This window comes from Hydra vulgaris, chromosome 05 (assembly GCF_038396675.1).
Source record: "Hydra vulgaris chromosome 05, alternate assembly HydraT2T_AEP".
In the NCBI taxonomy this organism is placed as follows: domain Eukaryota; kingdom Metazoa; phylum Cnidaria; class Hydrozoa; order Anthoathecata; family Hydridae; genus Hydra; species Hydra vulgaris.
The window spans coordinates 14447670-14591848 of NC_088924.1; the positions used below are offsets into that span (position 1 = coordinate 14447670).

At 28.5% G+C, this 144179-nt stretch overlaps 2 protein-coding genes across 13 annotated transcripts; both read right to left on the reverse strand.

Annotated features, from left to right (window-relative positions):
* Window positions 1-21502: 21502 nt before the first annotated feature.
* On the reverse strand, window positions 21503-97662 carry LOC136080604 (leucine-rich repeat serine/threonine-protein kinase 2-like). 2 transcript variants are annotated; one of them, XM_065797462.1, is made up of 13 exons: window positions 97398-97662; window positions 87456-88085; window positions 80480-80687; window positions 77058-79756; window positions 76819-76978; window positions 76430-76664; window positions 54799-55302; window positions 35253-35474; window positions 34935-35162; window positions 34540-34738; window positions 34240-34463; window positions 31946-32192; window positions 21503-22332 (listed from the first exon to the last, which is right to left on the reverse strand). In XM_065797462.1, exons 1-13 carry the CDS (start codon window positions 97411-97413, stop codon window positions 21581-21583), a joined length of 6324 nt encoding a protein of 2107 aa, XP_065653534.1. In that variant the 5' UTR covers window positions 97414-97662; the 3' UTR covers window positions 21503-21580. The 2 variants fall into 2 exon arrangements, with proteins under 2 accessions (XP_065653534.1, XP_065653533.1); XM_065797461.1 differs by having other exon boundaries at window positions 76765-76978; window positions 97398-97661.
* A 14186-nt stretch (window positions 97663-111848) lies between these two features.
* On the reverse strand, window positions 111849-114112 carry LOC136080603 (uncharacterized). 11 transcript variants are annotated; one of them, XR_010638558.1, is made up of 7 exons: window positions 113859-114103; window positions 113629-113724; window positions 113156-113516; window positions 112707-112970; window positions 112508-112568; window positions 112338-112372; window positions 111849-112052 (listed from the first exon to the last, which is right to left on the reverse strand). XR_010638558.1 is itself a non-coding variant. In XM_065797460.1 (7 exons), the coding sequence occupies exons 4-7, from the start codon at window positions 112935-112937 to the stop codon at window positions 112041-112043; spliced, it is 339 nt and encodes a 112-aa protein (XP_065653532.1). In that variant the 5' UTR covers window positions 112938-112970; window positions 113156-113516; window positions 113629-113724; window positions 113859-114109; the 3' UTR covers window positions 111849-112040. The 11 variants fall into 11 exon arrangements, 3 of the variants coding, with proteins under 3 accessions (XP_065653532.1, XP_065653530.1, XP_065653531.1); XR_010638560.1 differs by having other exon boundaries at window positions 111849-112064; XM_065797460.1 differs by having other exon boundaries at window positions 113859-114109.
* Between the last annotated feature and the right edge of the window lie 30067 nt (window positions 114113-144179).

Below are 144179 nucleotides of genomic sequence, written 5' to 3' on the forward strand. Positions count from 1 at the left end.
TAGTCTATTATACATAACCCGCTCTAATATTTTAGAAAAACAAGAAAGAATTGAGATTGGTCTATAATTCGTAACATCGGAAGGATCACCTGATTTTAACACTGGAATGACTTTTGCAATTTTTAGGTTATCTGGAAAAACGCCTTGTTTTAGAGATAAATTAAAAATATGTAGTAATGGAATTGTAATTTGTTTTATTGATTTGATAATGACATTACTACTTATATCATCAAATCCTAAACTTTTATTGGGTTTTAATAAAGAGACTGCGTCTAGTAATTCTTTTTCTGTAAGTTTATAATTAGACATAACATTAAGGTTGGTTGAGGTTAAGTACGAACTAAAGTGTGATTGAGTAGTTGCTATATTAGATGATAAAGTAGGACCTATATTTACAAAAAACTGGTTAAGTGTTTCAGCGACTAAGGATTTATTTACAATTTGTTTGTTATTAAATTTAAGATTTAGAGGAAGTAAATTTCTGTATAAGCTTTTTTTTCCAATTACCTCCTTAATAATATGCCAAGTTTTTTTAGAATCATTTTTGTGCTTTATTAATTGTTCAGAATAGTAACGTTTCTATGAGCGTTTTAAAATTGACTCAAATAGCCGTTTATAGTTTTTATAGGTAGTTTCATTTTTAAGAGTTCTTTTTTTAAGAAACTTGTTATATAAGCGTTGTTTTTTTTTTGAAGATTTAAGAATGCCCTTCGTGATCCAAGGGTTTAAAAGTGTTTTTGTTTTGATTACTTTAGTAACTTCTGGGAATGCCTTGTTATAAAGATTAAGAAACTCTGTTAGAAAAATATCATACGCTTTATTGGCGTTTAGATTTAGTTTTAGGGTGTCCCAGTTAACACAGGATAGAAGCTTATAAAAATGACTAATAGAAGTGTCGGTTATTAAACGTGTTTTAATTATTTTTTCCCGTTCATTTTGGGCATTATATATGCATTTTTGCGATAGGATAAAAATCGGAAAGTGATCAGACACGTCAGTTGTAAATATTCCTGTTCTTATATTTTCATTTATAAATTCATTTGTTATAATTTGATCTAGGGATGTTGAACTTTCCTTAGTTATTCGCGTTGGTTTATTGATTAGTGGAATATAGCTATTTTGAAAAATGGTGTTAAAAAAGTTTTTAATATATATATTATTTTCATAATCTAATATATTGAGATTGATATCACCAATAAAATATACAGCTTTATTCATAGACGATTTGTTTTTAATTATTTTTTTAATGTGGTTTTCAAATACCTTAATGCTTCCTGAAGGCGGTCTGTATAAACCATGAATGACGATATTTTTTGAGGTTTTGTTAATAATTTCAATACATAACGATTCGTAATCGTTAGTAGTTGAACTTAAATTTGGTTTAACTTTGAATAATATTGAGTTTTTTATGTATATACACAAACCCCCACCTTCCTTATTATATGCTCTAACTTGATGAATTAAATAATATGAAATAAAATAAAAGGTTAAAGTAAAAATAAATAAACAATATTTAATTAGAAGAATCAGTGGACGTCCCCAACATTATTTTATTAAATGATAAAAAAAGTTATTAAATTTTTATAAATTTTGTTAAAAAAGCAAATATTAATTTCTTTACTTGAAACAATTTTCGAACGTCCCCAAAGCACGTGACAGTACACCCTAAATAAAATTTTAGTCAAAATCCTTTGTTTTGCGATAATCAGGGGGTAAAATTCGTTTTAATAGTTAATAGTTTTTACTATTACTGCTTCGGATTGCGTAATGCACGACAAAATACAACAATAGACGTCCTCGACATTATTTTTTTCTATGATTTACCTTTTTTTTTAGTTTTCAATACTTAATTTTTAAATATTTGATTTTATGAAATATTTATGACCCATCTGACCAAAACCAGTCACATGTATAAAATTTTAAGTTTTTAGTGTGATACATATTTGAAAAGGTATAATGATGCAAAAATTATTGCTCTAGCTTGACCCTAGCTAAAGTTATGAGCAAAAATGTAACATCTATATTAAAATTTTGAAACGAAAAAAAACGCGTTTAAAGGTTTGATGTCATATAAAATAGAAAACTCTTTAGCAACCATGCATGGATTTTGTTCTAATTTGGCACACATCTACTGTGATACATTTGCAACAAGTCCTGAAAAAATTATTACTGTAGCTTGATTACTTTTTAAATTATAACACTTTTAGTACATCGAGAAAATTAAATTATTATCATTTCTTTAATTTTTAGATTTTTAAATCTATTGACAATATTTAAAGCAAAAAAAATACCTAAATGTTGTTTATAAAAAATTTCATGTGCTGGTTTAAAAGCAAGCATAACAGAGTAAAAAGTGAAGAGTTAAAACAAACATTAAAAGTTTAAAACAAAAATAAAAAAAACAGTTAAAAGTCTAAACCACGCCCTCGTGCACCACGACCCCGACCTCGACCTTTAGGTCGCGTCTCATTGACAGTTTTTTTTTTTTTACCAGATTCACTGTCTTGTTTTGATCGTTTTCTTGAACGTCGTCTTGTACTTTGTATATCTGTCAAAACTTCGTAGTCATCGGTATCGCTGTCGTGGTCCAGAGGTACAGAAGTCATCGACTGAAAATTGTCATAGCGAGGAATTATTGAAGCACCAGAATTTGGTAACGGAATTTATTCACGAATTTGATTGTACAAATACCATTGCCGCTGTAATGGAAGTCCTAGTGGTACAATAAAAAAATTACTCTGATTGGTCAAATTTCAAATGAGACAAAGAAACACGTGTACACCATTGAATAGCTAAAGAGGTCAGCTTTCTAACCATACCAAAATGTCAAGGTTATTATTGCGCTAGGCAGTCATGTTTATTACTGAAAGTGGACCAATTTAATGAGTAATCACAGAAATTTTAAGACAATAGCCTCACAAAAATCACCAAATTAACCATCAAAAAAATATTTTTTATTAAATTTAAGTTTGAATAGCAAAGAAAAGTTAGTTATGTAAACAATTATGCAAAAAAATAAATAATGATAAAAATTGAATTTTTGAGATGTTTTGATGGTTTTCTCAATATAATATAACGCGAGATCCGACTGGTTTTGGTCAGATTTTATCACCAGCTATAACACTTTCCGTGTTATAGCTGGCGATAAAATTCTTTAAAATCAACTTAAATATTATCAAAAAAAAATGCTTCTAAGACATATCTAAGACACCGTACCATCAGGTAAAAAAGTGTTTTGGAGAAGTTATTACTGACATAATAATAATAATAATAATAATAATAATAATAATAATAATAATAATAATAATAACAATAATAATAATAATAATAATAATAATAAAAATTTTAACATTTTCCAATTTTTGCCGATGAAGCTTCTGACAGTTAAAGTAAAGAACAACAATTATCATTTATATGATTGGCTGAATCAAAGTTTAATAAGAGAATTTATCAGTTTTTTAGCTGGAACAAATGGTGAAAATTGTTAAGAATTTTTTTAAATTTTTTTTAAAATTATTTCAGATTATTCTTTTTATTCTGAAGTAAAAAATGAAATATTTTTTACCAAAATATAAAAAAATCCTTAACTAGTAAAACCATTTGTGCAATCTAAAAAACTGATAATTTCTCTATCTTAATTAGATATCATGAATTGCAGAGGGCATTAATATAATGGTGCTGGAGCAATTGATGGTCACACTAAAGGTTTGTTCTCTTGTGTTTTAAATCTGAGTAAAAAAGCTGCATATGCTAATTGCAACAGTCATAAACCTAATTTAGCTATTTTGGAACACTTTAATGAGATATCATACTATTACTTACCAGGCAAAAAATGTTTGAGGAGCATATTGAAAGTACTCATGCAAGATCGGTAACTGAGACGCTTGTCTTGCAGTGCTAAATGATATAAAGCTATTGTCGGCAGATACCGCTTTGGCATCAAAAAACAAGTTTCTAAGCATACTGCTGTGGAAAATTAATTTTGTATTGGATTTGATGGGAACCAAGACGTAACTTATGTTGAGAAGTTTGGTGTATCTTGAAGCATAAAAGAAAAACATGTTATTTTGTCATTTCCAAACAACAACTACATGTAGTTGTAGATCATGTAGTGATCAATGTAGTTGTTGTTTGGAAATGACAATCAAAAACAGGTAAAGCAGCTGATGTTGCAATTGAGATATCATAAGTATTTGCAAATACAAAATCAGCAAAAACGCTACAAGCAGTTGTTTGTGACAACACAGTAAACAAAATAGGCAAAAAAAAAAGGTATGATTTAAAACTTTGAGAAAAGCATTGCAAGACCACTGCAATGCCTTTCTTAAAGTTTTAAATCATACCTTTTTTTTGAGAGAGGTTTTAGTAGCTCCAGTGGTGCAAATATGAGTGTACTAGACTTTGATCCCAAGGTATAAAGAAAATGATTTTCAAAGAATATTGTTAGATTTTAGGAACTTCATTTCTAGATTGAAAATTACATCTTTTCTTAACAAAACATCGCTTGACGATTTGTTATAGTCGCATTACTTTTACCAGATTATAATAGTGGTTAAAATAATCTTTCCATACATGCCAAATATGTCATACTTTTTGATAAAAAACTTACATATGTTGTAATTGAAAAAACCTATTTGTTCGGAAAAACGTGTACCATGCCTTAGTTGCATTGAGCTGTAAAAAAACTCTGTCGTATTTATTAGACTTTTTCCGTTGATATGCTGCGGTAAAAATCCGTTTTCAATAAATTAAGGTCTTTTACCTACACTTTTAAGTCTTTTGAAATAATCACATCATTTTATATATAAAATTCATTTTAGATATAAAGTGACAAAACTTCTCCTTATAATAAATACGGACAAAATCATATATATATATATACAGTATCGGACAAAACGAGTGCAACCAAATAATGCTAATTTAGTTTCTTTATATAAAAATGCTGCATTTTTTCAATTTAGAGAAATAACTATGTAACTGTTTAGAGACAAAGTTCTTCAAGTTTTATTCATCATAAAGTTCATTATTTGTACACGAAAATTAATAAATTAATCAAAAGTATTAAAAAAAGTCGATTTCCTTCAAGACAAAACAAGTGCAACTCGACAAAATGTTGACCAAGCTGTATTTCGCTATCAATATCTCGTGGCGAATCTTTTGTTGTCGATCAAAGCCTTGCATCTTCGAGGCATAGATTCGATCAGGTGATCAATGAAACTTTGTGGAATTGCTGCCCAGGCCTTTTGGAATAATTCTGCGATTAATTCTACGGTTGATGTTCTCCCACAGGTTCTCGAAAGGGTTGAGATCCGGAGATTGAGGCGGCCAATCCATCACCGATGAGTGGTTGTTTTGAAACCACTGCTTGACTACTTTTGCAGTGTGTTTCGGATCGTTGCCTTGCTGAAAAACCCATTTCATTGGCATATTCCATTCAGCATGAGGTAACATAATACCTTTCAGGATATTTTTATACTTGAAACGGTCCATTATTCCATCGTTTCGATGTATTGGACCTAGACCATTAGCAGAAAAACACCCCAGACCAATACATTGCCTCCACCATGCTTCACGGTCTTATGGCAGTAACGTAAATGGAGCCGTTTTCTGACCGGTCGACGTTCACGGCAAATACCATCGCTCCCAATGAACAGGACAGTTCACCATTTCTGCAAATTCCAGTCAATATGAGATGTAGCAAACAGGAGTCTTTTTTTCTGGTTTTTTAGTGAAAACAGCGGTTTTTTTGCAGGGCGTCGAGAAAACAATCCGGCTTCAACAGCACGTTGTCTGATTGTTCGGTCCGGAACAGACAGCTCTAATTGTTTTTGTATCTCGACTGATGATATCCAGGGATCCTTCTTGACGGATCTGACGATCATAGAATCCTCTCTAGAAGTGGTGGAACGCGATCTTCCAACTTTGTTATCTGATGCCAACTTCCCCATAGAACGATATTTGGAACATAGTCTTGATAAGGTCCATTTTTTCACGCGATATTTATCACAAATACTTTTTTGTGACATTCCACTTACGTAATCGCCGATAATTTTCTTTCTTAGTTCCAATACAAGACTGTCGGAATCATTTTTGCACTTTAAGTCATAAAAATAATAAAAATAAATAATCACGCTTCTCAAGGCTCACCGTGTTACATTTACCTTATGATGATACAAAAATGCTCTGTGGAACACAACGTCTTAGTTGGATGTGGATTGTATTGATGTAATGAAACACTTGCTGTATTTCACTTCTTGTATTGATGTTCTTCGATAAAACACTTTGATAAAACTCACTTCAATAAACTGTCTTGATAATACTGACTGATTGACTTCCATATACTGACTGAATTACATGTCGATTTACATGTCTTTTATATAGTAAAATGAACCTGTGTGAACCTGTTCTGGAAAATTCTAAATGCTTCTTTTCGATGCTTCTGGAAGCTTCTGGATGCGTTTGGATGCTTCTGAATGTTTCTTGATACTTCTGGATGCTTCCAGATGCTTCTTCTGGAAACTTCTGGAAGCTTCTGCATGCTTCTGGAAACCTCTGGATACTTCCTTTAATTATTTAAAAACTTCCGTGACGTTGACACGGACCAGAATTAAGAAAATGAAACAAAGCAAAAAAGTTGCACTTGTTTTGTCCGCTGCAAAATGGCACTTGTCAACGAAATTCTGCCTGTTTGCTGTCACTTGTCATCTGATTGCTCATGTCATGGCATGCTATGACTAAAGACTCCTGAATTGTTTGCTGCGGTAGCACAGTTCGTTTCTTTTTTTAAGATATGTAAAATTAGGAACACTTTTTAGCATTGTTCGATGTTGGTTGCAAATGTTTTATCCAATACTGTATATATGATTTTGTTCGTATTTATGTTAAGGAGAAGTATCGTAACTTTAAATTTTGGAGTTATACTTTAGTTTAGCCTTTAATTTAAACAGCGCCATTTTTCTTTTTATTAGGAGAAATTATACGCGTAGGGGAGAGTGGGGCACCATGATACATGGGACTCCATGAAACATTGTTATTGTTGAAAGCATCTTAAGAGTTATGACAACCACTTTTATATCGTGAAACAGTTTCTACTAGAGCTATGTTTTGAAAAAAAAATTATATCATTTGACATTTTTAGGCCTGCGAAGGGTCGAAATTTGTGTTTTTTTGATGACAAAGAAATTTATTACTTTTTAAAGCTCATAAGTTTTAAGGTACCTTATTCATTGTGTCTATCAGTAACATTATTTGTAAACATCAATCCATAAGCTTTTTGCTTTATTAAACAAAATTATAAAAATAACTAGTTGATACTAAAAATAAAGCAATTGTTTTCTTTTAGCAAGCATGGGGTAACTTGATACAGCATTTGTGGGGGGCCCTAAAACTGTAGAATAGTACTCCACTGTGTCATAAACAATTTTTAAAATCATTTCTTTTAATATTTATAGTCAATTTTAAAAAGATTTATGTAAATAAAACACAAGGAGATCCTATTTCAATACAAAGTCATTATTTATTGACGCTTAAAAATGACATTTAAAACGATATATTATCTGGTCTTCCGAAATTTGATTTGGACCACTGGATGCATTATTTGGGTTATAAATATTATTTTGTTTATATATAAAAAAAAATTCTGCTTTTTCTTCTATGTTTTATACTTTTTATTTACTTTTTTAATGATGCTCATGGTGTGTTTCAAGTTACCCCATGGGTGGGGTACCGTGAAGCAAATTTCTATTTTTACTTTGACTAGTCTTACGAGTTTAAACTGTTATATTTTGGTAATTTATAGAATTTATTTTGTAGGTATAAATTTATTCAATAAATTAAACCAATTGCCTAAAAAAAAGCGTATTAAAAAAATTGTTAGGAAGCAAAAATTAAATGCGTGTCATGGTGCCCCACTCTCCCCTATATAATTTTAAGTCAGAGATTTTAATATAATTCATTATACTGGAACTAAAGTGCAATATGTTATGGTCATGTGTAGGGTTACCAGATGTCGGGCTTTTACGAAGGAGAACACAATAAAAAAATTTATTTTCACAGGTTTGGCGCTGTATTCCCCTCCGTAAAATCCGGGCGTCTAGAAACCCTAGTCATGTGCAAACGTTGTTCTGTTATTCAAAAAGGGAAATAAACAAGATCAAACAAATTATAGACCGGTTTCATTATCATCAATCGCTGGTAAATCGCTGGAGCGAATAATTAGAAATCGTATGATGGTGTTTCTCATTAAAAACAATTTAATTTCTAAAGAACAACATGGTTTTGTTAATAACAAAATTTTTATTACAAACCTGTTGAAAACAAGAGATTTAATCACGCAAGCGTATGAAGAGGATATTTCAGTTAATGTTTTGTTTTTGGATTTCAAAAAAGCATTTGACTCTCACAGGAAATTATTAGAAAAATTATTTAGATTAAGGTTGGTCATCTTTCTTAAACTGGTGTAAATCATTTTTGTCAGATCGAACTCAGAGGTTGGTGATAAGAGAATATCATAAGAGATGGTTACTTGTGAAGTATCGCAAGGTTGTTTAAAACAAATAATAAAAAAAAGTGTTAATGCTTCATAGAACAATAACATACTTATAAATCAAAACATTTTTGAACTTGTTTAATTATGTTTATAATAAACATACTTACCAACTTATTATAAAATATTATAAAAAACTTTCTCCCTAAAATAAGCATTTAAATCGTCAACTAATAATCTAATCCGTTTGAAGCATTTTTGTAATATGTCAAGTGAATGCAAATAGTTTTTGCGAAATTGCAAAACAGAAAATCTTTAAAAAAATGCATGATGGTTAATACAGTAGGATTAGGGTTTTCAGAACTTTTAAATAAAAAAACTTGAACTTTTGTTGATAACTTATATTTCAAGTTAATTTTTGATAAAACTTTGAAAGTCATATTTTGCACTTCATGTATATATGTGAGTAAGTAATATGTATATACTCGGACCTCTTTTATCTGTGATCTTCATTAATGACTTTTGTAGAGGGATTATTTAAGTCACTCAGTTATATGCAGATGATACTAAAGTTATTTCAACCAATAATTGTTATGATAATAATAAATTATTACAAGAGGACATGTTAGTTAAATTGTCTGAAGATTGGTTAATTAAATTTAATGAATTAAAATGTAAAGTCATGTATGTTGGTAAAAAGAATCCTTGATATAAATTAAACAACTCTGTTTTAACAGAAGCAACAATAGAAAAAGACCTTGGGATTTTCATTACAAATAAATCTAGAGTGGATATATAACATTAATTCAGCTATAGACAAAGCAAACAGAAAATTAGGCATGATCAAAAACTCTTTTGATTATTTAGATGTTCACCACCCTGGATTAAATTTTGAGCTGAAACGATCAAGGAGAAGTAACAATTGTAGAATACGCAGACAGTTTACCGATTCAAGAATTCGTCACCTACAGAATTTCTATACTAACAGAATTACAAGCGATTTAAATTCTTTTCTTCAATGAATAGTAGATAGAGATAACTTAAACCTTTTTAAAAACAGCATCGATAAATATTTTGGATTCTGAGCACTATTTTTTGTAATCGGTTGTTATAGTCTTAACTCTACGTAATTAAGACTCAACACACCTCAAGTGTGTACAGCTTCTATTCTATTCTATAGGTACCCCAGTGGGTACAGGACGTAAAAAAGAAAAACATTTTTTTTGAACGCTTTAGACGCCTTTTGAACGTTCAAATGGCGTCTTATTTAGGTCCTGTGCCCACTGGGACTTCTGAAAATTAGTTTCTATATTTTATAGGATTTATATGGTATAAAATTTTTTTCTTATGTATTGAATTTTTAAATTTGATATTATTTAGTGTTATGTTTTTATAGTATATAAAGAAACGCCAAACAACACGAACTTTAAAAATTTCATTCATAAGAAAGGATCTTATAACATTGTAAATAAATAAGACATAATTTACTAATAAGTCAAATTTTATTTACAATTTTATTTCGAATTTGCGATTGACAGTGCATTTATTTGAGATTATTTATTTGTTTTTATAATATATATATATATATATATATATATATATATATATATATATATATATATATATATATATATATATATATATCTTATTCTGCTGAATTAGGTGAGCAGTCTGACGTCATACTGAAATAGCCTACTGATGGGGGCTTCGGTACATACATCGACTGACAAATAGCCTGACCCGCAGCGGAGTGCTGCTACATCGACTGAGGGTTTAGCATGAGGCAGCAATCTCTATGCCAACTTTTTAACTCAACTTCTTCACACTTTCTCTCTAATATCCTTCATTCTTCTAAAAATCACTTACTGCTGGTCTGCGAATGGTTTATGATGCTTTTTAGTGAGCTGAACTCGTCTTCTTGGGCCTTGGTATGTGGCCTCTATATGGCCTCTATGTGGCCTCTATATGACAATTAGCTGGAGAAGGATAAACCACATGGAGGATAATCGCATGGAAAGAAAGTATATATTAAATAAAATAGTATGTTAGATGTATTTTTATATTTACTTTTTTGTAGTGCAGTCTTTTTACAAAAGCTCTCTTAATTTTTATTCATGTTAAAATTGTGGTTTTTGATAAAGTTATCTGTAGAATAAAAATTTTGATGTTAATAATTGTTAAATTATTATTCAATTATATATTTGTATTTATATACAATTTATATTATATTGAATAATTTTGATTGTAACTTTTAAAATGAAATACTGCTGTTGAAAGTTTTCCTCAGGTTTATGCTTTGGTATCGGTTTCAACCCAAACTTGGATTTCAAATGTACCTACATCTGAATGTTCCAGTGCTGTGCTGGACAATTGGATAGATGTTGCCAAAGTTCCCTGGAAATGCTGCCAGCTGAAATTATAGATTTACTCCACAAAAATGCTCCTATTTTTCCACTAAACACTAAAGTACACACTAAAGTAACACTAAAGTACAATTTATTTTAACTATTATTACTGTAATAATTGTTTCATCAACTTATGAGGAGTTCATCTGGAAAACCTGCTAAGTCCAAGTAAATTGAATTTAAGAAAACAAGTAAAAAATGAGCTACTCATAGTTGTGCATTAACAAAAATTCATATATTGTAGACTTAGCACGTTTTGCATATAGTCTTTGTGATTAAAATAGATTTTCTTAAATGTTTTGTACGTGGTCAAAGTACTCAAAACTACTCAGTTTTTTTATTTTGTATTTGATGAGTATTTTATTATAATTTTTAATCATTTCACGAAGAGTTTCTGAATAGCCAAATTTCATTTTTATAACAACATATAAATTCTGTTCATTTATTTTTGACTTTTGCCTTAACTCTGAAAGATGAGTTTAGTAACTGTCTATTTGCTGAATTAACGGAGTTTTTCCGTTAATTTGAACGGAAAAAATGAAATACGGAAATCGTAAATTTTACGGAAAAAGTGCTGTCTCTTTGCTGCATGACTTTCTCCGTTAACTTGTGCGGAAAAATGAAATACGGAAACCATGAATTTTATGGAGAAAGTTTAGTATCTTTTTTCACAGACTTTTTCCGTTGATTTTTACGGAAAATAGAAACTACGGAAACTGTTAACTTTTACGGAGAAAGTGCTGTCACTTAGCTGCTGGACTTTCCTCGTTGAAACTAAAGCGAATTTTTCAACAGTGTGGAATAAAAGAAGCATTTGTTTAGTCTTTTTTGCGAGTCTGTAAATTCTGGTTCTGCGTTTTATATCTTCTTAAATATGGTATATCTTGGCAAGGAAACATTTTTAGAATATGGTTTTTACACATTTTTTGCTCCGCTTGACAAGCTTTTTTTTTTTTTTTTTGATGTCATGGGTCCAGGCCCCAAATGTAAAAATTTTGGCACCCATTTTTCTTCTTCTTAGTTTTAACGTAAAGAACAATTTAAAATGAAAAAGTTACTTCTAACAAGAAAATCTAAATCTTAACATAGTCTCCACTATTGATTCTAAATAATTCTTCAGAATGACAACGCAAATGGCAAACGTCTTTTTTTAACAAAAAAAAAATGAAAATAGGGTAAAGAAAAAAATAAAGACAAGAAGTAAAATGAAAAATAAAAAAGTTTTGTAGGAAAAGGGGAGTCTGATGAATTTATAAAAAGTTAAAATAAAAACTTCAAAGCAGTTGAAAAAACTGGCATTTGTGCACCAAAAGAAAATGCAAACATTGCACAATGGGAAAACAATTCTAAAGTGCATTTTTGATGTCCCTCATAAATTTCTAAATATTGTTAAAAATTTTCTTTTTACTTTGTAAGTCTAGTACTGTGATATATGAAAATGGAGAAACCAATTCGAGACAGGTTGTCGAATGTTTTCAGGTGTCAAAAAATACTTTTGATAATGTAAATAGTGGGTTTAAATACATTAGGATAAGATGGGGCAAAATGAGACAGCGGGGCAAAATGAGACAGATCGCATTTATAATAATCCTAACCACGCATTTTATTGCTTTAATGATTTTTAAAAGTTTAATTGTGTTCTTAAAATATTTAGTGTTACAAAAAATATCTTGAGTCACTTTGAAATGAATAATAAGAGAACGACAGCCATTTCATCTCGAGACGTTTTGGCATTTTGTTTTGCCGATATCAGCCATGTTAGTTTAGAAAGTTTAATATGGTTAGAAACTATGAGAGAAAAATTAAATGTGGCAATTTTTCCGAGAAGAGCATGTTATGTTAAAATTAAAAGAAATTTCATTTATAAAAGCAGCTTTGACACTTAACATAATTAGATGATTTACACAGAAGAATTTAAAGAAAATTAAAGTGTTTAGACTATCACTTGGTTTATTTAAAAAAGTATTGCCAGATGATACTAAAAGTCAATTATTTAACCACATAAAAGAAATGGATTTTCTATAAGTTACAATCAACAAGTTGTCTTCCAATATGTTGAAAAATACAAAATAGTTCATCCATTTAATATAATGGTGTTGCAGGAAGAGATTTTGTAAGTAGACTTTTAAAGAGACATGCAGACCTTATATTTAGAAAACCTTAATTGCTGTCTTTAAATCGTGTTTAGGGTTTAAAAAGCAATTCTGTGAACATTTATTTCAACAATATAGAAGTTGTTATGAAAAAGTACATGCTTGAACTTCATCAAATTTTTAACTGTGATGATTTAGGCATTACAACTGTTTATAAATCATGTTAGTTATAAAAATGAAAGGAAAATAGTATAGTTAAAAAAATAAAACACTGTGTTTCTTCTGTAACTTGTGGTGAACGAGGAGTAGCGACAACTATTGTTTTGAACCACTTAAAAATATTTATAATATAGAATGTGGATCATGTTTACATGAGCATTAGGGGTGTTCATAATAAAAATTTTAGCATTTGAAAAACCAAGCCGTCTAGCTTTGAAGCAAATATGTTTGAACTTACTCACAAAAAATTTTAGCGCCATTGAACCACTCTTTCCCTGCCCTTAAAGCACATGTTTGGAAAAAATAGGACTCAAAAATGACCAAAAACGGATTACTTTAAGTGTCATCAGGGCAAGACTAGCATAAATATTTATAACAAATTTTTTTTCGGGGTTTAGATAAATATCTGTATTTTTGATTAAAAAAGTGTGGTTTTTTTCTTTTTTTTTTCAATAAACAGCATAATTTATATTTTAAATTGGCTAAAAAACGTTTATAACATGGTGCGACGTTGTTATTATAACCTTTTTAACAATTAAATTCAAACTTTGTTATTTAGATTTATAATATAGTTTGAAAATGTATATATTTAAAATAAGAATAGAATTACTCATTTTATGTACGTTTATTATTTGTAATATTTTAATCAGAATAAAATAAAATGCTCCTTAAGTTATGACTGCAATTTATTAATTTGTCTTCAAAAACTACACTTTGCATTTTTTTTACTTTTTTGCAAAATTTGGAGATTTTATTGCAAAAAATGTTCCTTATGTGCAGTATCAATGATTTTCTGAAAAAATCAAACATGTACCAAAATACCTTACATCATTAGTAAATACGCGGTTATCAAGTGGTCTTTAAAAACAAATCATTAACAATTAAGAAATAAAAAGGAATTTTTTTAAATTTACCGAAAGTGTTGATTTTGTAACATATCTGGTTTTTGCATATCACAATTCAATATTATTTATTAAACAAAATTTTTTTTTAATATTTAAAAAGATTTCCCAGAAGTTTCTTCTATTGTTTATCTAAATAATCTATTTTTTTTTGTTGCTCGTGTTTTTTTCTTCGCTAAGGAGGAAAGATTATGAGATAATCTTTTTTTGGTAAGGCTGGTGGAACTTTTTCTAAAAATCCTGAAAGCAGAACGAACTCTGTCAACTAATATCAATCTATTCTGTTTTTCCTCTTCGTTGTTGTCACGATGGACATATTGCTGCATCATACCGACGGCTCTTTCTGAATGGTCATTGACAACAAAAGGCTTTTGGCATCAAGACTGTGTATGCCAGTATTGCGGTGGAATTGAAAGCCAGTCTTTTATTCTTTCTTCACTTAAACCACTAAAACTAAACATAAGGTAAGAAAACTCATCAACCAAAGGGGCTAAGCTTGGTGGATCTTTCTCAGTACTAGCATTTCTTTCTCTTTTCTGATGTCTTTCTTTTTGTTTCTTTTTTTTTTATTCTCAAAGTGTTCAGTCTTAGGTATTTTAAATGAAAGAATTGCAGCTGCAATTTTTTGTTTTTTATGTGAAGGCAAATCCTCATCCAGTAGAGCTAGTGGAATCATAGTTGAGTCCAAGTACCAAGTGTGCTTGTAAAGCGAATCAAGCACAGCATCAACTGCTTTTGGATTCCAACAAATACTTCTAAATTGATGCATCTGGTGGATAGCTTTAATATCTAAGTTCGGGGCCTCTGACATATTACTCGATTCTAAATACCACTTGGCATAAAAACAGACCACAAACTCCGCGATAAGCTTGATTTCTTTTATGAGATTGTTGTTTTTTTGAACAAAGTTAAGTTGAGAAAACATAAGCTGCATTCTCAGATAGTATATTGCTTTACCAAGAAAACGGGCATGATAGATAGCTCCAGTTTCCCTGATTTTATAAACAGAAGGTGATAGATAAGTCACAACTAATTCAGCCAGCTCTCTTCTGTCTTCACGTTTATCTTCTAGGGCTATCCCCTCTCTTTCTATGGTAATCTTCAGCAGCCTTTTTACTTATACTACCTCCTTCCAATAAAACTTGCACAGACCACTTGGGGCATAACTAAAATTAGGATGTTCAAAAAGGCTCTTAAATTTTTGAAACAATACGTTTTCTGGTCCTGTAGTTAACTCATTTGTTGTATGTTTCCAAAAATGCACCATTTTTAATTCTGTTATGTGATGCCTGCACGCTAGTTTTAAAAGATATGTATTTAAATTGTTGGATATCTTTATGATTGAATCATATTTGATCCCGGTATCGCTTGCAGTTGTATCAAAACAAAGACATCCTACTTTTGATTCAAGTTTATGTTTCTTTAATAGGTTCATAATACTTGTATATTGATCCTCACCAGAAGAAGAACTTAAACGAGGAACACCTAGTAGGTGCGTCTCACCCTCAATGTTCACAAGTCAATGTCAATCTTGAAATTTTTTCCTGAATTAGTTTCATAAAGAGTTTTTACATCAAAATGTATAACACGTGGATAAGGAGAAGCTTCTATTGCATTTTTTACATCCTTATTTCTAAGGTTAACATACTTTCATTTGTTAATTTCATCTTTCTAAAGGCTGTTGATTTACTACAATGTATATCTGTACGTTCAACACCAGCTTCAGTTAAAATGGCACTTGTCACTTTTTGCAAAACATTTGACAAAACATCACTTAACGTAGCCATTAGGGGAGCGTTCCCGGCATACACATCTATTGGAATTTCTGCAGTTACTGTACAGTTAGATTGAGAGGGTTCTTTTTAATAATATTTACTAGGCTCAAAATCAGAATCATGAGATGAACCAGAATTTCATAATTAGATTTTGTTGATTGCACATTCTTCGTTCTATTTTTCTTTCTTTTACTCTCTGCTGTCTACAAGCATAAAATAATATTAATTATAGCAAAATGTTTTATAAGAAAAATATCACTAAATACTTTTAATTTTTAAGTTTTATCTTTCTACAAAATTTCCTATCCTCTGGGTCAAGAATAAACTTTCTTTCTCCTTCCTGATTTTCCTAAAGCATCAAGTCTTCGAGCTTATCCTTGTCAAATCTTTTTTTGTCGGTCCTAATAATGCTCTTCAAATCTGACTACCCAAAAGACCTTTTTTGAGTAGTTCTCAAAGTTTTTCTGATTTGTTAAATCTTTGGGAGAGCCACTTTTTTCATTTTTTTTTAAATTAGAATACTGCTTGTCAAGATCATAAGATTTTTTAATAGTTGAGTGTCACTAACAATTTCAAACCCTGCTTTTTTCCAGGGTTTCTTAACCTTAGTTAAAACATAGTTACAATCCAAATTTTCACATCTTTCAAAATTTTTACGAAGCGAGCACGTAACCAAACTAATTTTTTTGGTGGTTTAAGGATGTATAGATTGCAGGTATGCTAGATGTTGTAGAATATCCATGCCTGTTGGAGGTTGAATATCTAAAGGCATACTTGTTTTTGTTCATTATATTTTATTGAGATAATTTAGATCACTCTCTCTCTCTTGAATATATAATATACATTAAATTGTTCATGTTTCTTCAAACTAGAAATTACCTGTAACTTCAGATTTAGCTGCTTTAATAATAAACTTCATTTTTTTATTAGATCTAGACTTAAATTTGTTTTCAAACTTTCACTTTTCGTTTCCTTTATACATTTTATCGTAAAGTTTAGTATTTATCATTATCATTTATCTAAATAACCAAGAATATATTTGTAAATATCATAAAAGCCGGAAAAATACTTATTATATTATTTAAATATTTGCTATATTTTATATAGTTTTTTCATATCGCTACTTATAAAATTAAAAATACTCCATTTATAAGTTAAGAACATATTCTTTTGTTTGGTAATGGTATTAAACATACATAAAATAAGTAATTCTATTCTTATTTTGAATATATACATTTGCAAACTGTATTATAAATCTAAATAACAAAGTTTGAATTTCATTGTTGAAAAGGTTATAAAAACAACGCCGCACCTTGTAGTAAACGTTTTTTAGCCAATTTAAAATGTAAATTATACTGTTTTTTGAAAAAAAAGAAAAAAACCCATACTTTTTTAATCAAAAATACAGATATTTATCTAGACCCTGAAAAAAAATTTATTATAAATATTTATGCCAGCCTTGCCCTGAAGACACTTAAAGTAATCCGTTTTTGGTCATTTTTGGGTCCTTTTTTTTCCAAGCATGTGCTTTGAAGGCAAGGAAAGAGTGGTTCAATGGTGCTGAAATTTTTTGTAAGTTCAAACATATTTGCTTCAAATCTAGACGATTTGGTTTTTCAAATGCTAAAATTTTTTTCTGAACACCCCTAATGAGCATCCTGGAAAAAAATAACAAGTAATCAACTTTAAGATATATTCTCCAAAGTCATGAAGCTGCCTCTGTAGAAGTTGCCTGTTCTGGCTTTCGAACATCTGGAATTTATCTTTTGTGTCAGTTTATAATTCCAGACATTAAGTTTAACAATGATAAAAGCTCTAATACATAAACCTGATTGATAAAATTGATTTACAAGTTAATTCAAGCACATTAACATCATTGTCAGGATGTTCAGAAAATATTGAATTTAATATAGTGATACCCTACTTTTCTAATATTTTAGCTACTTCTAAGATCACTTTATTACCAAGAAAAGGAGAAGAATCACAGGTAATAATAACATCATATTATAGAAAATCACTATTTGAATACTCTGAAAAATCAAAAAAGTTAAAAGAACAAAAGTTGAAAATAAATATGCATTAGAAAAGAGTAAAGAAAGAGTTGAAAGTTTAAGTGTTGAAAACTGGGAATGTTATTTTTGTAATGGATTATGGAGTATGGCTGCAAAAGCATTGAAGTAGAATCAATGTTTAAAATGTACAAGTTAGGCTCATTTAGACTGTTGTTAATTTTAAAATACTGGTGAAGTATTTTGTGAATAATATGACTAGTGACAGTGTGTTTAAATATATGATTAACTAGTGACAGTTTGATTATTTTTTTAATTGTTTGATTATATGTTATGTATTATTATTAGCTGTATTATATTATAAAATGTTTATCTTGCTAAACCTCTTAAAAATCTGATTTGCTTATCATTATTTATTTGAATTACTCAATGAAAAAAACTGTCTCATTTTGCCCCCATAGCAGGGAAAAATGAGACAGGATAGGTGTTGTCAATAAATGATCTCTGGTGACCAAACCACTGCAATTTTGCAACTCATGTTTTGTAATGTTATAGTAGGATGGTAGAAGATTTGAAAAATATCAATTTCTTTTTTCAAAAGTTCTTATACGGCCTGTATTAGATAAATTAGTGCTTAACTGTCTCATTTTGCCCCTCGTTACCCTATTACTAGAATTCAAGTCAGAGAAGACAAAAAAAATTTATTAGGAAAAAGATTAAAACTAACTCTTGCAAAGTATGCTGCACTGTAACACGCATCATATCGAAATAAAGAATTAATTGATAGTATAAGTATATTTCTTAGGTAACAAACTTCCAAAGAGTGTTTACGAAAATACTCATAAAGAAGCACTATGCAGATTTCCATCTTATCAAGTAATTTCCGAAATAAAAAACGAGTACTCAACTTTAAAAACATCCATTGAAGTTACTGAAACTAAAGCCAAAGTTAAACTTCATGGCCTTATGAATTACACATCCAAGAGGCTGGTGAAACTAAAAGAAAAAGAAATTTTAAAACCTTTGAATAATAAAAAAAAGACTTTGATGATTTAATACTAATTAGTAGTTGGGGTATATACGGAACATCAATTCAATCAAAATGCCACCAATGTTTTAATAATTCCAATAAAAAAAATCTTTAAAACTACAGTATATTAATCACAGCAACATCACCTCTTCGACTATATTTACAATCAAATTCAAACAATATTTTTTGGAATAACATAATGTCTCAGAGTATAAGATTCTGTAGACCAATTATGCTGGAGTATATAAAGGAAAATAAAGAAGTGGTATTAAAAATTAACAAAGAAATTGAAAAATAAATTCTTATCCTGTTAAAGTTTACCTTCCAGGACATAAATATGTATTATCAACTATAGTTTTGTCTTTTCAATGGTGGGAAAATGTTAGGTAATATCACAGATACTTCTTCGACTCAATGTTGTCCGATGTTGTCACTCCACACCTAACATGATAAGCGATCTAAAAATCTTTAAGGAAGTATTTGTTACAGATGAGCAGGCATTGTGCTATGAAATTTCACCACTGCATGCTTGAATTAGGTTTTTTGAATTTATCTTACGTATTTCATATAGAATTGAAATAAAATCTTGGAAAATAAGAAAGGTTTTAAATAAATTTGGATCGAGAGTTGATGAACCAAGTTGACGAAAAGCTGGCGGATCAGGAACAAGTAGTACCGGATTTTTATGTCAATAGGTTTTTTCTGAACCTCTATTACTCAGCAAAATTTTAGAAATTGATGAAAAAATTATTATCAGATTACATAACATTATAATTGCAATCAATTGCAAAGACCCAATTGATCCGGAAAAAATTGAGAAATACTGCAATGATGCAAACAAGAAGTTGTTAGAGACATATGATTGGCTTAAGGTCCCAGCTTCCATTTACAAACTATTAGCACATGCTGGGGAAATTATTATTAATTCACTAGTTCCACTCGGTTTAATGGAAGAGGAAGCAGTTGACCCTCGACATTTTATAATCTTGATCGTGAACACTATGCAAAGAAAAATAGTAGAGAATTAAACTTATCTGACATTTTCATTCAAGAAATACATACTTCTGATCTGCTAATTAGTTCAATCTCATTAACCAAAAGATTGAAAAGTAAGGAAATGTTGCGCCTACCGATTAAAGTTAAAGGTTTGTAAGCAATTTATAGCGGTGATGGAGAAAATTCATCTGAAATGGAGTCAGATGAAATTAATGATGTATTATATTTAAGTGTTGACAACGTTGACGAAAATCAAGAATTAGATAGAGATGTAGAAGAATAAAGTTCTAAACTGTATAATCTGTATAATATAACTTTATATTTCTTTGTCTACTATATAAATTTATTAAAGATATATAAAAAAGTATTAAATAAAATATTAAAAAAATTGCAGTGATTCGGTTCAAATCATTGGAGTTTGGAAACAAGAATATCCCAAAAGTTAATTTATTCGTTTTTTTTTGTTATTTGTTTTGTTATTATTATTTATTATTAATTAAGAATTAAAACGACAGACTTTAATTCTCATTAATTAATCTGTTAAAGTTCGAAAGATTTAACTGTAGTAACAATAATTAAGTTTTCACCCTCCCCAAAATGAGGGTGTTGTAAATGATCAAAAATGAGGGTGTTGTAAACTTTAAATGATTATAACTTTTGGAGAATAAAGCATGAACATAACAAGTTTGAAGCATTTGAAAATTGTTCGTTATTTAAACCATGCCCGAAAATATCACATATAAAAAATCCAACTGGTGCCTCATATGGATTCCACCCCCTCCTCCTGTTCCTACTGTAGATTGGCATAAAGTGCGATTTGCAATAAGTGCGAAGCAGTTGCAAAAACTGGCATAAGTGCGACATAGCATAGATACGAATTTGCATATGTGCGAACTAGCTACAGCATAAGTGCGAAGCAATTAAAAAAACTGTCATGAGTGCGACTAAAGAATTTGCAAAGATTGGTATAAGTGCGGAACTTTATGCCAATGTTTTAAAATTCTTTCGACGCACTTATGCGAACTTTTTTAGGATACATACGCCAGTTTCCACATATGCTAATTTATGCTTTGCACTTATTTCACTGCCGCAATATTGATCGTTATTTAGAAACATAAAAAATTTTCTACTTTCCTCCCTCAGTAAATGCTATTGTCGTTATTATCATATTATTATTAGCCTGATGTCACTTTTTTAATATAAATATAAGTTGTTTTTTTTCTCAAATTTTTTATGATTTTGTATTGTTTTTTTTCTGTTATTATTATTATTGGTATCATTAATAAATGTGTATATATCCTGTATTTTTGATGTTTAGTAGTAGAATTATTTTTTGTAAATATCCATGAAAACACTTCTTGAGAATATACATATTAAAATAATTTATATGAAAAAATACAACTTTATGATGGAACTTAAAGTTTCACGCCATTTATATATATATATATATATATATATATATATATATATATATATATATATATATATATATATATATATATATATATATATATATATATATATATATATATATATATATATATATATATATATATATATACATACGACGATGATGATAATGTTAAACTTACTTTATATTATTTTATTTGCACATAAACTATAAAAGAATTTCTTTTAAACACTACTAATTCAATAATGGAAAAAATCAGAGAATAGCAAGCATTTCCATTTTAACTGAAAGTTTATTAAGTAAATCGTCGCGATTCTTTCTCTCTGCTATTAAATTATTTTTTAACTTTAAAACCTTGGCGTTCCATAGTAAAATAAATTCACACTCTTCAACGTCATTTTTTATGAGAGATTTATCATCACTACAAACTAACTTTTGTCGGAACTGTCGGAATCCTTGACCACTTGTTATTACAGACACCGGTTCACCGCTAAGTTTTGGTGTTGAAGTAATTGAACGTACAGCACCTAAGTGTCTCGAAATAATAGTAACATCTTGGAAAAAAGACTTTAAAACGTTAACAATAATTACATGGCCTCCACCGCAACCAATCCATAAGGATGAATTATCCACTAATTCTAAGGTAGTTACGCAACAATCGCTTTCGATAATATTAGGATAATCTTTTTTTAAAATCTCTGAGCAATCATAAACATTCATATCAGATTCATCAACTCTATTACCTGTATATGTATAAACCATAAGCTTGTAACTTTTTTCAAAGCTTATTATTAAACGATTTTGAAAAACAATAAGAGAAGTCACTGCGTTTTTTTTTACATTTTGGTGTGTAGCAGAAACTGTTTGCAACAAATCAAAAGTAGACAAATTTAATAATTTAATATCTTCACCATAGCCACATATAATCTGGTCTTGACTTTGAGTCATGCAGAAAATTGGATTTTGACTTATTTTATCATTTAAACATATATATCGAGGTTTCTTGCCTAAAAATAAATAGCTAAGTAATATATGTATTGTCTAGGCTGGCTTTACCACAATCACACCGGTCACGTGCTTAAAGCCACGAAATTCAAAGAGCCAGAGCATTCAAATTTAACAGCAGTTTAAAGTAACAAAAATCATCAAAGGAAAAACAAAAGTAAAAAAAACAAACAAGAAAAAAAGGAATTATTAAATCAACAAAAAAACAAAAACAAAAAACAGAAAAAACACAATATTAAAAAAGATGATTAAAGAAATAACAGGAAAAGAAGTAAAAGATATAGTAACACGTAGTAAAAATAAAAATTTCAATTCAATAAAAATGAATTACTGCATTTTTTATCTCGAAGAAAAGCAGTCAAGGGTAGTATTAATTTAGAGTTTATAAAGCAATACCAAAATGAAAAAGAGTAATACCAACGATACTAAAACGAAAAAACGAAATACCAAAACGATACTAAAACGATATACCAAAACGATATTAAAACGAAAAAGAGTATCAGGCAATACCGAAACGAAATAAAAAAAAGAGTAATACCAAAAAGAAAGAGTACGAAAAAGTAATACCAAAAAAAAAACGAAAGAGTAATACCAAAAAAAAACGAAAGAGTAATACAAAAAAAAAAAAGTATTAGGCAAAACCAAGCAATAGCAAAACAAAAAAGAGTATTAGGCCAAAGTTCTTTAGATATTAATCGAAGGTGTTAATCACTTGTCTAGATCTGTATTAAAAATTTACATAAGTTACGATTAATAGTTATAAATATTTTAATTGAACAATTATCATGTAATAACGCTACTAAAATCTATTTTTGAAATTAAAAGTAATTATTCACTTCATGTATAATTTTTTCTCAGAGGATTATCATTCTACGGATGGGAAAAAAAACTAGGATAAATACACATCAAACCTAGGATCAAAACACAACTTTCCTAGAACAAGCTGTTTCCAAAATTCGATCCTTTTTTTACCGAACACTTGATCACTTATGATAACAAAAGAAAGGAAAGCAACTCGTATCTCTCTTAAGTATTTGCAAAGAATTCATTTACCTGATAACCACCAAATTTGTGGAACTTACAGGTAAAATGATCATCCTTTAAAAAAATGTGGTAGTATGTGTTTTTATTTACTTCAAACATAGTTTCTTACTTCTTGAATAGTTTTTGAATGTTTATTTCGTAAAATTTAAGTGAGCTATGCACACTTTACTTTTCTAAAATCAATATTCAAAAATACCGTGGCTTGTCATAGACAACGCCAGTAATGTGTCAGAGATCTGCTTTGGTTTACAAACAAAAATTAAGAGATCAATGCTCTTGACAAGTATATTCCATATGCTGCCCACCTTTTGAAACTCTTATTATTATTCGATTCTTTTTTTGCCGAACACTTAATCACTTAAGATAACAAAAGAAAATAAAACACCTCTTATCTCTCTTAAACATTTGTAGCAAATTCGTTTACCTGATAACCACCGAATTTGTGGAACTTACAGGTAAAATGATCATCTCTAAAAAAAATGTGGTAGAATGTATTTTTATTTACTTCAAGCATAGTTTCTTACTTCTTGAATAGTTTTTGAATGTTTATTTCGTAAAACTTAAGTCAGCTATGCACTTTACTTTTCTAAAATCAATATTCAAAAATACAGCGGCCTGTCATAGACAACGCCACTAATGTGTCTGGGATCTGCTTTGGTTTACATGCAAAAATTAAGAGATCAATGCTCTTGCCAAGTATAGTCCATATGCTGCCCGCCTTTTGAAACTTTTTGAAGCGGTGTCAATTTCTTTAATTTTTTTTAGAAATCTGTTACTTCTTTTCTACATCAACTTATCGATGCTTTTAAAGTCAAGTTTCTCTATTGGAATACATGCGAAGGCTCCCAAAGTTATTCAAAACTTTTAGATTGTGTATACTCGTTAATAACTATGTTTATTTTAGCCGCTTTTCTTGAGCTTAACAATAATCCTATTTTGAAAAATAATACAACCACAGAGTCCGTCAAACTTTTGACCAAAATGGACCAACTTTAGACTATTTTTACCATCATCTGATTCATGTCATCATCTGCTTTATTTCTTCCTGCCTTATAGGATATACTTTTTTAGGCAAAGTCTAGGAGAAGCCAACTCCGACTTAAAACACTCCCCTGCCTTGGGGTTCTTGGTTGAGTAAATACTAGAGATGGTGTCTCGATAAAATGACTCATCTATTAGAAGGCCTCCTAGCCAGAGACTTAAGGAGTGAACAAATTCTATCTGTTGACCAGCCCCGCAACCTTTTCTTCATCTATTAGGCTGGCGCAGATGTATTTTTAATATATTGTTTCCAGTTTTGGATGTTGAATGCTGGATCTTCTAGAATCAATACATGGGTTTTGCTTGTGTCTGTATTTTTATAACTAGGCAACTCATTCAACTATCTGCTAATGAGGGTACTGCTCTAACACCGTTTTATGGTTCTGAGGCCGGCTGCTAGTCAGGTTTCCGAACTTTGTGGTAGCTTTCAGAGAGGCTGATTCCATCAACAGCTATAAATTATCAGAATACTAATAGTGCCATGTTGCGCATGGATGGTGTCCTGTTCGCACTTCTAGTGTACATTGTCAAGACCACATTTGGAGCCCTTTTTTACGACTTAAGGTTTATTAAAAGTAATGAGGCGATTGCTTGGGTTATTAAATAGTGTACTGAGTACTGTTTATGCTTTGAGTCAAGTTCTTTAACAAATTTAAAAATTACTAAAGTATCAAAAACTTTAAATACAAAAAACCATGGTCATCCCCAAGTTTTATAAACTTATCATTCACTAATTCGTGGTCTTCAAGTAACTTTTCTTCTGTTGAGTTTTATCTCTTTCAAAGTTTACCAGACCTACTTGCTTTTTGTGAGACTAATTTGAGTTTGACTGTCTCATCTTGTGATCTTAGTGTTAATGGTGATCTTCAATAATTCGTAAAGACTCCAATAGTCACAAGCTCGGCCAACATTTTTAAGAATTCACCCATTTGTCAGGAAACTAGGTTTGAATCCCAAAAAAAAGCCCTCTCTTTGAATCCCAAAAGTATTCTTTTATGTGTTTTTGTTAAACACCGCGTCACTCTATCATCTTTCTCTTTGTTCTATATTGCTCTCCTTTATCTCAAGACTGCACTCTTTATGAAGTTACTTCTGATCAAATTGACCAATCCCTCTCTTTTTATCAATCAACCAATATAGTTGTTGTTGGTGACTTTAATGCTCATCACACTGAATGGCTTGGCTCTTGTGTCAGTGACTCTGCAGGCATTAAGGCCCACAACTTTTGCCTTTCTCAATCTTTAACACAAATAGTCAACTATCCAACTCATTTTCCAGGCAACCCGAATCATTGACCTTCTCTACTCAATTTATTGTCTTATTTCTAATCCTAGTCAGTGCTCAGTTTCTCCACATTCACTCTTAGTTAATTCGGATCACGGTTTGATCTCACTAAAACTATTACCTTATTCTTATTGTACCTCTAACAACTACCTTAAACCTGACTGGGACTCTTTCCGTGATTTTCATTGTGACGGCACTTGGATAGAAATCTTTCGTCATCCTGCAGATAAATGTGCTTCTTACACAATTTCTTGGATTAAGGCTGGCATGGAATCTTTTATTCCTTTTCGGTGATTCCAATTCAAGCCTCACTTTTCTCCATGGTTTACCCCACATTGTGCTGCCGCAATTTCCAATTGAAACCATTACTTCAATATCTATCAGCAAAACAATTCTCCAGAAAACAGACGTTTGCTAACTATTGCTAGAAATCATGTGAAAAAGGTTTTTTCTAACGCCAAAGCCCACTATTCTCAGGTCTTGAAATCTTGTATTTCATCACAAAAATTAGGCTCTCGTGACTTCTTGAGAATCTCTAACAGTATCAATAATAAGAGCAAATCTGTTATTCCACCTCTCTTGTACGGTTCAGATTTTGTCACCTCACCTAAACACAAAGCTGAATTATTTGCTGAGAACTTTTCATCAATACTATCTCTTGATTCCACTAGTTGCGTTCTACCTGATATTGCTGACAAACAGGTTGATCCATTGCTTGATATTAGTATTACACCAGATTCTGTATCTAAAGTGATTTCCTGCTTAGACTCTTCTACAACTTGTGGTCCAGAAAACATACCTGTCCCATTAGTCTTCTTCCTATCAAAAGCAAGGTTTTTGAATCTTTAATTAACAAATACCTAATCTCTCATTATGAATCTAATAACTTACTTTCTGATCATTAATATGGATTTTGATCGTCTTGTTTTATAGCCGATTTGCTAACAGTAATAACCGATAGGTTTTATCGTACATAAGATAGAGGTGGAGATGTTAAGGCTATCGTTCTTGACATTTCTAAAACTTTTGATGAAGTTTGGCATGCTGGTCTTCTTCATAAGCTTTTTTCTTACGGTGTATCAGGTATCATCTTTAAGGTTATTGAATCCTTCCTTTCCAATCATAGTATAAAAGTTGTCCTTGATGGACAGCACTCTTCTTCATATTCTGTAACTTTAGGGGTTCCTCAAGGTTCTATCCTTGACCCTATACTCTTTTTAAATTTACATTAACGATCTTCCAGATATTTCCACATCTAAGGTGGCATTGTTCGCTGATGATACTAACATTTATTCTTGTTTCGATAAGAAGCCAACACTCTCTGATTGCTAGGAGGGAAAATTTGAGTTTGAAAAAGATCTTACTTCTGCTACAGCATGGGGTTCACGGTGGCTGGTGAACTACCCAAAAACTAAAACCCAATTTTTTTCAGCCAATCGTTGCCACAATAATTTAAATCTTTCTATATTTATAAATGGGGAGGTACTTTACAAGTCATCTACCCTTCATCTTCTAGGATTAACTATTACTTCGGATTGTTCTTGGAAATTTTATATTAAATCCATCGAAAATTTTTTTTGCAATGCTAGGTTGCATCTGTTTATTGTGCTCGCCACATTCTTACTTCAGATTCTATTATTTTTCTCTATTAATCTCAAAGCCGTCCTTGTATGGAATACTTTTGCCATGTCTGGGGCAGATCTTCCAATGATGCCTTTTCTCTTTAAGATAAGGTGCAAAAACGCATTGTAAACTTAATTGGAACTGCTCTTGCAGCCAGCCTCTAAACATTATCACATCGTCGTAATGTTGCTTTTCTTTCTCTTTTCTACATATATATATATATATATATATATATATATAAATATATATATATATATATATATATATATATATATATATATATATATATATATATATATATATATATATATATATATATATAAATATATATATATATATATATATATATATATATATATATATATATATATATATATATATATATATATATATATATAAATATATATATATATATATATATATATATTAGGGATATGACTTTTTAATTTTTTTTCAAATAAAATGTTTCCTGTATCATAAATCGATGAACTTTTACCTAAAATCATGAAAAAAGGCCCAAATAGCTTTCTGCAACAAAAAAAGGTCACCCCAAAATAAAAATTTGATTTACCATTTTTATACATTCATTTTTGACCGATGTTTTAATCTTAAGCTTAATTCTCAGCTTAATTCTATTTATTTCATTATTTTGTTATGAATTTATAAATATAACGCCACACGTTACCATGGCAACGAAACGGCCGTGTGCCGGCAAATACTTGGAATTGTTATGTGATGACGTCATTGTGTTACCACGGTGATATAGACGACTGTAACAGACTGTAGAAGATTATAGAACTTAGTAGAACATTCTGGAAGCTCTAAATAATTATATAAGCGAGCTGCTGTCAGAGCTCAGTGTTGATAATGTGAATAGTTCTATGAAGTACTCTGCGTGTAACTGAGCTAATAAGGAACTACTGTAGCGAACTAAAGACGCTGTAAGTGTACGAAGTATAAGTAGTTGTAGCATTATCGTTAGGATACGGACTGGATTATCGAACTGTTATCAACATTGACTGGATTATCGAACTATAATTGGATTACTATACAGTTAAAGTATTTTATTAATTAAACGACTTTATTAAACGGATATTTACGCTCAGCTATCCGTAAAGTCGTAACAATATTATATGATGTCTCACAAGAAAAGTCATACCACAGTAACAAAGAACAAGAAGACTTGGACTAAAAATTTGGTGAGATTTCAAGAGTCACACAGAAGAAGAGGAAGCGTGGCTGTAGAAGAACATTCACTCGATGAAAAATCCAGAATACCACTTCAATTGCAGATCGTAGGAAGATACCAGTTTCTCGGAGCATATGTTAAAGGAAGAAAAGAACGAATAGACCAAATTTCTAAGGAAATTACAAAATTGTGGGACAATAAACTGAATTTTCCACGTGTGTCTGATCAAGTGATAAGAGCAAAGCTTATGAAGGTGCTGAAGGTCTATGATGAATGTGCCAAGCGTGGAAAATATGATGTTCTCAATGCATTATTTGACATCACGAAAGTGAATGGCCAGTGGTTATCCTCGGAAGATAAACGTCTATACCACCTACAAAAAGAAAGTAAAGGACAGGTGGGGTACTCAACAGGACAAGTGGCAAGTAAAGAAACCATTCACCCTTCCAAGAGAAGGAAAGTCCAGTCTGGAACAGCAATACCTTCCACATCACAAGTCCTGTCTACCACAGACAGTGGTACTGAATCTGAAAACTGCAAAAGTAAGAGTGAAGATGATGAAGACGACGACGGTGATAAAGACGATGATGAGGACACTCAGAAAAAAACTAGAAAGCACTACAAAAGTAAATTTGCTGTAAGTATGGTTACATCAAGTGGAGTTTCCACAAAGAAAGCTGCTAAAATATGCAATGTATTATCACAACAAGGTATTGATATTCCAACTCCAAGTCAATCAGCAATTTACAAGTCCATATTCAAAGAGGCAGGTAAATTAAAAAAAGAAATGATACAACAACTTAAAATGGAACAGTGGTCCTTACACTTTGACGGCAAACGAATAGATGATAAGGAATATCAGGTAGTTGTACTTCAGAATGAAAGAACTGACGTGAAACTTGATGCACTGCGTTTAAAAGATGGCAAAGCTGAAACTGTTGCTGAAAAAATTGCCAAACTTATTGATGAATACAATTTGTGGAATTCAATTAAGATGATCATTACTGATACAACAAACGTCAATACTGGGAAGAGAAATGGAGTTGTTGTGAAGTTGCAACGTATGTTTAAATTAAAGGGTGTCACAATACCACAATTTATCGGTTGTCAGCATCACGTACTAGACAGGATTCTCCGTCTGGTGATGGACGAAGAACTTGGGGGTGATACCAAATCTCCAAACATTGAATACCCATTTGTGTCTGAACTGTTGAATAAGTATGATGAACTGAAGAATAAGTTTGTGAATGGAACTGTAGAAATTCTTGATAAATTAGGGTGGAGAGACGATATGAAGTTTTTGTACCATTTAACAAGAGTGTTTAGGTTCTATGAAGAACAAAGAAACTTCCCTCTGATTCACTTTCAGAACATTCCTAATATGAGCAATGCCAGATGGAACTCAAGAGCCATTCTCGCCATTCTGGCGTTCATTCTTATGCCTGAAGCGAGAAAGAATTTGGAGAAGGTTTGCAGGTTCATTTCATATGAGTGGGCAAAACATTGGTTTAGTAGTCAAAAGTACAATGACAATGACTTCAAGAATTTATCTGATGTATTGAAGCCTTACAAAAAGGCATTGCAGTCATTCAAAAATCACTGGAAGAAAGAGCCATCCGTCATCGACATACCACGAAGTAATCAGATAGCTGAACGTGCAATCAAGGTGATGCAAGACCTGTATGCTTCCTGCAGAAAGAAAGACAAACTGCAACTTCGATTCATTCTAAGTAATAAGCGCTAGACTCTTTATGAGACGTGAGCATCATGTGACCCATGTACTAAACACAGTAGGCCTATAGACACAGACAGTTATGTATATTGTTGTACTAGACGCTTTGATACTGTTAATTTTGTAATACTTGTATAATTATATATCACATAATGTTTTTTGTTATATCACAATACATGTTGCATAAATAAATAAAATAACAACAGGAGTATGACTCTTACAACATCTTCAGCCTTTAATATTCATTTACTGTACAAAAGTGTACCTATTGAAAATTCGATTTTTTGGTTTTGGGGTGACCTTTTTTCAAAATATGTCAAAATGAAACATCTATTCGTTCTTTTTACATAAAAGTTCATTGAATTACGATACAGGCCTAGTAGGTTGCAAAAAAGTCATATCCCTAATATATATATATATATATATATATATATATATATATATATATATATATATATATATATATATATATATATATATATATATATATATATATATATATATGTATGATTATAATGGACACTGCTCTAAGGAGCTAGCATCTTTTGTGCCATCTATTAAAAGTCATTCTCATGTCACTCGTCATTCAATTAAGTCTCGTCCTTTTTCTGTGACTATACGTAAGTGCATTAAAAACTCTTATTTGTCTAGTTGTTTTTTTGTCAAACATCAGTTCTTTGGAATTTGCTTCCTTCATCTTGCTTTCATATAATTTGCGATCTTTTAAGTCGTGTGTCATTTTGGTCTATAAACTTCATCTATTCTCTTCCTGTAATTTCCAACTTTAATAGTGGTTGCCTGCAGCCTTGTTGGAAGTAAAGATTTAAAAAAAAAAATTTATAGTAGCAAGATAGAGTTGGTCAATAGTTATTAGTAAGTTCAAAGTAGTTTAAAGTAGTTCAAAATTAAGAAGAAACTGCAGTCAGTCAAGATTGATTTGGGTATAGTCAAAGTACTGCACAACTACCTACAACTTAATGTGCAGTAAATTTACTCCAGTGTTGAGTATTTCAAAAATAGTGTCATTTCTTTAGTCAACACTGGCAAATACACTTACAATAAAAGTTGTCTAAGAGCACGCAAGAGGTGTCATGATGAAATAAACAATGCGAAGGATAAAGTGTTTTTTTGGCAATCTAAAACGATTGCTGAATTTAATTAGCACACAAACAAGTTTGTAAGTGAAATCTTCTCTGTTAGATTTTCATGGAAATTTCACTAACATAGCTATATATGAGATTACTTTAGTGCAACAAAACTTATTGTCCATTGTCCAACTGATCATACCATCTCTTGTTAAATCAATACATCTATTTTGAAGCTTTATTTGACTGAGATTAATAACAAAATAGGCAAACGAAAGCTTTCTGCATCTACTAATCACTTTATAACAAAAAATTTTGTTTAATAACATGTTTATGTGTAATAAAAAGCATACAACTGTTATTTTAATTTTAAACTGCTATTAATTTTAAATACTCAGAAGACCAACATGGCTAGAAAACCAAAAATATCATGAAGTCAAGAAGTACTTAAACTGGCCCTGCTTGTTGTTGTAACAAGATTAAAAAAATAACATATTAACAATTAACAAATATAAACATAAATATAAATATATAACAAGTAATATATAATAAATAAACAACAAATATAAATATAAACATATTAACATATTAACAAATAACAAAATAAATATTTATACCTGGATTTAAAATGCTATCAGAAGTAAGTACTGCAATATTACCATCTGCTAGTCCAAATATAAACAAACCATGTCTATGTAATATGCACAATATAGAATCAGAGAATTGTGATAACTCATGTTTAAAACACTTTGCCTTCGCATCATATAAAGCCACACGACGTTCCTTAGTTCCAACGATAATAAAATGCTTATATGAAATCATACACAGGATTCGTTCAATTTTTGTCATTGTACCTTGCACTTCCTAATAAATAAATAAATATACACATAAATAAATGAGTAGATACATGTTTATAGTTTAAAAAAAAAGTCAAAAGTTTTAATTTTTCATTTTAATTTTTAATGTTTCATAAGTTAACCTTAAAATGTTTTTATTATTAGAGAAAAAGGTTGCACATTATTATGCTTTTTGAAAAAGGTATCATAGCTTTTTTACTGTTTGAGAAAAGGTAAAAAATAATTTAGTTATCATTTCTTTAAAAGAAAGCAATACCTAGTACATAAGCAATACCTAAAAGCTTGCTAAAATGAATTATAGTTGCTTTTTTCATAAAAATATAGGTAATCATTGTCCAAGTCAACCTACAAGAGGGGCTAGTTTTGGACAACATTGGGGCAATTTAGGAAACCTAATAAAAAGACAAGAAATGTTTCTAAAACATTGCATTTTTTTTATAGAGCAGTAATTATATATTTTATAGAGCAGTAATTATAAACAACAGTAGAATTAAAAAAATCATTACCAGGCTTATTTTTATAAAGATCTCAAACCATTAAATAATTTTCTTGGTTACTATATTCAAACAAACTATATCTCATAAATACAAAAATGTTTACTTTAAAAAATAACAAAGCAAAGAGTATGAATGAAAAATGGGTTGAGACAAGCGTGAATAAAACCCAATTAAAAAAATGAAGTTTATTACATTCAACTAAGTTTAAATGTGGAAAAAGAATACTTGGTAAACAAGTTATCACTTTTTCATTTTTTATTATTTCTAAGCATTTATATTTTGAAAGCCAATGCACTTTTAGAGAACCCAAAGACCCCTGCAGTTTTTCTTAGTTTCATTGTTTTATTAAAAACATAATTTTACTTTGTTTATATATCTTCGACATTTCTTTTTATAGTTGCGCACCATTTTTAAACTTTGTTTTTTAATTTTGATAAAGCCAATAGTTTAAGCTTTTTTTTTTTAAAATCTGCATGAATGTGAAATTGGCTAGTGTCTAAAACTTGCTGGTGTGAAAAATCCAATTTTCGTGGTATAATGGACTAGCAATGCAAATGAAATGGAGTAGTGAGAATCACAACAAGTTCACAGATTATTTGTTCTATTTTGTTGTTTTCTGCTTATAATTTATAAGCAGAAAACAACATTTTAGTGTTCAAGAAACACTATTCTTCCAATTACTTTCTCAAGATATGTTGTAAACTCTGATTAAGACTGAGATTTAGGTTATAAGTTATATGCAAAGTGAAAACTAGTTCTAACTAATATTTTAAACTATATAGTAGTCACATCCTTTTAAATATGCGGTAGTGGTGTAGTGGTAGAGTGCTTGATTCATAAAGGAAAGTTTCTAAGTTCAATCCCCACCACGCCCCTGGTAGTACCAAGCTCAACTTGTTTTTCTATACATCTGCCTTTTTTGTCAAGGTTCGTATTTTGGAGTTATAGAGTTAGGAGAGGGTTATAACCAAAATTAAGTAACCTCCTCGTCTGTAGAGGCCATCTCGGCCTTAGGGAGGTGAATTAACATTAAAAAAATGCTTTGTATTTTTTGTTAGTGTTTAACACAAGTCAAAGTGAGGGATTCAGAGTTTTTTGCAAATTCAGGTACAAATTTTTTAAACAGAACTTTGTAACAACTTTGTGCAACCAAGTATAATAGTGGTAAAAACTGGTCAAACATTACTTTAGTACATCACCTTTTTTATTTAAGTAATTTTTAACTTTTTTGACGAGGAAAAGGTTTCTAAGCTACTTTAGAAAAAGAGAATTTTTTTTTACATTAATAAGGTGATTACAAATTCCAAGCTAAGATGATTATAAAAAGTTGATCAATTAAAAAATGAAATACAAGTAAGTAAAGAGTGTGTTAAAATATAGAACCTTCTACAATTTGATTGAGAAATGCTCAACTTCTTTGAATTCCTTCTATACTTTGCAATACTCAAACGCCAGTCATTGAATTGGAAAACAATCATCGTATATAATTAATCAAACACAAACAATATGAAACATTAATGTATAATATGTTACATTAAAAAAAAGTTTAATATGTACTTGTTTTTTTGTTTGCGTAACTGAAAACCAGGTCAGTTGACTGTTCAATCCACATCCACTACTAGCAGCCCACACCTCAATATGTTCAACTTTTGATTCAAAATAGACACAAGTTGTGAGACAATCAATGAATTGTCCTTTGCAAACTGCAACATTTTTCTTTAAACACAAAAGATCAATACTTGTAAGTGCTTTCACGATGGTTTTAGCTTTTGGCCTCTCCTCTTAAAAATAACAAAAAATTATTAATAAAAACAAGTTATGTATAAAATGCATTAAATTGACCATTTATTATTCAACCTGGATTTTTTCGAAGACAATATTTTATAAGATCTTCCATATCAGGCCAAGGTGCGAAACCATGAGAAATTAAGGAGTCAATAGGCCTATTACTTAAAACAGCATCTTCAAACTCATTCTGATTATTTATGTCTCTGAATGGTTTTTGACCATTAGAAATAAGCTCATATATTGTTACACCATAAGAAAAAATGTCAACCTAAAATAAAGTTTTACATCCAAAAAACTCAAAATTTTTCCATTTATAAGTCAATTGTTAAATACAAATATTGTCAAAAATAAAGTTTATTTTAACAATCTGCAAATTAAATTTTTACAAATTGCAGATACTCAGTATTTAATATTTTTTAAATTTAATATTTTTAATATTTAATAAAGTTATGACTTTTTTTTACCTCAATGCTATACTCACTCTCTTTATATACAACTTCAGGAGCTTTATATTTAGGAGTTCCCATATTAGCAATTAGACCCTGATATGTTTTATGTTGAGATATACCATAGTCAGAAAGTTTAACATTAACAGGTACTTTTAATGAACATGAAAAAACAATAATATTTTTTGGATTCAAATCTCGATGTACAATGTTATGTTTGTGAATAAAAGCCAGACCTTCTGCTACCTAAAAATATTCCTTTTTTGATATTGTTATATTGTAAAAAAAGGTATTTTATAATATCAAGTTTTTATTATAAACAAAAAATTCTCCCACCTGCAAAGCTATTTTATGTGTCAAACTTTTGTTTTTTGAAATATTTTTTGAAGCTATGTAATTTGCTAAGTTTCCTAAAGGACTGTATTCAATTAGAAGAGCACGAGGACGTATACTTACTCCAGTAAAGGAAATAAGACAAGGATGATGTAGACGCTTTAAAATATCAACTTCTTGTCTCAACATGCGATTTAGACAATTTCCTGGAGACTTATTATATACCTAAAACAATAAAAAGCAATCATTAAGCTTCATCATAATTGTCATCATCATTATTATCAAAAGTTGAATTTGAAATAAATTAGTCTTAGAACTATATTTTTTATAGAGCCATACTTTTAATAAGCACATAAACACATTCAGAAGATTTTTTAAATACCTAAAAAAAAAGTAAGCATTTTTTACATTTTTCCCTCCTCCATCTTTTGCTCCTTCTTATCATCATCATTATAGTCTTCTTTATCATCATCATCATCATTATCATCATCATCATCATCATCATCATCATCATCATCATCATCATCATCATCATCATCATCATCATCATCATCATCATCATCATCATCATCATCATCATCATCATCATCATCATCATCATCATCATCATCATCATCATCATCATCATCATCATCATCATCATCATCATCGTCATCATCATTGTGAACTGAAATACTGTTTTTACATTATGTCAGATACTAGAATTTTGGTATTCAAATACTCCAAAATACCATATTTATAATGAGCACATAAGCATGAATTTACCAAGTGGATCAAAAACATGTTTTTCAAAAATCTTATATAATAGTTTTTTAGTTTTTATATAGACATAAAAATTGAGTGAATGTTTTATAAGATTAAATTAAAACAAAATTTTAATGTAATCTGAAAATATATCTTAAAACAACCTGAAAAAATACTAACCCAAGAAAAAAAAATTAAAAAAAATTAATGATAAAAAAAAAAATGTTAATTTATTAAGTTGCACACTTTTTAAGTTCTTTTTCAGTAATCTAGATAAGCCATATAATATTTTAAGGCTCAGCCCCTCGCAGCCTTATGAAATCTGATTCTTTTGCAGGATCACTACAAAACTCATATACATTTAAAGTTTTTTTTCTTTTTTTAATGTAGAAATGAAAAAAATTGTCGCTTAATTTAGGGAAAATTTTGCTTTATTGTCAATTAACTTGTCCTTGGTGAGGGCATAAACTTTTTATAAAATAAAAATTATTATAAAGTGTTATTATTCTTTTTATTAATAATTTTTCTTTTTCTGGTAATGATTAATGTATTTCAATTTATAGATCTATTTCAGTCTTGCCCTGCATTTCAAAATTAGTTAAACGCATGTAACAATAACATAACATAAACATAACAAACTTTAAAAATAAATAACAAACTTTAAGAACGTTATGTTGCACTATGACAAATTTAGGTTAAAAAAAAACTATTCTACAGACTACACAATAATAGAACTGGTAATACAAATATTAAATGCACCGAATACTGATTGTTACACTATAGGTTTTTTTTATTGATTTATCCAAAGCTTTCGACACTAATAATAAACTAGTACTCTAAAAACAACAAGAGTAATAACAAATAACAGAACTAAAACAAATAAAGCGCTATGGAGTAAAAAAAACTAGAGCAAGATGGAGTTAAAAAAATATATAACAAAAGATCAAAAATAAAAACATAATCTGTTTTAGGAGCCTATTTGTTTTTACTCTTTATAAACCACTTATATTTAGCATTAAAAATATTAAATAGTATTTTATTTATTATTTTATTCTCACAAAGATATTACTTTTTTTTTAAATATTATGTGGCTGAATTTTAAGACTGCATGGAAACGAACAAATGAACAACAGAAATGAACAGCATTTACTTAACATGGTTTTCCATTTAAACTGTTTTAAAAATGAAGTTTAAAGATTTAAACTCATCATTAAATTTCATAAACCTTTTGCTAAAATGAAGTTTATTTTAAAAAATCAGTTTTTAATATTATTTATACATATTTTGTGGATGTATATATTTGGAGTTAACTTTATTTGTTGGATTTTTGTTTTTATTTTTGTTTCTATGTTATTTTTATACATGAAAAATTTATTTGGTAAAGTATTTTGCTGAAGTCTTGTGTTTACATACTATTTTTTTTTATTGAAGTTTTTCAAACTCCTTGTGTTACGAATAAATTGTTTCTTTATTAGAACGCAACAAATAAAAACAAATTAGAAACAAAAAATAAATAAAAAGCTTGTGCAAAATGTAGTCTTTCCATATGGTTTAGGGATTACCAGTTTAATTTTACCACTTGGTACCCAGTTATAAAATGGTAATTGCAGAAAGTTTTAAGGTGGTTCCCCTAGAAAAAACCATAAAAAAAAAATCAAAATTGTGTATATATATATACTTTTTAAATGTCATTCTATACTCTCTACAAAGATATATTATTTGAGGTTTTTTTTTAAGCATAAAGATGAAAAATTTTGGTTTTATATTTTGCATTATTTTTCTTTGTATTTAAGTTTTTTAATTGCATTTTTTTGCGAAATATGATTTTTATGCTGTTTTAAGTTTTTCAAATCTCATACTTTCATAAAAATTAAACTTTATGACTTGAAGTTTTTTTGAAACATTCTTTAAACAAATATCTAGAAACTAAGTGGAACGAAATTAATGACTCTAATTGATTTCATTTATTTTAATTATATATTTGGATGAAGGGTTTTTTAATTATATATTTGGATGGAGGTTTTAAAAGTGTTCATTTACGTTGACCGCCATTATGAGTTTGCCTGTCTATAGATTTTTTTTCCGCTCATTCCCTTTATATATATGTAATATATCATTGTACTAAATTTCATATTATATGCATTAGTTATTATAAAATCATTGAGTCCCAAGTTTTTCCTAATTTTGCCCATGAAACTGTAAAAAAATGCTGACTAAACTTTTAAAAAATGGCCATTTTGTTATAAAAATAAACTTTTTAAATTCGTACTTATTTCTATTATTGAAAAATTGATATTAAAACAATTCGCTATTACAAGAAAAAAAGCTTTTTTCTAGGGGTACCGCCTTAATAATTGAACTGATCATTCAATAGTAGCTTTTAACATTCAATGGTAGCTTTCAGCATTCAATAGTAGCTTTTTTACATTTTACTCTGAAATTTTAATACATAATGCATTAGAGGTATTGAAAAAAAACAAATAAAGACAAATTAAAAAGAAAAAAGAAAAAAAAAAGCATGTGCAAAATGCAATAGTTTTTCCAAATGATTTTGGGATTACAAGTTTAATTATACCACTTGGTACCCAGTTATAAAAACTGTGTTACATAGTGGAATAAGCGTGGAATAATCAATTAGAAAATGTTTGTTTAATGTTATAAAATTTTTTTTATCAAAAATGGTTGAACTATAATAAAAAATAATCAGAAACTTTAATGATGTTGCTACTAGTTACAGAACTTTTTTTTCTTTTTTACAGATCTTTATGGCCCAAAGCCCAGGTTCCAACATATAAAGGGACCCGTATATAATAGGGAAAAAAGTTTTTCTATAACTTATCTATTTGTTTGTTAAATAACAACTAATTCAGTATATATGTTTAAAAATAAAAATTAAAAACATAACTTGTATAAAATTAGTATATAATTACTTATTAGTAATTATAAAAGAAAACAGATTAATAGAAATTTTGTTGACTTTGCAATTAGTAAATATCTTTTTTCAAAGGAAAACAATAAAAAATTATATAATTAAACGAAATGAAAAGGAAAAAATACCATGAATACCTAATGGTGGGTAGCATCCAATCACTGAAGGTGTTTGTCATGTCAAAGCCTGAGAGCTTTAAAAATATGAGCAAAAGAGAACAGAAAGAGCTCCCTAACTCTTTTAGACAGTGGACATGGACTTTTTGCTCAAATGTCAACTTTCCAAAGGTTTGGTGTTGAGAGCTTTATTCCAGTGATTAAATAATAAGTGTATGCGCTTAACTGGAGAATGTGTGTCTACAATCATCTCCCTTTGGTGTCTTTTCTAAATTAGTGGAACTCGATTCTAGAAGTGTCAAGTCTGCTTTAACATGTGCTGATAATGACAAACTGTTTGGCAGAAAGATTGTTTCATAAAATGAAATTGATCAAAAATAGGCTTACATCAATGCTTCAAGAGTGGCTTACTAACCTAGCTTTTCTGAGTATTAAAAAAGACATCAAGAGATAAATAATTTTTGATAATATCATCAAAACAAAGATTATTCATCTTGATAAACAAAGGTTACTAAAATTTGGCCTAGGCCCCAACAATGGTAAATCAGGCCTGGTTAAACATGTTTAGGTATGGTGCCCATGTTTTGAATTAGACTACTTCTGATATCATTTGGCAGTTTTCATTTGAGAACTTTAAAAATGAATTAATATGTGGCATTATTTTTGTGCTGGTGTAAAAAGTTAAATACATTTGTTAAGAAAGATGCAGCTATGAGAAAATTTCTCTTGGTGATAAAAATACGTTCTCAAAATTTACATTATTTTATTCCATTTTATAGCTTAAGCATGTATATATTTTTGTATATATTTTTGTATATATTTTGTATATATGAATATATTTTTGTACAATTATCATGACGTATGCTTCAAAGCTGTAGAATAAAATATATTTTTTTTTAATTTGAAAATATTTTTTGTGTTACTAATAAGCATAAAATAGTTGTTAATTTTAAAACCTTTCTTTTTATTAAACAATTTAATAAAATCAAGTTTTTGTCTTTTAAATGAGCTATTGCAACATTATTTTGTACATAAGTTAGACCAAATAAAATTATTTCAGATGGCAAAGTATTTGAAGAACTTTTGGTGATACTCTTCAGATGACGGCATATTTGAAGTATTTTTTTTTTATTTAAAATTTTACTTATATTATTAAATTTTTATGGTCCAAGGGATCTAATAATTTGAGAATTAAAATACTAAATATTTTATATGTATATTATCAATTTTACATGGCGAAAACATATTCTAAATCGTTATGTAATAATTGGGTTTCAGTGAGTCTAGATTAGTGTAACAAACTTATTTTAATATTACTACATCTTAAAATATCTATTTATAAGATTTTGCAAGTTCATATTTTTATTTAAAACATTAAAAACATATTGATATTTATTTGTATATATTACAAGAAAACTTTAGGTGAGTTAATCCTAATACTTTGGATGTAGTTGTAAATGGCATGAACTTAACTGCAAATAATAAGTTGTCTAATTTCATAAAGCATCTATGACAAAAGTAAAATATATGCAAAAGCCCTAAAATTCGTTTTGAAGAGAATAACAAACAATGGTTACAAAGTGAACTGATATCGGTTAAATTTGTAATTGATAATAACGATATTCTTCTAAATGCCTTCATTGATAAAAATAACTCTGCTCTTATTCAACTGTATTGTCTGGTAGACCCTAGGTGAATTATGATACTTACTCTAAGTAATAAAACAAGGAAAAGAAGATTTGCGCCATTAGTTGCATCTTTTTCATCTTCTGCAAAATAGGCTCACAAGGTCACCTTTCAAATGCTCTTCTGTGGTGCTCTGTGATAAGACCGTAAGGATTTTGTGGGGCACCAAAAATAAATTTAAAAAAACAAAACTTTTGCAGAGAGGATGGGGGTAATGAATAATTTTTTTCTATGCTATTGGTTACTACCCATGCATGCAAACTTTGAAGATGTCACTGTTCTGATAAAGCGAAATTAAAAATAAAAAGTTTTCCCTTTATATTTATCTATTTGCATTTTTTATCAAATATTTTTTATAGTAATAATATGCAATATAAAGATATTTCATATTCGTGGGGGATATTGACTGTTAAAACATTTTTGAAAAAATTATAAGACAATAACCATTAATGGAAAGGAAAGTTGGCGAACCTTTTGCTAAATATTATGTTTGGACCCCCAATAATTTTTATTTTCAATTTTCAATAACTTTTAGTTTTCATTTCGGCTTGAGTGGTTGTTAACAAAGGTCAGGCTAAAGAAAAAATTTTATTCTAGTAAAATTGCAAAACGTAGACAAATTTTTAAAGCTAGAACAATGAACAAGACAGTCTTGGAAAAATAAATTAAAAACCATATTGTCACACTTTTAAAACAAATCAAACCAATAACTTTTGATAACCACAAACAGCTGCTTATGCCCCGCTTGTCCTTTTTTTTTTTTTCTTTTTTTTTTAAAACATTTTTTACATTTGTTAGTTTTTTTTTACAATATAATAATTATAAATAAAAAACTAATACAGTTTATAAAGAAATCAAATACTACTAACATTTAAAAAACTAGGTATCTGAAAGAAGATCAGTAAGATCTTATCATCAGAACCTTATACTTGTGTAAACAAAATACTAAAATATATGTTGAATTTTAAGAAAATTTTATATTTGATTCAAAAATGCTTAAAAATGAACACAGAAAGTGATTTTTTGTGAAGGGTATTTTTACAAAAAAAAAGCCTTTTTTTTCATATTTCAGACATAAAATATGACGGTAGAGTGCGTTATTATTTATTTTTTTTAATTAAATTTTTCAAATCAAGAGTGTACATTTTTTGTCAAGAATTTTATAAGGAATCCGAATGTAGCAAAATATTTAATTCTCTAAATAATAATTTTTTTGAGTATTAAACACAAATCTAAAACTAATAATTAGACAATCAATTTTTTTATAACAAACAATATATTATATACTAATATATTTATAATATATGTATATAAACATATTATATAGTACTGTTATCTTTTTTAAATTTACATATAATTAACAAATAATAGTTTATAAACTTTATTTAAAATTTGAAAGTCCAGCTAAGTTATATTTAGAATTGCTTTTGCTTATGAAACATCTGCTGACTTCTTGTGCTCTTATATATCCTTCTAGCTTTTCATGCGAATATGTTTTTGCACAAGCCTCTGTAACCTATATAAAACATAAAAAATAATTTTGTTATTGAAAACACTTAATAAATTATTATATTCTTATAATTAAACAAAAAAGAAACCTGCTTAATACAGCGTTCAATGGATTGTAAATTGCATGGCCAATCTGGAACAACCATAGGCTTGTAAAAATATTTTTTGACATCATGGGTTGTGAGGCTTGTGGTAAGAAGTGGTTCGTATACTGAACCTTTCCACTCAATTAGATTGGTCAATTTATCAGCATCAGTAATTATGCATGCGGTGTTGCGACTTCTTACTGAGTCATCTCCAAAATGGGTATTGTCATCTCCTTCCCCTCTAATATCTAGTATCTTTTGCACTCCAAACTTTCATTCCTCTTCATTGTTGGAACACAAGAGTATGAATGATGCATTTACTAAAGGCAAACCATGCAGATCTCTTTACAGTTTTTATTACTATTGCAACCTCTTTTTTTGACATTTTAGTTGTTTCAATTGGAATAAATATGCCTAGGTCCATCTATCCAGGAATGTTTTACCTTTATTTGAAACCAACAAGGAAAATATACACCCACTATAAATTCAATAATTAAACATAGGTTTCTAAGGTTCTTTTCTGTTAAAAAATGAATTGAAATCCACAATCTACAGAAACGGTTGGCTGTAGTAAGCCATCTTAAATGAGAAACATGATCTATTTCAAGGTTTATTAAATTTTCAGGTAAAATTCCAGATCTTATTGCTGCTACAATTCTGTATCCGTAAGCTTGATCAGCCAAAAAATCCTAAACTGTTTTGTCTGGCAAAGCAATAGGTGGTTCACTTAAAGTTACCATTTCAAAGTTCTTGTTTACTTCCAGATCTGTAACTGTATCCAGTAGTTTACATAATTCACCGGACCATTTGTTGTTTGAAAGTGTTTTTCAATATAATTTAACTATTAGATGTCTGAGGGGTAGTTTGTTAGTATGAAGAGCGCATATTATCCAGTTCAACTTTTTATTAAGTTTAGTTCGACAAATTTTATGATACCACCTTCCCATCCAGTATTACATTTGTTGAATCACCACCCATGCTTTAATTGATTTGTCAACACCATGTTGAGTCATCTATTTGACATAATGATTGGCAACTATTTCAGCATGCTTTTTTTCTTCAGTTGATTTTTGTGGAGTAAAATAAAACAAAAATCTGCAACCTGGTTCCATACATGTAGTATAATGTTCCTTTACAACAGATCCTAGAAAAAACCGACTGGATCCTTTTACTTCTATCTTTACTTTTGTAATGTCTTTTCTACTATCACACATAATAATATTAATGTTCCCATTGTCTATACATTTTAAAGTTTCATTCTTCAACTCCATCATTACTTTATCTTGAGCTCTTACAACTTTTTTATGGTCAACAATAAACTGTGTATCTTTCTCAGTAATCAATCCTGCATCAACCCCGGCAGCTGTAGTCATAGCCACCGCAGCTCTAGAAGAAACTCCGTATCTAAATATATATACACTTTTTAATTATATCTAAATGATGAGAGTTTTTTTTTTAATTTAAAATAAAAAATATATATTTTACCTTACACTATGTATTGCGACATTTCGTACACTTTTAGTATTATATTTAGACTTTTTTACTTTGGCGATTGAAGTACTAGGTTCTGTGTTGAATTATTCATCAATGAGTTCATCTTCAGTCATTGAAAAATCATTGTTTAACGTTTTACTTGTAATTATGCTGTCTGCCCTTTTTCTTTTAAAAGCTTCTTTATTAGAATTGTTATATAATGTTTTAACTTGTCTGTTGTGTTCAGGCATATCTTTGGAAGATATTTGAAGCAAACTTTTAGCACCATCTTTATCTCTTTCGATTTTAATATAAAAAATATCTATAATAGGAACTTTATATTCCTTAGAGCAGTTGCATGTAATGTGGGCTTGTTGTTTACAAATAATTTTGCAACCTAACTCTTTACAATCAGAAATTATACACTTACAATTTTAAATATCAAAAAGTTTATTCATATTCAATGTAAACTCTGTTTTATTTTCTTTATATTCTCTGTTCACTGATATTAAAAATACAACGTCCCAAGCTTTCATAATTTTGTACACAATATTCTTTTCAGAATATATTATAGGAGCTTTAAAATTAGCGTTTGCCATTTGTTACTGCGTAATAATGGAACATGCAACCTTTTTTGCCATATCTTTTATTAAAAAGGTTCTAGAGTTTTTATCACATTGTTCTCTTAATAGAACTGCATATCTCTATATGTTAGAAGTTCAGAGAGTAGCAACTCCTTTCCAGTACCAACTAATTCTGTTAATGTGGTTTTTTTTCATGTTTCTTGTCTTTATCATTAATTTTTTGTTATAGGTTGCCATAATATTTTCTACAATTTTTATATTTTGTTTAGTTTATATATAATCAAATTTTCTTCATAATATATCGAGGGTATACTGCCAGAATGCACTAAGTCATTTTTTGTTGGTTTTGAGTTAAGTCAACATAAACACTCATTATTATATGCTTTATCACTTCCAAAATGCACCAGACCTTATATTCTATATAATACCAAGTTATTGATCATTCTCAAATATACAATGGGAATATACACCATTGCATGAAAAAAAAAAATTTCATTAAACTGCCATTATCTCAAAACAATGAAAAATGACTTGGTGCATTCTGGCAGTATACCCTTGATATAATCTTATTTAATCACTTTTATACCCAAAAAATATTTTTTGTCATACTTGTCACTTATTTATCAGTAGTTATGAAAAAATATTAGATAATACAGTTACGGACTTAATTTTAGACTCAAAGTGATAAAATCAAAATTTTCATGATGAAAGTGTGAAAATAGCATAATAAGTATGATGCATGCATAAATAACTTGATGAATAAATTTGTTTCATGGAATTAAATATATCTGATGATATAATATGCAAAAATAGCATCTGACAGATTTGGAATTCCAGTAAAAATATTAATTATGTATAAATAAGGAAACGATTATTGTTGTCAATTATTTATTAAGAAGTTGCGAATTTGTGTAGCTGGCTAATTTTTTAACTTGTTTTATTTCAGTCATTTTAAAACACCATAATGGGGAAGAAGAAAACATTAAATGAATCAATTAGATCTCAAGTTATTTTATTATTTGAGGAAAATTATAACACAAGGGACATTGCATCCAGGTTGGGAATATCACAATCTTCAGCATCGCGTGTTGTAAGGCAGTTTAGTTTTTCTGGTTCAATCAAACCTAAACATCATCCTGGTAGACCAAGGCTTATTTCAGCACAGAAAGAACGTTTAATTCAACGAGAAGTAATAAAAACACCAACTATTACATCTTCAGCTATCAAAAGGAATTTAAATTTGAATGTTTCCACTCGTCATATTTGACGTATTTTATGCAACAGACTTTCTATGCGGGCGTCAAGGCCTTTAAAGAAGCCTTTTCTTTCTGATATCCAACGAAAGAAGAGAATATTGTTTTGTAAGAAGTACTCTCATTGGACATCAGAAGATTGGGCATGTCATGTTTAGTGACGAGAGTAATTTTCATTTGATGGCAAGCTATAAACAATGGGTTCGACGTCCTAAACATTCATCAGCAACTGACCCAAGGTTTACAGTTCCAACTATTAAGCACCCTGCTCATGTGATGGTGTGGGGGTGCTTCTCAGCACATGGCTATGGTTCCATTCGATTTATAAATCAAGGAGAAACTTTAAATTCAACAGCGTACATAAATATTTTGAATGACAGTTTGGAACGATTCATGGCGATTCACAATTGCACCGTGTTTCAGCAGGACTCAGCCCCCTGCCACATCTCAAAGCAAACTAAAAAGTGGTTTATATCAAAAAGAATTTAATTATTGGACTGGCCTTCAAATTTGCCAGATCTAAACCCGATCGAAAACCTATGGGTTTTAATTAAACGCCAAGTTGCCGAAGAAAAGCCTTCCTCCATCCCAGATTTAATTGAAAAAATTAAAGTTACCTGGTGCTCATTTTCAGCTGACATCTGCAAAAATTTGGTGGATTCAATGCCGCAGCGCATTAAAGAAGTATTAAAATGGAAAGGAAATTCATGCAAGTATTAGCAGGCTGTAATAAATCATTATTTTTATTATCATTTTTAAATATATGGTTATGGAATTAAGTTTTTTGTTAAAATTGAAGTCCGAGTCTAAAATTAAGTCTGTAACTGTATAATTATATTACTTAAGTAATATAATTTCAATTAACAACTTTAACAGCTGTCATTCAAAGGAAATATTCTTTACAGATGACAAGTTTTTATTTAGCAATGTTTTTCCAATGTGTACTTATTTCCTATGTACCTATTTTATCTTGTAGACAAATACTATTAGTTATTAAATACAATTATATCTTGTTAATTATTTTTACGGATTTGGATTCCTTATGAAGTTATTCACAAAAATAAACTGCCCTTATTTTTAAAACTTAATAAAAACGGGAAAAGACAGCACACACAACAGTAACTGTCTAAAAATATAAAAAATATTTCTCCTTAATTAGCCACACTTTAGTCGTTCAAAACTAAGCATTCTCCCTGATTAAATCTTCAATTTCATTTTTTGATTTTTAAAATTTTATTAAAAAAGGAAAAAACAACACATTCTATCGTCACATTTTATGTTTCAAATATTAAAAAGTGGCTTCACAAAAACTCACTTACACAGCCTTTCAAAAACTTCACTTTCACACCCTCACAAAAACTCACTTTCACAAAAACTCACTTTCCGTGATCATTTTTATGAATTTTTGAACAAAATATAAAATTTCTTAAAATTCAACATAATAACTATTAGGATTAATAAAAATTAAAAAAAAAAAAATTCTTTAATTTTATTTTTTTATTTTTAAAATTTTATTAAAAAAGGAAAAAACAACGCATTCTATCGTCACATTTTATGTTTCAAATATTAAAAACTGGCTTATTTTTGTAAAATTAGCCTTCACAAAACTCACTTTATGTGATCATTTTTATGAATTTTTGAACCAAACATAAAATTTTCTTAAAATTCAACATAATAACTATTAAGATTAATAACAATTAAAAATATATATATTTTTTCAATTATTATTTCCCCTTGTTAATCAGTCGTATTTTAGCCATTTTTTTGTTCAAAAAAGTACTGAATTTTTTTTAGCGGATTTGGAATCCCCATAAAATTCTTCACCAAAAGTAACCTTGCCATTTTTCAAAATAAAAAAATAAAAAAATCGACACACCCTAATACACATATCACTTTGTAGTATAATATTTCCACAATATAAATATTGTCAAATTTTGATGCAAAGAAGTAGGTAGATCAAAATTAAAAATTAGGCAAAACAATTTTATTCCAAAAATGGAGTGCACGATAATCAATGCAAAATTGGTTAAAATTTGTTATTTCTTAGAGAGTATCTATTGGTTGGTTTCAAGGTAGTAAAATCATTAAAAACGGCAGAAAAAAGATTGTTTTTACATATATATACAAAGCATAAAATATCAAAAATATTAGGTTTGTAAATATTATTTAATCTTTATCCTTAATTTCACATCTCATCATGCTCAATTTCACAACTTATCTGAGGCATTTTAGATGACATAAGTCATACAAAATGCCTCTATTTTCATTGAGATTGGATGTCTAAAGATTTTGAAAAAAATTGTATGACAATTAATTATAAAGGAAAACTGTCTTAAATAAAAAGGAAAAGTTTAATTTCAAAAAATTTCTGCTCTTTATCTTTAGTTGACTTCCTTCATCTGTAGCTGACATTCATCATCTGTAGCTGACTTCCATCATCTGTAGCTGACTTCCTTCATCTGTAGCTGAAGAGTTTGTGTTGCATAAAGATAAAATTATCAGTTCTATTCTTTTTTATTGCCATTTCAGAATTACTTTATCTTCAATATATACTTATTTTATTTGTAAGTTAAATAAAAATAAAGAACGCTACCCAAAATACAAGCAATAAGGGATAATAAATTACTGATGAAATAGAGTTCGCTAATTTATTTGATAAATACTTCTAATCAGATTTGTGAAAGAAGATAACGATGATTTATTTTAAATCTAGCATTAACTGTCGGAATATTAAGAAGAATACTAAAAACTTTATTTTTGTCAGTTTGATATTCACACCAACTATCAGGAGTACCTGGGCACATTTGATGTTTTCTTTCAACATATTTTGACTGCAGCAACAGCTTCTTTTACCTGGTAAACAGTAAAGCCTTTTGATTGCCGAACTTCAATACCAAAATAGTTTGCAGTTTATTTATTCTTTTCTCAGTAAGACAACATGACCCCTCCAATTTGCATTTGAAAATTATCTATATATTGTAATTTTTGAACAGAAACTAAAGATCTATACTTAACAGTATGGATTTTTAGTAACAAAAATTACATATACTTAGAGTCTTTGCGCCTATTGTACTTTGTGCATAACTTAAAAACAGTCTAGAAAAGAAACAACTTCCATATAACCTTATAACTTTGGACAGTATTCGAAAAACTGTACACTTTTCCGAGTTGCTTGCTACTACCGTTAAAATTCTATTTAATGTTGCATAACCTCTTATTAGCATGAACCACCGCATGAATGGTTTACCATTGAAATGTTTTTATCTGTCTCAGTTGCAAATGCAGAGTCTCTCAATTCAGAAGGGGCAATATTCAGATTGTACAATAAAGTATGAGTATTTTTATGTCATTCAATAAACACTGTGGCGCTTATTAGAGATGGCAGGTTAAAATATCTACATTTTCTAAACCGATGACTTTTTCAATCTTCGTTATTGCAACAAAAAAATGTAAATTTTTTTCAAATCCAAGGTCTACCACCACTGCTTTTGCACTTACATTCTTTACATGAATGAAAGTGAAATTGAAACCAAATTAAATTGTACAACAACTTGAACATTACAACAACGTTTTTAAAGACTTCAAGTATTAGACAAAGAGGCTTTTTATCACAATAAGAAAATGTTGCAACGAAATTAATAATTTGTGTAAAAAATATCAGTAGAAAAATGTAGAAAAAAATGGATTTAATACAGTTGGGTTTGAAGATTTTATATTAGGTAATAAACTATTGTTATTGTTCGATGAGGATGATGCAAATTGAATTTTATAGATTGATCAGTGACTCTCAAAAAACTATTAGTATACCTTTAAATAAACTAGGGGATCATTCCATATAGTCACGGTCGTGAGATTTCCACTGCAAAAGGTAAAAATATAAGCAAGGAACTTAATAAATCTTTTTTTTTTTTTGGTAATGTGTATATTTGGTCACTACTATCTGAAAAATTTACAGTAAATTTTATGCTATAGTTGCATTGCTATGTCAAAATAAAATCAGTTGCTGTCGTGACAGCTACAAAAACAGAAACACAACTTGTTTAAGTAATTTTATTTTTTTGTAAACTTTCAACAAATTAAAAATTTAATCTTTTTATTTATTTTTTATAGGATGTTATACTAACTATAATATAATTTTTTAATTTTCTTTGTTCATGTTTTACATAAAATCTAGCAAACAGTTGCGGTCGTGACATCGCGGTTGTGACAAAACATTGCACTATCAGATACCATTACATTGTAGGTATTTATAAGGTATATTTTAGCATTGCCAAAGTTATTAAAAATATATAAACAATTTAAACAATGTTTATAGTAATCCTTAGAAAAATAAAAGAAACACCAACAAGTTTTTAATTAAAAAATGAAACAAATCACTTTATTAAATTGCAATATTAAAGACATTTAAATAAATTACACAAATCAATATACTATATAACAATTTTTTGTTTGCTGTGTTATTCGTCGGATAGTGTTGATATTTTTTTCATGCTAAAAATTTCATTCTTAACTTTCCAGTAATGGTAAAGTCGTATGTCTTCAACCTTTTCTGCTAGCAATAAAGTATTGCTTAGCTGACTATAATGTTGATCGATTTCATCTTCATTCAAATATATCAAATTTACCATCGAACCTTTGCCTATAGCTTCATAAAACTACCACGCATTTTGAATAATAACTTGTCTTGCTTTAACCTTTTGCCATGCCATTCCTTTCAAAGTTCCTCCTAACTCATCAATGGCTCCTTTTATGAACTGTTTAAGAAAAATAACTTTAAAGTTAATTCCAGGAAAACACTGACACATGTTTTGCTGTGATCATTTTTAACTGTTAAATAAGCAACCATATTTTTCAAATCATTACCATAAACAGCAACAGTGAAGATTGTTATTTGAGACTCCAATAAGCACTTTGAACTTGTTCTTAATGAGTACAGCAATAGTTTGGCTAAAATCAAAGTGTATTACAAATTCACTATCCATAATATTATCTATTTGGTGACGATAAACAGACGCTTGGTGACATTTAATTAAATAGTAAATCTGAAATTAAGGTAGCATTTTCGATAACTCTGTATATACTGCATACAAAGACTGTTTGACCAATCCCTGCTGTAGACGATTTGTAACCTTGTCTTTGTACCAATCTATGTAACTGACTTCAATGCATTCTTCGTTTTGCTCTTTGGATGGTGGTAGCATGTAGTTGTTAGGACAGTTAGCACAAAAACTACATGACAGTAAGAGGCAATCTGGAGTGAGAGGGCTGAAAAGAATCTATTTGTTTACCCAGTTTATGTTATAAGGTTCAAAAAGGTTTGAGGACAAAGCGTTGTATATATTAATAAAATTTTCATGAATTAGACAACAGCAGATTTTAAGAGGCGTCTCTGAATATGTGAGTATTTGAGCTGGACGAAGTGCACAAAATTTGGAAAATTTTATCTCGCTACCAAATTCTTCTGCGTACAGGGCATAAAATTCACTTAATTTAAGTAACAAGTAACATTTTCGAAATTTTTCACCATCAATTTTTATAAAGTCATTTATACCCGGAGTTCATCGAGATATTTCTTTGAGGTTGTAAAACTCTAGTACATGATTGAATGCACTATAAGATAAATGGATGCGTTTTCTTATCTTTGATATATCTGGTAAAGAGATGTTCATTTCTATTGCTAACTGCTTAATGACATAATCTGCTTTTTGTGGCGACTTTGGTAAAGCCAATCTAACGCGGTTCACAGCACGCACTTCCGACGAACTTGAATGATAGGGGGATTCTTCCATTTGACAAGAAGAAGAACAAGGAATATCAATATTACCATGAGCTTTTTAAAGATCTCTATGTTTACGCTGTCATAATATAGCAAGCTCCTTATTGTTCAATTCTTGATCTAGCGTTGATTGTTGGCGACAAATATTACTTCGTTCTTTTTCCATTTCTTTTGATTAAGTTTTCTTTCTTTCTCTATAATCTTTACAAACTTATTTGTGCAATTTGGACATTGTTTTAATATTTATATGTTTCCTGTATTTTTATGTTTAATTTTTGTATGTTTCAATTGTTTCAATTACTTGTTATAACATGTGTTTTAATTAAGGTTTTTCAAATTACATATCCTTCCTTGACGCATTTAAACATCTATACAATGCATTTAAACATCAAAACGACACATTTAAATGTCGAAACGACGCATTTAAATATCTGTGTTAAGACTGTAAGGACTTCTTGGGGAACCTAAATAATATAAAAATATATATATATATATATATATATATATATATATATATATATATATATATATATATATATATATATATATATATATATATATATATATATATATATATATGCTTTCAGTGTACATTACGAAGGTAACATACACTGAAAGGGCAACAAAATATTAAAATGTATGTAATGAAACTTTAGCTTCTTTAATTGGCACTTGGATGAAAAAAGTTGAAATTTCCATATGCGATTAAAAATACGTTGTAGTAAAGTTTTAGAACTCAAATTTAGAAACATCCGTTATGTTGCGGTCGTTACAAAAAAGAAGATGCATTTTGCTTTTTTTCAGACAAGGATATCATAATTTTTTTTTTTAATATATATTTATTTCAACTAAAATGCTTTTGCATAATATTTTCTAATTAAAAAAAAATTAAATTTAGGTGGTATAAAAAAACTAAATTTGTCATAATAGTCGCGGTCGTGACTGTGAAAAACGCCTTTTTTCATTTTAGTAACATACTAACTAATAATTGAGATAATAATATTATCACATATTAACAAACTTATTTAATCACTAATGTTTATTCTGAAAATTAAAAATTAAAAAAAAAAAAAACGTTTAACACAACTCCATGTTAAGAAATCCATGTTTTTTTATATCATAAAATATTAAAAATGGCTACCAAATTTTAAATATCTCCTACACACGCATAAAAATAATTGACAAAGTAAAGATATTTTTTTTAGATATACTAATGTGTCTGTTAATTCAATTTAAAAAAATCTATTTCTAATATTCAGTTTAAATATTTTTAAATTATGGCAATCTTGTATGGAATGACCCTAGGTTTATTTTCTTTTTATAAAAGAAATAGGCGAGTTAAAAAAAGGAACCTTAGTTAATTCTTCTTGTTTTTTTTTATGTTGATTACCTTTAATTGAGCTTCCAGAAAATACCTCGAAGTTAATATAACTATAAAAAAAAAAAGAATAAAAAACAAAAAATAATAGAATAGTATAACAAAGCGGTTTTCTTTTTGTTATTGTCTATTATAACAATAACAAAAAAATATCACATAAAACCAATTTAACTATAACAAAGCTAAAATATAAAAATAAAAGATAAAAGTAAGATATTACAACCAACAATCTAAATAAAATAAACTCTAGTTATACTATAATAAAATAAACAATAGTTAACAATAACTATTGTTTATTATAACAATAACAAAAAAAAAAAAAATAACACATAAAACCAAGTTAACTATAACAAAGCTAAAATATAAAAATAAAAGATATAAGTAAGATATTACAACCAACAATCTAAATAAAATAAACTCTAGTTATAAACATAGATTTCCTTCCAGCTTTATCCAACTTTTTAAGAAAAAAATCCATGTAAAAAATTTATCAAGTTAGCGACTATTTGCATGCTGTTTAAATTTCTGTAAAAAAAATGTAAGGCGATCAAAGATTTAAAAGTAGTTACTAGGGGCAGCCCTATGAAAATTTGAGTTCTAAAACTTTACTACAGCATATTTTTAATCGCATATGGAAATTTCAACTTTTTCATCCAAGTGCCAATTTAAGAAGCTATAGTTTCAGTACATACATTTTAATATTTTGTTGCCTTTTCAGTGTACATTACCTTTGTAATGTACACTGAAAGCGTATATATATATTTTTTTTAAATATTATTTAGGTTCCCCAAGAAGTCCTTACAGTCTTAACACAGAACACCGCAGATAAGCATTTAATTGGAAGTTCACGCCTACTACCTAACCGCAAACATGCCTAGAGATGGGGTTTGAACCAGGGCTCCTTTGATTCTGAGATAAGTGCGCTACCACTGCGCTACAGCTGCTCAATATATCTCTACATATTATTGTCGAACTTACTAGTATTAATAGTAGTAGTGTTAGTGCTCATTCGAGCGTGTTTGACATGGAACCCTTGGCAGCCATTCAACTTATGTAGTGGCGAGAAAGAGTCGCAGCACTTTGTTTTTATAACAAATAAGTCGTAGTTCGAGTACTACTTTTTTTTTTTAATTTTTTTCAATTACTTTAAAAAACAAAATACTTTTGAAGTTTCATAGAGATTATATACAAACATATGTAACAATATTATACACTTTAACAAACGTAAAGATTTTAAAAAAGCTAAAATTTCTTAAATCTTGTTATTAGAAATTTTAGCTTTTTAAAATCTGTTGTTATTAACTTAGTTTTCTTTAATATATCTTTGTTAAACTTTATTTTTAGTCTCTACTAAACATTTTTTTTAAGTGTGCATACAGTAGAAAAGTGGTTTTAATTTGGTAAACTTTCAGGAATAAAGTTTACTTTTTTAATTATTGAACAAGAGGTAAGTAAGTTTAACAAATGAAGCAAACGCAATCAAGGGAAAAAATTTTTTTCACTAAATCAAATTTTAGCAGTGTTTTGAGTTATTTTTCATTTTTGGTTTTCTTGCCAACAGTTTATTTAACTGTTTTGCAAAAGAAAAACTTTTGCAAAACAACTTTTGCAAAGCAACAAATGAAAAAATATTTAAAACTATTTTAACTACATCCTTGGTTTTCCACAATTTAACTATAGGTCGAGCGAATAAAAAAAAGTAATTGCTTTTTCTCAGTAATTGGTCAGCTTTACATTAATAAAAACTAAGCAAATTTGATCAAATTTTTATTCACGAAAAGCAGAGCAATTACTCAGCATTTTTGAAGTAAATTGCTTAACTTGATGCGAATAAAAATTTAAGCAATTTTGCTCGAATTTTTATTTACATAAAACTGAACAACTACTCCAAAAACGCTGAGTAATAGCTGTTCCTTTTTTTTTTATTCACTCAGCCTTATAACATATATTTATAACTTTTACAGTTATTTTAAAATTAAATTATAAGAATATAACTAAAAAAAATTAAAATATACCTTTGCAGCAAAATAAGCTCCATTGATATTCACTTTATATACCGATGCAAAAGCACCAGTTCCTAGTTTATATTTTTTATCCAAAAATTTATTGTCCCAATCTGAAATAACAAGATCACCCAAATCAGCTAATACAGCATCTGGTGCAATAAAGCCAATATCAGAAAATTGATTACATTCAGAGCATTGAATTTTATCAGATGTGTATGAGGAGGCTATGCAAACATTCAAATCAAAAGTAAATCGTTTATCATTAATTTTGCAATAATGGCAAGGCACAAGTTGTTTTACAATTTTTTCCTGAAAGATATCCGAATACCATTCATCAACTAAGCCATCAATGAGATCAATTACACCTACAAAAAGTTGATAACCTGCTAAAGACCTTTGGCTTTTAACATCCAAGATGTTTAAATTTTTGTCATCACCTGAAACCAGGCAAAATGCATCTGAGTATTCAAGGTAAACACCATTTTGCCAATAATCCGTCTTAAAGCTCAAGTTCTAAATGATTTTTAAAATTTCAGATTAATCAAAAATTGTTGAGTAAAGTGAAAAAATAAAAAATTGTGATCATTACCTATTAACAATATTAAATTAATAAAAAATCTTTATTTAAAAAAAAAAAAAACATCTGTATTAGCAGCCCTCTAAATCCTGACTGTACTGCATTTTAGTAAAACAAGAAATACAGAAAAATAAAACAATGTTTTTGTATCTTTCACCTAACTCTTCTTTTTCATCAGATTCTTCTTCGTTAGATTTACTTCTTACCACTAACATTTATATTTTTTTCTATATTTTTTATACAAATTTTTTTAATGCTCTGTAGATGTCTCTTCACTGAAAAATATGTCTTTTGTCATTCTCCTGTATATCTTATGTCACTTCATAGATTCTAACAAATATAGAAACATTTTTCCATATTTCAAATCAACCTTTTATCCTTTTAATGGTTTCTTCTTGTTGTGTAGTTGCAGTTTCCGATTGTAATCTTTTTTTCAGTTTTTTTATCAGGCAATTTATCTTACGAGCAAAGAATTTTTTGATTTTTTTTTTTTTTTTGTTATATACCTCCTCAAGGCCGAGAAGGCCACTACAGATGAGGAGACTACTTAATAGTGGTCTTGATGGTCCCAAATTTAGTAAGAGACCGGGGCCCCAGCCCCAGCAAAATTATAAGATTTACCAGGGGTTGATAGCCAGAGCTAGAAAAAAAATTTATAATACTTGATATGTAATAATCTTATGCTTACATTTACTATTTATTAAATACTGGCATACATTTATATATTCTTAAACTCTAATTTATTTCCAACAAGATTGCAAGCAACCACTATAAAGTTATGAGTAACTTTAAAATAGTGAATAAGTTAAAATACTAGGAAACATAAAATACTACGAAACAGAAGATATAAAAAGTTGTAAGTTGTATAAAAAAGGAAAACATGAAGATGGGTAAGAGTTATAAGGTTTTTTTGATGTGCAAGGAAAAAACTGGATTAACTTTTTTACCATGCCAAGAATATTTTTTTAAGAACATGATGGAAATCTATTCTTGAGCACAAACCATAGAAGTCTTTAATTGAGAATTAACTTTAGCATTGAAAACCAGAACGATTTGGATGTTTAACAATTGGTTAATCTGTTTGACTGTCAGGAAGAGTATGGGCATTATATTCAAGAGTCAAATTATAACTTTTTGCAAAGAACTCTTTATTATAGTTTTATTCTGGGAAGAAGTAAAAGGATCAAACCCATGAATTAGAGATTAGACTTACTTTAGTTACTTACAATGTTGAAGTCTCTAGAACCTAGAATCTGAGACAAGATACAAGATTTAGTAATATGAGAATAACAGAGCTTAACATCAGACAGGACTTTTTTAAATTGGCTTTTAGCAATAATAAAAGGACATTTGTTCTTAAGAGAGCTGTTCTTGTAAAAAAAAAAAGAAAAAAAAGATTGTTTAATAAAGCAACTGCTCAAGATGGTGAAAAATGTGGATTAGAATGAGGCTTGACTTAAAATTTAGGAAAATAATTAAAGTTTGCAAACTTTTATTACAGAAGGAAAAAAAGCTTCCTCTTACACAGATGCTCTTTATGCATACATATTACGGATATAAACATATATGCTTGCTATTTATTTAGATGCTGGCATACAATATCCTTTCATTGTTAAATAAACTTAAGTATTTATATGGTGCCGTGTTTGCCGAAAGAGAAGATGATCAAAAAAATTTTTTGTAGTGACTCTAGCAAGATCAAGAAAAGGAGGCAAAATCTTAGACAGATTTGAAAAAAATGTTTTGAACAACGTTTGTTAGAAAAGATTAAAGTAATTTAGGTATCAGCATGTAGAGAGGTAGCAGCTTCAGTAGAAAATGGTAGTAGTAGAAATAAGAAAACTTGAAGAAAGTGCCTTACATATTGTATGAATGACCGTTAGTTAAGAAAAAAAAAAGCTTTAGATTGTTTATATTAGAGAAACAGCATAAAAAGGAAGGCTTAAAAGCCTGATGATGATGATGATGACAATGATGATGATGATCATGATCAAGATCATCATGATCATAATCATCATGATCATGATCATCAGGCTTCAGCCTTCCTCTTTTATGCTGTTGATGATGATGATGATAATGATGGTGATAATCATCATTATTATCATGATGATGATGATGATGATGATAATGATGATTATGATGATTGTGTTGATCATAATGATGTTTATATATGCATACATATACAAAATATAACATGAACTTTGAATAGAAAAAATATACTTTAAAATGTATAAATGTCTATGCAGCCCCAGTCATAAACCCGGCCCTGGCTATATTTTATCAAACCCTATCCTGGTCCCGCTCCTGTCAAATATAAACTCCGGTCAGTCATTACCCAATCTAAAATGAGAATCTTAATAAAATTGAAAAAACATATTGCAGAGCAACCAATATTATATGATATCTTATTATTGTTGTTATTCAAAATTGATGCAAAAAAATACTATCTAATGATAAACCTTGTTATTCTTAGATTACAAAATCACTTCATCTTTGAAGCTACGCTCCAGAGGCTTTTGGAAAATATTGATTAGTATCATTAGATCTTACTAATTTTCCATGGGATTCGGCTAATTTATTTGCAAAAAAACTTTTTTCTAGTTTTAAAAGTATACATGTTGAATAAGTTAAAGGGTCGTCCAAAAATTACGTCACACGATAGGGAGGGGAAATGTGTTAGCAACTTGGTGATAATTTGTTACACGGGGAAGGGGAGGTATTCAGTTTTGTGACGCAACAAAATCTAGAAAATCTTTTTTAGCCAAAAACAATTAAATGCGCATTGAACATAAATTGGAATTTATAAAGTTTAGTCGATTATGTATACATCTTCAGCTTTATGAGTTAATGATATAGCTGATAATCATCGATGAAAATATAATTAATATAACTATAATTACTAAATAGAAATAATAATATAATAGTTATGAAACAACAATGATTTATACTATACGCTGTTGAAGAAATTGTTTCAAAAATTAATTACCCCTATTTTAACACTCTCAGTATTATATAGATTGAACCCCAAATTTATCATATAAATTATCATATAGATTGAACCCCAAACTTACTTAATAAATGCTTTGACAAAAATTGATGATATCCAAGTTGATTAATTTTGATAGGCTTGAAAAAACAATTCACTTCCTTGGTCTATTGTAATTGAGAATATTAATTGAAAAATGAATCTTTAATTACATTACTATGGCCCTGCGTTGAGTAGAGAGAAATTGTATGGAAAACTCATCAAAACTCATCAACGTTCATCAAAACACAATGAATTAGCTTGAAGAATAACAAAGAAAATAAACATATCCCGAATAAGTTAACTTTATCTGCTGCAGCACTTTCTTTTTTGTATGATCATTGGTAAAATAGAATTTAGAATTAACTTGGATATTTCATCTACGATTGTTTTAATTATTTTCAATTTTAGAACTTATATAATGGATCATAAAGAATGCACTTTGAATCAATGTGGTTGCAATCCATATATGCGGTACCAGGATGTAATTGATGGATTATTTACCATTGAGCAGTTGGATAGAGATGTGTCAAAACAAAAAAAAACACCTACTAAGTAAAAATTTAATAGATTTATATTACTCTTTTATTTATAGCTACATAAGCTATTGTAATATTGCTTGGGCAAGTATGTACCCTTCAGCATTGAATTATATGTAATGTGCATAAATACACCCACTCCATGTTATTACTCTGGGAAATTAAAGCTCTTAATGTCTTTGAGTTAAACATGTTCCAAAACTTATTATTCATGTTTAAATATCAAAATGACATGATTCCAAAATCCTTTAATAACCAATTCTAAAAATTATTTGTTAAGTATTTAATTTCTAAAAATTAGATACTTAACGAGGTGCTCAATCCATAATTTTAATTTACCTAAGTCAACTCTTAAAACATTTGATTACTCAATTTCATATAGAGGACCTCGTCTGTGGAACATAGTTCGTAATGAAAATATGAAAAGTATAACTTCAATAAATTGTTTTAAAAATATAGTATACAGTTTTTACTTGAATTAACAGGCACAGGCATATTTTTGTATTTTTTAATAAAAAATAAAAAAATCTTGTAATATTTCTTTATTGTATCTATTTATTTAATTTTTTGTGTTTATCACATTCTTGTTGTAATTATGTATTAACTTGTTCTATATAATGGGTATTTGTAAATTTTATAAAGAGAAACTTGTAAAAAATACTTTACAAATACTATAGGGGCTTGATGACAAGACTTCTGTCTTCTACTTGCTTCTGTCGTTATTAATTTTTATTTAAATTTTATTGATGAAAATTGTAAAATAAGAACGTTGTAAAATGTTTGTAAATGATGAATAAATGTTTCTATTTCTATTTCTATGAGAAGTTTAAATAAAGCTAAAACATTTTTTACATCACAGGTTCACAAATGGTATCCGATGGAAAGTGTATAAAATGAATGGGCATCCTAATCATGATCAATTAAAACAAGAAAAAGCACAAACTACACGATCAGTTTCCATAACAAACTAACACCAATAATTACCCTGAACAAAATAAATCTTCCTTTAGCACTGTTATGGGTCATTCCCATTGAAACAAAGTTCAAAACTAAAACAAATGCATTCCTAACCTACCAGAACAAAATAAAAAATTTGACTCTTTTTATTAAGGACTAAATACCAGAAGAGATCGTTGTTCATGAAAGTGTTGTAAACTTAAGTAATGAATCTAGTGTGATGCTATCTTAATGTTTGTAATTAAGCCCGGTACAATAAGAAAATAAAGCTATTATTTCTAGTATTCAGAAAATATTTAAAAAATTCTGTATTTAAGACAGTTTATGAATCAAACAATTATACACAACAAAGAAAAAAACATTTCTGGATTTGATATCAAGTTTTTTTGACGTTGTACCAAGACTTTACAAGCTTTTTTAGTAGCAAAGTTGGAAGTAAGATAATCCTGACCCATGGTAGCTCTTAGAGAGTTCTTGACAAGATCAACCTTGCTAAAAAATCTCTCGCCTTCAACCACAGATACTGGAAGAGTAAGCAAGATATGAAGACAATGCATATCTGTGGAAAATTTCCTGCAAATTCCTTTGCATAAATGCAATTCAGAAGACCTAAGGGTTAATCATTTGTCAGTAGATAACGTCGAACAGATGAAAAGTAGCGGAACTCATCAATAAACTCGTCTTCACTAAGATCATTCGAATACCAAAGTACAAAGTCTTTAACTTTAGATTCTTGTAATATATATATATATATATATATATATATATATATATATATATATATATATATATATATATATATATATATATATATATATATATATATATATATATATATATATATATATATATATATATATATATGCTAAAAACAACTTCAATACAACAGAAGACGTATATACAGCATTACACAATGAAAATGGTTAGAATAACGCAAAACTCTTACTTTTATAAATTAATGGTGATAAAGCATCACTATTAGGTGATGCTATTAAAATGCCAGCTTGTATCATTCAATAAAGTATTTTGGAAAAAATATGAAATAGTGGAAATATTTCGATAGCGGGAAAGGTGTCGATCAACTAAATGGCATTACAATTAAATCTAATTATCAAATCATTCTTCCATATAGTCTAACAGATAATCTTCTGATAAATTTTAAAAAATCTATAAAAGCCAAAAGCAAGACAAGACTAACAACTATGCAATCTAATTTTCTATCAAGAGAGTGGTTATAGTGCATCATTTAATAGCAGGATCGAGTTTGACATGCACATGCTAGATGGTGTTCACCACTCTTTGCAGATAACACCGACAGTGAATAATGTTAAAAAACCGTTTATATCAAAAATGAAATCAACTCCACAAGTGCATTTCCCAACATCGAGAGACACACTATATCTGATATGACTCTTAAAACTGAATGTGAACAATTTCCTATCATGTCTTTGCTTCAAGAGGTTGGGTGAGCTCTATGTATAAAAAGTACTTTTAGATTTTCTTATGCTCAAAGTTTCTTTCAATATAAATACTTCATGGTAGGTTCACAAACAGGCAAGAAAATGAGTCCAGAATGGGTTGCAAAATTACTTTGCCACTTCTTGACCCTTCGTCAAATCTGCTTTGCAACAGATTAAATCTTTGTTATCAAGATGGTCTAAAAAGTGTAAAGAAGTATCATTTAAAGAACCATTAGAAACAGCTAGCAATCAGCCAGTTGTAAAAGAAGAACTGAACAATAGACACAAATGTGATAATGATGATGGTAAAAATGTTGAAATAACAATCAAGATGATGAAAATGAATTTGGAATGGCATTATAAGAATAAGCAAATGTTTTAATATATATTATATTATAAAAGTACTGAAACACTTATTTAAATGAAACAACAGAGAACTCTCTGATTTTAATATACATATATATATATATATATATATATATATATATATATATATATATATATATATATATATATATATATATATATATGTATGTATATATATATATATATATATATATATATATATATATATATATATATATATATATATATATATATATATATATATATATATATATATATATATATATATATATATATATATATACATATTTATATAAATTTATAATTGCTCTGTTCTTTTAAGAACATTTAGCACTCTATTTTGTAGAATACATTTTAAAGTTGTTTAAGTATATATATTCATATATATATATATATATATATATATATATATATATTATATGCCTTTATATGCCATATATATATATATATATATATATATATATATATATATATATATATATATATATATATATATATATATATATATATATATATATATATATATATATATATATATATATATATATATAGTATAATATAAAAAATTATTTTATATTAAAATTAAAAACCAAAAAAACTCAAAGTAATTGCACTAAACTGCACTTGTAGATTTTTGGGTTTGTGGCTTTTATTTAGAGCTTTTAAATTTTGCGTCAAAATATCTCATTTTAACATATTTGTTGTACCATTCATACTGCAGACATTTTTAATAACGCCTTAAGGTATAAAAAATCAATTTTGACTTTTTTACAAAATAATAAATAGTTTATAAAAATCATTCATTTCAAAAAACGTTTTACAAAAAGTTTCTCCTTATATATATATATATATATTTTTTTTTTATTGTGTTTTTCTCGAAATACATAATAACCTTATTATGTATTTCGAGAAGCATATATTTATAGTAAAAAAATAAATGTAGCAAAAAAAACTTTTAATTGTCAAAAGAAAGTTTTAAAATTTTTGCTTGCTCCTTCTAGAATAGCAGGACCGTCTTATTAGGTTTCAGACAATTTTCTTTCAGACCATCCGCAGCTTATTAGGACTAATTACTATTAAAGATATCCTGAGAAAAGGTAATACAAGAAAGTTTGCTCATTGAAAAAGATATTGACTAGTATGTAATGAAAAGTTAAATTTAAAGATTGCAAAAATATTTTTGGTATTTACTTGTATTCACTTTGTTTTATTTTTAACAAGGCTTATGTCTGTAAGAGAACTTAGTGTACAATTAGCAGACTTGGTTCTTCAACAATGGACAAGATCAAATGCTCTTTTAAAGTTTCCTGTGGTAATGAACAAGATATCTTTGGTACAAAATATAGAATTAGCCTGGAATAAGTTTAGTCATATTTCTAGAAGAAAAGCAGCCCAAAAAATTGTTTCTACCTGGGAAATCAAATCAGATCAATTGCTTGACATAACATTTTGTAAATGTGAAATCACTTTATGTAATGATAAGTGCTCAAAATTAAATAGTTGTCTAGATTTTGCACATATTCAGTGTATTTGTCCGAGGGAAAAAAAGATTCCAAAAAGTGAACTTATTTGGTTAAAGGCTGAAAGAGAAAAAACTGGGTCACTATCAAAATATCAAATGACTTGTAAAGATACTAAGGAAACAGCTAGACAGGTTTCTTTAGAAATGTACATATTTACATACATACATATATATATATAAATATATATATATATATATATATATGTATATATACATATACATATATATACATATATATATATATATATATACATATATATATATATATATATATATATGTATGTATATATATATATATATATATATATATATATATATATATATATATATATATATATATATATATATATATATATATATATAAATATGTATATACATTATTAGTTTTTTTTTTGTTTTTTTTTATATATAATTTTTTTTTTTTTTTTAATTTTTGATTTTATATATTTTTTTTTTGTGTTTTTTAGTTTTACATTTTTTTGTCTTTTTTGGTTTTATATTTTTTTATATTTTTATTGTTGAACACAATGTGCGAAAAAAAATGTCGAGAATTAGGTAAGGTTTAAAAATGTAATATATTTAAAGGTAATGTTCAAAATTAGTTAAGAGTATTTTCTAAAGAAGGATTTTATTATCAAAAATAAATTAAAAAAATTACAGGACAATTACATAAACACCACTTTACAATCACTACATATAACACTTATATGTTGAAATTATTTATCATAAAATAATGGCTAGAGGTAGTTGTCTAATCATAAATAACAATAATTTTGTTGCAAAAAACGCTTTGCAGAGAAAAGGATGTCTTTACTAAACATGCAGTTCTGATTTAAGAGCCAGTGTAATAACTTAGCTCATGTGTTTAGTTTTAATTTCCCATTCTCTACTTGCCAAAATACATTATTAATCCAAAAAAGTTGACAGATTATGTCCACAGTGTTTATACGGACAAGAAAATTATATTTTAATGTAATAATATTTCTGATGTTTCAGATTATTACCCTGATCACTGCCATTAGGTCAATTTTTATGTTACTAAACATGTATTGGCATCTACTGTTCCATATTGCACTCATGATGCTTTGAGTGAGTGTCAACAGCAGCTGTGAAGTAGGGTTTTTCTCCGATAAGTTAGCTGTTTCAATCAAGAAAATTGAATTTATCGGAGAAAAATTGTTTTTGGATGTCAAGGAGTTATATACATGTTTAAAATACTCCCATATTTCAACAGAAGGAGGACAGTTGGCAATGATATAAATGTTTTCGATTTCTCGAAAATATTTATATCATTCATATCATCATATCCTCGATTTTACCCCAAGTTTTGCATTTGTTGCTTTTACAGGGTTATTCATCTTTATATGCGTGTCTATTTGTTTTTATATGCATGTTTATTCATTCTTATATGTGCATTTATTCATTCTTATATGTGCATTTATTCATTCTTATATGTGCATTTATTCATTCTTATATGCACATTTATTCATTCTTATATGCACATTTATTCATTCTTATATGCATGTTTATTCATTCTTATATGCGTGTTTATAGGCAAGTCAACCCCCCATAAAATTTCTAATATAATTTTATATAAACTTTTATATAAGCTTTTATGTTTTTAAATAATATATTATAATTTTGTATAATATATAATAATTTATATAACTTTTGTATTAGCTTTTATGTTTTTATATAGATTTATTTAAAATATAAATTAGGTTGTTGGCACTGCTATTTATTTAAAAAAAAAATAGCGCTGGATTTATGTAACTACGCATATTGTTGTAAAATAGAATTAAGTTAAACTCTGTAGTACCTATATTATTTTTAAGTTTCCTGATTACCCCATCTGTATTTCGAGGCCTTTCTCCCTGTTTGTAAGTATGCTTTAAAGAAGAAGAAAAAATTCTTTTATTGGATTAAACTGTGGGGTGTATGCTGGCAGATACTTAATAGCTATGCCATGAGAGTCTAGTGTTTGTCTAACAGAAAGACTCCAATAGAATTTACAGTTGTCCATAACAAACACCAACACTTCTTCAACCACATCTACATTCCTAATCGCTGGTGCCAACCGTGTAGTAATTCAAGTACAAAATGAATCTGCATTCCAGTTTTTATATCATAAGACAAAACTCCTATTGTTGAAACAGCACAAATCAAGCTAACATTCTTGCCACAATTACAGTTTTTTCAAAACAAATTTTTCTTGTTTCCTGGTAAACGAGGTTAAAAATACTTAAGACAAAACTTTTTTCATTTGATGATAGTTTATTTAATTTAGTAATAGATCTTTGATTCAACGACATGACTGCATTCAAGTTGTTTTCTGATAAAAAAATAAGGTAAAAGACCTAAAAATATTCAAATAAAAAATATTATTGAATTATGTGTACAAGAAAACAATCTTTGTACGCAAGAAGCAATAAAAGAAAAACTTTTTGCAGCAGGCTTCAATATGTTTCAGCTTACTATTTCAATCTAATCAATTCTGGCACATGCACAACACACTTTCTTGATTTATCAAGAAAGTGTGTTGTGCATGTGCCAGAAGAACAAACCTCAACACCAGTTATTGATGCATGCTACGCATTTCCAAGTAAAGTTAACGGAATTTCAAATGAAAAACATTTATTTGGATGAAACTGGATTTAATTTGCACACTAACAGCACATATGTCAGAGTCGTGGTGGCCCCGGAGGTTATGCAAGATTCCTGCATGGGCTCTTTCCCTTTTTTATCTAAATATGGGCCTTTTGGCAAATTTTTATTTTTTCTACATTTTAAAGAAATTCCAAAATCATTTACAATATTTATGTTTGCACAAATTAAATTTTATTAATCCCTAGATTTTAAGTCTTCAACTTTGAGCGCAATTATATTAGTATTTTGCATAATAATAATATTGGTCTGAAAACAAAGTAGATATTTTAAGACATATTATGATATTTTTTTATAAATGATGAACCCATTAACGATAATATAACCCATAAACATAAATGAAAAATGATGAACCCATAAACGGTTTTTAACGATCGCAATGTTGACAAAATAAATTTTAAAAAGTCCGCAGACCCATATTATTGTTGTTGGACTTAAATTAAGTTAATTTAAAATTTAACCCCAAAATATTTTTATAAATGAATTAATACGCAATACAATTACTATATAGTAATTGTATTGCGTTTTAATTCATTTAAGAAAAATGTTTTGGTGTTAAATTTTAAATTAAGTTATATATAAATAAGTATCGAACTCATGTTTTAAATTTTTGTACAGTTTATATTATTGTATGTAAATAAACAAATCACTCCGTAATATCCTGTCCTCAGACATTGAAAAGAGGATGATGGCTGTACAAAAAGTACATTTAAAGAAGGTATGTTTTATGCAAACTTTAAATTATGAACTATATAAATACATAAATAAAACCTTTTAAAAATAGCGTAAAATCATATTATTTAACGGATTTATTTTAATTGAGGTGTGGGAATACCACAAATATTTTCAAATACAATTTCATATTACGCCTCAACAATTTACTTATTTACGACACATTTTTATTACTATTAATTATAGGTAAGTTTAAAATAAATTATAAAGATTCCATAGCTTTAAATCTTTTTATTTTCATTATTTTAATTTTGTTTTATTTTTGAAATAAAAAAACCAATAAAAATAGCATTTTTGGAAAAAATATGAAATACTTTCAATTAAGTAAATGCTAAATGAAACTACGTTATAAAAACTTTTATGTTTAAATTATGTCAATAACGGCACCATTTTTAGAGCGGCATTTTTGCTGTTGTGAGTTTATGCGAAAATGTTAAACACCGAAGTAAACAGAAGCATAAACTATTTTTAAAAAGAATTTCTAATTTTTGAAGATTTTCAATATTTATTTTAGAAAAAAAATTATACATAATTTTAAAAAATTTATATTATTGTACAATAGACTATATATCATTATATAGTAATAGAAAAATTGAAATCTTTGATTTTTAATTTTGTGTTAGGCTATGTTCTTCAAACAATAAAATACTAATCGTATTTGCTTGCGATAAATTGTTTCATAAGAAAATTAGAACAAAAAACGTGGTCGCTGCATCGTATTGTTACCATTTTTTATTTTGAAGTTCTACAAACGATATTAATATTTACAAATCACAAATACAATAATTAATAATTGCAATATTAATAATTACAAATGTATTACGAACAATATTAATAATTACAAATGTTATCTCAACTTGCTAGTTTGTATTGATGATTGATTAGAATAAGGTCAGTTTATGATTGTGACAAGAGTGTTAGTTTGATTTGTGCTGTTTCAACAATGGGAGTGCTGCCTTATGAAATAAAAACTGGAGACTGGAATGCAGATACATTTTGTACTTTCATTACAACAATGAAAGTACAAGATGAATCTGCATTCATTTTGTACTTTCATTGTAGTAATGAAACACGTGTTTGCTTAGGCAGTAACACCCCACTGCTTAATCCAATAAAAAAAAATTTTCTTCTTCTTTAAAGCATACTTACAAACACGGAGAAAGGCCTCGAAATGCGGATGGGGTAATCAGGAAACTTAAAAATAATATGGGTACTACAGAGTTTAACTAAATTTTTTTTTACAACCATATGTGTAGTTACATAAATCCAGCACAATTTATTTTTAAATAAACAGCAGTGCCAACAACCTAATTTATATTTTAAATAAATCTATTTAAAAACATAAAAACTTATATAAAAGTTATATAAATTATTATATATTATATAAAATTATTATATATTATTTAAAAACATAAAAACTCAAATAATAGTTTATATAAAACTATATTAGAGATTTTATGGGTGGTTGACTAGCCTATAAACGTGCATGTAAAAATGAATAAACACGCATATGAGTGAATAAACACGCATATAAGAATGAATAAATGCGCATATAAGAATGAATAGCTGCGCGTATAAGAATGAATAAACGTTCATATAAGAATGAACAAACACGCATACAAAAATAAAAAGATGCGCATATAAAAGTGAATAACCCTGTAACAATCTGTTGCCTTGTGCTTTTGGCTAGCAATGCCACAGAAGATAGACTGTTGTGTAAAAATCAATAGAGGATATTTTGTGTCGGTCCGTATGCGTTGGAGGTGAAGTTTTTCTTCCAAATTTGGGTCCACAAAAAAAAAACACAAACATTCTATTACCCAATCAGAAATGGGTGACACGTTTGCCAGAAACCACACTTTTGACATTGCTAAAGTATTTATCAACATAGTCTTTCCCCTAAGTGTCAAAGTACGTAGTCCCAGAAACTTGAGTTTTTTCTCTACTTTGTTAAGAGTTACTAGCCAGTTGAAATTGGTATTACTCAGTCAGGTGTAAAAAGTAACATGCAATAATTTAAAAACAGTGTTATTGTTCCACTCTATGTTGTCCAATTCTGGGTACATTTTAGGATCAAAACCCCTAAAAGCGAGACTCTTGGTTTCGGTGTTCCTCGTAGTGGGAAACCCTCTATTCTGCTATTCGCTCTGACCACCAAAGCTAGAGCTTTGGCAACAATGTATAGCAGAAGAGAGAGAGGGTTGCTTTGTCTGACTCCTTTTTTTTAAGGAAAGAGAACAGACAAAAAACCGCAATTCAGAACAGATGCCGAAACTTCTAAATATAGAGTGTTAACAAAAGCTACAAAATTTTCTCCTAGATTGAATTTTTGGAAGTAGAAACACACGATCAACTTTGTCAAACGCCTTTTCTTGGTCTATAGATAAAATGAAACTAGAAAGATTTTTAAATTCTGTGTAATCTATAAGATTCCGCAAGTTTGATTTGGTTCTATAATTTTCCCCATTACTTTTGCAAGTTTTTGGCCCAGCGCTTTTGTAATTTTTTTGCGATCAGCACCGATTAAGAATATGGGCCTCCAGATTTGCATTCAGTAAGGTCTCCTTGTTTTGAAATTACTGATTTTTTCATAGAGTGGCTGGTTTGTTTTGCTACAAAAAGTATTTCAAAAGCAAGTTCTTCAAAATCTTTTTCTGAATTTTACAAAAAAATTTGTAAAATTCAGCTGGAAGTCTTTCATAGCCCAGAGATTTTCCGTTTTCAAATTTAAAAAGGGCTTCTTTTAGTTCCGCGCCGGTTAGGCAGGTTTTAAAATTTGGTTTTCATCATCACTTAAACATCTAATGATATGTGACAAGATATAGTTTTGGCTGTCTTTGCATAAATTAGTTTTGGTGTAAATGTTTTTATAATATGAAACCAGGGAGTTGAGTATTTCACCAGGTTCACTCATCAATGTGCTGTCATTCTTGTGAGTTTCGGTAACTGACTTGTTCCGCTGTTGAGTTTTTTCCAAATTCTAAATAAATTTTAAAGGTTTTTCTCCTTCTTCGATTAGTTTTTGGTTTGTGCAAATAAATGCTCCTAGAAACTGGAGCAAGAAAAGAGAATTGCTTTTTTCTTTGATGCTATCTAAATTCAGGTTAGCATTTTGTTGCTCCCGTTGGATTTGTTTTCAAACCTTTTGATGTGTTTTTTGTTTTTTGCACTTTCCTGTATCGATATATGTTGTAATTCAACCCTAACAAAAAGTTTGCAGTCGTCCCACCATTTTAGAATTGACTTGTAGGATTGTTTTTTCATTTGCCAATCTTGAAAAAAGAGTTTAATTTTTAGCCTATGTACTTCTATTTCCAAAAGAAATAGTTTAATTTCCAGTATCCTGGTCCTCTCCTAGTTTTACTAAAATTGAAGGTTGTTGTTAGGAACTCGTGGTCAGAAAAGGGGTTGGTGAGAATATTGGTGTATGTTGCTTTTATGACTATTTTATCAGGGCAGGAGATTCTATCGAATCTACATTTTACCTCCTGATTTCGCCATGTGAATTCTCTTTTGTTTGGAAATTTAAAACGAAAAACATCTACTAGGTTATACTTACCTTGGAAAACCCCAAGTTCATCAATGCTGTAGGTGTGATATTTTTGGTTGTGCAAAAATATGAGATGCATTGTTTGTGCTTTCTGTGTCAATAGGCAGGCTTTCGACCATGGTAAAATCTCTGGCCAACATAACAGGTAGTTTTGTGTCCTGCAAGAAGTCTCAATTCATCTCATTTTTACCATGAATTTAATATTCTACCATTGTTGTCCCTTTTTAGTTTGTTTAAAGAAATGTTGGATTTAGAGAGAACCACCACTCCACAACAGTTATGACTTGGACTGGAGTTTTAAATAGAATCGCCAGTCTATTCGTCGCTCCATTGTTTAACAGTGGAAAGTCCGGAATTTGTTTCCTGAAGGAGGATATGATCAAAAGAGGATTAATAAGAAAACCAAAAAATTGTCATGTTTGTCTTAGTCGTTTAGACACTTAATGTTGCATGTTAAAATATTAATAGCCATGACAGAGAGGATTAGCTTTCCTAATTTAAAAACTCGTGTACCTTAAACATATATATAATAATTTTACAACCTGACATAAAAAACATAAACACATAAAACTTAACCTTAAAGCACGAGTTTTCGATTTAACTGACTTATAACGAAGACATGGACACACCGGACCATAACAGTTCACTCAAAGGCGCGTTCTACAACAATATGGATACCACAGCTTACGCGTTGATTTAAAAATAGAAAAAACATTTTTAATAATAGAACGTCAAAGAATCAAAGAATTATTAAAATTTAAAAGCAGAAAGAAAAGAAAGTTTCAAAATTTAGAAAGAAAGAAAATTAAAAGAAAAATTGAAAAAATCAAAAATAAAATCTTACGACATCTTCTTCACACAATTTAAGGCATCATATCTATCATAGTTAAAATTTAAATCTTGATCATCTTTGATAACGCCATTATAATTATAGTAGCATATCAATATGAAATGAAAAGATGAAATTTTTTATGATTCTAGAGTGATAGCTGGTAAAACGAACACATTTTTTATATCAGTTGGAAAATATTTAGCTAAAAATATTTTAACCGAAACAAAAAAAATTAATAACTTTAATTTTCCTTTAGTGTTTTGTCTAGATTCTTTTGAATTATCTTTTGATGAGTTTGATAAAGCATTTAAAATGCTTAAGTCACATAAGGCAATAGGTCATGATAATATTAACGGAAAAGCGGTTATTAATTCATATGAAACCATAAAAAATGTTCCATATAAAGTATTTAAATGTTCAATTGATCAAGGAATATTTCCTGATCAGTTGAAAATAGCAAAAGTCAGTAATTACCCTTTTATCTCTGTTCTCTCTATTTTTTCTCAAATTTTAGAGAGAATTCTTTATAACAAAATTTTCCAACATCTGTCTAAAATAATATATAAAAATTAATAGGGGTTTAAGAAAAATGACTCTATTGAGCACACTATACTAAAAATAACTCAATATATTACAGATTCATTTGAAAAGTCCGAATTTAATTTAGGCATTTTTGTTGACTTATCAAAAGCGTTTGATATGATTGACGATAAAATCCTTTTCAAAAAGCTATAATATTATGGAATCAGAGAAAATTTTCTTAAGCTAATAAAAAGTTATTTACACAATGGAAAACAATTTGTTAATTTCGACCAATCATCGCTATCTCAATTATTAGAAATAACTTGCGGAGTTCCTCAAGGATCTGTACTAGGACCTCTTCATTTTCTCATTTACATAAACAACCTCTATGAAGCATCCAATTTGATGACAGTTATATTTGCTGATGACACAAATTTTTTTTTATCTTATAAGCGACATAACGACACTATTTTCTTGTATGGACAATGAACTAATGAAAGTTTCACAATGGTTTAAATCAAACAAACTTTCTCTGAATATTGAAAAAACAAAATGGTCTCTTTTTCATTTTAACTTTAAAAAACGTCTACTTCCAATCGAGCTTCCTCTTTTTATTGATGGCGTTCTAATTAAGAGAGCAACATGTACAAACTTTTTAGGGGTTTCAATTGATGAAAATCTCACATGGAAAAAACATATCGAAAATATTACCTGCAAAATTTTGAAAAGTATAGGTATATTATATAAAGCAAGAAGAATGTTAAATAAACATATTTTAACTAAACTATACCACTCATTCATTATTGCCACATAAACTATGCGAATGCGGGTAGTGTCAATAAAAGTAAATTAGAACCTTGATTTTTCTCAAAACTGGAACTTTTTCACATTTAAAAGGAAATTAAAAAATATAATTCTCTCTATTGAAAACATACTTACATATTTTTAAATTTAATTATTTTGATTTATTTATAATGTTTTTACGAATTTTTATATAAAAAATATTTATTTGACTAAATACTTGTATATTTAAATTTTGTTTTGTTAATTTTATTTTTGTGTATCATTTTAATTTAATTTATACATATTATACCTATCAAGTCTTGTATTTTAAGTATCTATATAAAACTTTAATTTTTACTTCTAACTTTTTTTTTATAAACTTTATTTGACTCATTTATTTTATGCACATTACAAATTGTTTCAAACACGTAACAATTGTAAATGGTTCTTGATGACAAGATCATCTGATCTTCTGCAAGTCTCTGTGTTCTTATTATATATGTAACAAAATTTGTAATTTTTTATTTATATGCATTTTTATTTCATTTCTTTTATTGTAATAGTTGTTATGAAGAAATAAAAGGACAAACAAAAAAATATATATTATTTTTTATATAATATATATATATATATATATATATATATATATATATATATATATATATATATATATATATATATATATATATATATATTATAAAAAATATAAATATATATATATATATATTATAAAAAATATAAATATATATATATATATATATATATATTATATATACTAAGACAAAGTGTGTATAAAATGTAAACAAATGCGCATGGATGTGTGATGAACTTTCTAAACACTCCTCTAACATCATTTTAAGATTAAATACCAATTCATACATGTTGCAAAATTAAAAGATTACATAGGCAACGATGTTACGTCTCATTAAGGTTCTGACAACAAGATCTTAGCGATCTTTTTTCAGATACCTTGTTTATATTTTTATATTTTCTATCATTGTAAGTTTATATTATTATTTTTATTATTGGTCATTTAAAGCTGTACAAAGGTTAACAAAAGTAAACCAAAAAAAAAATCAAAGTTTTACGTATCAATATGTTATGTTACGTCTCGGTTACATAAAAATAACGGACATTTTGCATGTAACGATACGTTATGACATTACGTATCATTACGTAAAATCTTACGTCTCAGTTAAGTAAAAATAATGGACATTTTGCATAAAATGTAATAAATCTTGTTTCCATTACAATACATAATGTAACCTAATAATGTTATAGGGGAATTCTACAAGCTGTTGTATATATCTAAAAAAAATTGTGTATTATTCAGCTTAATTAAAGCGTAAAAGACAAATCTTAAGCTTTGATAGACAAAATAAATCTAATCCTCCAAGTTCTTCATCTATTACAACGCGAAACACTTGTCAAGAACACGATGTTAGCAACCAAAGAATTATGGTTCTTCCAGTTTCTTTTCAGTAAAACAACTTTGTAAGTGACTGACAATCCCATTCTTTTGTTCAGTATTTTCATTTGTAGCGTCTACTACAATCACCTTTATACTCTTCCATAAATTGAATTCATTGAGAATAGCTGAAACACCTTTAACAACAATATCTGATTTTCGTGCAGATCTATGGCTTGTAACTTATCTTCACACACATACGTATAAACATTTATATATATATATATAGAGACAATTTTCTATGGAGGATTGGGGGGTTGTTGTTGGGGTGTGTTGTTGGGGGTGTTACACTCCCTTCCCCCAAAGAAGGTGATTTTCAAGTTATAGTCGGTTTTTTTACAAATTTAGTCGGTTAGTCAGGCATTTAACACAATTTAGCCTGGTAAATTTAAATTTTGAGGACCTTTTTGTTTTATTTGTTTTTTTTTACGAAGTAAGTTGATACTTTTGAAGGATTCATCTTACTATTAATATTTTGAAGGATTCATATTATTTGTAGAATTGCCTGTATATATACATACATACATACATACATACATACATACATACATACATACATACATACATACATACATACATACATAAATACATACATACATACATACATAAATACATACATACATACATACATACATACATACATACAGACATACATACATACATACATACATACACACATACATATATATATATATATATATATATATATATATATACATATATATATATATATATATATATATATATATATATATATATATATATATATATATATATATATATATATATATATATATATATATATATATAAATATATATATATATATATATAAATTAGTAAAAACACTTATCTAACTTTTGTTATCTTCAACATTATGTTTCACCATCAGTAGGTTCATCAGGAAGGAAGCTTTCTGATGAACCTACTGATGTGATACATAATGTTGATGACAACAAAAGTTAGATAAGTGTTTTTACTCATTTATTGCTCTATTCTTTAAGAACATTGAGCACTCTGTTTGTAGAATACACTAACATAATTTATATATATATATATATATATATATATATATATATATATATATATATATATATATATATATATATATATATATATATATATATTTATATATATATACATATATATATTTATATATATATACATATATATATATATATATATATATATATATATATATATATATATATATATATATATATATATATATATATATATATATATATATATATATATATATATACATATATATAAGAGAGATAGAGAGAGAGAGTTGTGTTGTATATTGTTGGATTTAATACAGCTATTTGTCGGAGAGTGATCGATATTTATAAAATAGATCAAAATATATAAAATATTTAAATGAAAAAAATACAAATTTTTATATGGGACTTCAAGTTTCATGCCATTAGGCAATCATTCAGCCATATATTTAAAACCCTGAAATGTATGAAACTTCCAAATCATGAAATGCATGAAAATCCCATAAAAAAGTCATATTTTTTTCATTTAAATATTTTATATATATATATATATATATATATATATATATATATATATATATATATATATATATATATATATATATATATATAAATGTTTATAGACGGTTGTTTCATACTGCCTATGTGGAATTTGGAATAAACTCAACTCCAAAATGACCATGTTGAATTTTCTAAAATTCATAATTTAACATGGAGTATTTTTTCAGTTGAGGAAGTGAATAATAAAATTTAATCTACTTTATTACACTATTTAACAAAAACAATAAAAAAAAAAAAAACAAGCGAATTTTATTTATAAATAACAAAAACAACAATAAGAAGTGTTGTAAATAAAATTTATAAATAAAAAAGAATATTAAAAAAGTCAATGTTAAATTATAAATTTGGAAAGTGTTTGCTAATTTACAGTTTTAACTAGAATGATGATGATTACATCAGATCATTATTTTGGAAACAATATTTTAAAAATTAAAAAGAAATAACTTAGTACCAGATGATTGATTGAATAACTTCAAACTTTCTTCTTATGACAATGTTAATTCTGAAACCTCAAACAAACTCGTTAATTCTTTCTCAGAAAGTTTAATTGGAACTGGAAACTGAATTGAATGGTACATTATATAGCATAAGTCATTAGTTAGTAACTGAGCTAACTTTACTTTCAACAGTCTGGAGTTTTGTTTTTTTTCTATTAACTCTTTATATGGTTTTATTTTCAATTGTAGCATTAAATTTATACTTGTTGTCCATTACCATCGACACAACTTCAATTTTTAAACTTAGGTAATCTCAAAGTAACAATCTAACATTAACACACTTTTTGAAAACTCTTATGGCAAACTTATTTTTCACTTTCTCTCACTCTTTCTTGATTTTGAGTAATTTCTAATTATCATCCCGACGTAACACTGATAGGTTAAGAGCGATATAAAAAAAAAGGCAAAATGGTTGATGGTTTTAACAAAAATCAAAATATTAATGAAAACTTAGATGTTGGTTTTACTTTAGATATACTATATAAAAAACTTAAATAAAAGATAAATAAAAAAATCTGAGATCATATCTAGAAGCAATTTAGAAAGTATAAAACTAAATTTAAAAAAATCTTTTTAAGTTCACCTTTGGGCGTACACTACTAGTAAGCTCAGGAAATGATAGGATACGTGCAATTAATCTTGGCCAAAATCCAATAGGAATATACGGGAAATCATATCTTCTTGTTACAATTTTTACATCATTAAAATAAATTAAATTATCTGCTATGAGATTTTTGGGTGAAGAGCTCGGTAACTTAGATGTCACTAAATACTCGTCATCTGATATTAGTAGCAAAACCTCGAATCGTTGCAGCAACCTTAATACAAAAAAAAAATGTAACAACCTTAATAAATGCAAAAAATATTAACAAATAAAAAAAATTTAATTAGTATTATAACTAACTTATTTTTAAATACCGAAAAAACATTTTGACAAAATTTTGAGTAAAACAAGGATCTGGAAAAAGATACTTAAATGCATCGGATTTAGATAAGATGCCTTTTTTCGAAATATAAGGGTTAATTTCCTTTATAGTGACCACGCGAGCCATCATTTGAAAAAACCATTGCGGATCAATAAAAATTAAATTTTCCATATCATAAACCGGATCGTTAAAGTTTAGTATTGAACCTAAAAATGCAAAATTTCCATATTTAAAAAAACTTACACAACAATGATCAATTTAAACTAAAATTTCATATAACCTCACCTGTTTTAGTAAGAAACGTCAAGGCTTTATTGAATTCGTCAGTTTCTAGTCGTAATCCATGATCAATTAAATGCTGGTGCAAATGATTTTTACTTAATATAGGGAGTTCTCCAGAGTTGTGCATTGTTTTAGCCTTGTCAAAAATAAATTTTTCAAGTGTAACATAGCTTTGAGGAACCATCTTTTCCAAAATAGATTTTTCCTCAAACATAAACTTGCTTATACATTTATAGATTTCCGTTCTGAGAAGTACAATTTTATTATTTTCTTTTGTGCAATCAACAACTGAAGTTGTATAAAACGTTGGAAATCCAGAACTATGCAAAAAATATTTAGTAAATGCATTTAGAGATTGCAAACTCTCTTGTGTACACAAATCAGCATGTGTTCCTACTAAAATAACTTTTGAAGAAGGAGCGACAGTTTGTATATTTAATAACCAAGGAGTGAGCTTTTTCAGTTCTTCTTCACCTTTACTTGCATTATAAACTGCTAAGTATATAGCTTTAGAACTAAGGAAATATCGATGTGTGCTGTAAAAATCCTCTTGGCCAGCAAAATCCCAGGCATTCACTGAAAATGATGGACATTTTGAATTTGTTCTATTAAGAGCCAAACCAGGTGGTTGTAAAACAAATCTTCTTACTTCAATGCCTACAGTAGCAAGTTTGTTTGGTGAGTGAACTTTTTTTGAAAGCTGTGAAATAAGAGAGGTTTTTCCTCGTCCAGCTAATCCTACTAACATTAATTTTATGCATCGGTATGGAACAGATTTTTCCAGCTTTGAACGAAAATACAAAACAAGATCTCTGGGGGTTCCGTTTAAAACAGCACCATGGCATAAATTCAATCCAGTTAATGGAAACTGATACAAGTTTACTAATTTACCAATATCATCTGGCAGAGTTTTTAACTGCTTGTTATTACTAACATCAAGTATGCATAAAGAGCTTAATTCTCCAATATAAGTCGGTAAAACTTTGATTTTATTGTTCGAAATAATTAAGCTTGATATTTTGGGCCAAAATAATTTAGAATATTTGTTTAAAGGTAATTCTGTTATATCATTATTAGAAAAGTTTAACTCTCTAATTTTTTTAGATGACCAGTAATGCAAATCAGGGAGACATGTTAACAAATTATTTGAGATATCAAGATGGATCAGAGATGGTAAGTCTAAGATGAATTTAGGTAGATAAAAAGGACCTTTAGCTGTAAGCCTGTTGTGTGACAAATTCAAATTGGAAAGTTGGAGCAAAGTTTGAGGATTGTAATATGGTAAATCAGTTAATAAGTTATGAGATAAATCTAGTTTCTCTAAAGAAACAAAGCATTCAATGGAACGAGACAGTAATTTAGTCAGTTGGTTAAAACTCAAAGTTAATGTTTTTAAAGAAACAAACTCTCCAGATACCAGCAAGGCTGTAATATTATTATTTGACAAAAACAAGTGTTGAAGAAATGGAAACTTGTGCAGAAAACATACAGGAAATTTAGTGAGCTGGTTGTTACTTATGTCTAGTTTTTTAATTGATATAGTATTGGGAATCATTTCTGGTTCAATAGTTGAAATATGATTTGCTGAAACATCGAGTTCTACAATTTTCTGAAGTTTTAAAAGACTGTATGGGAGTTGTTTTAAATTGTTATTGGAAGCTCTTAAAGATTTTAATGAGTTCAATAAAGAACAAAATCCTATTGATAATTCATTTAGTTTATTATTACTTACATCTAATTCCACCAAATTGCTAAAAAAATCATTTAACGTTAAATTTATACTAATTGCTAAATTTTCCAAATCATTTATTTGGTTTTTAGAAATATCTAAGTTTAAGATGCATTTATCCATATCAGATTGAGTTTGAATTGAAGTAATCTTTTGTATTTGAATTGGACTTGAAATATTGCAAGGTCTTTTCAAATTAAAATGATCTTCGCAATAATTTACAAAATCAAATTCTAAATTTTCAGATAAGTAATTTAAATTACGAGGATCCAAATCGTTAAACGGAAGTCTTGAAACAGCTAAAAATTTGACACTTCTAGTAATGTTCCTATCTTTTAACATTATTTTATTTTTACACAACAATAAAAATTCTGATTCTTCTTTTAAATCTATATTAAACAAAACAGAATCAGATCTCACATTCTTTCTACTTTGTAGTATCGAGGGAAGGAAATACTCTTCTCTGAGATAAGAAATGTTCAATTCACTCCATTTTATAGCCCTATTATCTTCTTCATAACCAATATAGCACAACAATATGCCCACAATGTCATGTAAATTTTTTTCAAGTGCACAATGAAGAGCTTCAGAAATATTGGGGGGTTTTAAAGCTAGCAAATACTCAACAATTTCAATATGATTGTTCATAACAGCAATACATAGAGAATTACCCTCATTAGAACTAGAGTTAAAATCTGCTCCCCATTCAACCAGTAACCTTAAGCATTTCTTAAAACCATAAAAACAAGCACTTTGAAAAACTAAATTTGTGATGCTTTGTTCAAATGTCAATCTTCTTAAACAAAGTTTTGCAAGTAATGAAAGCATAGGGTCTGAACTCTCAAAAATAGTCAAAAAATTCTCGAGAACATTACTGTTAATAATAGCCTTGTATTTATCATACGAACAATCAGCAAGAAGCAGAGCAAAAGCAACCAATCCTTCTAATTTGATGCTATAATTTGCTTTGAACCTGAAATATTTATAAGTAAAAGAAATATATAACTGAAATAGATTTAAAAATTCATATATTTTCTTTACTGTTTTATTATTTTAATTTTATAATATAACGGTTAATATAAATTTAAAACATGCAAAGTAGTTATAAAACTTGACAAATAGAATAGCAAACAAAATGATTATTTTACCAGGAGAGATAACCAATTCAGATAATATAAACAATTTCAATAACAAGTTTGATCGTTTAAAAAACAAAAATAAAAATATAAAACAAATATTATTTTACAAAGTCTGTCAAAGTTTAACATATACATTAGTTAGATTTAGCATACTACATTTGTCATGCATACAGCAACAATTAAATAATTATAATATTATGAATTAATTATTCTGTTAAGGTAAAAAACTTATATGTACATAACTTTTTAAATGTTAACTTCCATGGTTCCATAATTGTGTGGTTTAGTTGTGCTTCCATAATATCATTTTCTTAATTACAAATATGACATTAATGAAAAGTTTAAATATTTTTTGAAATCGTATACTTTCAATCCAAGGTTTATAAGTTTCTTCTAAACTTGCCCAAAACTAAACTGGGGTTTTTAAACTAGAGTTTTCGATTTCCTAGTTAAGATACCTTTACAATAATCTAGAGTTTTAACATCAGTTTATTGTTTAATGACAAGACTTTAACGTCATGGTCACAACTAATTATAAAAAATAATAATAAATATACCCATTAACAGCATCTTTAATTATTTCCACAACTTCGCAAAAAACATCTTGCTGTTCAATGAAACATTTATGAACTGCTATTAATTGAAATATTACACAAACTTTTAGGTTTACTCCTTCATTGGATTGGTAAAACTTAATGACATTGTGAATACTTTGGATATTAGCTAGTTTAAGAAGCATGTCTTCTTGAAATTGAAAGAAATATGCTAAAGAAAGGTTTTCATAAAACGAAAGTGAAAAAATAAAAAACACTAAACAAATAATAGTATCGTATTTCTAATTAAAATTAGAGAGACAAATAAAATTAGCAACACTATTTAACAAAAATATTCTCAAGTTTATGCAATGTTTAAATAAAAAGTATATTTTTCACATTTTAATCTGAAAACTTAAATACTCAAAAGATATCTTCGTTAGAGTGGTGCTCCCTCTAACGAAGATATCTTTTGTTTTTAAAGAAGATATCTTTTATTTAGCGAGTTTTTTATTTACGAATAAAAGCATTTCAGAAAAAATATAGCATTAAAAAAATTTAAGTAGTTAACTATTAGAATTTTTAGTTTTTTTTAATTTAGTCTCAAAGGTGTCTCAAAGACTCAAAAAGTTGTCATAAGCGACTTGAAGAACCAAAGTATATATAACTAACGTATTTAAATTTTAAATATTTTGAACCTTTTTGAACATAATGGTATAAACAGAATTTAAAGTGGTCTTTAACTTAAAAGATTAGAAATGCTATCTTTGAGTATATATAAAGTTTTTTTTATATAAATTAGCACTATATGCATATCTATGCGTTATATCATTAACTTTGATGTGTTTTTTTATTACTTTAGCAGGTTCTGATCGCATTAATTATACTTTGACTACATCTTTTAACTTAACCAAGAAAAGGAAAAATGCTTCTTTGGTTACTCTATTTTTGTTGTGGTAAAAGCTTTTTTTATTAAAAAAAATGTATTTATTAAAGTCTTAAAGCACCCTGAAGAACTTTTTTTAAACCATTTACCATAGTTACATAGACCATAGAAAAAATATTTTAAAAAATAATTACATAAAACACAAATGTTATTTACAAATATAAACTCAAATTAAACTTATTAACTACTACTATAAGTAATTTTAAAATTATATTTGTGTAGTGGTTAGAGTTCTGGCTCGAACCAAGGTTCGAGGTTTGACGTCGACCCAATAAGCCCCATTGGTAAAGGAGGTGTGAACTTCCTAGTTAAATGCTCTTCTCTGGTGCTCTGCAATAAGACCGTAAAGACTTCTGGGATCTTCTTAAAAAGCAAACAAAAAAAAACTAAAAAATTAAATTAATAGTATGTTTTTTTTAATTACCAAGTGAATGGCTTGATAGAATTACAAAGTGGTGCGAATAAATTATCAAACAGCGCAATTGAATTACCAAAAGAATATTTGCGAAAAATCATTTACAATTCTTGAAAACTCTTTAAAAACAATTTATATGTAACGCAATAATGATTACAAGTAATGTGCAAGTAATAGTAGGGTGTAGCAAAGAATTAACTATTTTCAAAAAGTTCAGGTTAACAAGTGTTTTCTGAGGTGAAGTTTGATGCAGAATTCAATTCTGGAAAGACATGGCAGCTTGCATGATGATATAGGATAAAAAAGTGCATTTTTTTCAAGATGGTGACCAAAAATAGCCACCACATTAAACTTTAAGTACTGAAGCCACAACCATGGCCTCCAATATCTCTTTTTATAGGATTTCAAGCTTGCTGAATTAAATTCTGCAGTCGCTTCATACATAAAAAGTATGGCAAACCTAATATTATAATAATCTGGACTATTTGCTGTTGAAAACAATGAGGCATTAATACAATATTCGATAGACGATTTGTAAACCGGCTCACAAATCAACTGAATGAACTAAGAATTAGGCAAGTTGTTTAAAAATTATAAACTCAGAATACTTTAGTAAACAACATCATCAATCACATGAACAAACATTCACATGTAATCACTCCTCACAGGACTGAAATGAGTAGTGTATCAATGTTGCTCGAGAATTCATTTTCTGGTTTTATTGTCAGACATATGTACAAAATTTCATCGATCAGCTGTTTTTGTTGAGCGATCCAAAATATTGTCAGCTTTGGGGTTTTGGGACCATTGTACTTTTTGCACTTTTCAAAAAGCTCCTTTTTCATGTTTTTTTTACCATTATTTTTATATTTTCTGACGTTTAATCACCGCTAATTAACAAGCCTGTTTCACTGTAGCTAAGAAATCAGCTTCTAGCTTCCTGACTTGCCCTACCTCGCAGGAAGTCCATTTCCTAAGTTTCTTCTTCTTGCTTCCAGGTAATTTTAAAAATCTGAATTCAGCAGATAGGCATTGCGGTGGAACTACAACACAGACTATTTCTTTACAGAAGTAGTCTGTGTTGTAGTTTCACCGCATATTTTTATGCGGTTGTCCAGCTTCCCAAACTCCAACTCACATTTGAGATATGTCTGTGGCGTGTGCTCAATTTTATCGCCTATTCTCTCACTTTCAAGATCAGAGTCTTTCCATACGCCAATAGATGATGACTAGAGAGAAATAGTCCACCACTTGTAACTGTCGAATAAATGTGTCTATAATTTCAGCTAAGAACAAGAAGCAGCAAGAAGCTTTTCTCTGTCATATTGCTTCTCGTTTCTTTTAGTTGTGATAATTTTTCTTTGAAAAACTCCTGCACACTGCTCCAATTTGAAACATATTTATTAGTTCTTAGTTTGTGTGGTCTTTCCTTGTCAATTCCAATTAATTCCATTGTAGGAAAAACAACCATTTCGCCTACATTGGCATTTACTTTTAAACAGAGATGAAAAAATTGTTCTGTTTATAAACTGATACGGCTAATACAAGTTTGTTCAAGTTTTTGTCCACAGTTGCTTCAAAAATGTTTTGGGTCAATTGTGTCCTGGTTACAAACTCTATCGCTATTTCAGTAATGCACACAAAGTGTTGTTTAGTAGCCAACAAATTCTTTAAATTAGTAGGCTACCACACCCTTAGATCCTTAATGAGAAATATTCTCAATATTGCCGGTGGTCAATATTTTTCGCTCAATGTCTGGACCACTGATTGTGATGTGGTAATTTCTGTCTTGATATCATATAATTTGAAGATGACAACATTGGTTGTATCATCATAGCCAACGATAACAGCATCACTTGCGTCTTTATTGAGAAGATAATTTGCCGCCATCTGGAGATTGAGATAAGATACATCATCTAAAAACCTATCTATAGTCCTCACTGAGGGGAAACCCTTATTAAAATCACTCATCTGATTCTGAATCATTCTTCAACTAGCCGGTCTGAAGTGATCGTCTATTTTTGACCAATTAGGATGTTAGCAGTTTTTACGATGATACCAAATATGTCACCACAACTGATTTTGTAGTCGCATAAGTACAGAATTGTGCATCCTATTATACGTTTATCTTAATATTTGCCACTAGTTCTTACCAAAATCTTTGAAAATATGTCTCCTGAACTAGTAGGGTTGTTTCTCAAACTTGAAGACGGTGTTTCTGGCATGATTGGAAGTGCGGTAGCAAATCTGGATCTTGGTATAACAAGTTAGTTCTCTAAACATCATCCATGTTTAGGGCATTTATATACTGAAGACTTCTACATGTTTTTCCCTGCTTACTAGTTTCCTCCATAGCCTTTCGCTTTTTCTCATTTGACTGATGCCTTTCTTTATTTGTCTTCACTTATTTTTTTTATTTTCGTAAAACTATCAATGTAAAAATTGCCAAGTAAGACCCATAGCAATTGTCATAATAGAATGCCTTGACTTCATCTTTCATTTTAATGCCAAACAACTTTTCTAACTTCCATTGGTATGTCACATCATTTATTCTGATATCGTAGATTCTGCTTGTCATAGGCATGTTGAAATCTTAAGCTTTCTGTGTTTATTGATTTGTTTTCTTGTAACTTGAATCTTTATATTGTTTAATCAAAGCCATGAAAGTTCGGTACTCGTCTCATCTTTTTAGCTATGTTTAGTTGACACAGTGGATAGACGTTCTTCGTTAACGTTCTTTGATATCCAGTCGTTGAATAGTTCTTGCACCACTAATTTGCTTGCATTATATTATGAGAAAACTTAAGAATCAGGTTTCACAGAACATATGGGCATCATCCATCCAATTAAATGTGCACCACCTTGCAACTTAAATTTAACAATGAAAGTCACTTCTTCTTGGTACACTACCCCAGCAACTTCGCAATTTACAGTATCGCTTTTAGTTATGGCGGCATAGTGGATTGGTGTGCATCGAGACCTTAAATGAAAATCAGCGCTAATACAATGAACTTTTATGGTAAAATGGACGTAGCATCATAGGTAAGTTATTTATACCAGTCCAGTATAAATAACCTACCAGCATGTTCAGTCTGGTATAAATAATCTACCATAGGTATGTTTTATATATATATATATATATAAATATATATAAATATATATATATATATATATATATATATATATATATATAATATATATATATATATATATATATATATATCGACCGAATATACTGGTGGTTACAAAGGCGTCTTAGCAGTCAAGTACATGCACTCAAAGGTGCTTATCTACCTTCGCAACTACTTACTAAGTTTTAAACATTTCCATTTATTTATGCGATACTTTTAGACAGGAAACACATGTTCCTGACCTAAAATGCTATTTAACGCACAAATTTCTGTAACTTTTGGATTCAGCACCCAAGTAAACATATAGAATGATATATGTGCCGGAAAATATTTTTTCACAAATTTTTAGCAGCCGTTTAGGAAAAAAAGCAAATTTCTAACCGAAATTGCTGTTGCAGGACAGAAATTCTTCCAGATTTTTATTCAGCGCCTTAGAAACAGTTCTTCATAAAAAAACTTTCAAAACCTTATTTGAATTAAAAAAAACTTTCAAAAATTTTTTTTTATGGTCAGCACAAATGAATCAGAGAATGTTAAAATGGCGGAAGTCCAACAATGTAAACTTTTAAGAAACTAAAAAAAACTCCATTTCCCCAGTAATAATTTTTGTTAATGGTTTAATAATTTTTTTTGAAGGTGAAAAACATTATCATCTTCAGAAAAAAAATTATTAGACCATTAACAGAAATTCACTAAGGGAAAAAAATGCAGTTTTTCTTTCATTTATAAAAGTTTTCATTGTTGTACTTCCATCCTTTTAACATTAACCGATTCAATTATCTTAGCGTAGTGGTGTGGGCGTAATACAAGTCTTGAGGCGTTTCTGACAGGGTTGACAGGGCTAAGTTAAAATAATAAAAATCAGTTGCATAAATAATGAGCATTGTTTCAAAAATGAGCAAAAGTAACAGAGTACTAAGTACTAAGAAAAAGTAACAGAGTGCTAAGTACTAACAAATAAATAACAGAGTACTAAGTACTAACAAAAAGTAACAGAGTACTAAGTGCTAACAAAAAGTTACAGAGTTAGTAAAAGCAGTACTAATAGTTATAAAGTAAAAGATATAGATTGAGAGTTGTAATTACCATTTTAAAAAATTGTGTTGTAAATTTATAGTAGTTTAAATGTAAATTTTTACAAGTTATCTTGTGGTTTATTCTCAGAGCCATTTTTTAGTAGCAGAGGGTAGTTTTCTTGAATAATAATTTCTATTATCTTCATCGTCATTGTATAGAAAATCATAGGCATCAAGGAAATCTGATGCGTTATAAAAATACATCATAGTTATAGAAAAACTGAAGTAAGCAATTATTATTAAAGTATAATGCATAATTTAAACTTTTTTAAACTAAACATGATCGAATCATGATCGAAACATGATCAAAGAGCTTTTTTTTATAAACAACAAAGTTAAAGTAAAAAGAATCAATAAAAATAAAAACAATCGTTAGAAAAATAAGAAATATTGAATCAAAACGAAGATGCTGATATAAATAAGGCAACTCTAGAGCAGAAAAAAAAAATTAGCAAAAACACTCTTAATGAAAAAAAAAAAACTACTGTATTTATACTGATATGGAACGATATGCCAAGCAAATGTGAATTGTAAAAAAGCAAAACTGTCGCATCAGTTCTCAAAAATGAGAAACGTCAAAAAACTGAATGATATACCTGACGAAATGGAAAAAATAAAAATAGAAATCTGTCAAGTTATAGAAAAAAAAAAGATTCATTAAACAATGTAGCCGTAGTTTGATTTAATGCAGAAATGTTGAATAGAAAGAAAATACAAAATCAAAATGATATTCTCAGGAAGGAAATCAAGTATCAAAAAAACAAGAAAAGCTTTTGTTGAAAAAGAAATCAATAGAAGAAAAGGAATTAAATTTACTAATTACATTTGCTTAAATCATCAAATTCAATCTGGAAATTGTGAATTCTAGATATATATATATATACATTTTTACATATATATATACATTTATATATATGTATATATATATATATATATAATATATATATGTATAATATATATATATATGTATATATATATATATAATATATATATATATATATATATATATATATATATATATATATATATATAATATATATATATATATAATATATAAATTAATTAGTAAAAAACAGTTATCTAATTTTTATCTTCGACTTGAAGTTTCACCATTGCTGGATCATCAGGAAGAGTTTTTTACTAATTAATTATTGCTCTGTTCTTTAAGAACATTGAGCACTCTATTTGTAAAATACACTAACATAATTTACATATATAATATATATATATATATATATATATATATATATATATATATATATATATATATATATATATATATATTTATATATATATATATATATTATTTTTGCTATAAATTTTGCTAAATAATAATATTATGTATAACATAGAATTTAAAATAATAAAAATAATCATAATTAAAGCAATAATAATAGTATTAGCGTAACTATTATTTATAAAAATTACGTACCTAATGCCTCTAATACTATTTCTACTAGTTCTTCATTTCTGATATTTTCAACCATAATATCAAGAATAATTACAGGTATACCAAAGTCTACGCACTCTTTTCTAAAAGCCTCAAGGTCTTGTGCTAAACAAGCAAGTAATCCAATACACTCTTTTAGAACACAGATATCCTTTATTTCTAGTAGAACACGCACTATATGTTTAAAAATTTGGCATTCAAAGATACGTTTCTTTTGTATTAAATGATCATGACATAAACCTCGTAGGGCATGTAAGCCCCAACCTTGGATACAATGATTGCAATTAATCGATATTTCTTCAATGATTAATATATATACTCTTTGCTTAAAATATGATTCCTGAATTCTTTTAGAGTTAATCGAAAGTTGGTATATAACTCCACATGCTGACTGAAACAAATACTCATCTTTCATGTGAAATTTAAGTGCTGAAGTAACACAGTTGTGAATTGGGAATTGGCTATCACTTTCTTCACCTATTATATCACACAAACTAGGATTACACTCAATTTCTGATCGCAGCGAATCACAAACAGCCTTCTGCAAGCAAACATTATTTGAAAACTCTATCATAGAAGTAAACAATGATTGCCATTTGTATTCATTTGTATCTAAATTAAAATAAATATTCACATACATACATTTTTTACATGCAGTTAATTGAGTTATTTGAGCATAACTCAAAAAGTTTCTAATTTTCCATTCTAATTTAAGGTATAAAAAAATCATCTACTGATTTCTAATAAACACTGTTAACAAATATCAACAGTAAAAAAGTTCAAAGGTTGTTTTATTTTTGTATATACTTAAATAATATTTTAGTCAATAATTAAGATATTTAAAAACAGCAGATAGGAATGGCAAGCAGTTGATCCAGAAACCACGAATCAGGAATAATTCATATTATCTCCACAATCCATATAATTTTCATGTATTTTTGGTAACTTTTTGATAACAAATTGTGTCTTCAGGTAATATTCAACATTAGAGTTAATATCATTAAACCATTGTAAGAATTAAATTCACAAATTTAAATTATAAATATTATAAGTGAAGCATGAGGCTTATCAGAGATAGCATGAGCCTTATCATGGAAATAATATGAGACTTAACAGCGATGGCATTAGGCTTTTTACTAAGTTATATCAGAGAAGGCACATAACAGAAGGCATATAACAGAAATTAGTTTAGTCTGAAACAATAGGCATATAGCACTAGGCTTATAACAGAAATTAGTTTAGTCTGAAAAAATGCACAATGATTTTTATTTCAAAATATGCCCTTATGCTTATTGATAATTGTAAGTAAAGAGAACAGTTTGTAACAACACAATGAAAACTAAAATTTGATTTTATTATTGCGTTACCAGTTCTCATCAATACTTTTTTTCCTAATAACTGAAAATTAAAGGGATACTTATATAAATTTACTCTTTTCACCCAAGTTTTACAGCATTTTTTTTTAAATATTGTCATTAAGGTGTTCCAAGAAGACCTTGCGGTCATGTTACAAAGTATGGCAGAGGAGAGTTTAACCAAAATAAAAGTCTCTATCATCACTGTTACATATATGAACAGAGCAGACATCAAATCTCGAACCTCATAGTTTTGAACTATGCTACCTCATGAACTCATTGAACTATGAACCTCATAGTTTTGAACTATAGTTTTGAACTATATATACATAGTTTGAACTCTAACCAGTGCGCTGTGGCTGTTTATTGGTCACGATCGATTATCCTCTAGTTAAACATACCATTAAAAGTATGAGTCGAAGGTGATTTGACTTTTACAAAACAAAAATAAAAATTTTGGTAATCTAACCTTCAATTCTTATACTTATTACTAAATTTGGGATTATCTTTTTTTTTTCAAAACCTGATATTTGTTTTCTTACAGACAAGAAATGGTTTGTCTAAGTCTATGTATTTTATCATTATCGGTTTGCTGTTTTACAGATGTATTAACGATATATACTGCAAATTAATCTTAGCTTTCTATTATGATAGATTTACTATAAGTTAGGCTTCAAAAATAAAAAAAATTAGTTTAGCGCTCGCAATTGTGCCAATAATTTCTTTTAATTACAAAGATAGGTTTTGCTATAAGTTAGGCTTTAAAAAAAAAGTTTAGTTTAGTGAACATAATGGTGCCATTGATTCCTTTTAATTTCAGAGAAAAAGTGTTTTAGTAACAGCTACTTTAATACCACAAATCATCCAAAAACATCAAACAACGTATATAAGAAATATGTTCAAGGAGGGGGAGGGGTGATTATTCTTTAGTTAAACTTAGTATTAAAAATTAAGCATTAAGTCTTAAGCATTGCTTTTTCAAACAGTTTACTTAAGTTGGAAAGAAGAGAAATAGGTCGATAATTGGAATAGTTTACCAGAGAATCCATTTGAGTATTGGATTTACTTCGGGTTAAATTTTACAAGAGATTATCAGTGTTAAAAGAATTATAGGGCTGAAATTACTTATTGTAATGTTTGGAAAGCAAAAAAGGAAAACAAATATTTTTTTAGAAAACAAAAAAAAAAAAAGAATTTAGAAAAAAACTAAAGTGACAATGAAAATTAATGAGTAAAAGTTCAGCTAGAAAAAGAAAGAAATTTAAAATTAATTGCAAACCTATATGTTGTTGCGTCATTACTAACTTTAACAACATTTTTCTCAATAGAAAAAAAATCTAGTGCATTATAATAAGAGTTTTAGGATTCTTGATCATGTAGTATTCTCTGGACTCTAGGTTGGTGATGAAGATCTTTATAAAGGAACTTTGGATTCCATTAGTGTTATTTGTCATTAATTGGCTTAGAACATCGAAGTATTTTCAGTCAACCCTTTGGACTAGATACTTTGTACCTATCAGCTAACTTTTGCAAAGAGTTCAGCAAGTTACTTGGGGAAATTTCTTTTACAAATAATTGGAAGTTATTTTCCACTTTTTTATTTTTATTTAATAATTTTTTTAAATACTTCAAAAAGAGCACTTAAAAAGTTTAAAATAACATTTTTTTTTTTGAATTGGCAAATATTTTTTTTCTGCAGTTATTGAACTTAAAACTGCCAAATTTTGTTCAATCAATCATGACTGATTCAACCAAAGACTTCTCGCAAGTAGATGAACTCATTTTTGTTATTCTGTATTTAATGTCTGATCACAAAGCCTAGTGGAACGTTTTTTTGCCATGATAGTCATTCAATCAAAATATTTGAATCCAAATTTTTTAAAGTTAATGTTGATTTAAGTATTTTTCTCTCTGCTGTTACAAATTATATCATAGTTATATTACTACAATTTTGATACAGAAACATCTGTACGCTTTAGACGTTTCTTAAATTGAGAATGTTTCCCTAAAAGAAATCTAGGTGAAAGGTATCATAATAGATATCATAATTTATCACAAGATATAATAATTTATCTACCTAATATTGTAATAATGTAACCTAGGTAAAATCGATGAAAACTATGTAATCTTTAGAGATATTTATTTTTGTCTTACCCAACTATATTGTTTTAAATATAAGTGAAATATTCTTATTATCAATTGCTAATTCTTTGGATTAACTTATCTTTATCTATCACGTTTACTAGTTGGTTTTTAATCTCTCATAGTTGATATTTAGTTTTTAACATATTAAGTTTGTCACATGAGAAAAATTGTGTTCAATTTATTATCTATCAGTGCATCTCAATTGTTAAGACTTTATTGCCTTAATATCTATATAGTTAAAACCAAGTAAACAAATTGAATCGATGTATACAAAAGCGTTCTAAGTCATAAAAACTATTTTTTCGGGTAACGAGAAAAAACTTATTAAATCCAAAATTATTTCTTTAATAAATTCAGAAAAAAAATCTGGGTGCTATTTGACACCTTTAAATATTACATTTGTTAAAAATATATCAAAATTTGTGATAAATAAACGTGTTATACATAGTTAAAGTTGTCTGACTGAAAAATAGTTTTTATGACTTAGAACGTTTTTGTATACGTCGATTCAATTATAGTTTAGCTTTAATACTGCGAGCCTGTTTATTTTTTTATTTTCGCTACAAATGTTCCTGACTAAATATTTGCAACATTTTTCTACCGCTTAAAACGTTGCAATTATGTTTTTACCCATATCTTGTCAGGTGGAATGTTTTATAATTGAAATATAATGCGTTAAAGTTTACCACGTTTATCGCGTACGAAAATTTTCTCAACATTTTTAACAAAAATAATTGTTTTCATTAACAGACATTTTACATTTAGCCAAAACTGGCTTGCTACATCAACACTGATACCAGACCAACATTAAATAGTTTTTATATTCCTAATTTACGTTTCGAATTTTCAATGATTTATTAACAGCTTTTGATGCGAGTGATCACAAGATTCTTCTTCAAAAAAAATTAAAAAATCTAAACAGGAGCCTTTTTATCATCAGCAGAAACATTTTGCTCGTTTTATCAATTTTAAAAACAGGTTTACTCAGGCCATACCTTTTTTACTTAAAATAAAATTTTTTAATATATATTAGTTCAGTGTTTTTAATATGCGTTGTTTTATATTTAAATATAAAACAAACTCCTTCCCAGTTTTTTTACGAAGTTTACAAAGGTTAAAACATAGAAATAAATTTTAAGAAACAATAGTTTAACTTGGCAACTATTGTTTAAAACTAATTTTAGAAAATCACGCAATTTATTTTGTGAAGCTTCTCATTGGAACAAAATAGTTTTGAAATATTTTGATTTTTCTTTTGAATGGAGTTATCTCTCCTTTAAGAAGAAGCTTCAAGAAATTATTTGTTCTCTCTATGATACATTTTTATATATTTAAACGCTTAATAATTTGCTATACTTTTTTATGTATTCATGAATGCATTGGAATTTTTATGAGGTTATTAATTTACGAGCGGTTCTTGATGACAAGACCTGATTTGTCTTTTGCGAGCTTCCACGTACTGTATTACTTATTGTGTAAAGACTTTTTGTTTTAACTATTTAAAAAAAAAAGGAGAATAAAAAAAGGAGAATAAAAAAACAAAAATAAAAAAAGTATTTTTTAGCTCTCGAAAAAAATTCTTTATTGTCTTTATTGATGAAACACAGTGTAAAAATTTTTTGTTAAGTGATTTCTACTAATTTATATATATATATATATATATATATATATATATATATATATATATATATATATATATATATATATATATATATATATATATATATATATATACATATACATATATATATGCATCATTGTAAATTTTATTGCGGTACTGCTTTTTCCATAAGCTTATTGAAGTCAACACGTTCTACAATTGATTATGAGTTGTTGTCTAAGGCAATCATTTCACCAATTAAACAATGATATTTTATTATGAATAGCTAATATTTTGAAGTACTTTTTTGATTTCCTCTTTCAGAGTTAATTTTGTTATATGCATCAAGATATATTAAAACCAAAACAGAAAATTTATTCATAGTAAACTTTCTGTTTTGGTTCTAATGTATCTTGACGTATATGAAAAAAATTATGGTACATGCTTCACTAATGCAAGCCGGAACCAGTCACTAGCGAAGTGTACTGAATGTCATTGAGTATTCAGCAAGAGAACACACAACTATTCATTATATTTTTTAAAACTACTGTTCTGTTATTAAAAGTGGCATCACTACTTGTTGTAATTTTATGTTAAATGAATAACTATTTGTTGTTGTTATATGGTAAGTGAATAACGTTTAAGGGAAACTAATGTCACAAGAAAAAATTTACTTTATAAGATGAGGAAAATATTTTAGATGAAGGAAAATTTTAATTGAATATAAATCTGCCTTCAAATAGTATATTATTGCTGCAATGTAAATTTACAATGGGGAAGATTTTTGTAAATGATGTCTGGATGTTACAAGTATGGAGATAAAAAACCTGAAAAAAAACTATTGATTTAATATTGTACTTATCTTTACACAAGCAGAAAAACAATAGGCCACACGTGATCTACTTTAAATTACACTCTCATATATAGATAATAGTTTACAACCAAAATTTTTTGAGCTCAGCTGAGTGCTGTAAGTGCAAGGTTTTTTATCATAAATGATATTCAATCTAAGATTTTGCTTTAAAAAACTGAAGAACGCGCATAAAGAACAGTTTTAATCATTTAAATCTTTTTTAAATAGCACTTTAGATGTTGTTGTGTTATAAAACATTCTATGATGACTATGTGATTTTAGTTTAATAGTTTTTTTCATTAGTAATTATTTTAATTATTTTTGTTATCTTTAAGCGGTTTTTTAATGTACATTTTTGTGGATTGTTGTATTATGTTAATTTTATGTGAACATGTGTAAAAAGATGATTTATAGAAGAGAATATTTATTATTTGTATTTATGTATGCAAAAAGTTTTTATTCCTGTGAAAAGAAGAGTTTAGTTTAGAAAGAGAAATTAGTTTTTGAAAAGAAGCTATTTCATGCACTTCAGTATTAATGTTTTATACTCAAACAACAAAGAGCACTACACAATGAAATTCTCCAGGCCCCAAACAACTATAATACTAACCTGTTCAGAATCAGGAAGAGTCAGGGAAAAGTCAAAGACTTCTTTCAACACTTTTATTTATAGGTAAAAAATTATGTTGATAAAGTTAATTTTTATTAAAGGTTATATGTTTATGTTCACAATACCAAAGAAAGTAAGTATATAAAATAAATTTAAAAAAAGAAAATACCAACCTCGACAACGATGATCACACCTACCTGTGCTATCATAACCACTCCTGGAGACCAAATATGGCCAAATTTAAATTCCCCAATCTCAATATTTAACTTCTTATATTTTTACACACAGTTGTAAAATATAAGTAATGTATCAATATTACCTATATACATATACGACTGTTCCATCTAATTGAAAAACTATTATGATATCCCAGAACTATCCTTGACCACCCCTAAAATGACCATTTAGATGGTCATGATCACTTCTAGAAACCAAATATGCCCAGATTTGAATTCTCTGACTTCAATTACATATATTTAGATACAAATCATGCCCCATCTAATTTAAAAACCATTGAGACATCCAATGACAACCTTAGACACCTACAACAACTTAAAATGAAGCCCAAAAATAAAATCCTTGGCCCCAAAATCCCCTATAACCATGTATCATATTTAACTCAACAATAGTTTTGCCATTTTTAGACATTTCTGACCCACCGTGCATCGAGCCGGCTATACTACTATATTTTGCAGTTATGATAAGGAATATATAGAGACTAGGTATTAGGACAAACAACTAAGTATTAGGTCTCTAAAAATGATGTAACAATATATGCTTAAATTTATGGTACTTATGCAGTTGTAACTGTCTGAATTACTATAATCAATTATGGATGGCAATATAGGTCATCTTCTGAAGACAAAACTTTCACTATAAAAATATCTTAAAAAATTTTTGGATAAATTTTCAAATGGGCTTTCGCTTTAAATTCTTCCTTACACATATTTTCATCATGCTTTGACTTTTATAAGTACTTCGATACTTAATTTGAATATTGTATATTCTATTTGGATAATTATAATATGATTTATTCTGTATATTAGGAAAATTCGTAAATAAAAAAAAATGAAAATTTAACCAAAAAAAATATTAAAAAATATTTAAAAATATTTTTAATATTTGCTCTCGGCGCCAAAAGTTGCTAAATATTTTTAAACATTAGGTCTCTAACATCATAAAAAAAAAAACAATTGTTAACCCAGGTCTCAAAAGAAGCAAAACTAAATCAAAAATTTTTATAAATTAAGAAATATTTTTAATTTAAATCGTGCGTCTTTTAAATTTAATAATGCCCTCTTTACCTCCTCCCCCCATTACTTATTGAACGGCTAACTTTTAAGGAATGCAAAGCATTCTTGTGATTAAATTTTCATTTTTTTTTATTTACGAATTTTCCTAATATATAGAATAAATCATATTATAATTATCCAAATAGAATATACAATATTCAAATTAAATATCGAAGTACTTATAATAGTCAAAGCATGATGAAAATATGTGTAAGGAAGAATTTAAAGCGAAAGCCCATTTGAAAATTTATCCAAAAATTTTTTAAGATATTTTTATAGTGAAAGTTTTGTCTTCAGAAGATGACCTATATTGCCATCCATAATTGATTATAGTAATTCAGACAGTTTCAACTGCATAAGTACCATAAATTTAAGCATATATTGTTACACCTGAGGGGAAAGCCTCCATAATTATGTAAAAATTCTCAATTTTTCAAACACTCCAGTGATTTCTTCAGAACATTATGAATTGTAAAAATATCCTCTACCATCATTGGTTTTACCACTTACTTATTTTTGTTTGTTAATGATTGATTCTAACTTCTCACTAAAACGTTTCTATACCAAGGACCTCTTATCTATTATTAACCTTTTCTTTTTTCGCTTGAGGCTGAGTATATTTGGAAAGACAAATTGTAGGATTTGTGTCATACCCCACAATGAATCCAAAATTATATTGTGGACACTTTATATTGCAGCCACTTTAATCAACTTGGTCATTCGTAGTGGAGTGATTTCAGATATTTTACATCTAGACGCAGAAAACGTATCCGTTAATGTTTTCAACATTAGTTTTCTCAGGAATCTTACTGCAAAATTCTGTGCAAACAACAACAAAGTGAAAAAAAGCCAGATTTTTCCAATCAACTGAGCCAGTAACCTCATCAGTTTGTTTGATGGGCATCAAACTACTATTAAACAACTTTACATCAGAAATAAGTTCAGATTCCTCCACAAGTTTCTGCTTGTTTTGGCTTTGGAAAACAGAACCATTACAAATGTGATTTCTACCTATAAGTAAATGTTTTAATATATTCTAGCTACAGCGTGATCTTATAAGTCTCGCAGTTCCAGAATTTTTGCGTGTGAGGTTTTACTTTTTTATTACAAAAGATAGTTGATATCAGTTTGTTTAATTTCTTGCAAATTATGGTATGGTGGAAATATAGAACATGTTTGTTCATTTTTCAGTACCCTTAAGTACAAATATGGCGCTTTTGTTAAGCTTAAATCAATAAACATGCTAAGCATTTCTTTTTCCAATAACAAACCGTTCTGATTTGCATTTTTCAATAAACTTAATAAGATCATTTTGTTTTTATCAATAATAAGAACAAGATCATTTTGTTTTTATCATCAATCATTAATAGTTTACGTTAGTTTGTTTCTTCTCAGTCTGAATGTAACCCCTAAAATATGATTAAAAATGTGCGCGAATTCATATTTCTTAAATAACATTGAATGACAGGCTTTATATTAATGTTATAATTTTTGTGGTTTCAACAACACTTAAATTAGCAGGTTTTTTTATAATCTTGATTATGCTGTAGTATAAATTAGCTCTGATAACATATACTTTAGTAGCAAAAATAAGAAATTATTAAAAATATTAATATAACTAACAAAATATAAAATATAATTATTTTTGCAGATCAGAAATTTGAATTAAATTTTGATCTTTATTTAGTAAAAAAAAAAAATATTTGAAAAGTTTAGAGGGTAGTTCAAAGTTCCATAAGCCTGTGTATAAAATTTAAAACTTTGATTAAAACAATAATTTAAAATTAAATAATTTATTTTTACCACCATTTATATGGTGTTTGTGAAAGAGGGGAGGGCCAAAGTTGCTTAAATGAACTATTATTTTAGAACTATTATTAAAGAAGTACTTATTAATCAAGAAAATTGTTTTACCAAACTTTTTCTGAGGAAGACTATGTAAGACTTAGCATTAAACCCATAATTTTATCTTAGGAAGTCTGGGAAATAGTTTCAAAGGAAGATTAGGTAAGACTTAGCCCAGAAGCCTAGGTATCAAGTAAACATTATGAAAACGAAAAAATTCTTACCGTTTTTATTGGACATGATATTTGGTAAAATAAATACTATATATTTTCTTAAAGAAGTTTGTGTAGAAGACCATTCCCAAGATAAATACTAGTTAACCCAACATTTGCAAATTTACTCAAAAAGTATTACAAGACAACATCTTGACGGTTCTCGTGAAGACGTACTTTTGATTAACTGAAAATTGAGCAATAAAAGTCTGAAAAACAATTTTATACGAGAAAATTTTTTTCTTTTTCTTCTTCTGTTTTGTTCCTTCAACTATTTCAGAAATAGTTAGTAAAAAACAATACAGTTAATGCACCTAAAACTAATTTTTAGCTAATTATTCAAAAATAACAATAACAACATCAACAACAACAACAACAACAACAACAACAACAACAACAACAACAACAACAACAACAACAACAACAACAACAACAACAACATCAACAACAACAATAAAAACAATAAAAACAATAAAAACAACAACAACTACAACAACAACAACAACAGCAGCAACAACAACAACAACAACATCAACAACAACAATAAAAACAATAAAAACAATAAAAACAACAACAACTACAACAACAACAACAACAGCAGCAGCAACAATAACAACAACAACAACAACAACAAAATAACATCAACAACAACAATAAAAACAATAAAAACAACAACAACAACAACAACAACAACAATAACAGCAACAACAACAACAACAACAACAATAACAGCAACAACAACAACAGCAACAACAGCAACAACAGCAACAACAACAGCAACAACAACAGCAACAACAACAGCAACAACAACAGCAACAACAACAACAAATAAAGCTGAAAATAAAAACACTAGATAGATATACAACTACAATTTTAAAATGTTTAACTTCATTTTATTGATATTGAAAAACGAATGAAGTTTCATATTTATTATTAAATTTTTGTAGAGTTCACATTTTACAAACTTTTTTTGATGTATTCTATCATATCATTGTACAATAAATGAATACGGAAATCTTTTTTTTCCCATAAAACTATTTAACAAATATACTTTAAATCAAAGATATAACTTTGGTTACGCAATATTTATTGATGAGCACAAACAACAAATACAAATGCAAATATATTCATTTTTAAAAAAATATTAAAATTCTTAAAAATTTGAAACCATTCTCTATATATATATAAGGTTATTTACTTAATAATTATTCAGTTTTGATTTCGTAAGTCGTCGAAAGTCAATTCATTTTTACATCATTGATCGATAGTTATTTTTTTTAAAGATAAGGTAAGTATTTCATAAAAACAATTTTGTTCACAAGTTTGAAAATCACTTGACATTATGAGTAATCATAATGTCAAGTGATTTTCAAACATATCGTAATCATATCGTAATCATATTATTCAATTAATGTCGTTTTATGAACTGTTGTATTATTCTGGTCAATATCGTATATAAGTTTATAAACTATCAATATCCCAGACGGCACATCTGGTTTTAATCTCAGAATTAAAACCCGTATAAACACGTGTTTGTTACAATCCAGGCGTAAACCAAAAACACGTGGATTTCACGGGAAGTTTTACTGGAGTTTAACACGTGTTTTCTTCGGTTTCAAACACAAGTTTTTTTATGTTTTAAATACGTGTTTTTTGAGGTTTTAAACTCGTGTTTTATGAGGTTTTAAATTCGTGTTTTCTATAGTTTAAAACAGTCTTATGGCATTAAATAAAGTTTCCGAACGGACTTGTCTGAACAAACAGCTGTTCAGTACGGTTCAATCTTAAACCAAAAATACGTAGGTTTTTTTAGACACACGTTAATTGCTTTAAACATGTAAACCTTTTTTCATATATACTACATTATACCCAGACGGCACATCTGGTTTTAATCTCGGAATTAAAACCCGTATAAACACGTGTTTGTTACGATCCAGGCGTAAACCAAAAACACGTGCATTTCACGGGAAGTTTAACTGGAGTTTTAACACGTGTTTAACTGGAGTTTTAACACGTTTAACACATTTAACACGTGTTTTTTAAGGTTTCAAACACGAGTTTTTTTATGTTTTAAATACGTGTTTTAAGAGGTTTTAAACTCGTGTTTTAAGAGGTTTTAAATTCGTGTTTTTTATAGTTTAAAACGGACTTATGGCATTAAATAAAGATTCCAAACGGAAACTTTATTTAATGCCATATTTAAATAAAGCCATATCTAATGCCATATTTAAATAATGCCTTTATTTAAATAAAGTTTCCAAACGGAAACTTTATTTAATGCCTTAAGTTAGTTCAGGCATAAGTTTTCCAAACTTATGCCTGAACTAACAGCTGTTCAGCACGGTTTAATGATAAACCAAAAATACGCAGGTTTTGTTAGACACGTTTATAGCTTTAAACATGTAAACCTTTTTTTATATATACTACATTAAATTTACGACAATTTTGTTGTATTATTTTTGTTTTTTAAGGTAAATTATTTTACAATAATACTACGAAGAAAAAATAAACAAAGAAATAAAAAACCAAATCATTAAAAATAAGCTAATAAAAGACGCTTGGCACATGGTTACCATACATAATATTTAATTTCGATTGATCGCCTCTTCCGTCATTATAAAATCTAAAATCGTATAACAATACGCATTCGCATTTTTACAAACAATTCCAGTAGCATCGAATGTTCTTTTTAATTTTTCTTAAAAGTCGGGTCTTGAACTTTACTAATTCCTCAATTGAGGTAACCTGTTCAAATTTAATTTCATTCAAATCTTTATCTAAAAACTATTGCAGTAGCCCAAATTTCTTTTTATGTAATGGTGTGACACAATCATTTTACGCTAAAACATGGCATCATCCATGGGAGAGGTTTCGTTTGTCTTATTTTTTGGTCGATCTGTATTGGTAATGGTTTTTATGATTCGCCTTAATCTATTTAAAAAAAAACAAGATTTATAATAAATAAAAAAATAAATGATTATCTTAGTCTATTGTTTTGTATTGTACCTAAGTAAATGCACTATAAAAAAATGCTGTTTGGAAAAACCAGAGTGATGATTCGATGGAAGAGTAAAATTGCTTTTTTCCTTATTAACCACGCTTGCTTGTGTATGTACATTTAAACGGAATCGACCCTTCATTCTTCTTTTCAAATTGTTTTTTAGAGCTACCTACTTCAACCTAAATAAGAGACGCCCTTAAAGAATTTATGAAACCCATTAAGAAACATAATTCATCAAATATACTATTGTACTTTATAAATATTATAAACTTTTAAATTAAATGCAAATAATTTATTACTTTGGAAAGACCCAGAAGCCCGAGTATTCACAAGTATTTTCATTAGCATTTGTACCAGGATGTAAATCCTCTCTTAATTGACTTTTTGCTTATAAATATAGAAATCTTTAAAGGTTGATTCGAAACCATCTCATTTATGTTTTGTTGCTTGTTAAAGTGCAAATATCCTGTTTTAAGATAAATTAGACTAATATACACTCAAATATAGGTAATAAATATAAGTTATACATAGTATTTAAAAAAACCAAATGCACATATGCCTCCTGTTTATTAATACTCATCTACCTTTATCAACATTAAAATTATTATCTTCATCAAGTTTCTGAAGTTTTTTATAAGTATATTGTCTTCATCTCAATTATGTGATAACGGTAAAACTCCTAAAAGATAAAATTTGCAAAAACAAAATTCATCAGAAATATCAGTGTCATTTTAAATTTTTTGAAATTAAAGATAATTAAATAGAGTTTCAATACAAGTATTTTCATTAACTGTTGTACCAGCATTAATATTTTTTCTCATTGTCTTTTTCGCTTAACATGTGAAAAACTTAGTAGTCGACTAGAATCTGCCCAACTAATGTTTTGTTGCTTATTAAAATCCACATGTTCTGGTTTAAAAATGTTTTATATATATATATATATGTATATATATATATATATATATATATATGTATATATATATATATATATATATATATATATATATATATATATATATATATATATATATATATATATACACACACATATAGAAACAAAAATGTTTAACATGTACTAATGCATATCACTAGCCATAGTTTGCTTGATAATAGACCCTTACCTTTATCAGCAAAAAAAATATCATTTCAGCAATCAGATAGACTATTTAAGAAATTTTCTTGCTGGCTTCAGCTCATGCCATTTTTTTAATACTGCTGACTCATTTTTGTATCTTCTAAAACAATTAAAAACTAAATTAACATTTACATAATAATTTTTAAATATAAACAATTGATTTACAGATAAGTAAAGTTACTTACGGATAGTATTTTGCAACAAAGTATTACTAGATTTTGCTGTCAATATTGGTAGAGAAAGTTCATTCGATGAAGCATAGGTAGTATATTGATGAAGCCTCGCTTACTCTAATTTTTTACTTTGAGGAAAATCTTATTTACTACAGTAAACTTGCGCTAATTCATTACCTTCCTTGTGTTCTGTCATATCATGTGAATCATCTTTTGAATAAAATACTTAATTATTTAACCTTAAATTTTACTACAGATGCATTTTACTATAGATGCAATTTATGCATTGAATTAAAATATTAACTCACTTAAGTAGATTGAACAGTAAAATTTATATATAGACATATTATAGCATTATTTGAGAAAAATGTGCTGACCCAAATGTTTGGAGCCATGGCTACAAAATTTCAGAAAGAAAATACAAATAAGTTAACTCACATATGAAATTGATGTCACGATTTGGTTTTTTCTCTCTTTGAAGTTTGCAATATCTATTTATATTAGACATTCTAAAATAAAAACTAAAAAAAAAATTATTTATAAATTTTATGAAACAATGAAAATAATGAGGAGTGCACAGTTTGCTTAAGTAAACAAGTACCTTCATCTTCTGCGTTAAAACTTTTTAAAGAATCCAATCCTTCTGCAGAATTAGAATGAGAATGACTACTTGAAGTAATCATTTCGTGAAAATTGTGGAAACATTTAGTAACATTATTACCATTATCATCCAATATTTCTTCAGATAAATCAGAACAAGAACTTGATGAAGACAAACTTAAACATTCAGGAGATAAATTTCCAGCTGAGGCTGATCGGTATTTTTACATATATTCTTTCATATACTATGCTGAACTCGTTCTTTTCATTTTTGTTAAATAACTATTATTTATAGGATATCCTATAGCATCTAGTACACACACATTTATATAGGAACAACACTAGTATTTATCACATATATAACAATAATAACAACACAAATAGTAATAACAATATTACTATTAACACAAAAAATGTATTATATATATATATATATATATATATATATATATATATATATATATATATATACATATATATATATATATATATATATATATATATATATATATATATATATATATATATATATATATATATATATATATATTCATATGCAGAAATACACACACATATACACATACAAATACACACATATATACGCCGAAATACGCACACATATGTGTGTATATATTATGTATACATAATATATACATATAGTGTATGTATGATGTATGTATATATGTATGTGTATGTATATATATATATATATATATATATATATATATATATATATATATATATATATATATATATATATCTATACATACATAATATATAATACATATAAATACATACATAAACACATACATATTTTATATGTATGTATTATACATACATAAAATATACATTGTATATATTATTTACATACACATGTGTGTATGTATATAGATACACGTGTGTATATATATTTGTGTATGTATATATATATATTAGGTATGCTACGTGAAGTTTTTTTATTGATTAAATTCTAGGTTGTTATATATCATTAGAAAGAGCTTCTATTGAATATTTTAAAAGTGAAAATTATTAAAATCGAACAACTCCACAAAATGTTATGACGTTTTAAGTACCGATTCTTAGATATATGGATTTGTTGATAAAACTGTGGTCAAAATAAAGTTTTTTTTAACTAAAATTATTATATCTTTGTCAACTCATATATATATATGCCCAAAATTTAGTTTCGATAGATAGATATAAGAATAGCCTACACATTACACTGTCCAGCACCCTCAGGGCGTATCTGGTAGGCTAGAGGGGCCACCCAACCTCCACCTTCACTATCATAATATAAATAATTCATCTTTAAAAGAGTAATTGCTAGTTTTTATATGTAATTGCTAGTTTTTATATGCAAGTAGTTGTCTTTATTTCCTTCTAGAACAAATACGAGAGGTTGATTTTTGAGTCAGGGTTGTTTTTATTTCCTTCTAGAACAAATACGAGAGGTTGATTTTTGAGTCAGTGTGTATGTGTATTAAAGTTATTATACATATTATTAGAGTTTATTCATTCAAGATTTTAAAAAATATCTATGTTGGTATGAAATTCTGAAAAATAAATCAACAAAAGTCTGTACAAGATTATAGAAAAAAGGAAATTAGGTACCAAAATTGTGCGCCCAAATACGATATCACCGCCTCTGAATTTGGCAACAAAATTTGGCAGGAACATAAAAAATGAGCATACTCGAGTGTCTCAAAAAGATAGAGTTTGTCAGGCTTTATCTTCAGTATTTGCTCGATAGAGAAAGTAAGTAACAGTTTTGAATATCAATAAACCCACTTATAAAAATAGTCATTGAAAATCAGAAGACACATATTATTCAAGTTAAATCATTCTATTTTTGAAAAAATATCTATGTTTATATGAAATTCTAAAAAATAAGTCAACAAAATTTGATAAACTCTATCTCTAAAATCAATCTTCAAAAAGCGTTGCACAAAATTTTAGTACATTTACCGGTTCCGTAAAACGCGATTTCCGCATACCTTTATATATGTGTGTGTTTGTGTGTGTGTGTATATATATATATATATATATATATATATATATATATATATATATATATATATATATATATATATATATATATATATATATATATATATATATATATATATATATATATATATACAATACGGAGAAATTAAACTAAAAAAAAAAATAAATCAAAAAACAACTATTTTGAGTTTTAGTTTATTTTTTGTAATTTTTAAAAGAATTTAAGAAATGCAATGTATTTAATTTAAAACTGTTGTATGATAATTAGAAAAGCATCCAGGGCACAGTCCAACACAACATGACTGACACTGCCAACTGGTGCGGACACGGGTTTGGTGCCCAGCGACACATTTTAATTTTTTTCCTGAACCAATTTTGACAAGGTTATGACCATATAAAGGATTGTTAATCGCTGTGTGTTGAGGAAGTGGATATGGTACAATTGTACTTCTAGCCACTTTAATCTCCCAAGATGCTCGTCTTTTTGTTACTACTTTTACTGGTTGATACCCTCCAGCTAAACTTTCCACAATTACCATCATAAAACTTATTCTAGACATGGGCTTACGTTCATTAGGGTTAAGCTTATACAATAGGTAGCTGTTTAAAATAGCCCTGCCAAATAAAGAAAAGGCAACTTTTGTAGTCCACTTTATTGTCTTACGCTCTGACAGCTACACGTAGAGCTGTGCATCTCCCAAATCAACTCCTCCCATTGGTCGATTATAAAGGGCAACAACATTTGGCTTCATAACTAAATTACCTCTTCTGTTACGTAATTCAGTAAAACCTGCTTTGGCAACAGTAGACAGTAATACAGGTTTTTTTTTACCATCTTGGTATGCAACACATAACAAAGGACCTTTTTAATATTCGCAAACTTCTTTATTTTTTATTTTTGTTTTAAGGAGATTTCTGGCAGACCTTTTCTGTTTACTCTCACTGTGCCTGTTGCTGTGGTTTGATGTAGACATAGATCCAATAGCAGTTGTGGAGAAGTATAACAGCTATCTATACCTAAGCGATAACCTTGATGAAGGGGGTTGGTTTGACGCAAAAGACGAAAAACAAAGTTGTAACAGCTGCTTCATCTGGATCTTTTCCTCCTTTGTAAAATTCAAACAAAGACAAATAACCATTAGTGTTGTCTGAAACACACCATAATTTTATTCCAAACCGAGAATGACGCTTGTTTGGCATATATTGGCGGAGATGTGGTGTCTTTCCCTTGTAACCAATCATGCTCTCATCAATAGAAATATCTTTTTGAGGAATATAAAAATACAGAAATTTTTTGTTAAAATGTTCAACTAAATACTGAACTTTATAAGTCTTATTTAGTTGTTGTTGATTAGGGATAGAGATATATCAGTAAAGTGAATAAACTTAAGCAAAAGTTGAAAACGGTCACGATTGAAGTGAGTAACAAACCAGGGAGTGGAAGCACAAGGATGACTAATATCCCAATATAGTTTAATACTAGCTTTCTTGATAAGACCCATACTAATAACAACACCAAGGAATGCCTTTATTTCTGAAAGATTTGTAAATTTATTGTTATAAATGTAATTTTTATTTCAGAATACATACATATACATTTATTGATTACGACACCGAAACGAAAGAAAAGCAAGGTATTGGACCAAGACCGATGACACCGGGAGGGTTAGTGGGGCATATGCCTCTCCACTTTTTTTCTAAAAGACCTTTTTTGTATAATTTCAAGATATAGAGGGCATTTTTAGAAATTGATGGATATGCACCATACTTTGAAACCCGGACTATTTTACAACCAAAATAAATAACGCTAACTATGTAATATTCAACTTTCGCAAAATATTAGTATCCATGGGCAGTGGCAGAATTTCTCAGTCATGCACAACATCGAACCTGCTAAATCATTTAAGAACTTTTTATAAATCTGATATGGAAAATCTTAGAGCAAACATTTTTGTATTGAATTTGCAATGGACCTATGTAAGCATTTTGAGCGATTTATTAGAGTTTTGCTCATTGGTTACTTAGTGGACAATTTGTGGCATCCGCTCTAAGTAACAAGCCGGTAACTTTTTAAAATGTGAAATACTGGCTAGTCGTTGGCTAATCACTATTGGCGACTGCTACTAATGGTCTACTAATTAACTGATTAGCAAAACTACTGTGGACCGCTTAAAATGCCATATAGGTTTACGAAATTCTGCTATGGAACATTTTCTGGGCAAAAGCAGGATAAAGATAGCGTTGACAGTTTTAGTGTATGCGAGGTACATCTACGGTTTATCTTCTAGATCCAGTTCTTACCCCAATTTTAAAAGTCTTATGGCCTTTAAGGAACTTCAGTTTACTGCACTCGTATCCGCATTCACAACATAACTTGGTCTGAGGATGCGAAAACCAACATAAGGTCTTCTTCTGCATTTAGTTTTAGAAAAACTAGACCTAGATCTTTATCCCATAATCAACTCCAAGTATTTGCAAAGATAAGATTCTTTACATCTACAAATTCGAAGGCGATAAAAATTACAAGATTTATCGCTGAAGCGATATGCACTGATAACCAACCTGTTAATAAAGTAGAAAATTCCAGTTTCATAATGTTTTTTCAGTTTTGAAACCAAGTTATACGATACCAGGAAGAAAATCCCTCTTGACTATTGAAATACCCAATATTTTTCACAACCTAACAAATAAAATTTATCCCTTTGGCAAAGAAACTAATCTTAGTATAACTACCAACATGTATCTTCATAGCATCACACTTCTTCCCAGAAGATGCGACACAAATTTAAATTGTCTTGACGTGGTTCCTTATCCATGCGAGTCCCAAAATGCAGCCAACCTTACTAAATTTATGAATGAATTGCTTGAGCGTTAGGAACTACTTGAAAAACTCAGTTTAATAGTAAGAGACAATGCCAGCAGTATTTTTACTGCTATATAAGTAGAGAGTTTTCAAACATTATTTGTCATCCCAATACACTTCAGTTGGTTGTCGAAGATTGTTACCTTGACAATAAACGTGTTTCTTCCCGAATCAAAAAGCCACCTATAGAAAAAATGTTGGAAATCGGCTCATCTCAAATCTATAGACTTAGAAAGGTTTAGAAACTCCTTAAATTCTATTGTATAACCTATTGACATAAAAATAGAGCGTATATCAAGCGTGGCCGTATACGCAATGTCCTTACTACATTTTGTTCATAATATTTAGATTTTTAGTCTGAATAGTTTTGTTAATAAACTCTACAAAATTTCTCATTGTTTAAACATTTACTAGACTTGTAGATAATATGTAAGTTGTTGCAAAACGAATGCAAGCACTAATATCATTTAAAAGATGAACTTTAACGAACGTGATTGGTAGTATTAGAATAAAAAAATTTAAAACTTCATGGCAAGCGGCATTTTTATGGCAGAACCGGCAAATAATTCAGTGATTAATTGCTAGCAGCGCGAGTAAAGAAACAGTTTAAATGTAATAAATATATCCTGGCAGTGATTCGTAGTGTCGGTAAAATATTTTAAACTTTGTATAGTAGTATTAATTTATTTTATTAAGTTTTGAAAAATTTTTTTTCAGCTAGTGTTGAAAAAACGAAAACCTTATCTTAAATAATTGACTGCCTACCCAAACCAAAACCCTCAGTTGATATATGTACACTCTATCCTATTATATCTAAATTTGTAACAACAGGGCTGGATAATAAGACCATATCTTCTGCCAGCTCCAGTCGAAACTTTTTCAAAAATTTATGTTGCAAAACATTGTAAAGCTTATTCCAAAGAACGAATAATTAAAAAACGTTTTACTTTATCAAAATCAGTCGGTGTATGAACACTTCACTTTGCCCATCCCTATTTAAGTCATTCTGTGAATTTAGACTTCGCTGCGCCTATTCCTAATTCAGCCGACGTATGCATACTCTGCTTCACCTACGGCTATATCAGACTACTAAACCGTTATCGTTTGAATAAAACGGAGTCTAGTAAAAAAGCATACAACCGTCAAAAAAATTACTGTGTAGGACTCCTAACAAATACTAAAAAGTTATTTTTGAAAATCTTCAAACTAAAAATGTTACCGACAATAAAACCTTCTGGAAAACAGTGAAACCATGTTTTAAGGAAAACTCACATCTTAATGAAAAAATTGTTTTAGTGGAAAATGATTCTATAATATCAGATAATAAACTTGTGGCCGATGCTTTTAACGCATATTACAAAGACACTATATTGCAGTTATGCATCAAACTGATCCCTGAAACTAACGAAACATTTATCCATGATCCCATAGAAAATTCAATCCTAAAATACAAATCACATTAAATTATAATTCTGATTAAGAATTTAATAAGAAATCCAATACCCTTTTCGTTCCAACATACAATCGTCGATAAGATTTCCAACCATATTTTTCAACTAAATGAAGCTAAAGCACAACAAAAGGGCGATATACCAACTAGAATAATCAAGGATAACATTATTTTTTAAAATTTATATGTAAAGACTATAAATACGCTATTTCAAAAAATATTTTTCCAAACCTATAAAAAAACGCTGATATTACTCCAATACACAAAAAAAGATCCAAAGCAGATAAACGCGACTACAGGCCAATCAGTATTCTATCCAACCTATTTAAGGTATATGAAAGATGTATATATAAGAATATAGCAAACTTTTTTGAAACAATTTTATCTAAACATCAATATGGTTTTCGTAAAGGTTATAGTGCTCAACAATGTTTGATTGCAATGACCAAAAAATGGAGAAAAGCCCTAGATCACTACGGATGCTTTGGCGTATTACTTACTAATCTCTCTAAAGCCTTTGATTGCATCTCCCATGCGTTACTAATCGACAAACTAGACGCCTATGGTTTTAGTTGAAACAGTTTAATGTTTATGTCTTCCTACCAAATGAATAGAAAACAAAGAGAAATAATAAATGATGAATTCAGCTGTTACACTGATATGCTATACGGAGTTCCGCAAGGTTCGGTTCTCGGACCTCTTTTATTTAACATGATTATATGTGATTTATTATTTTTCTTTCCTGACGTTGAAGTTGCTAGATATGCAGATGACAATACTCCATACTGCACTAGAAAAGACGTTACTTCTGTAACTACCAACCTCCAAAAAAGCTGCAAACCAAATGTTAGAATGTTTCAAAAAAAATGGAATGAAGGCAATTCCTGAAAAGTATCACCTTATTATTAGCAAACATAGTAACCTTGAAGTTACTATTTCTAAGTTAACAATAAAACATCCGAAAATGTTAACTTACTCGGAATAAAACTCAACAACAAACTTTCCTTCGAAGAGCATGTGAATACTTTATGCAGAAAAGTAAACGCACTTTCAAGAATCGCATCATATATGTCTTTCAAACAACGTAAACTTATACTTTCTGCATTTATAACTTTAAACTTTTTATACTGCCCACTTATATGGATGTTTCACAGTAAGAAACTAAATAACCGCATAAATTAAATTCATGAGAGAACTCTTAGAATTATCTACAGAGACTATGAATCTTCATTTGAAACTCTCTTACTAAACAGCGGTACTTTAACTATACACCAAAAAAATCTGCATTCTTTAGTCCCTGAGATTTTCAAAGTAAAATTACAAATTTGCGCCTTTATCTATGATTGAAGTATTTAAGTTTCTCAAATCAAATCTAAGATAAAAAAAAAAAAATTTGAAGAAAAGCCAAACTCCACCAATATTCGTACAACAAAATATGGATCTCTATCTTACCTAGGACCAAAAATTGGAAACTAATCCCGAATGATTATAAAACATCTTCATCTTTGAAGCAATTTAAACTTGAAATAAAAAACTGGATTCCCAAGCAATGTCCATGCAAATTATGCATGGTTTTTATTAAATATGTTGGATACATTAATAAGCTGATTTAAAATGAAACCTTTGTATTTTTGTTGGTTTTTATCACACTATATGGCTTTTTTTCTAGTTGGCTTTTATCACTCTAGTTTGCTTTTTTTTTTTTTTTTTTTTGTTGATGTATTTATTGGTTATCTTACAATTTATATTTATAACTATATTTGTTTTTGAAGGACAAGTGTCAGTTGACTTAAACTAGCCAATTATAGAGCTATCATGTAACAACCATATGTGTCAACTATAAATATATTATAAATAAATAAATTGATGTATGACACGACACTATCAGTTGATGTATGACAGGGCAATATCAGTTGATGTATGACACGGCAATATCAGTTGATGTATATACTCTTTAAAGCACCTTTTAAACTTAAATCGATAAAAACGATAAAAATCTAATAAACGATACTTAATTATTAATAAAAACTATTTCCGTTTCATAAAAAATAATAATTTATTTATTTATTCTTTTTATCACCCAAATTACAGGTAAAACAAACAGTATAAAATAAGTATATAAAACTAATAGTTTATACTTTCATTCTAAAGTCTAATTTAAATTCTTCTTGGAATATTTGTCTCCATCAAACTCGTAAAAAATAGTCTTTGTTCTCAGATTTTCCAGAATTCAAAGGAATGGTTCATAATTGCCGCTATATTGTCTCCTACGTCATCGTAGCGACGTTTAATCGCTATTTTTTCCCTTCTATCAAACATTGGGCGAATTTAGCTCAAGTTGATTGCACATTTTTGTTACTTCGTTGATAAATAGGTTATCTTTAGTAACATCTGATATCTGAGTCAAAATTAAGGAAAAACAAGTCGGATTGTTCAGTAGTCTGATAAACAGATTTAACTTGTTTCGAGTGAGGATGGTAGGTATCAATTTTAAAGAAGGGATGCAGGTAGTTTTTGCTGTACTTTGATATATTAAAAAGGAATTTTAATGCTGACCTTCCTTGTGTGTGTTAAAATTGATTCTTGTCGCACGCCTTGAGATAAACGGAAATGATTTAATTTATCCTCAAGGTACAATACACTGTAAAACTTTACCGTGAAAATCACGGTACTATACCGTTACCCATAAGTGCCGGTATTGTACCGTGATTATTTTACGGTAAAACACCGTGAATAAATCTCGGTAAAACGCCGTGATTTTACGGTAGAATACCGTGATTATTCTGTAATGAAACAGCGTGAATTACGGTATAGTACCGTGATTAATTTACAGAAATGCCTCGCTCATATTTATTTATCAATATATTTTTACTATTTTCGAAAATGTTTCGCCTGTTTCATTTTGTCTTATTTTTTAATTTATTTCAATTGTATTTCAATTACATTTTTTTAAATTGTATCTTCAATTATAAATATCTATTAACAAATATGTATGTTTATGTGCTAATGGCAAGAAAAACACGTCATATTTTTAAAAATCTTTTCAGTTTTACATTACTTACATGTTATTAAATAGAAATAGTTATTCAGATAAATTAAATGAATATAAATAAATTCAAATAAAACGAAAATTTAAAATCTCTTACATATCAATATGACTTTATATAAATAGTTATATTTGGTAAGTAGGAGTTTAAGAATGTAATAAATTCAAAAATAAAACAAAAGACATCATTGTAAAACTTTTGATATTTACAAATAAATATAAATAACTACATAATAAATTGCTGTTTCAAAGTTATATTAAAAAGTTTAGCAACGTCGTAAATTCAAATATTATTAAATTTCGCAAACTTCTGCAGTATTGACAGCACAATATTGCTTATTGCTGAAGTCTTTTTCGTTCGCCTTGCTTTGCTCCAATTTTCAGGATTGATGCTAAAAAATGCACTAGAACGGTCAATAATATATGTATAAGCAATTGACGTTTAAAAACATTCTCTTCAATAAATATCATTAACATCAAATACTATGTAAACCTTAGACAAATTAAACACATTTAATAAAACATAATATAAGCATTATATATCGTTGACGAAATTCTAATATTGATGAAGCTTCTTTTGGATATGGTATATTGAAAATATAAAAACTCGCAAATAAACAACAAAATGACTTGATGAAATTGTTCATTCCATCAACTACAACAATGCAATCAATTACCAGCATGAATCCATTTGCTGTAAATTGCGAATTCCCTAAAAGAAGAATGCAAGTTGACCTAACAAAAATCCATTTTAAATATATATAAATAAAAATGATCAAGCTCATACCATTTTTTTAAAATTATTTTCAAAATCTTAAAACATATTAGAACTTGTAATTCAACATACCATAAACACATAGATGAGGAGAATTTGATCTTGGCACCAATTCTGTTTGATTCATTGTCTCCTAAACATATTTTCCTTACTACTAAATATCTTTTAGTAACTACATTGCATGTTATTATAAAATGAGTGAAACATAATTAATTGCTTGATAATATGTATTGGATATATTTTAAATTAATGATTAGTATCTTTAACATACATCCACAAACATAAAGAGTGCGTCAAGTTTTTCATTAAACAAACTAATCAAAGCCATTACAAGACCAGGAGCCACAGGTAAATCTGACAAAGTTCCATGTTTTGTTTTATCTAAATTTATTATCACCTTCTTTACTTTAAGGTCTGCTATTCCGCAACTATGCAAAAATAAATATAACTTTTCATCATATAATGCTTTAATCAAAAGTTCACCAGCTATCGCTCCACCCATCAAAACATCAAAGTGATGTAGCACACCATCAACCTAAATAGAAAAAACTAATTTAAATACATATATATATATATATATATATATAAATATATATATATATATATATATATATATATATATATATATATATATATATATATATATATATATATATATATATATATATATATATACCAAAACTAAATAAAATAAACTTCTACAAAAATCTAATTAAATACTTTAAAACACTCATTAATGGTGGAACACGGTTTGGCCGCTGCAGATAGTCATAACGGTTTACTAGTTGTAACGTTAAACTGTCATGACCGCTAGCAATCACTGTAGTACCATACTAATCTTTAAATTATTTAGGATATTTGACAACCATAGAAGATGCAATTACATATAAATGTTTTTTTAATGGCTTTGGGCAAACAGCAAGAACATCATTCATAATAATCCTTATAATTGCACACCGATGTGCTGTTAAAGGTCTTTCTCCAGCTGCTAATATATTTTGTACCTCTTCAGATATTTTGGCCCAAGGTAAAACAAATGTCAAATACCAATCAGCAGCACTTACATGTTTAATTTTCATTACTAGACAAAATTGACACAATATTTAAAATAGAGCAATTAAATATATTAAGAACACTAACTAAATATTTTTTCAATTACTATGTTTTATTAACAACTTTTTTTAATAACTTACTCGAATTAGTTGAGTTATTTTTCACTTCAACTGTGGGCACCATTTGTATGCTGGATTGTGTGGCCACAATAAAATCTACAGAGTTTTGAGATTGTTCTGCATAAAATTTTATTGATATTATAAATAAAAATATATAAATGTATATGATAATAAAAATCATAATTATTTTGATAATAAATTATATGATAATAAAAATCATAATTATTTTGAGTATCATAAATCTTTTTTACCGGAGCTTTCCTTTGCCCAAGATTCAAGGAGTTTGCCTTGTTGGAAGGGTTTTAGCAAAACCAAATCATCAACTTTAACCAAGTAGAGATCTGTTTCATTTTCAACACCTATTTCCCATAAATTTTTCACAACCTGGTTTAAAACACATCCGTCAATATTTGGCAGTGTTCTTAAAATATTACTTTTAATAACCTCCATTACCCTAAAAAAATAGATCATATATAACATGTATATATCAAGAGTATCATAATAAAAGTCATATTATATTGTAAGTAAATTTTACAGAGTTTGATGTGGTTATTAAATTTAAAAGATTATAACTAATTAAATTTAAAAAACATATATATAGTATTCACAAAATGTAGTATTCAAAAAAAAAATTAAATTTAAAATATATATATATATATATTATATAATATAAAATATTAATATAAAATATTAATATAAAATATTAATAAAAAATATTATATAATATAAAATATTAAAAATTATAATTGCTTCCATTTTAAATTATACAAAGCAAAAAAACAAAATATTAAAAAAATTAATAAAATTCGTAGTAAGGCATTATACATATAATTATGCAGCAAAATTCTTAAAAAAGAAAGTTTTCTTAAAACGTTTTTTATAATACTCTCCATTACTATTGTTTTTATTTATAGCTTTCTATTCACTCACTGACGAGTCCGCATTTTTTGATTTTTTGATATTTTTTTTTTTTGTGGAGGCCAAAACTTCACAGCGCTTTTTGCAGCAATTCTTTTGATCGTACAGCCCTGAAATTTTACAAATAATCTTTTGCCGACTAACAATAGCTATATTTGTTACATTTGATTCAATAAGTCTTTTAGATTTAGTAAAATGAATTAATTTGTTTTTTAGGAGAGCGATAAATTTGTAATGGCAAGTTAGCGTAACGGTCTTCAGAAATTCAAATAAAAGTCAAGGTGTGTTTACATTTTGAAAATAAATGTAAATGCTCCTTTATGTTTACATTTGGTTATATACATTAGGGAATCCAATTACGATTATCGAGTACCCGAGTAATTGATACTTTATAAGCAAGTTCCGAGTAGTCGATTACTCGGAATATTTTTTTCGAGTATCGAGTATAATATTTAAACAAAAAAATGTAAATATTGCACATTCATTTAACTATTAATCAATCGAGTATCGGTATTCTACCGTTTTTTCTTTTTTTACTTCTATTATAAAGTTGCTTAGCAACCTTTGATTTTTAACTAAGTTTCAAAAGTTTTTTTTTAACTAAGTAACATAAAATAAATAACATTTGTAATTTGAAGTTGTACGACGTAAAATTTGCAATAAAGTAAAATATTTAAAAAAAAAATTGTGAAATAAATAAAATAAATACTTAATTTTCTAATATATATAGCTGCCTTTGGTAAGTGAAGTGTTTTGAGTAAAATGTACTAAATTTCAAGTAATAAATGCATATTTAAATACGTATAAATTTCAATTTTCAATTTTTATGTTGTGATTTTTTATTTTAGTGATTTATTTACATATACCCAGAAATGTCTTCGAAAAAATCAGAGGTATGGAAATATTTTACAATAAAAGAGAAATCGGAGTCAGTTTGTAACATATTCAAATCTATAATTCAACGTCCGGGATCTAATACTACTGGAATGATTAATCATTTAAAATTACATAGCATATCTTTACAAAAAAGAAATTTGGGCGACACAAATGAAACTGATGCGTCTTCTTCGAAAAACACAAAATCAGTTGGAAATGGAATAATAAATTTCATAAGTCGAGAATCATTGAATGAAATATTGGCGAAATGTGCGACAAAAGATGGATTTAGCATCAAAGGAATTACTTCATCTGAAGCCATTAGGGGTTTCGTAGCAAGTCGTAATTATAAAATGCCAAAAAGTGAAACAACAGTAATGAAATATATAATGGATTTTTATAAAGAAAAAAAAGAAGAATTAATGGCGTCGTTATTAGAGCAAAAAAAATCTGGAGAGAGATTCAGTATTACTGTCGATGAATGGAGTGATATAAACGTTAGAAGGTTCATGAATATCACTCTTCATTCAGCAACAAAGCCACCTGTAGTCTTGGGTCTATCTGCAATAATAGGTTCTTGTGATTCGAATGCCACTATCGATTTGGTAAAAGCAAAACTTATAGATTATGGAATTGAAATGGATAATGATATCGTCGGATCCACACATGATGGAGCATCAGTCATGGTAAAATATGGGAAAAATATTTTACCATTTTCTCAGTTATGCTACAACCATGCTATACATCTTGCTGTACTTGATGTATTTTATAAAAAAAGTGGGAGTTTAATTACGAATGATGATGCGGTAATTGATACAAATTTCCCAGATGATGAGAATTTAGAATATGATCAAAATTTAGCAGATGATGATTGTGTTGAAACTACCGAACAAAATGATGAGGTAGCTGATGCATTTGCTTTTGATGGTAACTTAAATTTCCAAAATGATTTAGTTAAACAATTACCAATCTTTCGTGAAGACATTGGCAAAATTCTTGATGAAACACGAAAAATTATTAAATTTTTCAAATATTCTTCAGTTTAAAGCAGTGTTCTTGAAAAGCATATAATAGATCAAGAAGGCAAAAAGTTACGATTGCTACTCGATTGCAAAACAAAATGGAACTCAATAATACCAATGGTAAATCGTTTCATAAAAATATACGATTGTATACAAAAGGCTCTTATGGAATTAGGTCAGCAAAAATGTTCACAAAAAATATCAAAGTTTTAGAAGAAATATCACATGTTTTACAACCGGTTGAGCTTGCTGTTAAAGAGCTCAGTAAAGATAATAATAACTTTTTAAAAGCTGAAGGAGTATGCATTTTTTTTACTAAACAAACTAAAAGAAACAAATACGCAGTTAGCCATGGAAATGTTCACTGCTTTGAAGAAAAGAATTGAAGAAAGACGAAATGAGGATGTTGTATCACTCTTGCGTTTTTTACAATCTGGAAATTATCCTAAACCAGAGATTACCTGCCATTTTACTTATTTAAAAAAAAGTTCTATTCATTTATTGGCTAAAGAAACCTTCAAAAGGCTGTTCAATGAAGATCCTGCAAACACACAGATGGATACAGAGTTAACAATTGAAAATGAAGAAATAATTTCAAATAATGGTTTGGTTTCAAATTATGATGAACTCCAAAAAACAATTGAATTAATTATGACTGTTCCGTAAAAAAATAATTAAGAAAGATTGTTCAAAACGAGGTGACTCTAATGGAAAACTTTTTACAGCATTATTGACAATACAACCAACGTCAACAGTAAGTGAAAGAGTGTTTTCGGTAGCTTCAGCTTTTGTCACAAAAACCCGAAATCAGTTGAAAATGGAAACGGTTGACAAACTTGTATTTTTAAAGTATTATTTTTTAAATAAAAAATAGATTTAAAACTAAAATTGTTGCATTTTATTTTAAATTTAATTAACACAACATGGTGTGGGTAAATTTTTTTTCCTTTACCCGGGTACCCGGGTAATTAAAAAAATAAATACTCGATTACCCGGATAACGTAAAAATACGATTATTTGGACTCACTAATATACATTGAAAGAACTGAAAATCAAGAAAATTTAGTGATTTAAAGTTAGTTAACAAAGGATTAGTGCAATAAACATTAAGTATTGAAAGAAAAGAAGAAAATAAAGTCATACATTCGAAGGAGGTGTTTAAAAAGTGTGAATGAAGTGGAATTAAGTGAATTAAGTGGAATATTAAGGAAAAAATCAAAGAAAGAAAAAATATAAATTAGAAAACAGTGAATAAATAGTGATAAATAGTGAATAAAAGGTAGGAACAGAAGAAGTTGAATTAAACAGAAAAACGTAAGAACAGACATCAACAATTTGGTGAGTTTAATTTTGATTTAATTAAATTTTTATTAAAATGAAAGAAACGGCGCTTTAAAGAGAACGACGTCTTGTAAAGGCTCGTCAAAAATATCATTTGAAGCGCAAAAATGAAACTGAGGGAGATAAAGAAGCAAGGCGCGCAAAGCGAAGAGTTTTAAACGAAAATGAGGGCGAAGAAGCTCGATCTTAGTCGAAATGAGGGCGAAGAAGCTCAATCGACTTAGTCGAAAAGCTAAGTCGCAGCGTGATTCTCGTGAGGCTGAAACCAAAGCTCAAAGGATTCGTCGCCTCAAAGAGCAAAATATTCGAGCAAAAAAGACTCATGCGGCTGAAACCATATATCAAAATAAGTTTTTGATAAAATTTGACAAAATAAATAATATATTTAAATTTGATAAAATTTGACGAAATAAAATTTTGAAATGAAACCATATATCAAAATAAATTTTTATTGAATATTAATCATAATCAATAAGTGTAATAATTCAATTTTTATCAAGACTAAAAAGTAGAAAATAAAATAAATAAAACTTTTTAAAAATAGTTTTCTATTCAATCGACTAAAAAGTAGAAAATAACTTTTTGTTTCTGGTACTCGTGGAAATCATGTACTTAGTAATAATCACTTTTGTAAAGCCAATACTGGAAGACATTGAAGGCAATTCATATACGTATGTAAACAAACAAACTCATCGAAGTAAAGGAATAGAAAGTTTGGCGCCTTTTAAGTCAGATGCTTTCAAAATCAAATTCGTTTTAAATGTACATAAAGCTAAAGGCGCCAAACTTTCTATTCCTTTACTTCGATGAGTTTGTTTGTTTACATACGTATATGAATTGCCTTCAATGTCTTCCAGTATTGGCTTTACAAAAGTGATTATTACTAAGTACATGATTTCCCGAGTACCAGAAACAGAAAAAAATTATTTTCTACTTTTTAGTCGATTGAATAGAAAGCTATTTTTAAAAAGTTTTTTTTATTTATTTTTTGATTGGTTCTTATGACTGGTTCTTTAAATAATATTTCTGAAAAAAACTGCACACATTTACTGCATAAATACTATAAATAAAATAGTTTACAAATAAAATCTTTTATATTGATATTGCCAAATAAAATACATAACTTTTAAAAATTATTTATGTAAACCAATATCATTGAACCGTCATTATTTCATATTTTTAACCTTTCATTAAAACTAGGTGTTGTGCCAAAAAAACTTAAAGTTGCCGTAATCACTCCAATTTTTAAATCTGGTGACGAAACTAATATTTCCAACTACAGACCAATTTCCGTCTTACCTTCTCAAAATTATTGAAAAGAATTATGTATAACAGACTTTATAACTATTTGATGTCAAACAGTTTGCTGTACAGTAAACAATTTGGGTTTAAAAAAGATAATTCAACTAACCAAGCGGTAATTGAACTGATTAATCATGTAACAAATGCATTCAATAATGACTATTTTACTTTAGGAGTTTTTATTGATCTGTCAAAAGCCTTTGACACTGTTAACCATAAGATACTTATAAAAAAACTGGAACTCTATGGAGTAAGAAATAAAAACTTACTTTGGTTTGAAGATTATCTAGCAAACAGGTCACAATGTATTATTTATAAAAAAACTGAAAAAAAAAAACACATAACTTGTGGTGTGCCCCAACGTTCAATCTTAGGACCATTATTATTTTTATTGTATATAAATGATTTGTACTTAGCATCAAATATTTTAAATGTTATATTGTTTGCAGACGACTGCAATCTTTTTTATTCCGACAAAAACATAAAAGTTCTCTTTAATATATTTAATGAAGAACTATTAAAAATGAACGAGTGGTTTACAAGTAATAGGCTTTCGTTAAATGTAGAAAAAACTAAATTTATCTTATTCTCCAAACCTAGTAAAGGTGATGATGTTCCTCTAAAATTACCTAATCTTATAATCAATAAAACATTTATTAAAAGGGAACCAATCGTTAATTTTTTAGGAGTAATACTAGATGAAAATTTGTCATGGAAACCACATATAAAATACATAGAAAATAAAATCTCAATAAATATTTCCATATTATATAAAACTAAACCATATCTTAACACTGCTTCCTTAAAAAAAATATACTTTTTATTTATTCATAGTTTTATCTCGTACTGTAATATTGTATGGGTAGTACTAATTATAGTAAATTAAAAAAACTTTATAGTAAGCAAAAACACGCATGCAGGATTGTATTTGGTGCACACAGAACTTTTCATTGCGAACCTCTTTTAAGGAAGCTTGGTGCCCTAAGTATCTATAAACTTAATATACACCAGGTTCTACAATTCATGTTTAAAATAAAACGTGGGCTTTCTCCTATTGTGTTTCAGTCTTACTTTAGTGAAATCTCGCACAAGTATCCTACTAAATTATCAATTAACAACTTCATTGTACCAAAAACTAATTTAAAACTAGGTTCTTACCAAATTCAATATCGTGGACCGTTTCTGTGGAAACATTTTTTAAAATTTATTACAAAAAAAAAATAATATTCAAAACATCTCTTTGGAACAATTCAGGAAAGAATCTAAGAGTCTCTTCTTGCAAAATGACCTTGATTTAAAATATCTCTTTTAAAATAAATAATATAAATTATCTAAAAAATAGTTATTGACACAACTTCTCTTTTGTTGCTGTTTTATTTATATTTAACTTTTGTTAATTTTTGATATATTGCATTATATTTCAACACTTATATTTACATTGTAACTAACGAGTAAAATGCTTATTATGTACTTTGCTACTTTTCTTTTTTTATATATAAGCTGACAATTTTTTTTCAATGTAAATGGGGCTCGATGATAAGACAGTTTATGTCTTCTGCTTGCTCCAGCTCTCTTTTAATATACGGCAAATATATATTAAAAAAAAAAAAAAAAAAAAAAAAAAACCTGCAGTTATTCGATGAGCATAACACAGAGTGTTTTAAGGAAATAAAAGAGCAATTGCAGTGCTTGTAAGATGGTAGTGGAAGGTAGTCTATTAAAGAAGCAATCATTATACATCGAATCTCATTATTTTCTCCACAGACCTCATACATACCAAGCTCATGCACAAATTGTGTGTTCAGCTCATTAATAAGAGCATACTCAATTCCGTGTGTATCAAAAAAAAGAAACAAAATTCTTGCAAAAATAGGAAGTTCGTGATCCTTTGTAAAGTCAAAAATCAAGAATTAATCTTTTTTGTAATGGGTATCTTGATGGATAATATGGGTAGAAAATGTATCCGGCAGTTGTCCACATGTAGTTATAATTGCCTCAATGGTAGAACTAAAATTTTTGACATTGAATGAAAATGAATTGACCGCATAAATTTTTGAACTTGGTATGCTTGAATTATTGTATGATTGCAACAACTGGTGTGTCTCTATTAAGGTTTTACTTACATGCTTGTAATTGTTAAAATTTCTGGCACATTTTTTAAAGTAAGAACGCTTTTGTTCAAACCTCAAAGTGAAAACTCGCATTAGAGGCCCATAACGTAAAATTTGCTGTGGATTGTGGGACAAATAATGATGTTTTGGTAATAGTTTAGAAGAAGAGAATAATTCTCTACGAGAAGAAAAATAACCATTTATTGAAACCTGCAGATAAGCAATATGTTGAATGTCAATTTTAGGTGAACATATAATCTCAGCAATTTCTTTCAGTCTTAAATACAATAACCACGCAGGATCTTCAAAATCTAGAATGTAAATTCCTATATAAAGGGAAAACAAACGCAAAAACACCTAGTTTTGAACTGCATGACCACTTAACTTTTCAATACTCGAAGTTTTATTTATCTCACAAGGTTTATCCAAGGCATCTTCTTCAAAATATTTATGCATGTTAATTCTTCTGTTGATGTTGTTAAATGAAAACCATCGCTTACTAACAAAAATTTAACAAATAGATACATATCTCGTGAAGCAACGCCTTCGAAGATATCATGAGCTAAGCATGGTGGCAAACCTGTAGACACATGAAATCCACATATACCATTAAATGGTGAATTAAATTTTATTCCTTCAAAATTGTTACCATTATTCTGAGCTAATTGAAGCAGGCTATTATTGTGGCTTAATTCTGTTCGATCTAGTCTACAGAATTGAGGGTTAAAATCAAACTCTGCACGTGCTGCTAAACAGTATCGAGAAAAATGTGAAACTGTGCTAAAATTTTCACAAAAGCCTCCTATAGAATGTGATCTTAAATTATCCCCTAGTATGCATAGAAGTTTTGTTTTTATAGATAAACTTTCAAAAACAGAAACAGAACCAGATATTTCTGCCAATTCAGAAAATATTGGTGCAAATACTTTGTTGAGGCCAAAGTACTTTAAATCTGCATCTTTACACATAAGTACCAGCTGTAGCTGCTCCAATGCATATCTCTTGTGTGATGGAATATTAGCTTATGTTAAGTAAACTGCAAGTATTTTATGTTTTTTTGATCCAATTGGGTTGACAATTTCAAAAGATTCTTGATATAGAATAAGATATGAAATTTTATCATCAGACTTTGCAATATCTTGAATTAGGGATCCACTCAGTAAGTCTGAATATATACCAAAATTTTCCTCATGTTTTAGCCAAAACCCAAGTTCATTGCTGTGTTTATTGTACATCATTTTTAACAAGTCCTTTATTGGAACATGATGGACAGTTCTAAATTTTTTATTGGCATCAAAACCTAAAGTAAATTCTATTGGAGATATGTAACTCATGTGTTTATAAAAATAAGCTTTCCTTTTTTTATTAGTACTTAAAGCGTACAAACTGTTTATCTTTATTTGTTCTGACTTAAAAAATTCAGTTAAAATATTTGCATAGATATCGCTGCTTTGATTCGAGATTGCAGAAGTCAGACTTTGAACAGAGAATTGAGTACTCGAATTATTAACTACCATAAGTTCATCAAAAATAGATTGAACACAAGAAGCTGGAAATATATTTTTTACTTGCAATTTTAAAAAAAAGAGAGCTTGATCCTTCAAATATTTTTCAGAAAAAATATCATCAATACAATCATGAAACTCTTCATTTTCATAGTGTTCTAAAGATCCACATGAAATGTTTTCTTGTTGAAGGGTGTTAACATCTTTATTGTTGTTTAAATTAGAAGAATTTAAGCTATGTACAACATACAGTGGCATGATAAAACTTGAATCCCATTGCTTGTGTTGTTTTGTTATATGAGATGCAAATGAATTTCGATTAGTGTAAGAACTTTTGCAATTCATGTAAGGACAATGAACGCGGTCAAGTGAATCAAGATGCAATTTAAGATGTAAGATAAACTGAGATAGTCCAGCACATATTTTTTTACATAGTGCAATACCACATTTAAAACTTTGGAAAATGTTATTCATTTCTGTTGTTGGTTTATTTTCGATAATACTTTTATTATGTTCTTTCCTTATATGCAATTTGAAAGTTGAATAAGTTTTAAAAATAATTCTGCAATTTTGAATGTAATAAGGAAATTGAATATTAGCTAAATTGCGATAGCTTTGATAATGAGTCATATAACTCAGCAAAGATTTCATTTTTTTGCCACAATGGTTGCATGCTATTAAATCCAATTTAGACATTATCGTTTTTATAAACTATATATATATATATATATATATATATATATATATATATATATATAATATATATATATATATATATATATATATATATATATATATATATAAATTAAGTTAGTGTATTCTACAAACAGAGTGCTCAATATTCTAAAAGAACAGAGCAATAATAAATTAGTAAAAACACTTATCTAATTTTTGATTTCTTCAACACTGTGTTTCACCATCAGTAGGTTCATCAGGAAGAATGTATGTATATATGTATATATGTATGTATATATATATATATATATATATATATATATATATATATATATATATATATATATATATATATATATATATATATACATAATTATATATACATAATTATATATACAAAATATATATACATATAATATAATAACTATTAGGATTTATAATATTTATAGGATTAAAAGGATATAAGGTATGATATAAAACACAACTAGATAACCTAGCTGTGATCTTTAGGCTGAAGTCTTCAGCCTAAAGATGCCATGGACTTCAGCTATGTCTTAGTAAGATATAGCTGAAGTTAATGATATTTTCAGGTGTTTGATATCAACGCGCTTGATATCAAACACGTTTTATATAGTCAATCTTTAATCTTATATTTGATGTCAAACACGTTGATATCATATAAGTTATATCATAAAATCAAGTGCAATAAGAAATGACATTGAAAAAAATAATATTATTTTGTAAATTATAGCATGAATTATTTAGACATATACAAATATTTCAAATAGAAATTATTCAAAAATCAATGCTAAGAATAAATATAAAAAAAACATGGCAACCCAATTTACTTAATTTGTCTAAAAATTTTACGGTAGTATACCTTGAAGTAGTGAAGAGTCGTGTTCGCGGTCGAAATACCGTAATAATTACGGTATTGTACCGCAAAATGCGTTCACGGCGAAATACCGTGTTATTCACGGTATAGTACCGTGAATTTCACGTAAAATAATGTAAAGTTTTACAGTGTATATTAGCAGTACCCGATAAGTATAGTGATTGTAGTGTGCAAACTACTAAGAGTGGTAACATTTTGTTGTAATAAACTTTTTCAAACAACAAATCCCAGTTACAGCTTTATTCGAAAGCCTTATTCGCATCTAAACTAAAAATATATATTGATGAGTTATTATTATTGTAATATTTTATTATTTCACTTAAAAGGAATTCGCCATGAAGAGCGGAGCTATTAGATCTAAGCCTAAGAATATAAGTTTAGATGTCGGAAGTTGATACGAGTATTTTATTAAGCTCATCTATGAGTTGCGGAATATGACGGTGTTTGTAATTGTTGTTGGTAATCGTGGGAGTGTTGAGAATAGTACTAAAGTCTTTTCTAAATTCTTTTACTATTTCCTTTTTGTTTTTTATTAATAGTGAAAATACTAGTGTTTGGATTTGATTAAATTCTTCGGATATTGTTCCAAAACTTTCGTGGATTACTTTTTCGAAGGTATTCAATATTTTTGGTGATTTTATTGATTGTTAAGTTATGAGCTGGCTTACGATTATTTCAATTTTTTTTTAATTCTATAAAGTGAAAAAAAAGTATTTTTTAAAGTAAAAGTTTTTTCTTTCATTTCTTTAAAGTGGAAAGTGAAAATATCTTTGCACGATTTAGTTCCTGGTCTTCACAATGATTTAGAGTAAATTCCTGATTTTTTTTGTTGGAAACAATTTTCCATTGCTAAAATAGCATTACTTTTTATTTTTTCGCATGTTGTTTGAGTTGTTTGTTTAATGGGTAATACTACAGCCGTTTTTCAAAACGCCGAAAGATCAAAAAACTCAAAATTGACTTTTTTATGAAATAAGCTAATATAGATGATAACAAACGTTATTGATTAAATCTTTTTTAAGTAATGAAAAAATTCATTAAGATTACTAGTTTCAAAAAAGACCTTAATAATAAAACACGCCTTAATACCTGCTTTTAATTTTTTAAATTTTTTTCAAAACGCCTTACGCATTGAATTCGGAAAAATGATTTGACTTTATTATGCTTTGAAAATCCTAATAGTTAATTATAGTTTTATTATTACAATTATAGTTATTTTTATATTATATTATAATAATAATCATGACATTATAACAATAATTATAATTATTATAATAAAAAAAATTATTAACTATTAGGAATTTCAAAATATAGCCTAACTAATATCACTGGCGTAAGAACAAGGAGGAGGAATGAGGGGTTCGGAGGGGGCAATTGTCACCTCTCCACTAAATTTCTTAAAATTTCATATTTTTATTGAAATTCTGTTTTTTGCTGCCCTAGCCCGCTTTATTTTTTGTTTTTCCTCCATCCCCCTCCCCCTCATCCCACCACAAAAAAAAATTTTTTTTTTTTGAGGTGACGAGGAAGGCAAAGGGGGAAAGGCAAAACAGTTATAATAGTTGCATCTGCTTAAAATTAAAAATTTTTTAATGTAAAAAAAATGTATTTAGAAGATGAAATAAGTAATAACAAAAAAAAGAAAATTTCTATGAGCGCAAATTGTTTATAATATATAATTTTGAAATTAAAGAACTGTTAAATGTATAAACTCTTATTCTCTGGCCAACAAATTTTTCCAAAACTCTCCTCTATGAAGGGGCGTTAAAGGAAAAAGTGTTAAAACAAGCTTCGACTTTTAAATTAGTTTCATTCCGGCTTTTAAATCTCTAAGAGTATATGGTAAAGTTAATACTTTTTCCTTTTGCTTTTTGGAAAAAAGTAATGCTTTAATCAAGGGGCTATCATAGTCAAAACGATAAAGCATGCTATAAGAACCACGTTTGAACTCAATTTCGGCAATGTTTTCCATATTTGTACGAGGAGACAATTTATTCAAAATATATTGAGTGATTTTTTCCTTTAGCACTAAAATGTTTGTGGCCTTAAAGGAATAAAAGCTCACTTAGTTACAGCTACAATTTTTATAAATTTTATAGAATTAAAAACAAACTTACCTGCAAAATTTTATACTTTTGAATTTCTTTTAACTGCTTCCACTCTTCAAATAAAAGCATTAAAATTGTACACTTAACTTTGTTTCAGTTTCTTTTCTATAAAATGATGAAATGAGTCACAAATCAATGTGTGACCACTTTCCATGTGTGACCACTTGCCAAATATTTTAAATTGATTTTGTTGCTTGCGATTTCATTGCCATTAATTATATATATCAGAAACATCACTAAACTCCAGTTTTTATTTTGAGCGAAACGATTGTCACACCAAATAGTGATTTCAGATTTATTCCGATAATCTTGTAAAAATAAATAATATGTAAAAATTAGCTCTTCGTTGCACCGTCCAGCAATTTCTTTATGCCAAACAATTGAAACTACACTTACCTTCATTTTTCTAATAGGCTCAAATGTTTCATTGTATGTTGTTAATTGCTGAAAAAATTGTAATGCGATGGGACTGGTGAGTTGCTCATTACGTGTGCAACTAAATTCTTTTACTTTATATTTTCTATGTTTAGCTTATTCTGTTGAATAGTTTGTTCAAAAGACTGTTTTATTATTTGTATTATTCAATCCTAAAGTATTAAGATTAAATTTTTGGCTAAACAGTTGACATCATTGTCAACAACCAAAAAATAGCAAAAGTTGAACATTTTCAATTTGCTGTTGTTTTTTTTTGGGGCTAAATTTGGGTTTTGAACGTTTTTAGTGATCCAATTGTAGCGGTTTTTCAGCAATTTACTCCAGAAATCATCATTAATTTCATGTCTTCTATCGTTAGCGATATTTTTAGCACATTCATGTTTGCAATTGCAATCTTCCACTATAATTTTATGTATCGATTTTCTTTTAATCTCAGAATCTTTTTTTTCTGTTTTTCGATGAATTTCTTGCGATGGTCCTTTGTTTAACACTGTGGGTTCCATGTTATTTTCATTTTCTGAATTCCAATCACTTAAATTATTGTAGTTCTGACAAATAAGATCCATTTTGAATAGATTTTTATTTACATTTTGATAAAGTTTTTAAGTTGATGAGTTCGTAAAAAGTGACAGATAATAAAATATTTAGATGAGTGATTTAAACAGATGATTTTTTTTTTTAATTTATAAAAAGACTGCAAAATATCTGGAGCTAGTTGTAAAATAATTGCTCCAAATGCTGTATGGTCTTTTAAAAAATAATAAGACAAATACAGTGAAATAAAATTTTTTTGAAATAAAATACATATTATTTTTGACCTAAGTCAAAATATTGATTTTCATAGAGAAAAATTTACAAACATCAATATCTTTTTAAAAAAAGTATATTTATTACGATTTGAATACGTAGTCAAATTGTTGAAAAAGTTCATTGGGAAAAATTGAAGTAAAATTACTAGTTATTGTTTCATAAGGCGTTTTTGAATGCCGCTTTATCTTTAAAAAAAAGCCTGTCTACGTTTTTTCCGACAAAAAATACAACACAAATACTTATATTTTTTTAAATTAATCTTTTTTTTTCCATAATATAATTAAGATGATAAAGCTTGTAAATAAATATTAATTATTACATATAAATATTATTATATTTTAATTACAAATCTTTTGTAAAACTGCAAAATTCAAAATCTATATCAAATAATGTTGTTCTGGAAATACGTAAAAAGCAGCTTAAGGCGTCTTGAAAAACAGCTGTAGAATACTGATAAAAATTAGTACTGTTTGAAATAAAACATAACATTTAACAAAAATTAATCAGGAGTTAGATAAGAATCCTGACTTCCGTACATGCAATTATTAGTCTTATCTACTGAGCTATGTTAGCATTTAAAATTCAAGTATTTTTATGGTATAAGACCCCTCAAAAAAGTTACTTTAAAAATCTTTTTAACAAAAACTAAGTATATCCGGAGAAACAACTAAATAGCAGGATTTTAACATTGTAAAAAAAATTTACTAGTTGTCACAGTTACCAAGTAAAATGGCAAACAGCCGAAAATGTTTAGACCACCCGGGCCATACTCAGTAACCGAAAGCAAATAGGATATGATTTTCCGGCGTATGGTTAACAACATATTAATCTAAAAGCAGAACTAAGATTGTTCTAAAAAATAAAGTATGTAAGCTATTCTAAATTTTTCAAAATGAAGTATGAAAAAAAAAGAAAAGCATTTTTGTGACTTGAATCTTGTATAAATCAAAAACTTCTTAAAGAATTGTAAAACTTTTAGTTCCAATTGTTCAACTAGATACAAAAAAACTTTGGTGAAAATTTTACGCAAATCTGACATACGGTTAATGAGATAGGATGGCCTGGAAGTTAAAAAAGGACAATTTGGGAAAAATGCATTTAAATATTACATTCACAATTTTACTAAATAACTAAGTGTCAAATACCCAATTTAAAATCTGTTATTTACATTTACATAAGTAGGATCATTTAGATAACCTTCTTGGTCATTCTCTACATCATCTATTTTATTTATTTTTATTTTACACCCATGTAAAATGTCGATTTTGATTTCATGAAAAAAATGTTTGTTAAATGTTGAACAATCTTGAAGAGTATAAATGCCATGAATCATATTTAACTTTTCAAATAAATGTATACTTTCTTTTCTTCCAATTTTAAAATTGAAACAGTATCATAAACACCTAGCTCCTTCGTTAACGATACATACTTTGTTTTACGTATCCGCTGCCATATCATTCCATTAAAACTATCATTCTGGTTTTGAGTATTACCAGAAAGGCATTTTTTAATAGTTCTTCTTGAGATGAATCGATATATGTAGGCTTTAGATAATTGATGGCTGAAATTGGTAGATCGGCACTTATAAAACTTTCATTCTGGTTTTGAGTATTACCAGAAAGGCATTTTTTAAGAGTTCTTCTTGAAATGAATCGATATATGTAGGCTTTAAAACCAGAATGAAAGTTTTACCAGGATAAGAAGTAACTCAAAACCAGAATGAAAGTTTTACCAGGATAAGTAGCTTTTAGTACCGCTATCACCGTAATATTGTCACATAAAACGACTAAAGAAGAAGAGCCACGATAATTTGATCTATATGTATGTGATGATTTCCAAGCTTCAAATGCACTTGGGTTATTTTCTTTAAGTTTTAATTTTAGATTACAGGCTTTGCATGATCGACTCATTGGCTTGCAATCAAAAATTTTACCTATGTCTATCAATATTACAACATGAAAAGTATCGAAAAAAAATCCACAACACTGCTAGCTACCGTTAACAGATACTGCAGTATCAACATTATTTAAAAAAAAATTGACAAAATTTTAACAGCATCAGTATGTGTCTAAATCCTTTTTTCTTAGAAAAACATTCTGAAAGATTTAATCTAGATTGTAAACTTTTTTGCGACATAGGTGATTATTTGCAACAGATAAAAAATTTAATTGTCAACAAGTCGATAACCAAAGTTTTTTTTATTATGTCACAGTTGTTTCAATTTTTCTTTTTGAGGATATAGATAAATTTAAGGAAGCGTTACATAAAATATGGTCATTTTTAAACTTATAACCGTAGAAACTGATAAGTTGAGTTGTTTGGCAAATTTTTAGTATATCTATTTCTATGAAATCTTCTGGATTTTTACTTTGAGTACTTTGTTTGACTCTATATGATTTACCCATTATTAAAAAAGTTTATCAACTAACAAAAAAATTAACAAAACAGCTTGTAATTTTGATTAAAAAACCTGTTGCTATGCTTGTTGCTTCGCAGATCAAATTTACTTAGTTGAAGAAATTAGATTTATATTTTAATAACAAAATCTTATTTTTAAAAATAGTTTTTAAATTCGAGTTCAGCGATAAATTTCGTGTCATAACTACACAAAAACTTTTTTTAGATTTTCTTTTGATTTTTGAGGGGTGATCTTAAGATGTAATAAGTTTTATATTTTTATTTATATACTTTATATTTATTATTATTTTTATTTATATACTTTTTATTTATTATCATTTTTATTTTTATATAATTTATATTTATAAATATCCTTCCGGCAATTAACCTCAGAACTATTTACCGGTGTCGTGAAATTAAATAACCTCTATAATAAATTAACTCCCGTTGCGTAAATAATCAACCAGGGAGTCAATCTATTTCGAAATAGATGAACTCCCCTTGAAATAAATTAACTCTTGTCGGCGAAACAGTTCAACTCCCAAAATGAATTAACTCCCCTGTAATCGTAACTTATGTGGATTATAAAATAAGCATTATAGCTTCAGTTTTAGTATTGATATTTTACAACGAATATAATAGGGTAGATTAAGGTAATATCAGCACCTTGGTAATATGAGCATACTTAAAGATTTCTTAGATGTAAGCAGCGAAGTTAAAGTTGCTTTGTATTTGTTGAATTAACTTAATGTGTTGATAACAGGAATCAGTTCAATTAGCGTAAATCTATATGCAGTATTAGCGGCTATCATCTAATTAAAATGCTATTCTTTTATTTTGCATTGTTAAAACAATATCTCCATACATAAATATATCTATGGCGCGAAGTTTTGGTGCAAATTAAAAATAGATAAAATAAAGAAGATTATGTTAGCTAGAAATCCGTTCCATTTTTGTATGAACAAAAATGCATAGAAACATTTAGTTTTGACTTTATTAAAAGATACCATTTTTGTGTAAAATGAGCATGCTCAAGTTACCCCGTGTTTTTCATTGAAACTACCTAGTTGAAAGTCCTAAAATCGCAGTGGTTTTAACTGATTTTTGAATAAAAACAAAACATACTAAAAAGCTTTAATAATACTAAATTTTTTTCTGTAATTTAAATTCAAAAAGTTTTAACTTTTATTGTTCAAAGGTTTGAGTTAATAAAATTAAAAAAATAACAAACTAATTTTTTTTTTCTTTTAAAGTGTTCATATTACCAAGTGGTGTGGGTAAAGTGAGCACTTTCGCTACTTTTTTAAGAACTCTGTGTTTTTAAGAAAAACTTTTGGTTGCCCAAATATCTAAGTGGATCATGAGAAGTGATCCATAAATATTGTTTATTCAAAAAAATTTTGGTTCCAGCATAATTATTTTTGAAAATATTCCAATTTTCGCTTAAGGTGCTCATATTACCCTAATTACCCTATTATACCCTATATATTATTATGTATAAATATATATATATATATATATATATATATATATATATATATATATATATATATATATATATATATATATATATATATATATATATATATATATATATATAGATATATATATATATATATATATAGATATATATATATATATATATATATGTATATATATATATATATATATATATATATATATATATATATATATATATATATATATATCAGTAAAACACTGGATACGTCAGTGATATATGTGATGGAGCTTATATATACCTTCAAAATAAATTAAAATATCGGGGTTTCCAAGGGATAACGATACTAGCATAAACAAAATTGTAACATTCCAAAAAAATTTAAATTAGCGTATATTTCAGTTTCAATCGGTTGCAATAGCTCTAATCGGACAGTGTATTTCAACTATTCTGCTTAGGAACAAAATAAATCTTTTTATCAGGCTATTAAAAAATCAAGCTTGCTATTCACTGATAATTAATCAATTACAGGCAATACAGAATAAAAAAATTTTTACAAATGAAGAGTTTGAAGCTTGGAACACGCTTGGTTAAAACTTCGTCCAGTGCATGATAAACTACAAAAAAATTAAAATCGCGCAACCTATCGAAAACCTGCAAGCTGATCTTGTGTCAATGTTGAAAGTAATGTGCCAGTTTTGGAATATGAATGAAGTGAGAGAGACGTTTAAAATTTTGGAATTAGAAAGAAGTGAGAGAGCCGTTTAAAATTTTGATGGAGGAGAATGTTCCTGATAAGTCTGATCCAATAATTTATGGAAAACACACCGGCTGGTTATTAGCATTCATTGAAACAACTGCTAGAGCCGTGTCTTTTCAGCTGATTTCAATTTAATTGGTGACTATTTTATTATAATTTATTTTACCTGTAATTTATTACCGGGTGTAAAGAAAAAAAAAAAAAAAAAAAAAATATATATATATATATATATATATATATATTAGAAAAACAACAATTTTTAAAAATTGCTCTGCCTGGGCTCTTAATGTGTTCTTTATAATAAAATAACACTAATTTTAACGTTCACATCATTTTTTTCCACAGCTTCTTGAGCTTCTTTATAATTCATTTTTATCTACAAGGACACCCTTTACATTCTTTATCAGTTAGAAATTTTACAATTTCTAATGACCCAATATGCACAGCTTTTTGAAAGGCTTCAATTTGCCAAGTATGATAAAATTTTTTGCTTGGAGGGTATCTATGGTACAGATACTTTTCAACTTCAAGCTGGTTAAATCTAGTTGCTTCAATTAGAAAATTTGGATCCCAAACGAGGAGATAATCTTCGAGTATCATTTTAACTGTGCTGAGCTCTGCTTTTTAACAAGCGAATATACAAATATCCTCTCCAGGACCAACGCTTATAATATTATTTTTTCTTGTAAGAGTTAAACCCATTTTATTATTAGTTCAATAAATTTTTAATTAAAGATCTGCTAATAATAACATATATCAAAATTGCTCAAGCAGTGATAAACTTGCAAACGCGTTTCCTTAATCTAGTTGAAACTGAGTTCTACAGAAAAGATGGTCTTAAGCAGACATTTGATCAAGCTCATCAAGCATAGCAATCAGTAGTAAACACCCGTCTCTGACTAATTAATGCAGCTCTTGTTGCTGTAGGACAGCCTGGCAATCAAACTAATCACGTTGATTCAATTGTCTTTTATCGAAATGCATTCAGCGTAAACGCTGATTCTGTTTTGGTATTCCCCTCCCTGAACCTCAGTTTAACTATGTTGTTTCAGAGCTCATTGCCTTAGCAAGAGATTATGCTCTTGTTGCTTCAAGCTTAGGAAATTATGGTCTAGCTGCATCAATTCTCAATTAGATAAATGCAACTATACTGTTAACCAGCAAAACTAAGCTATGGTCATAAAAATTACAAAAAAAAACAAAAAAAAATTTGAAAAACTAAAAAAACTGTTAGTTTTATGTAACATCCGGCCGGGTTGCGTAGGGCTGACTTTTTGTGCTTTATTTTTAAAACGTTTATTTTTTTGTAACATGCCATCCTATTAACCCACCTATAACTGCAGATCCTGCCACGAATAAACACTCATTAGTATTTTGTTCTTTGCTTGGTTGATAAAACCTTTGAGTTCTGGTTGTTGAGGTAATTTAAGAAGTTCATCATTATCAGTTAAACCTTTTTTAACAACCATTTTGGGATAGAGACGGTTAGCTTCAACATAGTGGTTTATCGAGCTCGACTTTCTGATTCAGCTTGGAGTCGAGCATAAATTTTATCAATAGCTTCAGTTCGTTTTTGATTCCACTCAGTTGTAGCTTTTTGTAATTGCTCAACAGATTCATTATGTCTGCTAGATTCTTCAAGCATTTTTTTGCTTTTATTTACTCCAAAAGACTGGGCTATAAGCCCAGACTCTGTGAATGCGACAGCGTTTGCAACTGCCCCAAAATTGACCATACCAATCCCAGCCATTTTAAATTTATGCTATGCATTTTTTTCTTCAATTTATTATTTTGAATTTTTCATCATTGTTACAGGTATCCATTCATAATCTACTAGTTTTTTTCTAAGAACTTGTCCAAAAACAAAAAAAACTAAGAACTTTCCAATATCACGCGTTTCAAAATCAAGTTCAGTCGGTTTTGCAATCTTTAACTTTTCAAAGATAACGGAAGCTGCTAGTGTTCTAGCTCAACAACGCTGTGGTATAACACATCTGCAGCTTGTTTTTTAAAAGGATCTGGGTTTCCACTGCTAGTTGTGGGAACTGTAGCAGTTGTTGTTCCAGGTGTACCAGACATTGCTTTTGATACGCCTAAGCTAATTAAAAGGTTTTATATAGTAATAACCATTGCTCTAAATTAGAGTTAACGTTACTTCAAGAAATTTTTTAAGCATTAGATATTGGGCAATGGTAATACCACACCTTGGTTTGAAAAAGTCAACGCTCTCGAGCCACATTTCTGTTACTGGAAAGTTAATACAGAACTGTCGGACGAATTTAAAATTATTTTTTCTTATATTTTCAGCAAATTTCATTGCTTGATAAATGTTTGATAAAGGAGCCGGTGGTGGGCTTGAGTTTTTCATTTGAGAATAGTCTAACCTATATATATAAAAAAACTTTATCTATAATAGATGGAAAATGCCATTGAAGGGCATCTCCTTATTTTAGGAGCAACAAATTCAGTAAAAACAGAGCTTGTGCTTAACCTGCTCGACCGACGGTTAGATGCTTTAATATTTTTAATATGCCTAACCATTAAATACAATGAAAAATATGAAAATAATGAAAAAATTGTTCACAACCGAAGGTTTCATCCCATGCCCCCGTTTTGGATTGAACGGTGTAGCGTTCAGTGTGTTTTAGAATTTATTAGTAAAGTTATGGAAGGAAACGAATGCATTTTTATAGTCAATAAATGTATTTGTGAAAATGAAATGAATTCGCGAAGGTTACCTTTTGGTAAGCTTACTATATCAGGTTGCCAAATAAAGCATTCATTATGGCTTTTAGCTCAAAGGTATACAGGGATAACTCGAGTCGTAAAAGACCAGCCAAACTGTATTGGCATATTACCACTAAAAGGTCGGTCAAGTTTAAGAATGGTTAAAGAAGAAAACTTTTAACTTATAAGTGATATTTAAGTAAAAGAGATTAAAAAACACCAATATTCTAAACCTTATGCTGCTGCATTAATATACTTACACTCTCACGCATGAGCGAGTCGAGTTGCTATGATTTTCACAATATTAAATTCATTTTTTTGTAGTGTTCTTATCTTGGGTGTTGTTGTTACATTTGTTTGGAGAAAAGCAGTTTTTAGATTTATAAAAAATTGTATCATGAAGTCAATTTTTGAAGAACTAGCTGGTGAGGATGAAAACCCAGTTGAAAACTCAATTGAAACAGAAGATAGCTCTGTTAGTTTGTAAAGGTCAAGGCTAGCAGCATGTATTTTAAGAGGAAACAGTTTAAACTTCTTGGAAGAAGACTAACTTACCAAGAGCTAAATAATATGACTGCTGATAAAATAGTCTTACTGTATTGTGAATACACAATGCGGATGGGTATAAGCATGGGTATAGGAGTTTTAAAAATGGCAACAATAACCTATACAAAGCTTGTGAAAATTTTTTTCTTAATTGGAGATCGTGAAGGTTTAAAAGCTGATCTTGATAACAATCCAGTGCTTCAGCAAGCTTTATGCATTTTAGCTGGTGAGTTTTACCATAGATTTAGTATGGGTCTTGCACCTCTTACTGTTATGTTATCAACTACAACCTATGTTGACGCTACCTGTCCATGTTGGACTATTAAACAAGAACTTCACTAAATACCTTCCAAAATAATAAACAAAAAATTAGAAAATAGTAACAATTAGTAATAAAATGTCAAATAGAAGACACTTTATTTACTTGTCCGATAAAGGACAGTCAAGTGTATCATATAAATTAAAAAATGCCCTTTGTACTTTTTATGGTTCAAGAATAGGAGTGCGTAAAATTATATTTAAAACTGATTTGGCTACACCACCGAAAGCAATGTATTATATAGAGTGTCCAGATGTTTTATATAGGTGTCCAGATGTTTTATATAGAATGTCCACATGTTTTATATAGAGTGCCCACATGTTCATTTATTAGAAAGAACAAATAATGGAGTATCAAGTCAAATAATATATGCAGTCTCTCTTGAGCGTGAGGGAACATAATCATAAACTACTTTAGAACCAAATATTGCTTGTTGGTACAATTTTAAATATGGATTAACACTAAATGAAATAAAGTTAAATTTTATTACAACAGATTTACAACCTTTAATAATTGGTGAATGTATACTAGCTATTGAAACAATAGCTCAATAATAATGAACAATTCTTAGCAAATAACAACCAATTCTAAGCAACGTTAAACAATTAGACGTAACTTAGAATATTATAAATAACATAGTAGAAACACCTAAAACTAAAATAAAATCTGAAAAAATAATAATAGCAGGACAAGTCACCGCTGCCAAACGGAAAAAAAAAACAACAAGCTTTGCTCTCTGAATTAAGTAAGCAAAAAGAAAAAATTTTGAAAATAGAAGAAGAAGAATAAAAAAAAACAACTAGCAAAAAAGAAAATAAAAGTAAAAACTCTTCTATCTTCAATTTTCAAAATATAAACCTTACGTATGCAGCTATAGGAGTAGGAGCTATTGTTGTTGTATATTTTTATGCAAAAAAAAAGAAAAGTTGCCTCCTCTAAAACAGCGCCTGAGCCAGCGCCTGCGCCTATACTAGCGCCTCCCGAGCCAATAAAAAAAAACAGTAAAAGATTGCTGAAGTAGTGTTGAGCTCGTCTCATAGTAAAATATCTTTGAATATCTTGAAGTGTTTCAGGGCGGTTGTCAATTTCATCGGCTTCCCTTTTATGAATCTCTTGATCAACTAACCTTGAAAACGATCAAAGTTTTTCTTCGAGCGTTGTAAACTCTTCAACTAAAAGTTCCCCATCATTTAAAGTTTTAGAAATTAACTTTTGAAGAGATAATCCGCTTTCAGCAATTGAAGTATATAACATGTGATAGCTTTTGCTGCTGCTGTTATATTTTTTTTAATTAAACTGATTAAAGCTAAAATAATTCCATATCCTTCACCAGTTACAGCAAGCCTAATGCCTACAAGAGTTCTGACGCTTGTCCCTACAAGACTGCCACCAACAGTTCCTATTAATAAACCAGTTTTATTACAAATTGCTACAGCGGTAGATAAAATTTTTGAAATTTTTTTACGGCAAATACATTTTTTTTCAAAATTCGTCTCCGAGCTCATTAGCATTCTGAACATATGACAAAGCTGTTTCAAACCGCCAAGTCAAAGGTATTGACTAAAGCGGAATATTTTCTAATACAGCAGCAGAAACTCCGTTTGTAAGGATTGGGTATAGTCTTTGTTCACTTTTTTCCATTATAGTGCCTTAATAGATAATATTCTTCTTCTTGGGCAATAATATTCTTCTTCTTGGGCAATAATATTCTTCTTCTTGGGCTTCCTTTAAACGCTGCTGTGATTGAATCTACTTTATCACATTCTATTAAAAATAAAGCAGCGGACATGGTAGAACAAGCAGAATAGTATATAACTTTCCGTAAAGCTATTTTAGTGTGTGCGGTTGTTGTTTTCGGTACTGTTAAAGTAACTGTCATAGTATCTGTAAATTTTAATTTGGAAACTGTTTGAGTCTGATTTATTTTGATTCATAATCAGTAACAACTTTTTGTTTAACATATAATATATCGTATGCCGTAATATAAAACAAATAGTACACCTCCAAATATAACCACTGCAGTTAACTCCTCTTTATGGTTGTTTATATCAATGTAGTTATTATTTTTTTCACTCGGTTTTTCTGTTGGGTTTGTTGTTTCTATTGGTTCTGTTGGTTTTGCTTTTTCTGTTGTTTTTGTTGTTTCTATTTTATTCTATATTATTTCATATTTCTGTTTTTACTCCATTTAAGCTTATTGTAAGCCCAAATGCTGATTCTGGAGCTTGTAAAAGTTTATCATCCCAAGCCGTTAATGATGTCGTTTTTAATACAAGATTGCTTGGATTTAAATAAAGCAAAGGAGCTATTGCAAAGTCCAATTAGCAGGTTGCGTTTTCAAGAATTTGCTGCTATCTTGCAATGTCCCCCGCAAACTCTGCAGGACGTGTAATGTTTCTTTTTAATGCAGCAACAAACTTGCGTTGAGTGTTGAGAGCAGAACCTGATGAGCCAATAATCGAAGACCGAGCAGCCAACTTAGCAGAAAGCAGTGAAACAGCATAACACCTGATTGATTCTGAAATGCTTACAAGTCCTGCATTTGTTTGACCATAAGTAATTTCAGAGGAGCTATTGCAAAGTCCAATTAGCAGGTTGCGTTTTCAAGAATTTGCTGCTATCTTGCAATGTCCCTTAGCAAGGTTAATTATATGTAAGTCAAGTGTTTTTGAATCTTGCACAATTCGGCGCGCATCATATCGATATTTCCAAATCTCCAAACCCATTTCTTAAGGAAAATTAAATTCTTTTTTTATTGGTTCAAACACTCTATTATCAACTAAAACATTCCACGGATTAAAACCATTTGAGCTTGGTATCGGCACCGTGAGGCGCCATAATATTCGTCTAACAGTGTAATAAATGTGAAATCTGTAAAGAGCTCTCATGAAGCTGTCAGTAGAGTAAAGTATAAGCATGCTTACCCCACATTCAGCTGAAGCCATGCTAGTTGAAAAACTAAGTGCGTTAATGTATGTGTTAGGTCGATCTCCATTAAGGTAATTACTGGGTTTATAACTTCTAACAACAGACTTTGCAGTTCGAACCCAATAAAATGTTTGAAAAATATTTGTGTAATTCGGTTTAAATGTAAAGTTCTAATTCATAAAAACTTTACATTGGGGTTTCCGAATTAGAAATCGATAAAGGAAATGCTGAAATCCCGTTTGTCAGTTTTGGGTCCGGTGAGCTTGAAAGCTTTAGATCAACAATACTTAAAATCACATTAGGTAATTTCTTGCTTATAAATAAAATTAGGATCATAAGAGTTTAAAGGGTATAAGTGTTTCTCCATTCCAAGGTAAGACCATTACTGCCTGATGGTGGTTCATTTGTAAAACCCGGATATTCGTAATGAGTTTGAAAAGCTGCTTTTATACCTAATTTTAAAACATCTATACATCTAAATATCTATAAAACATCTATACATCTAAACATCTAATTTTAAAACATTTTATAACTAATTTTAAAACATCTAAATATACTGAATTTCCAGTATTTTTATTATTCAACGTTTCAAATTGCTTTACAATATCTCCTGCGTTAGCAATTTCTGGATAAGTCATTATAATATTATTTATTTTTCTTTATATCTAACGTTGCGCTGTTAATAACGTTTAACTTCGAGATATATAAAAACTACGAATGCAATAATTAATGCCCATGCTTTATCAGAAAGCCACATAATTGCTGTCGCCGTTTTATCAAATAACCACAATATAAGACTTCTAATATCTCCACCTTTATCAGGACCTCCACCACCTTTATTGGGACCACCACCACCTTTATTGTGACCACCACTACCTTTGTCTCCATTATCAGGCTTTTCACCACCTTTATCTCCTTTATCAGGTTTTTTACTACCTTTATCAGGATTTTCACCACCTTTGTTTGAGTATGGTTTTCTTTTTGGTTTTTCAGTAAAATTTCTATAATAAACCCTATTATACCCCTATTGAAATAGGTAGTAAAAGTAACATAGCGACAGGTAATGGTTCTGTTCTAAGTTTATAAAGAACTTTATCCATAAAAGCATCTTTTATTTAAAAAAATATGCTACTAATATCTTAAAACACACTTTTAGAACAATTTTGTATATTTTGATAGTCTTCTTGAGTTTTAAATAATGCTGCTTTTGCATTTTTTTTAGTAATTCCTTTTGTGTTTCAATCTCAGTTGTTCTAGCTTCATTTTCCGCTTTTAAATCTTGATATTTCTTTTTCGAGTTTTCAAAATTTTCATTTGCTTCAAGTAATTTATTTTGTAACTTGTTTAACCTTATTTCTTTTGCCGCTTCTTTACTCATAGCACCAGCATTTTTTTATTCTTCCAATAAATTTTATATATTGGCTCCCATTTACTTCTTGCTTCATTATATAATTTAAAAGATTCGTGAAGCATATCTTGCCTTGTTTTATTTCTATTTTCAAGATTTTTTACAGTATCTAATGCTAAATTATTTTTTGCTTCACCATCTGCTAAGTCATCTTTTAGTTTTAAAATTTAATTTTCTTGTCTTTCAACCTTACACCTGTTTTTCGCTAATAATTTGTAAATTGTTAACAACATCAATTAAATCCTTTGGTGTAACTTTTTTACCATCCACATTTTTAAAAACATTATTAAATAATTCTTTTAACCTATCAAAAACGTTTATTGCCTTTGCTGAAATAATTGTTTTTTTTCCTTCAAAAGTAATAACTAATGCTTTAAAATCATTAACTGTAAACCTCGATGGCTGTGCCCATCGCGAGCCTCCATCACCTGTTTTAATAACTTTATAAGTTGTATTATTAATTTCATATTCAAAATAAAGTTCATTTTTTCCTTCTCTACCAAACTTTGTTTTATACTCAAACCTTTTTTCAAAATTTGTATTAAATTTATTTTAGTTTAATTTTAGATTGTAAATTAATGTGGAATACTATTGTCTCACTTTTTCACTAACTTCAGATCTATCACCTTCTTTAACTATTATAGGCAAATAATCTGTTGATGACATAATATTATTTATAAGATCAAGTGATGTGTTCAATTTCAGCTTTATCAAAGATATCTACCTCATCAAGAGAGCCGTCAGGATCAATAGGTAGTTTATCCCAATCACCCCAATCAGCCCAATTACTTTTTCACCCCAATCTACTTGACCTCTTTCAACTAATGGAGTATATTCAGCCATCTTCCAAAGTACAATATATTGGATTTTCTTCTCTAAATTTGCGTGATAAAATGGCTTCGAGTTTAAATAGTAGCTATGAAACCTTATTAAATCTTAATTGGGATTTAATAACCAGGCATTGCCCTAGAGGAAGTAGGCAAATTAAAACAGTTAATTATGAATCATCAACTGTTGTATCTCCTTCAGGTACCACATTACTTGATCGTTTTCCTACTTTACAACCTAACATGGTTGTTGCACCTGGAACCGTCCGTTTACTATACGAAGTTATTTTAACCCGAGGTACTGACTTAACTGCAAGGCTTGTAGCAAATTTAGGACGTGCTATAATTCAAAGTTTACCAGTAAGAATGCAAGGTCAGGATATTTAATCGACTATGGAGATTACTAGATCGTTCAAGATCTGTTTCTCCCAACAATTCAGATGTGAGAAGCAGGTGCGAGCTTTACCTGACAGGTTAATGCAAAGTATTGATGATCAATCTGACCCTGGTAATTTAACCCTCCTAAGATCAAGATCTTCGAAAGGTAGCGCTACTGGAGCTAACGCTACAATTTTCCTTGCTTTCGAACGGGAACTAGCTCCTAATGGGTCTAAGTACTGCACTCCTCTTGACTTTGAACTTTTCGATGCAAAAGGACCATTCCAGCCATCAAGCTTTGGAGATCAACTAGAATATGAAATTAGTTTTCAATAACCGAACGCAAGTTATTATTTCTACAGACACTTCAGCAACTTCAAATTATTCACTCAGCAACATCGCTTTGCAATTTAAAACTGTCTATAACCCACAGCTTGCTAATGAAGTATCATATGGTAGCGTAAGCCGCTTCGAGCTTGCTTTTGAGCGAATAATACGTCACCGTCGTGTTCAACGTGACGCAACTCAAGCCTCGTGGCTTTTTGATGTAAACATTTCATGTGAGAGTCTCAAGTACGTTCTCATATACTGTCCTCAACTAATTTATGTAAGACAGTCTGAAAAGTCTAACGCTGTAATGAATATTACAAAAGTAGATATCCTAATGAATGGACAGCCTAACCGTCTCTGTTCTAATGGAATGTTACCATACCACTTTTTTGAAGAAATGTACCAAAGTCTTGCTGGTCCTTCCCGTAACTCAAGTAATGAGACAAATATGTTAAATATTGAAGATGGTTTTCAAGCTGTGTTACACTTAACGGATTTTATGCAGGTACACAACAATGATTAGCTATTGATTTCAAATTTGCAAGCGATCAGCATCTATCAGAAAGTGGTCAAAAATTAGAAAACACTGGAGATGGTATCCAAACAAATATTTCACGAACAGCAGATACTGGTTCAGTAGACGTTGTCGTTTTTCTTGTCATTGATGCTGTCACTCAGTTCGAGCAAGGATGTTTCCGTAGTGTTGCATATTAAAAATTAACAAATACTAACCATGTGCGAGATCTCGTCTCGTTCTCGTTTCTCGTGAGAAATGGGACTTCTCGTGAGAAACGAGAAATAGAAATTTCTCGCGAGAAGTAGAACGAGACTTAAATATTATATTATTTTTCAAATTAAAAATTATTATAATTTACAAAATGCTTAATAACTTGTTGTTTTAATTAATTAATATTTTGACTCCGTGATTTTAATTAGACTTTAATTAGAAAGTTGCAGTCAAATTGTCAAAGCGCCTTGACCAATACTTGTGCAACAATCATATTTTGCAATGTGCAGTTCGAGACTCATTTGGAATGACTGCTGGAATGGATGATGCGTTGCAAACATGCAAAGATTTGGCTTCTTTAACTCATCAGTTAACAGTTGCAGCTGAGTTGCTTGAATCAGAATCAGACGCTCAAGGAATCAATTTTAGACAGTTACGCCAATCTGTTGACACCAGATGGAATAGTGAACTAGATTGCATGGCTTCTGTCCTAGATCTAAAGAGTGCAATTATCAGCTTATGTGCAAATGAAGATATTTTTTCTTTAAAGACCATCAGTGCATCACAGTGGAAATCAATCGAGGGAGCAGTAGAAATTTTGGCACCACTTAAAGAAGCTACAGAAACGTGGCCGGCTGAGTCTTTTCCAACAATTAACACTGTCGCCGATTCTCTTTATTTAATCCATGACAAAATTGATCAATTTATTGAGACGGATGAAAAAAATGCCTACGGTGTCTTGTATGCAAAAAACTTGAAAAGCTGCATTGAGAAAAGATTTCCTCTTTGTCACACTGGAAACTTATTGAGTGCTGCAGCAAACTACTTAAATCCTGCTTTAAAGGGACTTCACTTGAACCTCTTCAAAAAATTTTAAACAACAAAAGAATGGTTAGCCTCACAGGTTAAGGATAATGTTGAGTGCTAACCTGTTGCCAGAGTCCTTTCAGCAGATTTTTCCCATCTGAATTGAATCCTATTTTGAGCGAAATGTGCCAGTATGAATATCTCCCTGATGTCAAAATAGACTTTCCGATTCTTGATTCGTGGAAATTGCATTCAAATACATTGCCAGAACTCTATTCATTAGCTAGACAAATTTTAGCTATTCCAGCAAGTTCAACTAAATCAGAGAGAGTTTTTAGCTTAGGTGGAAATGTCGTCCGATCATCCAGACACAACTTACACCCAGAAAAAGTAAAACAAATCATCTTAATCAGAGAAAACATTGTCTTGTTGGAAAAGTTTGGCAAAACAATACTGAATTAATATTTGAAAAAGTTGTTTACATGTCATTTGTGTCTATTTGTCAAAACCATGTTTACATTTTTTTTTTGTTACTTGGATTTTAATAAACTTGTTTTCAAAAATTGTTAAATTTCTTGTCTCGTCTCGTTCTCGGTCTCACGAGAAGTACTAACTTCTCGTCTCGGTCTCGTCTCGTTTTGAAAAAACCTAGTCTCGCTTATGGTTAACAAATACAATCAACACTCTGCTAACATAATAATCAATAGCCTCCCCTTCATAGAATTTCCGCTTGATAGTACTAAATCATGGAGGGGAAAAGTTTTCCGAGAGGGTGAAAAATGGTGCTCTCGAATGGCATCAAAAATGGTGTCAAAGGCCAGTACCAAAAAGTTTTCGAATAGTAAAAAATGCTAAGTGAATTCAAACCCTCATTTTACTACTACTGTTTAATACTATGGGGCAGAAGTTATATAAAAGTTGAAACATTTTTGTTTAGTAATTAATTTAAACGACTACAAAG

Excerpts from the sequence above, each read along its gene's own strand:
- LOC136080603 (XM_065797458.1), bottom strand. The coding sequence starts at position 112,937 with ATGGGTGGAGCGATAGCTGGTGAACTTTTGATTAAAGCATTATATGAT. Across the intron at positions 112,569-112,706 it reads CACTCTTTATGTTTGTGGAT|GAGACAATGAATCAAACAGA; the intron begins GTATGTTAAAGA and ends AAATATGTTTAG. Across the intron at positions 112,373-112,507 it reads TCCTCATCTATGTGTTTATG|GGAATTCGCAATTTACAGCA; the intron begins GTATGTTGAATT and ends TTCTTCTTTTAG.
- LOC136080604 (XM_065797461.1), bottom strand. Across the intron at positions 76,979-77,057 it reads GACGTTTCTTACTAAAACAG|GTTCAATACTAAACTTTAAC; the intron begins GTGAGGTTATAT and ends TTGCATTTTTAG. Across the intron at positions 76,665-76,764 it reads TTTGTCAAAATGTTTTTTCG|GTTGCTGCAACGATTCGAGG; the intron begins GTATTTAAAAAT and ends TTTTGTATTAAG.